At 38.6% G+C, this 115,123-nt stretch overlaps 1 protein-coding gene across 2 annotated transcripts; it reads right to left on the reverse strand.

Annotated features, from left to right (window-relative positions):
- Positions 1 to 7,506: 7,506 nt before the first annotated feature.
- On the reverse strand, positions 7,507 to 73,956 carry PRMT3 (protein arginine methyltransferase 3). Of its 2 annotated transcripts, XR_012634519.1 has the most exons (17): positions 73,890 to 73,956; positions 73,593 to 73,725; positions 72,785 to 72,867; positions 71,353 to 71,402; positions 69,953 to 70,055; positions 68,152 to 68,305; positions 64,689 to 64,830; positions 61,623 to 61,688; positions 55,491 to 55,612; positions 50,558 to 50,657; positions 42,204 to 42,282; positions 36,935 to 37,122; positions 32,921 to 33,007; positions 20,537 to 20,587; positions 20,249 to 20,336; positions 7,804 to 8,186; positions 7,507 to 7,698 (listed from the first exon to the last, which is right to left on the reverse strand). XR_012634519.1 is itself a non-coding variant. In XM_074917973.1 (16 exons), exons 1-16 carry the CDS (start codon positions 73,912 to 73,914, stop codon positions 8,077 to 8,079), a joined length of 1,581 nt encoding a protein of 526 aa, XP_074774074.1. In that variant the 5' UTR covers positions 73,915 to 73,956; the 3' UTR covers positions 7,507 to 8,076. The 2 variants fall into 2 exon arrangements, 1 of the variants encoding a protein (XP_074774074.1); XM_074917973.1 differs by having other exon boundaries at positions 7,507 to 8,186.
- Between the last annotated feature and the right edge of the window lie 41,167 nt (positions 73,957 to 115,123).

The following is a 115,123-nucleotide window of genomic DNA, read 5'->3' on the forward strand; positions in this document are numbered from 1 at the left end:
CTTCAAGGGAGCTCTCTTTGTGGTACATGCGACCCAGGATCTGTAGTTCTCCTGCACATCTCCCGTCAGCTCACCTTTCTCTCCTGCCACCCTAGAGCTCCTGCTTTCATCCAGGCAGACTGCAACACTCACAGAAATAGAAGGCAGTCTTGCTAAAAATTACAAACTTTTACTGACTTTTTAATGAAAACTACTGCAAACAGCAGTACTGGAGAGTGATGGTACTGAAGAGCTAAACAGATGAGTATTGATTTGTTTGGATAGCATAGGAAGAACCATGTCGATTTTGCAGGGTTGCGTTTTTTGTTTTTTTTTTTTTTTTTCTTTTAAATCTAAGTTATTAAATATTTACTGTGAATATCACCTGCTGAAGTGGAAAAAGTATCAAGCCAAGTGTGATGATACCGAGAGGAGCACACATACCACAGAGTATATTCTGGTAAAATGGCATTATGTCCATGAGATGAGTTTTCACCAGTGGAAATTTCCCAAATGTGGAAATCTTCTAAGTATTTGAATCACCCACAACCTTGTTACTCAGTGAGCATTACTGTTGTATACAGATGTGATCTCTCCCAATTAATGCAAGTCACTTGAAAATATTTATCCCTTATTTTGTCTAGACCATAACATGCTTTAAGATGCTAGAGTGGTAAGAAAAAAAGCATGAGAAAATGGGCATCTCTAGCTTTGCCTGACTCTCTTTGGAAGAAACAAACCCCCAAAACCTGAAAAGCCTCTCAATCACCATGTAAAGCAGGATAACTTCAGCATCTGCCAATTGAATCCAAGGAGAATAATTTTATTTGGGTTGTAGCTCTCACTTGTGAAAGTCTAGCTTCAGTTAGTTTGTTTTCCATGGGACGTATTTGCTCTCACTGTTTCCACTGATGTTTTGAGTAGTACCCAAGTGGAAAATAGAATTAACATGTTGAGTAAGCTTTATTCCTCTTTAATTTGTTATCGCTGTCATTAAGAGTCTTCTATTTTACTTTGGCTAATTGTTACAGGAATGGCACTAGAAACGTTATAAATCTTTAAGTTGATTGTTTCATAGTGCAGTTTTTCCATGGGACAAGTCTTTTTTCATTTATCATGGAGGAGTCCAGAAAGTGCTGGAACCCAGAGGCATTAATAAGTCAAAGAAACTAACACACTTGCCATTCAGGAAAGGATATAAATTCTTTCTATTTTGACATATGAGAATTAGCAAAGTAGATAAAAATTCAGAACCAGTTGGTAGACATCAGGGAACAGGCTGTTACTTAGAGATTCACGTACTGAGGAAGCACAAGCTTTTGATATATTACATTACCAAAGCTTAATTTCTATGTGCACAGTACCTCACCTGCAGTAAGGTTCCTCCTTGCCCCTTCCGTCTTGCTGCTCAAGACCATTAAAAAACCTACTTTTGACTGTGAAATTATCTATCTATGAATTTTATACCAGATCAAAAAATATATTAAACAGTATGTGTTTAAATACTTCTACTAAACCTGGAAAACTCAACTATGTTCATGTTCCAGTCCAACTATATAAAAGTAACTCTTGATTGCATTTTAAACCTGCTTAATCTTTTAAGTCCTTCTGCAAATTTATCTGCAGTGGTCATAAAACTAAATGCTAGCTTTTCTCTCTGTTTTCCCTTGCCTTCTCATATAATACAGTATTTGTCTTTTAACTGCATGTCCCTGTTTCACCAGCATTAACATCTGCCAATGCCTGTATAAACAGAACAGCATAAAATCTCTTTGGCATTTCTTTCAAAGTTTGTGTGTTAAGAGATATGCCCATGAGTTTATTTTCAATTGCCTGTGAAAACTCTTAAATGCAGTTAATCAATGTTGTAAAAGCAGTAGCAAATTGTACCCCCCAAACCTGGTTTCTAAAAATAAAATCATCATCACTTTAGTCTTCACTCAGTTTCAACTCTTGATATTCCAACTCGCCTTCCAGTAAGGGTGTGGGCTCTTCCTACTTCTTCCAGAAAGTCAGTCATAGCTAGGCTGTGATCTTCTACTAACCTTGATAAATATACACTTCTGCATTTTTTTTCTTCAAATAATGTAAACCAAGGACAGAAAATGTCAAGACTCATTGCTACAGGGAACTTCAGGCACTATTAAACAGATAGCAGAGAAACATCCTTGAAAGAACAAAAAAAAGTCTTAAAAACTTAATAGCAGCCTACCTTTTTCAGTTAGCAGCTATATCTCCCAAATCAGCTTTCCAAATCCTCTGTAGAGCTTTGTCTATTTGAAGTTGAGACTCTGCTTTTATCTGCATCACAGAAGCTGGATCTATCTCATTACAGTGTACCCCATAGGACAGAATTTAGAAGGTCAAACTAAGGTGCACACTGACAAATCCTGTTAGAGACCCCAGCATGATGCACGCTGAAGAGACATTCAGCAACAAAGGACCAGCAGCTTCCAAGTTTGTCTTTCTTGCTTAGCTGCTCTCTGATGGCTACAGCCAGGAAGACAGTTTTACAGCTTGGCTAGCTAAACATTTAAAAGCACTGCAGAAGACAGGGAAGATTAAATAAGCAACCGATCATAAAAAGGGGAAAACCCTCGTAGTTTAACACCTAAATAAGAAGTGGAGCTGTGAGCATCCATACTCTTTTCAGGTGGGTTTATCTTCAAGTACACAGAATTTGGGCACAGATCTGCAAGCAGGAGAAGGTAGGCCAATCTTGTTTTATCTGAATATTAAAAGAAATTTTATGAATCACTAAGTCAACACCTCTGACCTTGAGATAAATATAAATGACTTAAGCATGAATAAAAGATTGACAATTGATAGTTGAGAACATTCCTTGCAAAAAACATTAACTATTGGATAAAACATAAAAAACTTACGCACATTCAATGTTCTTCAGAACTGACGGACTTCATTATTAAGCACAACAAAAACATACTTGCTCAAGCAAAAAAAAGAAAAATCAGTTATAACCAAACCAGCATTTTTTCTAGACAATTATCCATCCAATAGAGTAAGTGCAGAAATAATTATGGGATATTAAAGATAATTCAGTAGGATCACATAGATAACAATCTACAAGTGTAATTTTCTAGAAAAATGTAACTACAAAATATTCAGTGAATACAATATGCATTTATAAACAGTATCACTAGTGTATGGTATTTTGGAAATGTATGGTGCAAACTGAAAAATTTCAGTATAGGTATGAGAATATATGGTTGTATATATAAATATTGGAGACACACACATACACACACTTCCATGACACTGCTACTATCTACTACGCAGGTTCTTTGGTTTTGCAAATGAAGAATCTTTCTCATTAAATATATAGTTGCCACCTGCAATTTGGGGGAGGCAAATTTCTACCCTCTTGGAAAATAGACATGCTGTTACCACCATGTATTCGTTTGGCCTCTACTGGGTGCAAGTTTCAAAAAATGAATTTATAAAGTGAATTAAGGTTCCTAAACATTGCTGATGCCAAAGGAAAGACTTTTTTTTTTCTTTATGCAAGTGAAATTACACACCTTAAGCAAGGTATCACAATTTCAGTTCATATTACTTCATGCATCTGACCACTGACCTGAAATTACCTACATTTATATTAATCTTCTTTATATCCTCCTAAATACACATCATAGACTAAACCAGATTTTTTAGCACGCTTTAGCAGTTCTTCATGAGCAACAACTGGTAATTCCTACGTTTTAAGGCCTGTAACAACCCTTTGTCTGTATCTGTCTTATTGCATCTGCATCCCGTTTCTGCCATGCTTGCAAATCAAGCACACTCTGGGCAGCGCCGATTGCTGAAGCAAAGCTTAAACTTGTACACAGTCTGTTGCATCTCTCAAGAATAATCTGCACGTTCAACACTTAGAATGAAAGAAGGAGCAGGGAGAACAGCAGTGTAGGACTGGGGACGGACTTGAGCAAGAGTCTTCAGATAACAGGAAGCTCTGGTCATGAGAAATAAGGGAATGCTGTCAGGGTACATTAGAAGAAATTCAAACAAAACAAAACCCAACAAAAACCCCAAAGGCCAGGGACAAGAGAGACATGCTCCAAAACGGAGCCCAGAGCAAACTTGCACATCACACAGACAAGAAACACAAGGGGCAGAATGAGTGGTGTGAAGAGGACAGCAGCCAAACACCAGCAGGGTTTGCTGTCTGCATGAAAAACTCCATCTGTACATACCAGTATGCAGGAAGGAGAAAGAGGAGACAGGACAAAACAGACCTCAAAGAAAGAGAGGCAGGTAAATAAATACCAAATTTTAATTTCAAAGCTAGTGAGATTTAACCGTAGGACATGCACCAATTTGACATTTCTTAGGGAGAAGAAGAACAAAAAAAAGATTTTGTCATGTAATTTGTCGCTACTATGAAGATAAATACTGTGAGGTAGAGCAGCTCAATTTATATGAGCTGGTCTAACAGACAAGTCCTATCAGATGATAAGTGAAATTCAGGCTCTCTACAATTTAATTTCTTTTTTTCTGAATACAGGAGCACATGCCAAAGTAATAAATCTAAGTCTGAAACTATGACTGTCCCGGTTGTTAAGAAACAGTTTTAAAAATCAATAACAAAAATGACTGACAAATGGCTGCTTCTACAACTGGATTGTATCATTGTATCATAGGAATTAAAAGAGGATGCATAGGGAGAAAGTGTCCTTGGTGGTACAGAAGTGGCTTAGAGTACGGTAACTCCAGCACAAAGAGTAACAGAAGCGGCAGACAGGTTTGCAGTACAGCGTGGGATGCAGTACAGCTCTGCCCATGCCTATCAGCACCTCCGACCAGCACTGACACACAGGGACTACAAACACCCCATACATCTGCATGATTCTCATCACCCTCCCTAGGAAGAAAACACCCAAGCTGAGGATGACACTGTTGGCATTTCCACAGCAATGGGTTGTAGCTATTTCATTAAACAGGTCAGACATCAAGTGTCTGCACAAGTACGTGGTGACATGACCTGCAAGCTGCAGGCAGCAGAGGTAGCTGGAAGACAACTTGTTACCAGCACCTGAAGAAAGAAATGTTCTCAGAACCAGGCAGAATGCACACCTCTGCATTCCCAGCCATTGCCACACTAATTTATTCTATTTAAAAAAAACCCCTTCTGTTACAGATTATTTGCACCTTTGGCCACGTTGATGACATGCCTCAGAATAAAGGATCACATTTTGCATTAAGTATTACTCTCACTGCACAAATTCAGGGATATTTCTACTCAAAGCAGCTTCTTTCCTGTCTCTAACTCAATCATTAGAGTCCCTTTTAAAGAGTATTTCTTGATCACGTTTCCTACAATATTTCTTAGAATTACAATTAGGAAACATAAATAACTGATGGTGCTGTCAGATGAATCCTGTATTATCCAACTGCTAGGTTAAGAACAGCCACTTATAGTTGATGGGCTACTACCACAGGACACTGTGACACTGGCTATTAGAGAATTCCCACTCATATGTATTTAAAGTTCTTTGAAACTCCAGTATCTTTACCAAATGACCCTCCTCAGGCTTTAATTAAGGTCTTCTGAGGACATTTTCCTTCTGGTTAAATGACAGCAAATCCTCTTTTCTTGCTGCAGTTTGTTTGCTTGGTTTTTGAACAGCTAGCATTTACCTTTTTCTTTTACACATTTTCAACTATTTATAGTCTCCTGTTTATGAAGGATACACAAACTCTGTATAAGCCTTTGCACTGCTCTGCCTTTGCATTCTTTTTCTTGCTTTCTATGTCAACGTTTATACAAACACAAAATCTGCAGCAGTATTTAAAAATTTAAGTTGGAAGGAACCTCAGCAAGATCATCTAGTCCAACGCCAATATCTCAAATTATTAGTCACACTAAAAACACATGAAGCTCCCACAGTCAGTACATATCAGATGATCAAAACCAGATGCAGATTCTTCCAACTTCTGGTTGCCATAGTACTGAGAACACTGTATGAGAATTTTGCTTCATCTATCAATATCCTGTATTTCTACAGTGCCTTTCGGCAAAGGACAGAATTATCAGTCCATCCCCCAGCCTGCATATTTACTGTCTAACACCGATAGCTCCGTCACAAACTCCATTAATCAGGCCAATGCCAACTGCTGGCATTTCAACTGCAATTTTCACACAAAGTTGAACAGTCTGAGTTTCAGATAACCAGGCTCAAACAGTTTAACAATCAAAGATTATCAGTGTATTTTCAAAAGGAGTATGTCACCAAGCTAGAAAAATGTTAGCACATCACCGAGACTTGCACATCATCTGTATCACTGTAGAGTGTTCATACTTGTCAGATACTACTGTGAAATAAGCCTTTCATCTTTGATTTTTTTGTGTGCAATTGTCTCATTTGCAATTCATTTTTTTTATAGTAAAGCCTATCTTGAAAACAAAACTTTGAAAATAGGTAGAATTTGTAAACTGGGCAGTCTCACTTGCATAAAATGGAGGGATCTAAAAATCAGTGCAAGCAGTGAATTGACACTTATTAGGTGAACATAACCACCAAGGTGTCAACAAGGGTGGTCACGCTCTCCTTTAGACCATTAAAATGAACTGACCAGACTAGAAGCTCAGCACCTGAACATTCCTATTAAGTTGCATATGTGAACTGAGCTCTTGAACATCTAGAAGTTAATCAGGACATTTAAGGCTCTAAAGGTAGTTCAACAGTTTTCATACAGGAAAGAATCTCCACTCCACCCCTGCGAGCCAAGGAAATTATTTGGATACAAATTAGTAAGCCACATTTCCAGGAGAGAATAAAAGCAGTGTAAGATGAAATACAAATGCACAAGTCTGTTTCCAGCTGAAAACAAGAGTAGCACTGCAGCAATTGTCACTCGGTATTAATGCCCACTTCACTGTATGAAATCAAGTGCTGCGTTGCAGGAGAATTTCAGCTTCTGGAATACAAGTTCCCACTTTTCTGCCATAGTGGTACTGCCACTGGTAACACTCCCCTTGAGTTACAGGCAAAAGAGTTATTTCACCCCATTACACAATATACAATTACCCAAACTTTGTAGAACAGATTCCAAGGGAAAGAATTTCCTTCTTGTCTTAGTCCTGTAAAAAAGGCTCTAACATCATTTAACAGCAGCTCAGAGATCACCAGCAAAACACTGTAATCTTTGCTTCTTGCAATGATTTTTGAAATTGCTTTTAACACAAATATACGTGTACAACACAAGCATGTAAACTGCATGGTGTTATGCTCAGTTCCAAGCCTTCTGCAGTTTAGAGTGTTTAAACATCATGACACAAGGGTCAATCCCTGATTTTTCATTTTCTGTAAGCACCCGAACCAAATCCACCATTTCAGCAACTGCTGCTATTTGTTCACAGTATTTTTCCTAAAGCTGCTAAAATATACACTTCCATCCACCTACGCTCCAATAGGCTAGTACAGAAAAAACTGCAGCTACAAATAAATGAACCATTACTGGATAGATAGAAGAATTTCCAATTACATAGAAAACAGGGAAACTGGCAACTGCATTATATAACATACTCGGTTCATTTATTTAGAGAAATGTAACTGAAAAGTTACAACTTTTTAATTCCAGAAGTGTAATAAAAATAAAGTCTTTGTTGCTGCAATCCTGCAGTCGGAATTCCACTTATTTCCACCGGGATTTTCCAGCTACTGTTGAGGTGCACTGGAACGTGATTTAGCTGCTTCTTTCCTAAAAAAGAATTGCACAAGGATCTTTCCAGTTGGAAAATAAAACAATATTGAGAGATCATATTTACTGTTCCTCACAGCAAAACTTTAATCTGACTTTTCTTACCTAGCAGTCTCATGTAACCCAAAAAACATCTTTCTTGACTTCCCCACATCACGTGAAACACAGCAGGATCTGATTTTGTCATCAGTCTCCATATCCCAGTACAAAAGCATCCAAATAGTGCACTCTCAGTTCTAGGTAAACCTTCTATATTCTTGTGTGTTCATACACATACAAAAATCCAAGAGTACCATTTTTGGATATTTAGAAACAGTTATCCACAGTTAAATCTAACATTTAAATTGAACATTTCTCAAAGTTATATGCACAGAATTTTCACTGAAGGCTGTAGGTCTGCTGCATGTCCTTCACTGAAAGGGTTATAAAGAGGGACCGTGGATCCTTTCTGTTTTTGCAGACTGTTATCTTCCCTCTCAGGGCCTCTCCTGCAAAAGTAAAAAGGAAATTAGTATGCTTACATTACTGAATCATGCACAGTAACAGCAAAGATGCATTACATACCCTTAAATTGCATGAAAAGCTGTTCTCAGTCAGAATTAAACAAGTCTACAAAGGTTTCATTTACATTCTCAAAGCTCTAAGCAATGGTCTTGACAACAAACCTAAGTTTAACTGCAGTTAAGCCTGGTAAGGTGCTGAGTTCTGATACTTTATTTCTCCAATTACCCACCCAAAGAGCTGACAAGCCAATTTTACTTGTGACTGCAGAAAAAACGCTGTATTCCTTGGATACATTAACCTCTCTTTGTATCTGGTTGAGATGGATCAGCATATCACTACCAAACATTCCCAGGCACACACAGGCCTCAGCTGGACAGGGACTAAGTGTCGATGTACTATGTGCCCCCACGCACCCCCGAGCTTCAAATATCAGCTTGTTTTTTCATGAAATGATATATAACATCTTGGAAATTCTTGACCATAGATTTCCATCTATGACGTAAGTAAATTATTAGCAGTAATAAAACAGTATAAAAAAGCAAAATTGCTAGTCCACAAAAATTAATATTCCATTATTCCTTTGCTGAGGTCCCTGATTTAAATGCATCACTACTATCAACCTTGAGTAAAACCAAGTAACCACAAAAACCTATTCCACTTCCTACTGCGTATGCCACACGGTTTGGATTTGCACTGCATTTCATTTAAGCTTCAATTAGGTAATATTTTCATCTGGCAGGGAACATTAACACAGAAATCTTCATGGCATTTCAAGTATACATACATTATTAATAGCAAATTTTGTTTTACAATCACACTTTCTTGACCATAACACTTGGCATACATGTGCTTCACCTAAAACCAGAGAGAATGCTTTGATACGGAAGAAAAGAGCTGAGGCATCTAGAATGGCACAACTCTCACTTTTGGTGTTACTAAATTTAAGTAAAAGCTTTCATCCTAGAGAAATTCCAGGCCTTGATGTTTCTCTGTTGAACATTTTGTCCTAGGCTGCACTGATCAAGCCTGGTTCCATCCACAGAGCACATCCACATTTATTCATTACATACTTCAAAGGTCTATTCTAGCTTTTAAAAGCACTTTCAGATTCTGAAATTAATGAGCAGAAAAATGAAACCTGCTGTGCCAGCTTAAGAACTTGTGTATACTTTCCAAGAGATGTTTTACTTTTCACACACAAGGTAAGAGATCAGTTGTGGATCTCAAGTCCTGTTTCATGACCTAACAGTCCACTTTACCATCGTGCAAATGTACTCAATGGATATGATGTGAAAAGCTTTAATAGCTATGTACCCTCTGAAACTTTATACAGGACTAAACGAAGGGACAATGAACCCATTTCTCTATAGGCACAGCTCTTCTTAACTTCTTTTCCCCCCCCTGCATCTAATATCCTTACATTAAGATAGCAGAAAATGAGACTCGCAGATATTAGGAGCTCCAGGAACTGATTCATGCTATATGAATTTAAGACAAGACTTACAAGTTTGTATCTGTCCTGTAAAAGTCACACAAACTGAAATCCACAGCCAACTCCAACTAGTCGCAGGGTTTACTATTTGCTTATTTGAAAGCTTTATTTAAAAAGCAGTTTTGAGTGACTTGGCTTTCAACAAGGTTCTTGATTTCCAGATACTTAAAGAACAACTTTAATTAACAATATTCATATTTCTGAGTATGAAGGACAAATTGATAGAGAAGATGGTACGGAAAGACATTAAAGAGAATTTAGTTTTTTACTAGCTTTCACCTGCTCTCCCAACCCCTATCCCATGCACCAGCAAATTCCATATTTCCTAGGCAGTGCCTCAAGATTCTTCTGGACTTGCATGCCTGACTGGGAAGCAAGGGGGTAACAAAAAGAAAAGCCTCAGATCTCTGCAGAGCAAATATATGGGGTAGTGTTTCATAAATTTCCCTAAAGCATATACAACTGGCATTTGGGCTACATCACCCCCCCTAAATACTGAAGAGAAGTTAATACATTTCAAAACCATTAGTGTGGCTGTAAATCTAGTACTTGGAAGACTTTAGCTTTAAGTCTTTAGTTTCAGGGAAAGAGAAAAACAATAAAGAGGCAACGAAATGGAAACAAACTGCAGACTTATTTGCAAATGTAAATTTCTTTGTTGATAGAGACATACATGCCTGAATGTATTAATGTCACATATGGATGAAAAGATATGCTTATAGTACACTGTGCAGAGAGATTGCTTCCAACACAGATTAGCACAGGAATGATTTCAGACTTGTCACGTACAAAAATAACTAAATCATAGTTTTGATAAGAGCTCAGGAAACAACCCAGAAGTTGAAGCCAAACACCTTCAGGTTAGTATATTTTACTTATTTACCAACAAGTGAAATTCAACCACCTGGACTGCAGAAAGGCAGAATGGATTTTCCATTTTTAAATACAATAATGTGTGAAACTTTTAAAATAACACCACATTTATGTTAGAAAAAATAAAATAAAACTTTAAGCCAACAGCATTAGCATTTTCAAACAAGGTATCTGAAATGATGTGCCCCAGCAAGAAACTAATTTTGAAGTTGGAGGACCTTCACCTTCTATAATACAGTGGGGGAATGCAAGAATCGGGGTATCTTTTTTGGTGGCCTTCAGTCAGGTACTCAAAGGTCAGTTACAGCTCAAACTTTTATGCAACTGATAAATCACCACAAAAACTCTGGATTGAGAAATTCTGTTCCTATAGCTCAACTCTAGCTTGATGACCAACATACACACTGCATTCTTCTTATCTTTTGGGAACTACATACAGTGAATATTTTAATATCTAAAAAAAAACCCCAAACACAGATACAGATGATGCCTCATATTGTAAGGAAATTTAACCTACACAGGCTTTTTAACCTCGCTTTTAATGAGCTTACCAAGTGAATTTCTCTTAATTTGACTATGTTTTTGTGAAGACTGCTGCTTGCAGTTACTCAAAAAAACTAACCTCAATTTCTTTTCAGTCCTTAATAAGACTTGCAAATTAAGTTATATCTGTAAATATTTAGGAAGTCCATTGCTGAGCCACTTCATAACATCATTTTAAAACCACACAAACTACATCTACGCAGATGATTCTACCAAAGACATCATAGGAGGGTGTGATGTTGATCTACAGCAGCACTACATTCTCTGCTACTCTTCCCTTAGGCCTCCCTTGCCCTGTACACCCTCATCCCTCACACCAGACACATCTACTATTACTATTTTTCTATTTCACTAGATTCAAAATATTTCCCAGCTGTTCATTGTTTACTGTGATCTCAAAAGCTATTGTTTATGTTCTGTTAAAAAGCTGAAGTTTTCAATTTCTTATTGCAAAAATGAAAACAAATAGCAATTTGGAAACTAATCTGGTTTCAAATTCAGGAAGAATTTTAGCATTCTCCATTTGGCACAATTGTCAGTTACATCCACTAACAGTAAACTGACACAAGATCCACATTATTTATCATAAATGCAGGATATTTTGTCAAAGGCTGAAATATAAACATCAAAGAAAGAATGACTATGGTACCAATACTTGTATAAAAGATAAAAAAATATACATTTGCTTTGGTAATTCTGTGTTCTCTGCATAATTTAACAGTTAGTTGGAGATTCCACTTCAGTTTCTGGGCAGCTTTATTATTAGGACACAAATGACTGATGTGATACAATGTGAATTGCAAAGAACTGATAAAATGGTTTCACAGATTATTTAAACAGAGACAGATTTGCCAGGTAGAAAGACACGGTAAATTAAAAAGGGGATTAGAGCTTCTCTCCAGCTAGGAAGTTGAACCTGATTTGAAGACACAGATTTTCAGAACTGCTGAAAAATGAATTATTTGATATATTTTAACATCTTAAACCAACAATTTTCAAAACGTTAACACTAAAGAGCCTATGAGAACTAAAATTCCACAATTTAAATGAATCCATACTTCAATCTTACAATTTAAAACATTAAACAAAGCAATACAATAAACAAAGTTAAGAATTTAAATATAATTACATAAATTATAGCTCACTTCCTAGAACAGAAACCCTCAGCTTCTGTTTGTAAAGGCAGTTAATAAAACAAAGCATTCAATTTTTCTCAGCTATTTCTTATGCGGTAACGACATTAAATCTGCCTTTTCAACCAGTCTTTCTGAGGGCCGAAGCAAACAACAGCAGTGCAACCCAATAACAGAAAGGCAGTTCTGAACAATTAATCAATGTCACATAGATAGAAAATGACTGATGTTTTTTCACCATTCTGCTGTCCTGTGAGCTGCCTGGAGGAAGCTGTCTCTGGGACTCAGCTGCATCACCTTGCTCTTATCACGCTCAGTTGAATGCAAGTAAACCACACAGTGCCATTGCAGTTTGATTAGGACAAAACTGAATTCATTACTAACCCCCTCCTGCATTTTTATTATCCCTTGGGGAGCCCTGAAATTTGTCCCCAAAAAGGAAAAAAAAAATAATTCAGCAGAAGTGCTGCACAAGCTTGCTAGCAGGGGAAAAAAAAAAAAAAAACATCCCTAAATCCATACTGATAAATAATACACATCTGATTCCACACTTTACAGGACACCCTATACATGTGCTCTGAACATTCAAAATAGTTTTTTAGTTCTGACTTTTACCATCAGTGAAACTGCAAACAACTTCATCTTTCAGATGTGTAAGACCTAAGTGTTTAGGCCCAACAAATCATATTTTTTCAGTCTGTAAACTGATTCATCTAAAAGGATTTGACCAAGCCCAAAGATTCCATGCAGTCTCCTCCTGCATATGTAACCATAACATCTACTTAAAGCTTAAAATGATCCATGGCAATGAACTTGTAATGTGAAGACAACCCTGCCTTTTAATGCAACTTGGTGTCCCCTCACTCTGTGATTATGCAAAGATTGGAAGAGTTACTGAAGGTAGCCAGCAATCCTTATCTTCCAGGTTTCATTCTTTTCTCCCTGCGCAAGAGCTTTACGAAGCTAACAGTGAGACAAGTAACAACGCAGTACTCAAAGCACTCCTTATTCTGCCCCAGGTTAAAATTTAAGAATCTTATGAAGCATCTCACTGGAATTGTTTCAAGGAATGTTGCTATAAAACTGCAGTGGATTTGGACTAAAGACACTTTAACCACCGAATCACTGGTGAGAAATATCTTTCGAAATTCCCTACACTGTAAGAATGACAAAGCTTCTAAGGGGCAGTCATATATGCCTTCACAGTTATATAACAGTAAGCTTTCCACTGCTCTTCATGATAACGTTCTCCTCATTTGAGGGTGACAATTTAAACATTATCTAGTTTTCCGCTCTAGACTAACTGGAGCCACTATCTTAGGCAACACTGAGGTCTAGCACACAACTGAAGAAAAGCAAGAGTCAAAAGAGTTACTCTGGAAGAGTTGACTAGAAAGTAGTTTTCATATACCATCTATCTTCTGAAAACGAAAGAACTACAGACAAGATCAATTCGTGGTGGGACCAAGAGCATTTCCCTTAAACTCGATAATTTACCCTTAATCCTGCCATTCCTCTCCCTAAACCGCAGGCACCTGCAGCCAGCTGTACACAGATTGCCACCTTCCCATTTGTCCACTTCTCTTACGGAATCCCCAGCCCATGAAGATCCAAAGAGTAGCTTCTGCACCAAGCAGCATCACTGATCCTTTCGGCATTATCCATCTGATCAGTGACAGCCTTCCTCCATCAGCTGCCCACTTTTATAAACTAAGCAGCCAACTCCTTTCTGTTACATCACTGTTCACCCTCTTCTGAAACTGTGTTGAGGTTCTCTCTTTTCCTTTCATGCTCTAAGTATATTCCCCAAAGATTTTTTATACCAAACTGGCATGTTTCAACACCCTGAGACAAACTATGGACTAGACTGCTGCAAAGAAGTCTACCCAGCCAGCTGAGCCAGGTAAGACAGCCTTGTATGGCTGCCTGAGGGAACGTGCACACACGGCAAGTGACCGAGATGCCCAAGAAAGCTCCAGTACCAGGAAGAAGAGTAGCTACAGGGAACTGTGAATAGCTCAGGTACCAGAAACAGTAGTTACAAGGAACCACGAAGGCCAGATACGTGGTCCTCCAAACTGTATAGCTGCAGTGGCGAAACTCCTTCACCAAGAACTAGTCTTAATTCACTATATTCTGTAGTAGAGATCCTAAACTGTACAGCCTTGTCCCAATCCTTCTCTCTCAGCAGTTGCAACAAAATTCTGAGAAAACCAAATTGTTGTTGCTCTATGGAGCCATATGCCCTTTGAGTCACAGCACTTGCCAAGGGGGCACACATAAGAATGCCATCCAAGTTTCCCTGTCTAGATACAGAACTTCTATTATCTTTCAATGAGATAAAACAGCCATGGGAAGAGATTCTCTCAATATAGTGCTGGAAAGACACACTTAAAACATTTCCGACAAGTCAGCAGGATGATTTTAAACTGCAGATTTCAAAATATACAGCGTAAGACATGGAAGACTTAGCATGACCTCAAAATTCAAGTTTTAACAGTTACTAGATTTTAAAAGCAAGCATCACATTTGGAGGTATCAGTTGTAAGAAAACAAGTGACAGAATTCTACAGACACCATGTTGCTGCTGTAGATAGGCAAAACAGACAATAAAATCTCAATTAGGAACCAAATTATCCAACTGGGACGCACAATATTGAAATATTTCAGTATAAGATCAAAACATTCAGACAGATTAATTGTGCCAGCGTTGTTCTCCTACTTTTAACAAAGCTCTCTATGTAGACAAATTAACATTTTTCAGTTGGTACATTTACAAACAGCTACCCAATTATGGAGACTGAGGAGCTAAAGATAATCAAGGATTTTACAGGGGCTTAGTTATGTGAGTTCTACTTCAGTTTTGCTGTGCTAGCCCCTTATAGCACCATAGAAAAACAAATCAAGGTTTTATTTCCACTGCAAGGCAATATCAAGAACACAAGATGCTGACAATATGCTGTTTTATTGCTAATAGAATTTGCTTGCATACAGATCTGGGTTTTAACTTAATGCACTGTTACTGAAAAGATTCAGTTGGCCCTTTAAAACAATTTTTAAAGCATTTTATTTATTTAGTAAATGCTTGAGACAACCAAATGAGAACCATATTCAGTGTATAATTTTTTGTTTATGAAACTTAGCAGGAATATTTCAACAAACAACAAAAGGAAGTGACTTATGGTTGGACCATTAAATAAGAAAGAGATACTGCACTGGCATCTAAATTTCAATTTTCAAAATAAAGAGATTTTCAAACTAAGAAAAGGGCTACTAAGTGAAGTCTTGTGCTCTGTAGGGAGTCTACAACACAGTACTCTTGTCTGAGAAAGCCCATTTTTTTCTGGCAATAAAGTACCATCTCGCTTCCTTCTCCAGTTTCTTTCATTTTACTGCTTGCTAAGCAGTTAAAGCATATCCAACACACTGATGTTATTTTGCTTTATTTCATTGTACATCACCTTCTATCCTCTCGTCACAGTCTGAGGAGGAACTAGCTTTTCAGAATACTTGAGTAGTAAGAGACTATCCCTCACTCACACACTATATCTAAAACCAAATCATTAGAAATTATCCATTAAAATTATATACAAAGCTGGCTACCATAGTTAGATATCAAGCTGAAATTCAGCGGCAGATCAGAAGTATTAATTAGGTGTAACTTTTACAGCCTCATTCTCCAAATCTTTGGACCTAGATTAAACCTCTCCCCATGTCATCCCACAGGCTGTGGCAGAAATGGCAAAAGAGGGAGGATTAGTTGTAAGCCCCATCCTTTGGCTTCTGATGGCTTGATTCCGTTATTGTTAGATTAGAGATCAAAACATTCAGTCTTTTTTACGGCTGAGAAAATAGATCTATTTTTACAACAAATAACCTGGCATCAAACAGCTGAGAAAATTAGCTAGTTCACACTGCAGAACAAAACAATTTTGCCATGGCATAAAAGAGCCTTTTTCTGTTAAATACCCAACAGGTTCAAATATCTGTAAACTCAACCTCTTCTATAGAGCAAATCCAAACACAATTAAGTGCTTTATGACCACTTCAGGCATATCCCCAAAAGCTATAAAGCATCCAATAGAGACTTACTATTTCAGTCGGGATTAGAAATCCAAGTAAACCATATTTCTTTACTGGGGAAAAAAACCCCACTGCCCTGTCCAAAAGATGCTTTCAAAACAATAAAGCATTCTAAATGCATTTTATACCACCAAATTCTTCTTTCACAACCTATTAAAAAACTAAAAGCAAATGCCACCATGGGCACACTGGTCAGATCATTGCAAGACTCAAATAATACTAATTTCTACTTATTTTCCAATATTTACTAGGGAAGAACTTGTCGTGACTCAGTGTTGCAGATGACACCAAGTTGAGTGGGAGCGTTGATCTGCCTGAGGGTAGGAAGGCTCTACAGAGGGATCTGGATCCATGGGCCCAGGCCAACTGTATGAGGTTCAGCAAGGGTCAGTGTCATGTCCTGCACTTGGATCACAACAACCCCATGAGACACTACAGACTTGGGGAAAGCTGTCTCAACAGAAGAGGACCTGGGGGTGCTGGCAACAGCTGGCTGACTGTGAGCCAGCTGCGTGCCCAGGTGGCCAGAAAGGCCAATACCATCCTCGATTGTATCGGAACAGTGTGGCCAGCAGGGATGGGAAGCGACTGTCCCTCTGTACTCAGCACTGGTGAGGCAGCATCTCCAATACTGTGTTCAGTTTTGGGCCCCTCACTACAAGGAAGACACTGAGGTGCTAGAGTGAGTCCAAAGAAGAGCAACAAAGCTGGTGCAGGATGTGGAGCACAGGTCTTACAAGGAGAGGCTGAGGGAGCTGGGGTTGTTTAGCCTGGAGAAGAGGATGGTCAGGGGAGACCTTATTGCTCTCTACAACCACCTGAAAGGAGGCTGTAGTGAAGTGGGTGCTGTTCTCTCCTCCCAAGCAGCAAGTGAAAGGACAAGAGCCTCAAGTTGCACCAGGGGAGATTTAGACTGGATATTAGGAAAGATTTCTTCACTGAAAGGGTTATCAGGCATTGGAACAGGCTGCCCAGGGAAGTGGTGGAGTCATCATCCCTGGAGGTATTTCAATGACGTGTAGATCTAAGCACTTAGGGATGTGGTTTAGTGGCCCTGGCAGTGTTCCGTTATGGCTGGGCTCGATCTTGAAGGTCTTTTCCACCCTAAATGATCATGTGAACACATTTAGTCAGAAGTGGGTTGTCTTTATCTCCCATTGCTATATATTTCTTATTTTAAGAATTCATACAGAGTACTGATGAATATTGGTAAACACAGGGATAGACATAAAAGGCTGAAGCCTTGAAATGATGCAAATGTATTTAATCTAATGGAGTCACTTTTTTCTTCAGTAAACTTGCATTGAGAAAAGTCCCCTTGAAGAAAAAAAGTTTCCCCAAACGCAAAGTACACTTGCAGTGGAAGTCAGGTCAACATGTCAGGTACTAACAATAGTAAAACATGAATGAATTAGCACTGCTTCTTACCAAATGTCAGATGACAAACAGCTGGAAGTGCAACTTTACATATACTGCAAAAGAAGTTTGAGCAGTTTCTTCAGCTGGTGAAATGGAAAATAAAAGACTGAAGAAACCAAAGAATATGGTTAACCACAAATTATCAAGATGAATACCTGTCACTATTTTTACAAAGAAAAAAAAATATGAAAAAAGGAAGATAGGGAAATCTGTACTTATAGTTAACGTGTTGAGGAAAAAGGATTTTTGAAACAATGAAGGAGAAGGGTCAAAGTCAGAGCAAATGTTATTTTCAAAAATTATCACCTAAATAAAGAAACATTCCTATGTAAGTATCAGTAAACACCATCTGCCCTGTTAGGTTTATGTCATCCATGAACAAATATCCCACAAAAATTAAAAACTGGGATTACAAAGGAAATGGAAATGACATCAAGAGTATCTCTCAGAACAGTCTCTAACACTAGAAATAACTTGTACACAATCCTAGATTAAAGTGGTAAATTTATATAAGATATAGAAACAGACAGAATGAGTAAAAGGATGGGAGAGGGAAACAATTAATTACAAAAAGAAGGAGATGGGTAAAAAGAAAAGAGAAACACAACTCGAACGAGATTTGTTATGGGAGTAATTTTAAGAAATATGAGCTAATACAGAAAAAGGAAGGAGTTATGGCAAAAGTGATTTTGAAGGTCGACTAGGTTGTGTTCACTGCTTCAAAGCACACTGTTTCTGCAGTTGTCTTCAGAAAGTCACTGCACCTAGACTAGAATTCTAGAGCCAGGCACACCTCCTAGTAATTTCACACATTTGGTAAATGTCAAATGATCTATGTAATATTAAATAATGTGCATATTCTAACAAATGTCATTGCACTTAAAATTTCCCTTCACACTCTATGACATTGAAACTTAATGAGTTGCTACAAGGAGACTTTATCCAGTCTTGTCTAGAAAGAGAACCTGAACAGAACACAAGCCAAGTACAAATGCACCAATGTGTATGTCCACGCCAAGAAGTGAAAGGACTTAAGAATATGCAAGTAAAAATTGTTTAAGAATATAAAGTCAAACACAAAAGACAGAAATGATTTGTGAGATAACATAGGCCACAGTGCCTTTAGGAAATAAGCTCTGGATGATAGCTGGAAGAGGCAACTGTAAAAGCAGTTTAATTGAGGTTAGATGCTCCTTTCACCATTGTACATTCATAATTAGGTCTGTTAAGAGAGACAACATTCCACCCACGTCAATACTTCTCTATAGCACCTCTAAGTCTCTTGATCTCAGTCTTTTTTCCCAGCGTCCACACAAGTTTTTGTGTGTCTTCCCTCAATATGTCCGATCTATTTATAAACTGTTTAGGTTGGGGCCACATATTACCATGAGTTTATTAAACAACCAGCAGAAATGAGCCCCAATTCTGAGGTTTTTCCCCTGCTCCTGCTAGGTCTGTAATGAAAAATGGCCCTCAAAGATGATTAATTCACCACCAGGTTCAGAGTTCAACAGTGGTGAGTAAATATCTAGTGGTTAAGTGGATGAAAATAAAACAGCATAAAAATTTCCGTTGATTATAAAAAGACTAGGAGAGTCTGAAAGAAAATGCAGTTCTACAGGAATAAGAGGGCAAGACTTGTAATTCCTGACCTGTTGTGTGCCCACCCTCTTGCATGACTATCTTGTGACAGCCAATACACATATTTCTGTGTCTACCATGCAAGGAATATTTGACTACTTGCACGGAAATATGTTTTCAAGACTTACCCAAGTGAACTAATTAAAACCACTAACAAGCATCACTTCAGTCTTCAATATCTTACTCCAAAAATCTATCATCTGAATTTTGGATTATCCCTAACAACAAAAGCCTTTTTACTTGAATCAAATTCAAGGTGAAACATATTACAGTACATACCCATTTTATAAAAATTTACAGTGTATCAAAATAACATTTTCCATACTTCAATGGATCAAGTTCATGGCTGCAAGTTATCTGAAACTGTTTTCAATTTACAGAGTAATCCCACAGTGCCAGGTACAACACATCATGAATCAAATCATGATTCATTTAACAAATACAGCATAGTTCAGGAGCACTACAAAAAATTCTATGCAAACACTTGACAAATATGATACTTAAGAACAACAGTAATGTTAAAATTAAGAGAAAGTTAATAGCAGTGTTCTGGTCTTGCATTTTTCTGCTTCAAAAATGCTTTGATACAGTTTTCTCATCAAAATTACAGTATGGAACTATGCAAGTATAAGTCATACACTCACAACATAGCTATGCAGACATTTATATGTATTTTTAACATGAATTTTGTATAGATATGTCCCAGTGCTTTGCTGAGACAAATTCTTTAACAGCAGCTGAAAGATTTATTTCCTAGATCTTTTAAACACTTACATCTTTTTATAAGTATTTTAGATTTAAACTTGATGACAACAGCAGTGTAACACAATCAGTGTTGCACCACAACAGAATTTAAATATACCTGCTTCTACAGGAATTGGTTTCTCCAGGAGAAAAACTGTCTGTTTCCAGTGTGTTTTGGTACACTGGGGACCAGTTGAAAACAAGACCTGCAATGGAAGAGTTCAAGAGTTTGATTAAGAACAACATTTTTGATATCACACCACATCAATCAATTACTAAACACACATGCACATGAAGTGTTGGTTACAACAAAACAGACTGACTGCCAAACACCTTGAGGCAGAATAAAATACAGAAACACCCTCATCTCTCAAAGACATTTTAAAAATGCATGTGAAATACTCACCTTGTTGTGACAGTTCTTCTCAAAAAATATATCAAAATAACCAGCAACTGCCTATTAAAAAAAGAGGAAAGTCTATCATTAATATATACATTTATTGGGATTTCCACTCCTTTTCAAGCCTTTACTAAGAGAAACAAGCTTATATTTATGCTTTCAGGCATGTTAAAAATCCCAAGTCAAAAAATAAACTGTCATCATACCTTTGTCCTACTTGAGAATATTCAGCCCCCTGTAACTGCATTTTATTACATATCAAATTTTAATCTGAGTTTCCAAAATAACCCCCACACCCTAACTACAACTAGAATGACATAGGAGAAAACAGCCTTTCAGATGTGCAAATCCACAAGCACAAATTTCAGTCCTTGTCTCCTCCCACGACTCTCACTAGATACACACACAGTATGACGTGTTTACTCTTTGCATAGCTTAACACTATTCTCCACAAAAGCTCCCTGTGAACAGAGGTAGAGCATAACCAAGCAGGGAATATTTTTCTGCCTCTACTACACACACAGATAAGGAGAAAGATTCACAAATGCTTCATGCCGGCCTTTCTAGCAGTTAATAGCTTCTAATAGCAATTCTCCATAGGATTCCCTGGAATCCTCCTTCTGTCCCTCCGGCCACCCCACTTCTAACTGCAAAAAAAAAAAAGCCTCTTCAGTGCATAATTCATTAGTGGGACTTTTCTTACAGCTGGAAAAGAAATACAAAAAGTCTGTGCACAAAACAGTATACCAACACTACTAGTTACACAGGCCTTCAATGCTGGCCTGCTTTTTTGACAAAAAAACCCCTTATGAGAGTCCTGGAAATTTCAAGAATTCAAATAAAGAACTGGAAGATGCTAATAAAATGCCATCCACTCCACAGTTTCACCTGAAATCCTGTCCATGCTCACCTTCATTTGCTTTCTACTGTCTCCTACAAAAAGGCTAAAGCAAATCAGAGTGTGGGCCCAAGGCAGTTATGCTTTTCTGTTACATGTCAGCCTGAAGAAATGACCCAGCACAGAGCTTTTGAGTAACTCCATCTACAGCACCTGGGGACTCTATCCCTGTGACAGCAGGAAGGGATTCTCCCCACATCAGCTATAGTACATTCAAGTAAGATATGTACTACATCAATGATGGCAAGCCTGTTAACATGAAAACTCACTGCAAACAACCCATGATAACATTTCTCTCACAGCACCAGTGTTTGTGTCCTACTCTAGGTCTACAAAACTGGTTGTTCTGAACAGATACAAAGGACAAGTTCTGTAGCATTCCCTTCATATTGACTGAGATAGACTGAGAAGAAAAAAAAAAAATGTCCAACATGCCGACAAAATTAAGGTAATGCACTGAATGGCACAAGGATTTATTATTATGGAACATTTAATATGAACGGTAGCTAAACCATTCTAGTAATTTTCTTCTGTAGTCTAAATCCAGAACTGATTTCACCAACATGGCAGTGAATACAGTATCTTAAAGCAACTAAGTCTGTGTTAATGCACCTGTATTAGTTTTTCAACCTAAGGTCACTCCAGATAAGCCTGGAAAGTTCCAGATTCCAATGTGGGTAAATATTCCTTAAAAAATGAACCAAGGAGACACTGAGGGACCTTTGTGACAAATAAGCACCAGACGTTGGAAACAACGACTCTTCCATCCCTTAAGTGAAGTCCTATCACTCAATGATGAGAATTTAATTCCCAGGTGAATTACAACCTTATCTCTAATATGTCTTTTTTGAGTAAAGATTGAGAATGTTTTGACAAAGCTTTATTGATCCATCAGACTACTTCTATTGATGCACAATCTTTTCTGGACATTAGTCAGAGATTTACTAAGGCATAAAAATAGTTTTCAATCATCAGGTTAATGCTGGTGATACGCTTACAAATAAGACCTAGGATATGATTACTGGAGAAAGGAAAACAAGGTTGAGACAACAAAAATACATTAAGAATTATGGGGGGAAAAAAATTTACTTTCAAAGAAAATGAGACAATCAAGCTACATTTTGGACCAAAAAACTAAAAGCTCCAAGCAGACCTAGATAAATGCAATTATCTATATACTTGGCATCAAGAAGTAACAGAAACACCCTTCGTGCTACCCTGAGAAAACATCCCCAGATAAACATTTTTTTGGGATCAAGTCCGGGCTGAAAAGAAACTGCAGTTAGAAGCAAAGAAACTGTCCCCTGCTATTTGCTACCTCCCATACTCAGGGAAACAGGATTTATACACCTTCTGTAAATTACCAGGATAAATAACCATCTTATTCCCTACAGTATCAAAGGTTTTCTAACTTAAACACCGACTACCTAGAGATAGTAACACTAATTATTACACATCAAAGGCCACCTTATGCAGAGCTCCAAGGATCACAGAGCGCAAGTTCAAAGGATTACAGAGAACAAGAGTTCTACATTGATCCATTCAATTTTTTGTTACGTTCTAGAACGGATATATGTCCTTCAACATTGATACTGAAATAGTTGAGCCAAAAAAAAAAACAGTATGTAGTTAGCTACTTGTCACGATATTTCCTTTAACAATTCATACAACCCATTCCAATACTTCTGAGTATGAATCGTTCAATTAGAAGTTTTATCAAAAGAAACAGGCTGGGCTCCCATGCTAAAATACAGGGAGGGCATGCAGGATCTCAGCATAGCTTTAAGAGTTTATTGTAGAAAGCAAGCAAGGAGGGAACTCAATAGAAAGGGAAGACTCAAATTTTCAGTTAATCCAGAAAACCTTAGTCTAAAGAATGGGTGGGCCTATGTCAAAGAGAAACCTTGCTCTTGACACCCAGTTCAGTGATTTGTTCATACCAGAAAAGAACTTGACAGCTTCTTACAACCACCCAAGCTTTGCTTAAAGCAATCTAGGAATTAAAAAAAATAGACAATTATAGCCTTACTATGATGGTCTGGTTTTATCTATCTAACACAGAGCAAGTACAAATCTTAACACTTAATTCCTACCAGGACACTTTAAATCCAGAGTGTAGCTTTTTTCATTACAGCTCAATTTTATAAATCTTTTTAGTTATTCTAGTAGCAGCAAAACATTTAATTTTCCAAAAACTGGTGAATGACACTACATCTTTAATACAGAAAGAAAGTTTTCTTTGCAATATTAAAGCCTTTACTAAAGCTGTTTCCCACAGCATTCTCCTGGGGAAATTGGCTGCCTATGGTTTGGATGGGTGCACTCTTCACTGGGTTAAAAACTGTCTGGATGGCTGAAAGAATCATGGTGAATGAGGTTCAATCCAGTTAGCAGCTGGTCACGAGTGGCTTTCCCCAGGGCCCAGTACTGGGGCCAGTTTTCTATAATATCTCTATCAATGATCTGGATGAGGGGATCAAGTGCACCCCCAGTAAATTTGCAGATGACACCAAGTTGGGTGGGAGCGTTGATCTGCCTGAGGGTAGGAAGGCTCTACAGAGGGATCTGGATCCATGGGCCCAGGCCAACTGTATGAGGTTCAGCAAGGGTCAGTGTCATGTCCTGCACTTGGGTCACAACAACCCCATGAAACACTACAGACTTGGGGAAAGCTGTCTCAACAGAAGAGGACCTGGGGGTGCTGGCAACAGCTGGCTGACTGTGAGCCAGCTGCATGCCCAGGTGGCCAGAAAGGCCAATACCATCCTCGATTGTATCGGAACAGTGTGGCCAGCAGGGATGGGAAGTGACTGTCCCTCTGTACTCAGCACTGGTGTGTTCAATACTGTGTTCAGTTTTGGGCCCCTCACTACAAGAAAGACATTGAGGTACTAGAGTGAGTCCAAAGAAGAGCAACAAAGCTGGTGCAGGATGTGGAGCACAGGTCTTACAAGGAGAGGCTGAGGGAGCTGGGGTTGTTTAGCCTGGAGAAGAGGATGGTCAGGGGAGACCTTATCACTCTCTACAACTACCTGAAAGGAGGTTGCACTGACGTGTCAGTCTCTTTTCCCTGGTAAGAAGTGATAGGACGAGAGGAAACAGCTTCAAGTTGCACCAGAGGAGGTTTAGATTGGGTATTAGGAAAGATTTCTTCACTGAAAGGGTTATCAGGCATTGAACAGGCTGCCCAGGGAAGTGGTTGGGTCATCATGCCTGGAGGTATTTCAAAGACATGTAGATCTAAGCACTTAGGGATATGGTTTAGTGGTGGACTTGGCAATGTTAGATTTACAGTTGGACTCAATGATCTTAAAGGCCTTTTTCCATTTAAATGATTCTATCTCACTGGCAAAGTATTGGAGGATTCAAAGCTGCTATACAGATTAGTTATTTCTCCCCTCAGTGTTTTCTGAGAAGTTTTACATAAAGCATTGAAATTTCTGCTTCTACATTAAACAGTACTAAGTCTTCCTTGAAAAAGTTACGAAAAAATATCTGCATTACAGAAGCCTATTTCAATACTCCCAAATGCAAGTGCTAAAAAAGCTGTAAACAAAAACAAAGGTTAGGGTTAGGGTTGGCCAAACCCTTTGGTCCTTGAAGTGGCCTTGCACCACTACAGAAATTATCTGGTACCCCACATTAATGCCTTTGGGAAAGAAAAAGCTAGAAGTACATGCAGATGATACTTTCTACAATTTTATCTACAACCACTAGTCCTGTATGTTTAAAAATAATATCCCACAAATCTAAAACCCTACACAAATCAAAGTCGGAATACCAGATAATACAAAACTAGCTACAAAACTGTGGTTCTGATTATTATATTTTTAGGAATTTATATCTTACCTTATACCTTAACATTTTTTTTCTATTATTTATTTGGTGGTGGTTTTATGCTGAAATTAACAATACATATCTCTTATATTTAAGTACATTGCAGTGAAGTAGTTCTGTAAACTTGAAGTTCAAAATATTTTTTTTCATTTCACTTTTGAACACTACTACAAATTGCAGTAGCTGTAACAGTCAATCACAAACTTCTATTAAATATGCAATGCTACATACAAAGATATTTGGAATGTCTACAGCTTGAAGGAAGATTCAGCACCCCCACCCCCCGCTTCGTGTGGTAAAATTTAACACATGGAGCTAAACAGCAAAATATAAGGGGGGGGGGGGGGGGGGGGGGGGGAAATCAAACTCTTACAAGTGGCATACAGAAACAATCACAGACACAAGCACATTAAAACAGAATACAGGGCTGGCCAATTTTTATTAAAGGTGGCATTTTTACAAGAAGTCAAACTGAAGAAAAAAAATCCAAAGCAAATATTACCCCCATGAATTCTAGATGATATTTTAGAACTACTGCCTTGGTGGATTTTTTTGTTTGGTGGGGTTTTTTTAAGCATAAGGATAACAGTTATTTCTTCCACGCAGTTTTCATGATCTTTTGCCACCTTTGACAGCTCATTTACAACTTCACCAGCGACTAATCAGCAAGAACTTAAGCCTCCTCTGGAAGAATCTTTCAAGTGCCAGTCTCTTGAGTAGCATGAAAGAGGAAAACAGAAATAATGACTTCTAAACTGGTAATAAATACCTGCAACTCTAGCCTGACACATGCTCTAGCCTCAAAGAATGTTCAATATTAGGAAACACTGCAGAAATATTATTCTTTCTGTTCTCAAATAAATTGCCAGGAGAAAAGCAGAGCTAGGAGGACAAAAACTTCAACCCTAGAACAAAGTCTCCATGTTTACCAAGGAAGCTAAGAAGTTAAATAAAGAACTAAGAAAATATTTAGGAACAGATATACATTACTGAGACTGCAAAGCATCATCCTATAAAGTTCACTCAACTAAGAATAAAATATTTCTGAAATTAGAATAGCAGCCACTAACTTCTACCTGATTGTCAAACCCATGTTTTGATGAAGAGTTCACGCAAAGTAGCTTAAGGTCTCCATCCATCACTGAGGATTTCTAAGGTGTTCATGCAACCATACGAACTGTAAACGAAACACGTCCTCCCAGTAAGATCTGCTTGTCTTCAGCATATTTTTCTTCCCTGCCAGATAAATTATTTCGAGCCTATTTTTCTCCCTTTTATTCATGTAACATGTACCAAATATATTAAGATCACAAAACACTTCAACATACATAATAGATGAATATTAGTACATATTATTTATACTTTTCCACTTAAGAGCCTTCAAGCTGAAGTGAGAAGGGGAGTTCAAATTTTACTTAAATATGTATGAATATTAAGGCTTTTTTCTAAAGAAAATGGCTGGCTGTTCATGCTGCATTTTAACAGGGTAAAACAAATGAGACTGCTCGACTCCTTATGAGAACGCAAAGACAACCTTACCAATTCACTTAGGAACATGGAAATTAAAAATTATCATCATCGCTATCACCTACAGTGAGTAATTTATCATTCTTGCTCTTCACTAGTATCATGTTCCAACAGTGAGTGGCTACAACAAATACAATTAGACAGCTGGCCACAGAAGTGGGAGATAATGTGCTTTTGATGGAGTTTATCCAAGCATGGAGATGGAATGTTTGTCATCCATGCAGCAGAGTTGCTGCGTTTTTATCACAGGGAAAAGAAATCCCTTGCTATTAAAACCCAGCAATTTTGTGTTTTGAAAATACTAAGAACCTGGAGAACACTGTAGAGGAGACTGCCAATAACTAAATAAGATCAGAAGAACAAACACCGCTTCGTAACGTAAGAGTAGTCTTTCCTTTAAACAGAAATCAGGCGTTCAGGATGCATTTGATTGTGGTACCCATAGCCAGATTTCCAACTTCTAGCTTAAAAAATTTAGTTTCTCAGCTAAAGTTGGAATTAAAGATTTATATGCTAATACTTATTGTGGGCTCCCAAGTGGAAGATTGGATGTTAAGAAATGAAACTGTCTAGTATTTAGGATTTTAACATGCAAAGATTTTTCCTTAGTAAAAATAATTTTCTACAGTCAACTCAACTTCCTTTTTCCTCCTAAAGGTTTTAATACATCAGTCACGTTGCCTGCTTCATTATCCTTCTTTCACCCCCCCTCTCCCTCCCACTTTTTATACACATCCCCTGCTTTTTGACAAGATCTCTTGGGAGCAATGAAGAGATACTGCCATTTTCCTCCCTGGGGATATTGTTATTCAGCTAGGAAAGATCAACCTTGATGGACTCACAGGGGAAACGCTCGCAAACAAAAGAGAAAGTTTGTCAATTGATTTCTATACTGAGGGTAATCACCATTATATTTTATCTCAAAAGCTCACACAGTGATCAAATTAGAACACAATTAATGGAATATTTTCCTAGCAGCATCTACTAACTGATATTAGCCAGATGTCTCACTAAAATCAGTAGTGACAAACCCTAGCTCTTTACTAGGAAAATGCACTTTTGCAGCTAATTAAATTTATTTTGGGGCATTATCTTTGTAAGACTGAAATCAAGTCAACTTGCACTAAAAGTGCTTTGGAACAATTTTATATAATGATTCCATGCAACCGTATCATGCTTAGAAAAATCTTCACTCTTTGAAAGCTAAAGTAATGATAAATAAATTTAATGCTAAAAGATACTACTTTGTGGTAAACCAGAGGACAAATAAAAGAAAAATCAACAGAAAGAATACGTGCTCTAAAAAAAGCCCTGAATTCACCACCAGCTTCTGAAAGATTAAGCATCACATAAAAGGTCACAGTTAAAATCTTTATTTTTGCTCAATATTTCCATATTTTGCAGGTTTATTAAGAATTTTTTTTCTTCAAGACTTATTTAATTGCTTGAACACCAGGAAGAAAAACCTATTTAGAGCATTAAGCATTTTTTTTAAAGATATGACTCAATAAATGCATTGCATAAGCCTCTGCAATACACTTAGAACGCACCTACAGATAGACATAAGGCTGACCTGTTACGAACATGACTTAATACCCTGCTAGCATTTGGTTGGGTTTGGGTTTTTTTCCCCCTACAAAATTATGAGAGTGATTTAAAATCATTTACAGGTGGAAGGACAGACAAATCAGATGTGGCAACTAATACTACGCTCTTAGGTTTTAGGAACTACACAGTTTTTCTATTTCATAGAAGCTCATCACTAAGCCTGGGCATTTTGTCCTCAGTCCATTTAGCTAAACATAGAAAACAGTTTGCTTATTTGCATACTGAATTGCATGGTTTTCAAACAACCTCTAGTACAATTAAAGTGGCAGTATCATACAATCAGATCTTTAGCCAAGAGGTCAGCAGGAAGGCCCTCCAAGAGCAAGAACAGCAATAATATCTAGAAAGAAGAGAAATACCTATTTCAGCACTTGCATTTTCAGTTTTCAGTAATTAAAAGGTTTGTACTAAAAAGTGACCAAGCAAAATGGAGGGCAGGGGGGAAAAAAAAAATAAAATCAAAGGATGAGGAAGAGGTGGGTGACAAATCCCAAAGGTTAGCATTAAGCTTGAGAGGCTAATCTTCCTGTGCTCCCTCTAGTCAAAAACAGAAAGGAAGCTCTGTTCCTAGCTCTCTCCTAGGTGAGGCTTCCCCACAGCCTTTACGAAATCCTCCCAAAAGCGTTTACCAGAGCAATTTACAAGAATAAAGTATGGGGAAATCAAGAAGAGGTCAGCTTCTCTCTTGAGACTGAAAATAAACACAGGATTTCAAACACTATCTATTGGGGGGGGGGGGGCGGCAGCAGGGCAAACAGACTGAGGAAAATCTAAAGTCAGATTTTAGAGGTATTTGACATCTTGCCACAGAAATGAGAAGTCCAGCCTCTCCTGCCTGAGGGGTCCTCGAGATGTTCCAAGTCCAATCAAAACAAATGTGGTAATGAGTTGGTAAACAGACTGCGTTATGGCTCTGATTCCTGTCAGCTTTTACAACTTTCTGTCCTGTTACCACAGACAGGTAAACAGGTTGATGGGAGGAAGCAGCAGACCCCAACATGACTAATGCCTCCAGAGTTGTCAGCTGAAAGCTTAGCTCTTCAACAATGAATATGATGTTGGGTACTCCAATCAGAGGAGGTCACAACTCTTTTCCCTGTGCACTTGCTAAGTTACCTCCCGTGAGTGCTAACATCTGCAAAAACAAGTTCAGCAACAGCAACCACACATTCCATGCTGCTGACCCATTTCCATGTAAGAATGTCTACCGTATGTACACTTCTCTGCACCCACACAGTGCCTTGGAAAGAAACAGCATGGAAACCCGTGCCCCATAACATGATGACACAGTGCAAACTAGTAGCCCATCTGCAATAGGATCCACAAAACCACTAACGTAGCACCACGCACCCAAGCTTTCCACTTGTTCGGTTTTTGAAGACAGACCATTTAACAGAGGGAGTTCTAGTTCTGACGGTAACACTGGTCTGAAGTTCACTTTGCTGTTGATGGCAACACTAGGAATAAGACAACCGAATCTATCTTCACACTTTTATGGCACAGAAGGAGCTGGGAGAGAGCTGCTTTGAAATGAATTTTAGGTTGTAAGCTAAAAAAAGTGATGTATATACAAGCATATAAGGATGGATTTCCAAATTGTTTAATTTTCTGATTTTTTTTTTAAATAAAGAAAAATATTTTAAAATGTTCGTATTTTTAAAATGCAAAAATCAGAACAGACAAGTACAAAAAGCTAGAATTCTTTGACATATAAGCATTATTTTGTGCAAAAAATGAAAAGCCAGTAGAACAACAAAACATGGATTCAAACAAGAAAAACATCAAATGTTATTTTCAAAGGACAAATAGCAATCTTGAAGCTTCTCCTCAAAAATTCTCAATATAAATAATGGACTTTTATTGTTCATTTACTGCAAGGTTAGGCAGCCTGATATGATGGATGAACTGTCAACCCCCAACTAAAATTCTACAATCCATCATAGAAAGAGTGGAAATTTCACTCAAAGTGTCAATAAACCTAAATGATGAAGTGCAAAATACTTTACAGAGTTCTGATCATTTTTTAGAACCTGCATTCACTGCAAAATTTCAGAAATGCTGCTCCTCCCCCACTTCCCTCCCCTTCTCCCTGCAAGTCATAAAATGCAGATGTACATCTTGATTTATAAGTCAATGATACCACAGAATCATAGAACAGAAATCAAGTTTTTGTAAAGGTCTAGTGCTAAGGAAAATGACGTTTACAAAGTAAGTTATTTTACTCTACCCAAACATCTACTAATTAGTTATAACTAATCAGTTATTCAAAAGTGGCCACATAACAAAATTAACCCAGGGCTGCACTGGAGCTTGGTCTGAAATCAAAGCTGACCCTGCCCTGAGGCAACTAGAATTATTCTGTGATCCTATGACAATTAAAAACAGGAGATTTTTTTTGTAAATGCACAATAAAAAGATATAGATCTCCATTCATGAAAAACAAGAGGTTATCGTGCCTTTACTTAATTTGGTGATAATTCAAAATACTTATGAAGTGTTTGTACACAGCTACTAAATCACACTAACAACGATGCTTTAAATTATATACACAGGAAAACTTCACTTTATAACACCAACGAATTCTTATGCACCCTGTTACACAGCAGAAGTGGCAGCAAATGCAGCAGCATGAACTGACACGCAGACCCATCCTAAACCAGGTATTATATGGCTTGACGTAGGTATCCAAGACTTGGATTATACAGATTATCCAAGACTACATTATACAGCAACATATTCTTTGTATCCATACTAGAGAAAGTCTGTTTCTCCTCTTCATATACACACGTGAAAGCCAAATAAATCAGTTGTAGCAAACCTATCACAATATATTAAAAATTAACTACCAATGACCCCTTTGGACTTGATGTTGTGATGTGCTGCGACTTACATCTAAGTATCAAACTCCCAGCAGAAGCATCACAATACACTATTTCGTTTTCACAACAGATCTCAGAACCTAATACAAACTTTTGTCAAATCTAATGAGGACACTTTAATAAATTGTTAGAAAGAACTTATAATTGATGTTGAATGTAAAAGCATATTACTGCAATCAAAATCTGTAAAAATTAGGTCATCCTGCCTTTGCTTATAATTTATTATTTAATAACTCAATGCATTACTTCAATCTAAGCCACCACCAGACTTTCTCATCTGTACCTCATCTTTATCCTAACTGCCCTGCCTAACAATAGCACTACAAAAATCCTTCTGTGTAATTATTTTCTTCCCTACCCCAACAAAGAAAGCAAGCTGTGCCTCCTAACTAGGTGAAGGTATCCTCACATAGGTACCAATCTAAACACTTATGAATATTCATGTTGGAATACCTAATCTGTTTTAGCTTTAAACACATTCATAAAATGTTTATTTTAGAGGTCACTCACACCTTTACATGAAGTATGTTAAATAAAAATATTTATGTATCTTCCTTGACTTACACTTCAAAAATGGAATACAAAACACATGACATAAATTGTATGGGCCCTTCGCGGAAATAAATAGGGGTCTTTTTTCATTAATCCAAAAATCTGTGTTTCTCTGTTTTCTCATAACTACCAGATACTGAATGATCAAGAAAAACAACTGCAAAATGAATGTGTATTTATGTAAATTCATACTGAACAATGCAGGCACAATGTCAAAGAAGTGTTTGAAAGATGCCCTAGTACTGAGTCTTCATTTGATTCTAAAGCTCAGATGGAAAACTTATTTTTTCTTTTCTTTCTTTTCATATTAACTAGTGTTTAATAGACAAATACTACTCAGCTGAGTGAGATCACAGACTTACAAGATTTGCTGGAGATTCTTTACTTGACTTAATGCCCCAGTCCAAGATGCATAAGCTTGGGTTTGCTGTAGTTGGCACTCTCCTCCAATTCAATTCCACAACCTTTCTAGAATTAGTGGTCTTTTGAATACATCATACTAACTTACATAAAGTAAAAGTACTAACTTGAGTACGATAGATAAAAAAGATGCAGTAAAACCCCTGGCTAACAGACTCAGATTCTAATGCTGTATTTGTTCCCCTCTCAGTCTTCAGACTTAAAGTTCATGAACTTCCCTGTTTGAGAAACTGGTTGCCATATGAGCTGCTATATGTTTATTACATGAGCTATAGTCTACCTTTGCTGTATCTATTTTGTTTTTCACTCTTTTTATTAAAAAGCTCAGAAGAGCTCTTCTGAGACTAGTGACTGCACCATTCTTGAGCACAGTGGTAACAGCATGTCTGAACAGTAAACTATTATTTCAGAAAACAGACTAGAGAACAAAACAGAACCCCAGTGCTATGTCTCCTTATCTCCCCTTTCCTCATCTACCTGTATTATACTGTAACGCTATTACTGGAGTTTTATATCTATCTCTTTACAAAACGGGCTTGTTTGACATCTCAGTACTGCAGAAATGAGTGTTTCAAGGCAAGGACAAATGATAAATGAACCTTAATTAATGCACTATCTATTAGACCAATGTGATACTGACCATACATGAAGAAACTAAAATTGTCTTACCGTACACTTTGTGCTCATTGTAATGGTCAGGGTGAAATCTGAAGAGAATTCTAAGTCTGGAGTGGATGCAGTATTACAGTCAATACGCTGTCGAAAGGAATAATACAAATCTGTCAGTAACAGTACTGAATTTAATTTAAGATCTTCCTTTGGATGAAGGTTGTTCAGTTGCTCCCATAAGACAACTTTTCTAGGGCAATACGAATTCAGCACTTCAAAAATAGGAAGAGACTTACACTGACAGAACACCTAAAACCCCTCTTCCCCAAATGCCAAAATAGACAGATACTCTGACTAGCAGCAGTACAGAAGTAAATATAGTAGCTCACAAGTTACTCTATGAGAGCTGCCCATTGTTGAGATTAAGCAGCTTTCACAGGCACCTTCAACTTACTCCTTGTTCGTGAAGTCACACGGTAAACTACAGTAGGAAACCAGTATGGGTTAAAATTGGGCTTTTTTGATTTGCCAGATTAGTTTTGTATTGATCATGGAACAATTGAAATGGACCTCTAGAAATCACTTAGACCAACCCCCTGCTCAAAGCAGGGTCAACTAGAGCAGGCTGCTCAGCACCACGTCCAAACTGCTTTGAGCATCTCCAAGGACAGACTCCACAACCTCCCAAGGCCACCCCTGCCACTGTGCAATTGCCCTCACAGGAAAATAGTGCTTCCCTGGCTTCAAAGGCAACTACCTGGAGTTCAACTGGTGCCTGTTGCTTCCCATCCTGACCCTGAGCCCCACTGACAAGAGTCTGGCCCCACCTCCTTTACTCCCACCACCACCAGGCATTTACACACCCTGATAAGAATCTCCTCTGAGCCTTCTCTTCTCCAGGTAACACAAGCCCAGCTCTTTCAGCCTCTCCCTGCGTCACAGATGCTCCTGTCCCTTCAGCAGCTTTTTGGCCTGTCACTGGTCTCACTCCATGACATCCACCTCACTCTTGCACTGGGGAACCCAGGACTGGGCACAGCACTCCAGAAGCCATCGCCGTGGGGCACGGCCGTCTCCCTGGGGCTGAGTACAAGAGAAAGTTCACTTCTCTTGACCTGCTGGTGACAGTCATCTTCCTAACGCAGCTCAGGAGGCTGCTTGGCTGCCTTTGCCCCAAGGGTGCGTGTTGCTGGCTCACGGCCAACTTGGTGTTGACCAGGACCCCCAAATTCTTCTCCGCAAAGCTGCTTCCCAGCCAGCAGCCCCCGCCCCTGCTGATGCCTGGGGTTATTCCTCCATCCCTGGCTGCAGGACTCTGCATCGCCCTTTGAGTGCCCCGAGTCCTATGCCCAGGACTGTCGTTGGCCCATTTCTCCAGCCTGTGCAGGCCCTTCTGAACAGCAGCACAACCATGTGCAGTGATATAAGTGAAATATCAGTAACAACAGAAGAAAAAAAAGCACACGAGGCAAAGAACTGCTTTGCTATTTTAAAAGTAACAGAAAACAACAGCATCCAGGACAACTGCAATAACAGTGTCAAATCAAACTGCAACCTGCATTTCAATATTCTTTTTAGGATAGATATATATATATTTTAAAAACCCCAGACTTTCTAAAGAGAAATAAACTTCAGGTTTTAGTTTTTCACAAAAATTCCACCTTTTTTTTTTTTTTCACTGTATTAAGTTCTTCAGTTTACAAACTAGTTAAAATGCTTTATCCAAGAACATCATATACTGCTGAAGTTAAAAGTCATACACATTATTAATCAGTATTGCTTGATGCTGCCTTATCTTTCTTCAGGGACTGTTTTGCCTCCTGAAAAGTTACATTATAAACTATACAAAAGAAGCAGCAGATAATCTGGGCAAACACTAAAATATCTTCTGTAATAACCATATGATAAATTGGAACATTTTTAAACTTCCCCTCAGAAATATATTCCATTTGTTCTGTGGAATGCCTATCGATTAAAACAATTTACCTATAATGCCACTGTTGCTCAACTCATTAATTTTACTATTTTGTACTGTAACTCCAAACGAGCTCATGCATTGACTTCAGGTTATTTTTAAAGTGACAATTGCTACTGATAACAAATGCATATAAACCCATTAAATATAACAATTATGCAAAATGCTGCACAGTAACGTAATGGGCTAAGCACATACACTGGTGCTGGACAGTGACTGCTCATGGCAGTACTTATTAGAAAGGGGCAGGTACTGTTATCAGGAAAGCATCTTGCTTCTAAAATGACAGCAGCTGATAGACTGCATTGGACACATTTAACTATAGTTATTATTAACACTTTCCAGGTTAAGATGTGCTTTAATTTATTTGTTTGCACAACAAACTGACAAAGTTCAACTTACCAACACAACTGTTAATTTAGAGCATGTTATATGTTATTTTCTGTATATCAAACTTGACCTATTAGTAAGAAGTACTGAACTACACTTTCACTTGAATCAGAACATGCAAAATGTTATAAAAAAGTGGCAGGCAGGAAAAGTGCCTATGCCTCACTCATTGTACAATCAAACCTGTCAGAGCTAACAATTATTGACTCAGACACTTGATCTCAGTAACTCAGTGAATGAATGCACACAAAACAAAGGGCTGAATTTATCTTCCCCATGATGACAGTCTACAAAGTATATATCAACAACTGCTTTGATGACTCTACCCTCTCCTTACACTCAAGGAAAACAGACACTTGTAAGCCTCAAGTCACACAACTTATTATAGGTGTCCTTAGGAATGTTATTTCACTCACTCTAGAGGGAGTCTAGTCAATAAGCTCAGAAAATAAAATGCAAGACATCTGTAATGACTTCAACACCTACAAATAAAGAAAGCTGAAGAAAAAAAAAGAAAGCAGAGATGCACCAGTCATCCAAATTAGTTATTTAAATTAAAGAAACATCAGTCCCAGCACTTCTTACATTTGAATACCCGATTTAAAAAACTTAATAGTTTAAAATGTTCTCTGTAATAAAATCATAGGCAAGAAAATCTTAAACAATAATTTGCATCAGGACATACTTACAACAAAACCGTACTTCACCTGTTACTGATTTTGTGGGCAGGATGACAACTGAATACAACAAGTATGAACAAGCAACTACGCTGGAAGAGACCGGAACTACCCTCAGTAAGGGTGTCAAGTTCAGCAATGAATTATGTGAACCCATTTTCTTCTATATAAAAATAGGATAGGAATGCATTTAAATAGAAATTACCTCTATTTAACAGGCAATTCCCACTGAAGAGCAGTAATATTACTGCCTTAAGTGTTTTACAATAGAAAAGTAACTATATGAACAATAATTAGAATACCATTGTAGTAAAAAAATCTTGGTTTATAATAGTCTTCTCAACTTGAACTGTTCAAATAATTACTAATCACAAAGTTCATGAGAATTTTTATCTAGTCAGTGTTCTGGAGTTACATCTCATCACATAGGTGTTCTCTCATAGGAATCACTACCTATGGTGTAGCTGCAAGGAATTGCCACTATTCCCCATCACAAAGCTGCCATAAAAAAAGACAACACAAAACCAAGCATAAAATCAATTCAACAAATACTGCAGAAACTACCATTACTTTTTCAGACATGGTCATCCTGTTAGACAAAGGTGACAGTCAGTGATCCTCCAATGAAAGATCTTTAAAGCCAGAAATAGGTATGAAGCTCCCCTACAACTCCATACACTGACTGAGGTGAAGAAGAAAGCAAAGTAGAAGATAATTCTATATTGTAGGGTTTCTTTGGTATAGTTTAAATTTCAGTTATGCAACTCGTAACTTACTAAAACGCAAGTAAATTTGGGCTTGGATAGATGAAAATGTAGAAAAGAACAACCTAAATATGGGAAGATTACTTTATTAGGATCTTAAACTTGGTAAAGCAATTAATACAAGTCTCAGTCTTAACACCAAGAGCCTTACTGTATTTGTATCATTCTGAAGAATACCCAAGTTTGTGTATGTGTATTTTTTCCCCCCCTCCTTCATAAAAAAATAAAACTTCTAATCTAACAACTAAAAGTTTAATAATTATGGTACCTTAATGACAGCGGCTGTAGATATCAGCGTGTTTGGATCCAGCACCTCCACAACAGCTTCTGGAATTACAGCCTTCTTCATGCAAGACATGTCAAAGCCATATACATCTTCCCAGAAAAGCAGCTTGTCCACGTGTTTATTCATATCCCCAACAGCTACTAGACTAATGGTGCAAATGTCAGGATAAACTGTAACAACAGAAAGATTTTATTTTTGACATGCATAAAGAGGACCTTTTTTTGTTTTACCTTCTCTGTGATTAATGTCTTAAAAGAACAAAGAGAACTTCTTTCAGCTCTTGAACAAGACACTTTTTCTGCTACTTTATTTTCTGAAGTCCCATTTGTCCACAGAAAACCCGAGACATTAGAACTTAATTTTCCCACACTACTCTGGTAACAGTATTACCTGTTTGTGATAAAATATCTTTGTAGTTGAAGCCCACTGCCACAAAATGACTGGAAACTTGCTGAGGAAAATAATTTGCAAGATCCTATTCTGGCTTCTATGCAGAGACTGACCTAAAATGTATTTAATAATTGCAGACAAGACACCCAAAGGGAGATTCAAGTGAGGGCTTTGCAATAACAAGAAACCCCTGTGAAATGACCGGATTTCCAGAAAAGAGCAAATATTCTTAACTCAGGAGTTTTATTCCTGTTTCTTATCAGGTCTGGCTGATACTCGCCTTACAACCTAAAAACAATATTTCTGGGTACTGAAAGAGAATAACCACTCTTCTATCTGCACCTGAAGAGTATGGAAATGACCCAACAGACATAAGAGAACTTCCTCATTGATTCCCCCCAGGTTTTAGGATGACAGCTATCATGCTTACACTATCCTCCCATTCATGCTTTCCCTTCTCCCAGGAATACCTTCAGAACGAGTACCTGTTTACACCTTTTCCAAACAGTAGTGGAAGACTGACATTGCCTTTTTAACAGCTGCCTACAGCAAAGCCAGTCAATCTCTTGGAAATCTCTATCCACTACCGATTTTAGCACAGAGAACAGCTGCTATGAACATGGCTGACTATCAAAGAGAAGCTCAATTTATATTTATTTAGCTAGGTTTCTTTCCACAAAGAAGTTCCCATGTTTTGTTTTCAGGAGTTTTAAAGCTTTTAAAGCCATGTGCATTGAATACTTGACCTGGCTTCAGTGTAAGATGCCTACTAATAAACACCTAATTTTATTTTATTTTTTGTTGATACATGAATGTGGCAGTGTTAATAAAACTGAAGCTAAGTTTCTCTTTTCTTCCCCAAAATCTAGTGAACTGTAAAATTAATTTTGTCTTCAGCTCTGCTTGAAATTGTTAGCTTATCAAAATGAGTATGGAGAATTTGCTGGTATAGCACAGTAAGTCAGAAAAGCAGTATTTTTTGCCTTGTAAAATACTGAAGATAGAAACAGCAAATTGAAATTGGACCTTCTATATAGCAATAGTAGATTTAGCCTAAAGGAAATAAGCTTATACATATTAATGATAAAGAAGAACCTTCTCTAAAGAAGCTTTTTCTTTTTTCCATATGAAGACATTAAGCAACCACCTCTACAACTGGAATGACTTGTTTATACAAAATATGAACACAGTGTCACGTTTCTCACTTTTTATTTAAAATATCATAATAAATACCAGTAAGCCTAAATTGGAATCCCATTGGTAAGCTACCATCATTCCTGCTTTGCAGATGAGGAACTCAAAGCAGGTTTCTCCAGGAACAGCCTACAATTAACCCAGCAGTAACAAGGCAGGTTGATGAAAATCAAAACAGGAAGGCATTCAAGCTGTCTTGTGTGCAACAAATCATTTGGTTCCAAGCACAACTGACCACTGTCACACATGCACAAATAAAAAAAAAATAATTAAAAAAAAATCAACATCTGGTGGTAGGAATACTTGCAAGTAGTTTCTGGAGCCATGGATTGCCATTTCTCCAAGCTTTCATGTTGCTGTTTACTAGTGTGACAACTGCATTATATCCAGCTTTACCTCCCAGCATTTCAAACCTTCTAGAGCCACCACTGATGCTCCAAAAATTAAGACAGTATGAAACGGACAACATGACTACCGCCTCTGAGGGAGTATTTTTCAGGAGAATGCTCTTTGTAGAATGTAACGGGTATGGTGAAAACAAGGATGAAAAAAGACTATAATCCCTAGTTACAGAATACACTTATAGGAGCATGCTAGAGACACCGCAAACAAAAATAAAAGCCACAGCAAGAAGTGATCAACTACTTTATAACCTTCCTTCCTCAGACTAGCCTACATTTCTGGAACATTCTGTTAACAGCAAAAAGTTTACCACGTCTATCAAGTGTGAAGTATCTGAGCGGGACCATAATCAGTTTTTATTAAATCTCTTTGTTCACACAGCAAATCCTTAAATCAGCAGTGGAACTCATGATCCATTATACAAAGTGCTTAAGAAAAAGTAAAAATGTAAAAACTAATGCTCTAATCTAATCAGCAATTTTAGTTTAGCTTGACAAAAAGCGACAAAAAAAAAAAAAGCCTCTTCAGACCTTCACAAAATGAAATCTGTGTTCCCATAACAGGGCACAGGCAAACATCAAGTTCCAAATTTACAAACCCACCCGTGTACAGAAGCACATACTATACTGAAGTTTGACTGGAAATATAAGCACGTTATCTAAATACCAGCCTAACTCATTTAAATGCTGTAGACTTCTGTAAATGTTTAAAAGCATCTGCTGATTATTGCATTTGTCATTTCAGGCATTATCCTGGATCCCCCTGGAAAGCCTCGGTTCTTTCTGCAACCCTGTAACACTTTCCTGTGCAATCCTGACAGACTTGTAATTTTTTTCTGATTAAGCCCATAATTTAATAATTATTCCTTCTCACAGGTGAACTGAACAAAATTCTGATTGGACAAAAGCACATAATCCTCAGTGCTCTCTCAGATTCATCGTTTTGACCATCTGTGTCCTTCTCGACTCAGTGCCCAGAAGTCATCTGTCAGTAGTAACAGCTCACATGGTGAACAGAATACGATGGGAAATCCTTTATCCCTTAGCAATGCCTCACAAACTTCAGGACACTGAAGGGTAAGGCAGCAATCCTCCAGATATACGGAAATAATTCCAAGTGAACACCATTACCACTTTGATGTGAACAAGCAAACCGTATTACGTTTTGAACGATGCTGTCCTTATCTGTGTCACCCCCACCAAGTTTTGCACACATAAGGGTGTGCAAAAACCTATACTCCAGCAAGTAACAGCTTTAACAAACAAACAGATGGGTCCTGTGCAGCAAGAATTTTATGTTCCCAAATATACTGTACACATCACCCTAGACAGTTTGGCATAACCCACTTCAGCATGCCAGTCGGCTAAATTGAAATAACGACGACATGACTGACTGAACACAAATCTAGAAATTTGGATTCTATTCCCAGCTCAATCACCAAAAAGTCTGGCCAAAATGCAGCTGCTTCCATTGCTTTTTTCAGCTTTCAAACAGTCCCTGTAATAATGGTCTTGGGCTCAATAGTGCAAAGTGGCTTGAGACAAAGTTAAGCTTTATGGCAGATTCAGGAGTTTCTCTGGTAAGACTTCAACTCAGAACACACTCTCAGTTTCGGCTCATCTGAATTTGGACGTGCCCACAGTTCTGCTGCTATTCATCTAAGCCTGCAGAAGCGTCTGTCTGGCTAAGCTGTTTGCTGAGCAACTTCTCACACATCTCAGGCACAGGCATTTACCTGCTATACAAGCTGGCAGAAGAGCAGTAATTGTAAGCATCCTAAAGAAACAGCATTCCATTTAAAATCTGGCCATACCAGTTGGTGACTGTACAATCCTGTATGCTTTGTGAAGAGTCAAATAAGGGCCCAAGACCATTCTCAGAACACAAAGGTTGAGTACTGCAGAACCTGCACACCCTATCTCTCAAAGGAAACTTTGGGAGGCACAAGCCACCAACAATTACCAACCAAATTGCCAACAATACAGCTAAAGAATAAGATAATATGGCAGTTTCCATAGAGGTCAAAAATTTCTGGCCCTTTTCAGAAGGCTTTGGAAGTAGTAGGCAAACAAAACAATTTCTTATAGTTTTAAGGGATGTCCCTAGATTTAATTATATTGCAGTGTAAGTCTATCAGCATATATTGATACAGAGCACACCACAACCATGTTCTGGATCTGGCTGGACTATTCATTACTGAAAACAAAACAGCTCTTATTCTGTTACGTTGGTCAAGTGGTTTCTAAATATTTTAAAACATGCGAACAGTAATCTCTTACTTGTATCTTCTGCTTTGTGACTAAATGTTGAACAATTGCACAAAACCCCTTTTTTCTGTTGCACTCTGTAGCATACAAAAGCTCACTGCAATCTAAGGCAAGCACTGCAGCGAGTACTGTTACACAGTCATTAATCCAATCATTAAGTCAGTGTAGTGAAACTAACTATGTGCATGGTTAGCACAAAAGGGGAAAAAAAACCCAGACTGGTGACTACGATTGAAAAGGTCAATATGAAATACAACACTGACAAAGGAATTAAGCACAAGGAATAAACCACATGCATAACTCATGCAGAAAGCTACATCACATGAGGAATAAATATTTACAGGCATTTAAACACTGCTTAAGATGACACCATCTAAGCTACTTAAAAGGATAAAAGAACTCTATTTCAAAATAAAACTTTTTTGTTCTGTCACTTCCCTACCCTCAAACCATGAAGAAAATGGGCATATTCCCACCAGGACAGGATAAATCTGCTGAACTGAAACAATATAATTCCATTAGTTATTTCATGCTGCTTCTTGTGTTTGACACCATGTCCTCCCCACACAGCTTTCCTCCTCCAGCAAAACATCATATGCACTTTTCCTTTAATTCATAGTAGCTTACTCAAACAGTATCACATCTTACAGAATACAAATTACTAGTCTCTGTTAGTAGTCATGCAGAAACTGGGATTTTGAAAGGGGAAAACAAACATCCACACGGGTGGGAAGAAGTAGGGAGGAAAAATTTAGACTGTACTTAAGAATAAATAACCCCTCTATTCTTAAAAACACCATTAATTTGAGACCTTGATACTCCATCTAATGTTCTTCTATTACCCATACAGTAAATTAATGCCTTGAAGCTCATACTAATGGAAACATTTTTCATTTAGACTGGCAACTTTCTCATTCATGCATAGCTTATTCTAAGTCTCTGAGTTAATTTAGCTTCCCCCCAGAGCTAAATTTATTAAAAGAATTATGCGTACCAACCTGAGCCTCCCTCTGCCAGGTACTTGTCCTTTGCATAGATGACAGAATCCAGCATTGACTCAAAAAGAAGGAAATAACCCTGTTGATAGAGATGGGAAGAACTTAGAAATCATTATGCTTCTTAGGTAGCCTATTTAATCAATCTACAGATAGGCTTTATCAACACCGTTTAAGAACTTTATGTGCCCATACACCTCAGTAAAATCAAGCATGCAGTGAATTTATCAACAGCAGCATTGTCAGTTCAAAACTTTAGTTACATAAACTATCATCTTTAATTTCCCAAATGGCAACTATTTAGCACCTACTAAATTAATAAACTGTAGGCAATAAATATCCAATCTACAACAATAATTACCTTGTAGAGTCCTACAACATCAAAAGAAATCAAATTCAACTTAAACCAAGCGAGAAGTTGTATATATTGAAAATAACTCTAAGGCAACATACAAAAAAACCCAACAAAAGACAACCAGGAAAATCCCTTCCCACTTATAACTGCAAGTAACATTAAAATTATTGTCAGAGAAACACCAAATGGAATGCATCTTTGCTACTTCGCATCTGCAACCTCCTGGTGCCCTGTACCATCTTAGGCAATGCTCACTATGACAGCTGGAAATAAATCATATACCAGAGGCATGGGTTCTCTGGATGTTCTACATCATTTAGCAGGATTTGAACTTAAAAAATTCTCGGGATAAAAGAAGGTTAGAACTAGATTTGCCTAGGTTTTTTTGTGTTGGGGTTTATTTTATAGCAGGTTAATCATACTACTATAGATGATTAGAATAACTTAAGCAAGTCAGCCGTTTTCTGAAACAGAAAAAAATTTCCTTAAACATTTGTGATATAAAAAGCAATATCACATAAAATTAGCATTTTAGCTAAAACATCCGATTTCTCAACTACTTTTAAGTAAACTGCAGATTTAAGAGATATACAGCCCTTTGTTTCCCCTTGATTTATTGATTTCACACCCTTCCTATCTTCCAAATTTGAATACAATCCCTATTCTTACTGAATAGTGTAACACATTTAATCCACATACGCATTCTTACAACATCAAATCAGTTAAGATAAATCATACTGCCATACATTCTGGATTTTCACTTAGCATCCTAATTCTTGTTTTGCTTAAAAACACAGCTTAGCTACATGGCTTGATTTATACAGTACTTGCCAGTAGGAAAGAACAAAAAAAAGGACAACTACAAGTCCAACTTTGGACCTGCAGTCCTATAAGCCCAGTCAGCAGTAACCAAACAAAGCAAAACTAAGACTTTTTCCTTCCTCTTTACTATTCTTCCATATTTGTACAATTATAGGGATTTTTTTCTTTTAGTTTTTTATTTCTGAAGTCATCATGCCACAGTACCGAAGATAGATAGCACTGCATGGGAACTGCACTGCTAAAGCCACCCAAGTGTACTTCAGGTTTATGCCATCGGAGATGTTTATTTTGCCCAAGGCTCTTAGAACAAGAAATACTGCAAGTTCAGAATTGCTTATAAACATCACCATCCACACTACAGCCTTCACAAATAAGAACAAAACGAGAAAACCAGAAGCTTGAAGCATGATGTATATGTACTTAACACGAACATAGTTTGAAAATAATGGAAACACCCTTTTCTCAACCCGTTTCTTCTGGTAACAGTGCTCTACTGCACAGTTTTCTTCCAAATGTTGCCCGTTCTTCCACTTTACTGCCTAACTTTTATCAAGTCCTTAATAAGCCCAGAATGAAGACTACTGCTTTGTGAGCAATATCATTTTTAGTAAGCTTTGCAAAATGGTTGACAAGGCCAGGAGCTCCAATGGCATCAGGCAGAGATGGTTTTATGCCTACAGCAAGCCAAAAGCACAGAGTAGAACCAGTTTTCTTTTTTATTCTTATTCTTGCAGTTTAAAAAAAGAGAATGTTTTCATAAAAATTCCTTCCAGATGCTTTTAACTGAAAATGAGTTGTTTTCACAGTATGTTAAATGTGACCTCAAGGACATATCTGAAGTCTAGTTACCAGCAAGAGTCAGTGAGTTACAAAGCGATATTTTTACGGATCATCTCTTCACTTACTTCTTCCTGCCTAAAATGCCCATCACCTACAACATCTGCCAAACAAGCGCAAGATACAGCTGGAATACGCACCTTCTCATGAAAAACACAAGGAAATTCTCACCGCCCTTTCCCAAACCTTTCTACTCTGGCACTGATGGTTCTCCCCCCATCCCAGTTCTACCTTCCCCCCCCAATTCATTATAGCATTCCTGTAAGTTACATAAACCGTCAATGGTACTGAATCAAGTCATTTATTACTTTTACCAAAGCGTTTTGCTCAGTGTGCTGTGCTCATCTGTAGTGTAATTTAGAATGTAATTTCACAGGCTGCTGCCTCACCTGTAGGGATGCCATCTGGAAAGAGAATTATACCTGACGTTTTTCCCCACGATGCTGTGGGGCACTTTTGCTTCCACCCCAAGAATGTTCAGGGGTTTGTTTTTTCTTAAGAGTGTATTAGCATCCTCAAAATTAATTACTGCAAAGAGATCTCCAGGATACAAATCTGTGAGTCGCATATTAATAACTTAATCTTGCTAGTGGCTAAACTAAGACACATAAAAGGTGACATGTTCTCTGTTAAAGATAAACAATACATGGCACATCTTAAATGTTATGCTGTCATATTAGGTGTTTTCTACTAATAAGCTTTCTCAAAATGAAGTTATTTTAATGTTTTCAAAGCTGAAATGAAATGGTGGTTCTCCAGCTAACAACAAAACCACACATAAACAGATTTGGACAGGAAGAGAAATGCACAGCACTATGGGTTACTCTATTCAAGCATACGTCTGTCCTACACCATATCCATCCAACAAGTCAGCTATCAAAAATGCATGAGCCTACTGACAAATCTGAATCCAGAGGAATGTGATACACATTTCTTATATAACCTTTGTATCTGTATTTTGTGTTAACAGAATTATAAAAGGCTCACAAGACTTAATAATGCAGGATATTAAGCTGTCAATTTCCCTCTATTATTCAAATACTCTATAGCACTCAATTCAAAGCTGCATAAAAATATTTTATCAATCAATCAAATAAGTATAAAAAGTTCTTTCAACATTAGTGCTTCTGTATTCATTGTGATATCCTTCATGGAGAAAAAGAGAAAGGCCTTTAAAAGCCTCAAGACACAAGAACAACACAGAATTCTAAAGTACACATCTATGGAGAATACTAAAGAAAAATGTTTTGTTTAAAACACAAATTACTTCAGACTAAAAATGCCTCTTCATGTACATCTCCCTTGTCCATTCCTATCAAATACCTTAGTGGAACTTGGGTTTCCTTCATTTAATATTTTCTACTTACTGGTGAAAGCCATATATATTTCAAGAAGTGGTATTAGCAGGTTTACAGCAGCAGGAATTAGCAGAAGTTTTAGTGCCACAGAAAAAACATGTAAGGATAGAACTGAGAAGAAATATTTAACTACTCGAATAAGCATTGGATCCCTCTCCCTGCCTTCTATCAAAGATCCATTTTATTATTCTCTGTAACATGAATTAACCTGGTCTGTACTCCCAATTCAGTAAGGAACAAAACTGAATATTTAATGAATTGAAAGGCAGCTATCAATTAACTGGCCTAGAGAGTGACTTCTTTTTTAAAATCTCTCTCAGTATACAAAAAAAAATATTTTCTTAAACTGAAGTTTCTAACTACAAGGTTTCCACTGGAATACAGAGTAAAACAAGTTACACAGGGTATGCAAAACAGACTGGACAATGGATTCTGATTTAAAACAAAAAATGCAATCTTGCATTAACAGAAGACAGAAGTGACACAGCCCACTCAATTTTGTGAAAAATTACTTTTTACTTGACAAAATCCCCCCAAAACCTGTGGTGCATTTAAATGAGAAGCAGCAGCAACATGTAAACTCATCTGCATGCCTTGCTGCAGCACCATGTCCCTCACGCTAAGTCAGCCTTCACGCTGATCTCTCACATTCCTTAAAAAAGGAAATAATTCAGTACTGACAGAGCAAGTCCACACGTCAAAACCACATCTTGACTTTTGAAATTGTGCACACCCTGTTGTGTCCTTAAACAAATATGAGTGAGAACACCAAATGGGAAGATATGAAGAACAGAAGACTGATACTCATTATTGGTGCTATCAAAAAAAAAAAAAATGTATTTTTTTCATGCAAGGAAAAAAATTACTTTATAAAAAACATTTTGCAGTAAAGAAATTAAAGCATTCAGCTACTTAGTATGCACTTTACACAGCATTATTAAAAACACAAAAAAGAGAAGCTCAATTCTTACATAAAGTTATAAATTATTACTGTTATAGAAACAGAACACTTATACACTAATGCACCTCCAAATACTAATAGAAACAATAAAGAACATCAAGACTACAGAAAAACTAGTAACTGTTAAAAAAAGTGTCATCACTATATATCCATCATAGAAACAGGAAAGAAGAAAGGAGAGAAAAGATGGTTTCCAGTGTTTCAGCCATGCTCACTTCCTAATCCTTTTCCCCAGATGCTGAATACCTCCTATCCACAGCTCAACCTGATAGCACCTCAAAATTATCTAACACACACACACAAAAAGAAGACAAAGACATTAGCTCCCCAAGCAATGATACAATTAAGGGACAAGAGTTCTGGACTCTATCCTTGGTTTATTTTAAGAGTCCATCTCTTTCCCAGTTTTACCTTGTGTAAAACTCTATTACATATTCAGTATCATAAAGCACTGCATAAACCAGCAATTTATGAGAACGTGCTGTACTCTGACACCGTATTTGAGACAACCATCTCAGACAATTGTCTCTCACTGTAAAACCCCTTACGAACAAGAACTGCACACATTTTTCAAATGAATAAAACTCTCAACCTCCAGCTTTATAGTCTTAGCTAGAGAAAGAAAGTAAAAGCATACCAAGAGAAAAACATCTACACACAGATGCAGCTGGGTAAGAACATTCCAGAAAAATATTATGTACATTTTGTTTCTTTCTGCTCGCATCCTCTCAGTAAGCAGCCTATGAAGTTTACAATTACACCACCCAAATCTATGTGTGCAATGAAACAGTCACCTTCAGATGCTGACAGCAAATTTTTTTCTGCCAAGCATTCAATTTAACCAAAAACTAGCTCCAGTATTTCGCCTAAGAGCTCTCATTTCAAACTTATGTACTGTATGAGAAATTACTCAAATTACAGTAAAATATCATTGTTTCTTAAAACAGAGTATCTCTGGGGAGAAAACATAAATGTGATCTTGATTGAGAGCAAGCCTACAGTGTATAAAACTCCTAAGTACTTTCCCACCACTCCTCAGTCCACCTGCTCTCCCTTGCCCCCTGGTTCCCAGCACGCAAGAAGTCCTTGTGTTAGGCTGCATACTTCAGCCATGTTTTCCTAAAAGGAATGCATAGCCGTCTTCAGCATGAAAAAGTCTAAATAGATAGCTTCATCTGGCTCTTCAGCAGTTCAACAGGCCCCCAGTCTTCAGCAATCTGCCTTCTGGACACCAACAGAGCAGCTCACAGCTCATCGCAGCTTCCACTGCCCCTCTCCATGGTTTACACGTAGTGGTTTCAGTCAAACACAATCACACAGATGCCCTGCTTATGGTCTGATTTTAACAAACACACATATGTCAGAGGTCACAAACAAGGCAGTTAGTCTTTATGTGAAAAGCAAGATCCCTGCTAATTTCTTTCATAGGCTTAAATAAAGCCACTGAAAAGACAGTTGCTCATCATTCAACCTAGAACATACCAACAACATATCCAGTTGAATTTAAATCTGAAAAGTATTATTTTGAAAGATGGTAAAATACACATTTGAAATATAATCTGGCTATATATATAAACATACACAACACACATCCTTACCCACTGTGCAATATTTGAGATGCTTCTCCCATTCTTTCATATTTTAAGGCAACAAATTTAAAAATGAAAGAGAAGTAGGAACAGCAAGCAGTCTGTGGAAGTTATAGGTCACTTACACAATTAAGACAACGATCATCAGAAAACATTACATTGGAGATGCTCCTAATGCAATATTGCACCTTTTACAATACACTGCTCTGGACGCCTCCTTTCTGAGAAAGCCTGTTCTAGAACTATTCCTGAGGGATGCAGTATTTTTTCTCCTTTGCCTCCATTCTGTCGCTTCACACTTGTTTTTAGTTTTCTGATGCTCCAGACGATTCTAAAAAAAGCTTACAGTGTACTGGTCCATACCAAGCAAAACAAAGCTGTGGTTCCACAAGAGGGGATGATGTTTACTAGTCTAAAAGCGGTTTGTTTTCTAAACAGAACAGCAACTTTTTATATTTTTGCTACAAAGAAAAAACACTGTTCCCATTGGAATTCTCCTGCTAGTCCCCAGAGATTCTCTGAAGGGCTGAATTCCTTTTTGCTCTCACACTTCACATTTCCAACATTTTCAAACACTACATTTACTTATTAACAAAAGATTTCACAGTGGTCAGTATCATATAAGGAAGGAAAACAAAAAGCAAATTCACACAAGAAAGCCAGACAAAAAGGAATCTTCATTTGCATCTAGGCAACATAATGTTCCTTTCTGGACAGTGCATACACTATCAATCTTATTTTCAGGGCACTGTCCTCTTTATCTCTGTATTGCAGCAACCTATAAAAATGCTAACATTGCTAAATATTTAGAATACCCAATTAAGGGAAATGCACGTGACTATATAATTATGACATTAAAAGGTAAATTAACACACAAATGGGAAACATGGAACTTTAAATACTTAATTTCTTACAGGAGCTGCTTTTTGAAATCCTCTACTTCATCTTAGAGGCACTGATTTACAAGACTTCAGCTCTTAAATGCCCAAGTTGCTTTTAAAACCAAATCTTGGGCTCCAGAATGAGAAATGTGATTCTCGGAACATTATTCTTGGTGCACATATTAGGCAACTGATCAGAAGTTTCCCTGAAAGAACTGTAATTACATTTCTAGTGAAGTCACTATACTGTCAGAAATCACTAACCGTAACACACTATTTTTAAACCCTCAGTTTAGGCCAATGGCTTAAACCTTCCTTGACACTAGTGACCTCAACACTAAATTAATCTCATGCTTCAAATAACGTTCATTATAGTAGTGGAAGAAAAACTTTTGCAGATTTCCTGCTCGCTGAAATATGTACTACAAAAAAAACCCTCAGAAAAGTAAACCAAAAAAATATATTTCCACCTTCACCTGGACACTAGTTAGATATATATGGATTGATACTGAACATGTGACCTCACTCCTGAAGGCCCTTGCATACAGTACAACAGCCACAGTTTGAAAACAAAACACCAAAACAAGTAACTTATATTCAGTTTTCATTATTAATCTTAAGTTTGAAGGGCAAAAGAATTTTTCTTTAACCCAAACTGTGGGAACTAGCATGAAGAAAACCTATGCTTTCAAGTACATTCTGAAGGTCTGCAATATGAGGAGACTGAATAGTGGAAGTTTACAAAAAGTCACAGGGGGTGATTCCTACCACATTGGTAAGGAACAGACTTATTCAGTCACTGTGAAGTTCAGCCTGGCACTGGGTCTTTGTAACACAGATTTCTTTATTAGGATCAGTGGCAGGTAGCAAGCACAACTGTGTGAGTCATCAGCCAGCATGTGAATAAAGGTAACAGGCCAATGGGTGAAATCCAGTGGATTGCAGCAAACGGCTCCTTTACTCACTGTATACTGCATCTCCTGTTGTCCATCATCTTTAATATAAGAATAACTGATTTTAAACGTACATAATAAAAAACTGCCATGAACAGTAACGCTGTTTTCAAGCTCTACATGTATTTGCAGATCTCCCACTGCACATGCTCCCTCCCTCACCGCTCTTCCCACACTCAGGATAGTGTTTAGCGGTCTTCACAAACTGAAGGTATTTTACACATCAGAATCATCTAGCTAAATAACTAATACAATATTTCTTCATTACTTTCACCTAAAAAGAAGTACCCTATTAAGGAGTAGAGTACTGCTGTAGATTTGCATACTCAGTACATAACAGAAACTTACTGCTGTACCCAAACCAGCTCAGCTGTACTTAGAGAACCTTGACTTGAAAGAGCATGAACAAGGGGGATCAAGAACTGCATCTGAGTACCACACAACCATCATCCCCTCTCCAACACTGTCAGATACACTGTTGCTAGCATGACAGATCTTTGTTAAAAAATAGCTTTGCTTAGAAAATAATTTTTTGAATTAAATAAGACTACAGATTTTTTCTCCTGAAAATAACTGTCTTTAAAATATTCATGCACCTTACCATCCATTCAGATATAATTACATCCACTTTTTCCAAAGGCAGATCAACTTCTTCAATTCTTCCTTTGACCAATGTAATGATATTTTCAAGCTTGTTTAATCTGCAAGTCACAACAAATTAGTTCATATTTCCAATTTATACTGTCGAGAGATATACTGATGTCTATATTTTGCATTTCTCCCTCCCCCCAATAACTAACTTTAACTCATCAAGAAAGCACTAAAATGTAATATTCCTCTTTTTGGTTACATTTCAGAGAGAAAGCTTCTGAGCAACCAAAAATAGCAGCAGACAGAAGTGCCAGGCAAAGATAGCAGACAGTAGATCTGTATACTTCCAGTGTGCTGTGCATGCAAATGTGTAAGCTTTCAGAAATCAGGAAAATAGAGAAGACGACAATTTAAAATGACACTCCTTTTTTACTCAGAGTTGCTTGTTCCCTGCTCTCCTTCTCTGACCCCTGTAGCATAAGTCCATAGTGATTAGAATCTCCTCATCACACCAGGATAGCAATGGAAATTAACTTCCTTACAAAGCTGTTTTGCATGACTTGTTTTTTTGTTTTTATTATTTAGCAAAACTAGCTGCAAAGTCACTGAGAACAAACATTCCCTCTAGATCACTACTACAGTTATTCCACACTAAAGGAATCCTCCCCACTGTGATTTCTAGATCAGTATTACAGTTATTCCACAATAAAGGCACCTTCCCCACTGTGATTTTGGCCAAACCCATCTGCAATGTTTAGTAACTGCAGTAATCAGGTATTACCTCATAGGCAAGTAAGGGTACAACCATCCTGTGTGAGGAGGAAGGTACTGTGACGTGAGAATCATTTTTGAAACAAAAACTGCACAACAGTGGAATTGCTAAATACCTAAGTGCTTGAAATTCAGCATTCTTCTTCCTGGCAAAGCGTATTAGTCTTTCTTGAACATACCATTATTACAATAGCTGTTCTTACAGAGGGGAGAAAAGTATTCCCATCAAAGAAATTTATCTGTCCACTGCAGTTCATATCTCTGCACCTTCCCTCCCTATCCTGATATCTTACTCTTACATTCTGTGTGGCTTTCAGTGCAGATCAGTAATCACATTAAAAATTCAATCTAAAAGACAATGGGAGAATGATCAGAAAGAAGGGAGGGAAAGGAAGGGGTCAAAGGGCTACTTGAGCATGTGGGCTGTTGCAAAGATCAATTAAATACTCTACACATGACAGTCTTCTGTTAGAAGAGTAGCAGTTCATCACTAGTATCATATTTAATGCTGTAAACAGAAGTAAAAGCAGAAGTTCAAAGTGAGAAAATGCTAAAGAGCTACCACCATAACAGTTAAGGACAAAAAGAGATCTAAGGATCCTAAATGACCACATACAAGGACTTGATTTACAAGAGAGGAAAAAGACTAATTCATTAGATACTTGTTTGCAATTGTAAGGTAGAGAAAACCCAAACAAAGCAACTTAGTTTACACATTGTTCCTACAAAAAGGCTGAGATGCTATTTACCAAGTATACTTTAACTTTCTATTCCAGCATAACAGTGAGTAGTGACAAAAATCAAGTCATTCACTGCACTAGAAATTTTATGGGCAGTTATTTTGAGTAAGAAAAAGGCAAGCATTTAATTAAAAATTACTATGTAACCCTAGGAATGAATCATGCCACTCAGGCCATTTATTCAAGTTTGTGGCCACTTATTCCAGTTTACTTACACACATGGGTTGCACCGTTTCTAGCACTTAGCATGCTAGGAACGAACCTGAACTCTGGGAGGGACTAAAGCTCTTGAGCACATATTTGAATCACAGGTGGAAGCACGCTGCAGTAGTCATTTTTAAACTACACAGAATTGTTTAGTATTCCCATAAATATTTGTTACCCCATTACAAGTTTGTCAGTTTTATCCCTTTAGGAAAAGTAGGTTTAACCAGACAAACATAAATTGTTTTGATGTGAACTGAAGACTTTAATGTGAACTGAACCTTTTATAGCAGAAGGTATCTGTAAATGTGTAGCCTTACTGATGGTTCACTGTGTACTTCAAGTGGCAATTCTTCACTCTTAAAGAGTTTAAGAGTTTTGATTTGTTGCTTTTCTTAAAGGGCTGCCCTTCTCCTCACCAAAGGTAATATGTGTTGGCTGATACTTCTATCCTCCTCTAAGTATAAATAACACATAAAGGGCTTTTTGTGCAGTTGTTGACAGATATGAACAATCCTAAGTTTGTCATCTAGTACATTAGAAAATAACACATTAGAAACAAAACACTATTTCACATTTGTAACCATCCTGAAGATGTCAAGGACTCCTGGGAAAAGTTCTTAGAGAACCATTTCTTGCGCCATAAAAACATTTTAGTCCAAGTTGCACTTAATGCTTGATACTTTCTTAAATAGGCATTTATTTAATATAATATTTTTACAGCATCCAAGAGTGCAATGTTGCATCTCCAATGTGTGAAGCACTACCTAACCTAAAAATTCTGTCTAGGCAACCTTATTTCTGTATGACTTAAGCTTGCATAAAAATTGTCACTCCCAATTCCTCTGTATCTACCTGGACTTTCTTTTCCACAGTTGCTCTTACAAAACCAATCAAAATGAAAAAAACTATACACCTCAGCTATCAAGCGTACACATCTACAGCTACTTTTCTCCTACCTCATGTTAGGAAATCCTTTTTATGTCTTCAGATGCCATTGCTTTATTTTTACATATACTCAAGAGTCTCCCTTAATATCCTCTATAGGTAAATTAGTGAAATGTGGAGTGGATAAATGAACCAGCTTTGCACCCATCTGATATCTAGACCATGAGGTTCAAGAGCTGAGAGGCATACGAAGTCTAACTGATAGCTGGGTACCAGAGGTGTCCTTCAGGGTTCAATGCTAGTTCTGATACTAATTAACACCTTCATTAGTGACCTAATGGGACAGAATGCACCACCAGCAAGTCTGTGGATAATGCTAAATTGGGGGGACACAGTTGATATGCTAGCAGGCAGGGCTGCTATTTCAAGGGACATCAGGCTGTAGATATGGGCTGATGGGAACCTCAAAGGTCCAGCAAAGGCAAGGGGAAGACCTGCACCTTGGCTGGAATAACCCCATGAAACAGTAAGGATTGGTTCCTGCTGGTCAGAAATCAGCTCCGCTTGCTGTTCCCCACCCTGCCCCAACAGGGACCTGGTGAACTAGCTGAGCCTGCCAGCAGTGTGCCCTTGTAGCAAAAGTGGCTGACTGTCTACTGTGCCATAGAGGCAAGAGGGTAGCAGCAGGTCAAGAAAATGATCTTTCCCCTCAATATGACACTTGCAAAACTGATCTGCTGTACCGTGTCCAGTTGTGGGCTCCCCAGTACAAGACAGATGCTGACATACCAGAGCGAGTCCAGTGAAGGGGCCACCATGATGATGGGGGGCTGGAGCACATGACATACAGGGAGAAGCTCGGAAATGGGTCTGTTCAGCCTTAGAAGGGATGGTTAGGGGATGGGTTTCTGATGTCTGCCTCTGTCTAGCAGAGGGGTGAAGAGAAGACAGAGCCAAGCTCTTCTCTTGTATCACAGGGACTGGATGACAGGCAACAGACACAAACTGAAACAACGGAAGTTACACCTTGGTATTTCAAAAGGAAGAGCGAAGCTAGTCAGACAAGACACATTTTCCAGAGAAGTTCAGACAGAAGTGGCATGTTCAGACCTTGCCCAGCCAAGGCCTGAGCCACCTGTCGGAGGTGAGCCTGCTCTGACAGAGGATTGAACCAGATGTACTCCCCACACTGCCCCAGGGTCCCTTCCACCCTGTACTATTCCATGACAGTTTACGTGGCACCCAACATCTTTGTAGCTCTCCTGGAGACAAGTTTGTAGACTATGTACATGTGTCTGTGTGCATGCTCTCAAAATGGGTTTAGCTTTGAGTTTTTCTTTTGCTTGGTTGATTTGCCTTCCCCCCACTAAACTACAGAAAATATTACAGTGCAGTGGTAATCCCTTTCAAATTAGCATGAAAACCAGAGGTCAGCAGGTTTTCTAAAGAAACAAAACACGGAGTAGTAGACATTTACTATTCTCACAGAGAGTCACTTAAATACACCAATGTACAGGGAATCTTACTAGAAAAAGGTTTTCCAGAAGTTAAAACTAAAATATCATGTAATTATAAAACCTATTTGTCAAAGCAAGCCACATTACATGTCTCCTTTTCATGTGCTAAAATTGTTAAAACTAATTAATGCATGACAAGCTTTTATTTAAAAATATCACAATTACAATCTAAAATGTATATATACATTTAGATGAATTGAGTAAAAGTTGTTTAATTTCCAACATAGAAAAATGTCTATATTCCTATAGTTCTAATTTCTATACTTCTATAAATACTTTCTATCATTTTTCTGTAATATAGGAAATTAAATTCTAGAAATTGTATAATTATTTAAAATTCCTATATAGAAATAGAAAATGAAACAACTATACACACACACTCAAACAACTTTTACTGGGTTTATCTAAATCAGAACTGTTTCTTTAACTCAAAGTAGGGCAGTCAGGAAAAGTTTCTCACATCCTCTTGGAACATGTCTCAACTCTTGTGCTTGCTGTCTAAAAATTTACAATTTTATCAGTAGCAACATTTAAAGCTTAGGAATGGCAAATGGACTGGGAGCAGTCAGTGCTTCTGCAGCAAGGCAGCACTAGCCCTGTGCTGACATTAGGAGGAAGGTCTGGGAAACATCCTGCCTCACTTACAGCCCTGTTTCAAATACCCCTACCAGAACACTGCACATCCAAACCTGTGTTAATTCGTAGGACAAAGAAGGACTTCAATAAAACACATACTGAGTGACAGGTGATCATTAACTAGTACCAGCGTTTTAGTAACCTTTTACCATGATATTTGACATATTTTGCTTAGAACTTTTCCTACCTAATGATGTCCATGGCCTGATAGACAATTTCGGATTGGTCAACTCCAATCACTTTCTTCGCACCTGCTTTGGCAGCAAACATGGAGAGTATTCCAGTTCCACAGCCAACGTCCAAAACCACCTGAAATGAATAAATGGAGGTAAAAATAGACATCCTACTTCCCTTGCTATGATTTTTCCACACGTCTTTCTAGCTCATCAGTGAGATAGTATATTCTAACAGAAGGAACAAATGGTAGCATCAAGTTTTACTACTGCATTCAGAGATACCCAAGTCAAACTGCAGTTCCAACTCCACACCCTGCTACAGATAGACAATCAGGCAGACTAGTTCCAGCTGCAGGTTAACTCAGTCATATGGGAAACAATCAACAGCAATTATTTGGGCAACAACTAAATAGTTACATGAACAGGAGAAACAGGAAATTATCGTCTGAGCAATTTTAATCAGTGAATCATTAACAAATTAATTCAGCATTAGGCACTGAAAAAACGTATTCTAAGTACAGTTTCTAATAAGAGCCTATTCAGAAACTTTATTGAGGAATCCTGTGGTAGAAATGGCCACAGTGCCTCAGAACAGCTGTGTCTCAAGATGACTAAATTTCAAAATGGTAACAGGCACAGTTTTAACACCTGGAAATATTTTCTAACACTATTTATAATCAAAATAGGACAAAAACAAAAATCCAGGAAGCTGGCATGCCTAAGTTTTCATGAAAGAAGAATGAACTTCATCACTACTCTTGAAAAAAGTATACTGAACATAGCAACAAGACTCAGGCAAATGTTTGGTTTTGACATCTCACATCTTAGCTACTGTAGGAATATGGAAAAGTTTAAAAACGTGAAGCATTTGAGAAAACAGTATCTAATACATTAATAAGTAGAATTAAGCAGCCACCAGGGTTGAACTTCATAAAGCAGAGATTTTACCAAGTCACCTTGTTCAGGCCTCAATATCAGAGTAGTGTTTCTTCTAATGGCTGGAAAATTCTCAACAGCTTAAAAACTAGCACTTTTAATCTTGGATGTGTTACAGTAGGTTTTTAAGCTGTGTTTCACATTAGATGTTTTCACAGAAACACAGAATTGTTGAGATTTGAACAGACTTCTGGACATCATTTAGACCAACCCCCTGCCCAAAGCAGGGTCAACCAGAGCAGGCTGCTCAGCACCATGTCCAAACTGCTTTGAGCATCTCCAAGGACAGACTCCATAACCTCCCAAGGCCACCCCTGCCACTGTGCAATTGCCCTCACAGGAAAATAGTGCTTCCCTGGCTTCAAAGGCAACTACCTGGAGTTCAACTGGTGCCTGTTGCTTCCCATCCTGACCCTGAGCCCCACTGACAAGAGTCTGGCCCCACCTCCTTTACTCCCACCACCACCAGGCATTTACACACCCTGATAAGAATCTCCTCTGAGCCTTCTCTTCTCCAGGTAACACAAGCCCAGCTCTTTCAGCCTCTCCCTGCGTCACAGATGCTCCTGTCCCTTCAGCAGCTTTTTGGCCTGTCACTGGTCTCACTCCATGACATCCACCTCACTCGTGCACTGGGGAACCCAGGACTGGGCACAGCACTCCAGAAGCCATCGCCGTGGGGCACGGCCGTCTCCCTGGGGCTGAGTACAAGAGAAAGTTCACTTCTCTTGACCTGCTGGTGACAGTCATCTTCCTAACGCAGCTCAGGAGGCTGCTTGGCTGCCTTTGCCCCAAGGGTGCGTGTTGCTGGCTCACGGCCAACTTGGTGTTGACCAGGACCCCCAAATTCTTCTCCGCAAAGCTGCTTCCCAGCCAGCAGCCCCCGCCTCTGCTGATGCCTGGGGTTATTCCTCCATCCCTGGCTGCAGGACTCTGCATCGCCCTTTGAGTGCCCCGAGTCCTATGCCCAGGACTGTCGTTGGCCCATTTCTCCAGCCTATGCAGGCCCTTCTGAACAGCAGCACAACCATGTGCAGTATCAAATTCTGCTCCCAGTTTTGCATCATCTGCAAATTTGCCAAGGGTGCATTCTGTTACGTTGCCCAGAGCATCAGTGGTCTTACTGTTAGACTTCTACTTAACATAATCAAGCTTTACTAATAGTGTTATAATATTCTAAGCACTAAACTTAAGAACATTCTGAAATTTGAAAAATCAAAAATAGTTTCATAAACACTACCCTAGGTAGTCACTTGTATCACGCATAGCACTTAAGCCTTACCGGAATCAGAAACTCTACAAAGAGACTACCTTTCCCATACAAGAGACCTAAACAAGAGAGTAAGCACAACTTAAACACTTCTAAGATAACAAGAACACTGAGTTAGAATTACTAGTCAGAAAAATAATTTATGAGAAGAGAAAATTAACTTATTTCACTGTCTCTCCTTAGAACATCATCCAGTGTTGTAAAAGCTATTCTCACAGCTTTCACGACATTAAATCTTTTTCCAGAGAAGGCATCAAATCACTCAGTAGTCAATCCCACACTTGAGAATTATAACCCCATTTAGAAAATATTTCAAGGCAATAATGCACCTTACTGACAAACTTTCTAGCTTATGAGCTATTGAGCATTCTTGCTTTGGCACAAAATAACTTTTAAATTTCACCCGACAAATAGTTTCAAAGTAAATACTTGAATGCTCTGTACATTAGGTCTGCTTGCTTTCCCTTGCATACAGTTCTACATGTTCTGATGGTGGATACAAAATAATGATTCTGAAGTTGGCATGAATAAAAATAGCCATTTATCCTCAGCAGCACGGTGTAACTGAGCGCCTGCTGTGGTGTACTGGGAAGCAGTGATTCAAGAGCTGATGGCCACCTGTCTTTTTAGGGCAACTTACAATCTGTAATCAGACTAAAAAACATTAGCACAATGAATTTTTTTTACAGCATCTTGTGTAGAGGCTGGCCACGGAAGTTGCAGACAGTTACTTGTTCCACTTACAACTCTTTGCAGCTATGTTCCAAAAGATGTCAATTCTGTAAATCGTTCACAAGCTACATATGAGTATGTAATGGCTACAGAAATCCTTAGGCTGAAGTCTTTGGGAGACAAGAATAAAAAGTAAAAATCAATGGTCTTGCAGCTGCTGAAATCTCACACCCCCTAACATCACCTATTCTAACGCTTAACCCAGGTAGTTAACTAAATTGCTGAGCCATGAAAGCTGGAAGTCAGAGCCAAAAATAAACCTCTGTGAAAGAATGATCTTAATGTACAGTTGCATGAAAGAGAGTAATCACCACAAATTGGGAAAAAAATCAAAACAGACACCACTTTGGACAGCTGCCTTGGTCACTTAAAAACCCAGATGGAACTCATCTAGCCTTAGGCAGGGGACAGGGGTGGAAAAAAAGGCACCAAAAGAAAATGTACGAGCTGGAACACATCTGAGGAATGGAAAGACAAGCAGAATGATCACCAGTTAGCCTAAGGACAAGGGTCTACAGTTAATGCATTCTTGTGGTGATCGCATATGGCCTCTCACCAGAGATGTGGAGCAGCCGGACTGGTGATCTGACTACACCATAATACACTGCAGCATCACATCCTTCTCTGTAGTCTAATCAAAACTGATATTCTACTTTTAGGAACAGGAAGAAAAACCTTCCAATTCAGGAAAACAGGAAGTCAGATAATCTGGCCCATTAAGTTAATGCCATCAATGAACTTTCAGTAGGAATAATGTTTAAAACCTCATTTTTTTCCCTCAATATGGCATTGATGCCTGCCTCAGACTATTCTACAACAAAAACTAAGCATAGCAGTAGTGCTTTTCTAACCAAAAAATACTCGCACTGTAAAATGGATCACATTTCCTTTTACTGAGTAAGGCCACCTTAACTAGTCCTGTGAGGTAATCTAAATGGTCCTATTCTCATCTCAAGTACATCTGACAGGCTGAAAATAAAGGCAGCATGCAGGACTCCTTCAAGTTTCAATAATTTCTTTTAAAAGCTGAGAGAGAACAAATTGACTTGTTCTGAATCAAGTATGCTGAGTAAAGTATGCATAATAAACAAACCTAGATATTCTGTTATCATCTGTTACTGTGCAATCACACCTCTTTGGGATATTGTAGATTTGCATCAAAAGCTAGTACAACCAATTAAGATCCTTGAACAAGCTTTTCACAACCCACCTCACAGGTGTCCTTTTGGAAGCAACAAAAAGCATCACTGTATTTTCTAGGGAGGAATACCATACAGGAGTTCTAGGAAATACAGTATCAGACTTCTACTCACTTAAAAAAAAAAATTATAATTAAACTTTAGGATAAAATAGCATATTTCCCCAAGCTGGAGGTTTCATTCATTAATATGATTCTGAGAGCATCATATGATATATAAATTAAGGAAAACATCCAAACAGTTTCTTCAGCAGAAGTCTATACCAGATGTTACCTCTGAAAAGAATCCCACACATTCTCCATAACAGTGTACATCAACATTTAGTCAGACACAGAAGTTAAGTGGGGCACTGGTTCCTGGAAGGACGCTGTCAGGAACTCAGAGCAATTGAGAATCTTTCTTTCCATTCAACTGCTACATGCTATGACAAGTTTGGATACGCTTAGAAGAAGGCATAATCTTGATCAAAAAAATGGTATAAAAACAGCAAGTTCAGAAACAGGTTTGTAGATGTGGCAACAGTAGACAAGCTTTTCTTTAGAAGTTGAATGCTTTTATGTGAAGTAAATACAGAGTAAGCACGCATGTTTCCTAGCTGTTTCCCAAGCAAGTGCATCTACAGCTGGGGCTGAAACATTGTCTGTAACAGTTCATCTGCATTTTGTTTCAAATGTTGCCATATGTCCATACAGCAGGAGAAATGCAACCAGCTCTGAAAAATGTACTGTTCCACTAGGATACTCAATCCACGTAATTTAAGGTCAGTATTACCCTGTGAAAACCTGCAGTTATCAAGGTTAGAGCCATCTGTGAAACTAAATTTCCCCCATGAAAGTTTTTTGTCCTTAATTGATTTTTCTGCTTTGCTGGATGAGCCGCCCACCTATGCAGTCACCCGCATCTTTTTAGTGGCTGGCAGCATGTTGTTTCTACACTTTTGCTTGTTTTCTCCTTATAATTAAAGATCTTAAAAAGGTTTAGTAGAAACAGGCTTGTGATATGGATTGAAGATAAAAAAAAAGATGAAAATTTTGTTCCTCCTTTTTCTGCTGTAGTTGCTAAAAGAAAACTGAGGTAAGACATACAAAGAGTATGCATCATCTACCTTGAAACACTTTACACCTAGAACAAAACCATATCTAGCACAGTTTTCAACCAAGAAATTATCAGATTGGTGCACTCTTATTAGTTCCACAACTATTCTGAAGCTTTGTATTATCACTTATTATCAAGGCCTTAACCAAAACCAAAACAAAAATCAACAGTGATTGCCCTCCATAAACCTAGACAGCCTGGTTTCACATTAAGAAATATCCACACACACAGCTCAAGAACAGTAAGCACTAAACAGAGAAAAGAAAATCCAGAACAGGAGGCTGCACAGCATCACTCAGAACACAACAAACTCATCAAAAATTGCCAATGAAACAGAGAAGACAAGAAGAGAATTGTAAACTGCGCAGGGGTCATAACCACAGTAAGATTATAAAAAGATGCCAGCACAATCTCTCCTCACTGAAAGTGAAATGCTAGTTTCTGGTTCTTAGATTCTTAATAACCTAGAGACTAAACAACGCTAATTCAATAAATCGGTTGCACCCGAGTTCTTCCCCAGTTCTAATTTCACAGTGCTTCTAGGATGTTTTTACTATCAAGCACAAATTGAAATTCACTTAAATTCTCTTCAAGTGGCCCTCTAAGATAGATTCCACTTCATATACTGGACAAGAAAGGATCAACTTAACCCCGACAACATAATTAATGAACATCCCGACACGGCACACAGAACAGTGACAATAGCTATCAGCACTTCTGTTATCAGCACTCTGCACCCTCCAGCAGTTGAATAGCACTCTACCACCTAATAAAGCCAAAGTACATTAAATCAAATCTTGTCAGGGCAATATTCCATTCCCAAAGCTACAAAGTAGTCAACCTGAAGGATTTCTACCACTTGAGAAAAAATAAAGCACAAAAATTATTGTATTTTGAGCTGTTTTACCTACCTTGTCCTTGAAGATATGTGGGTTTTGATAGATGAAGTCACGATAGCTTTCCGTACGCACTTTATCCTGTGATTCAAAGAATAAAGCAGCATTCACTTTTTCTACTTCGGTACATCGTATTGTTCAAAAATGCTGAAAAACTTGCTCTTTAACTTGGCCTAAAGATGTTATGTGTCTACTATACTTATAAGGGCTTTGGAATCATGACACTTCCCACATGATATCCTTTCAGAATTTATTGTCTTTGCAGATTAAGCCAGCTGAGCCTCTGGAGGACAAATAAAAAATTAGCTTACAGTTTTCTGACCTGCTGCATTTGACTCTGGATGTTTCAAAGTTCTTGGTATCTATTATTCACTTCCCAGGCACAGCAGTAATAAGAGTGGCAATACTGCACCAACTTTACATAACAACTTCCTATATAATGGCAAAAATTTGAGTCACAAGGTCATAAAATACTTTGCATCATTTTATTCTGACACTCCTGTGACGTACAGATTCCTTAAAAAAAATTATAGATCAGATCAACCTTCTATTTCAGAACAAGTTGCAAATTTGCAAACCTGACAAGCTAGTAATTTAAGGTGTACAGCCCATTCTATAAAAGTCCAATGTAATAAATAACTGTAAGACAACATGACCTAAGAAGCTGGAACATTTTCAAGCATATAACTAAACATTTATAGTATCTTACTATATGAAAGTTAAACAGTATAGCTCAATCTACCAGCAAGGTAATCTACTAAAATATTGATTCTCTTAATATACATCACCAGATACACAAATTGACAGCCAAGTATAGGTTTTGGAACTGCTGTTGCAGTTCAAGTATCAAAGTAAAAGAAAGATTTTAAGCTATTTTTATCTAGGAAAGACAAATCTATAAATAATACTAAAGTATAAAATCCAACATCTTATATTTAAGTTAATATTTCTCTACTATGGAAGGTTAACAGTTTTTACAGAAACTAAATAAATACAAAAACTAAAAAATTTTCTCTAAAGAGAAAGAACAAAATCTATTTTATTAGAAAAATAAGATCAAAACCAGAGACTGAGAACAAAGGGCATGTTCACAATAATTCTGGAGACTCTTTTTTTCAGGCCTGAAAATCTTAAAATCCAGTTTTAAGTTTAGGAGGAGTATTACATACACATAGAACTCAAGCATTTAGGGATGATTATAGAAAATTGTACTTTAAAATTATACGTAATTAACATGAATAAAAGAAATTGCGATCCTTTAAAATCATACTGGTTCACTATTACGTTGTATTCAGAGCAACTATTTTGAGTACTTCACCTCTATTGAGGTATATAATGGGATTTGCTGAAATGACCAAAAAAGTTTAAAAAAAAAAAAAAAATCGACTCCAGCATCAATCGAGAAAGCAGTCAGCTGGAAAGCTTTCAGCCTTACATCCTGCCCACTCCCATTGCTTCAGCACTGCCCCAACTTAATCAATACGATTCTAGCTGCTGTCTCTACTGTATGCACTGCTGCTCGAGTGAGCCATGGTCATTCACTTCAGGTCTCTCTATTCATTAATTCCATTCTCTCACTTGCTCTTTCAATGCTATGCTTTTTTTGTTTTGTTTTTAAATAAAAAGGTAAGGACATTTATTAAGATGATAGTCAAGAAATTAGTACCAAGTAACAATACTGTTCCCCCATCTCTGAAGTATCTGCAGCAAAAAAAACCCAAACTGAAACTTCATCCTACCACTACCAGGTGTAAGAACAAAAGGATTCACTAAACAGTGTCAGAAACAGACTTAAAACTCAGACAGCAAGGCTCCTTTCTTAAAAATTTCCATGTAGCAAATCACTATATTTATATAAGGTAAACATAAAAAATAAAAATCAAAGTGAATGCCTAGCACCTAGGAAAAAATTCAATTCACACATGATAAAAAGCAACTGTTTTCCTATATTTAGGAAAGTCTTCTTAAAAGTATTCTGACAAACATTCCCTGAAACCAATAAAATACCAATCTCCTTGTGCAGAAATGCCTAATTATTATAAACTTTATTAGCAAAGAAGGCGGCTTCCTCATCCTATAGCCTCTATCATCTCAAACGACACCTTTATATACAACTGGAAAACCTAACTTCTTGCATTTTTATTTATCTTCAAGACTTATAGTTTCTCTAAACTATACATTTTGGAAAATTGTTCTTCTACTTCTGCAGACATCTCCATGCTTCTGTAACCGCCCCCCTCCTTACAATTAACCTCATGCTTACACTATTCATAACACAGATTCATTTGTATTTCTACATTGGGGCCATTAAATGATTTACAAAGCAGAAAACTTTGAGCTACCTGTATGGACAAAGTCACTTCACAACTCCATATTCTATCTCTACATTAGGCAGGAATTGCGTTTATTGTGCCTTAAAATGATAGGACTGTTTATAATTTTCAGAACTGCGACATGTTCTCTGAAAGGAAGGATTAGGAGATTTTGATTTACCTGTCATTATTAAGTTGTTTGGGGTTTTTTGAAGTTAAAAGGAAATAAACAGGTTTACCTTTGAAGAGTTTTAAGCATTAATTTTTTCATCATTATCATATAAAAGGAGCATATAGTTTTTCCAGCTGTCCAATGTCATGTTATCAGTACACTGAACTGTGCATGAATACCAACAATTTCTGTTTATCAAATGCAAAGGAAGCCATATGAGGCCATGGTTTGGCCTAACAAATTTAAATTGTTAGAAAAATATTCACTGTGCGTACCATGGTTTATCCTTTATCTTTTAAGCACCTAGGAAAAAGCTGCTTTTGGCAAGGTAAGGTTATGGTACAGATGTTGTAGTACATCTTCAAGCATATCTGTAGAGTAATGATTTTACGTTCCCAATGCTTCGCATAAACAGAATTTATACAAAGGAAATAAAACTAAAAAAAATGACAGTTTTTTCCTAGGAATTAGCTTGAGACATGTACAGAAAGGGTTAAAAATGCAGCTGCCCTGCAGTATATTTATGGGCACACAGCCCACTTCATTCCATCTCGCCTCTTTAGTCCTACTAAGATGCAGGTGAGGTGACTTTCTAACCTTTAGCATCTCTTCGTGTATCCCATAATGCCCATAGGAGCTGAAGTAAACACCATCCTCATCCTCGTGAAGGTCTGCGATGGCGCTGGATGACGAGCTGCTCCTGACATCTGCGTTCATCACAAAATCCTGTGCAAATTGTCTGTAATCAATTTGAAATACACCCTTGAGACATGTTTATGGGACCATGAAAAGAAGGCAGGGTTGAGGAGGGAGAGGGGCTGAGAACAGATAAGGACTGCAGACTGCACAGGGGCTTTGACAACAATGGGACCAGCTTTCAGCGTGCACAACCTTCCCTCTGCCGGCTCCGCCACGCTGCTGCACCGCCAGCCTCCCTCCATCACCCTCCTGCAGTGGCTCCTCTCTGCCTTCTACCAGCAAAGATCAGCAGTGAAACATTGGCACTTCATTTCTGGGTTTAGGGAGGAATTCTCTGTTTTGTGCTGGCTAGTACCACAGTGGTCACAACATGTGTTTTAGGCTCATACAGCCTCATTACAACGAACAGCACAAGAACTACAAACCATACACCACTGCATGACTAGTGGACAGTAGAAGGAAGTACTTTAAAACTGAAGCATTTGGGTGGAAACAAACCAGAGCTTAAAATTCAATTTATTACTTTCATTTCATGCTGCTTATTTTTACTCCTCCACAGCCTTGCATTCCTAGTTCACACGTTCTCATTTCTCAAAGCAGTTTTGATGATGAGATACACAAATCAAGGGTTTTATCATGAAAACACAATTAATAGTTGACAAGCAAATAGCTTGTACTATACCCACAATGAAGTGAAAAAGCAAACATGCTTTAGCCAGACAATACTCCTCCAAGGTCTACAGCTCAACATCAACAAAGCTTGAATCCTAGACCACTGCAAATCAACCAAAGCTCACCTTTAACACTGCTCATACTTCCATAAATAGGAACTTAATGTATAGAAGCTGTAGGTAACATCTTATTACCAGTACCATCCTTACAGAAAAAAAAAAACACAACTATTTCAGGCCTAACATTTCAAATACTTTTCTACTTAACTAGTTTGGATGGAGAAGAGAATGGCATTTGTATTTAAAGTTTGTCAATACCAAAAAATTCCTGACATACAGGTAAGGTTCAGATCTTATTTTTAATATTGTTCTTCATCATGGCATTTTACGTTTTTCTTACTTTTAGACATAATATCAAAATTAAAAAAATTCAAACTTAAAAAAATTATATGACATACGATTAAGTATAATTAACATTTTGTAAGATATAAACCCAATTTTTAATTATTTAAAATGGATTCAGCCAATAGTTCCTCCAGCCTATGCATGCAACACAAGTACCTAACAAACACTAGAGACTGAGCTGCTCTCCTGCTTTTTTAATCTAAAAGGTAAGTAAAAACAAAAGCATCATCTCTAAGCAGGGGACAGATTAAAAAAATTCAGGATATACAAGCCATGCTCTTAAATCTTGTATCAAATGCTAGAGGTGACCTGATTTATAGAACTGTTACCATTTGTGGGGAGAAACAAGGCCTAGACCTCCAAGCTACCTGTCTTTGTACCTCTTTCAAGTCTCATAATTCTACAAGTCTATATTCAGCCTAGCAAACCTGGAAAAACATTTCTGCAGAAATCATTTCATACTCAACTAGTGAGTTTTCTCATATTCTTATTCCCAGGCTCAGAATACAACAACCTCTAGGGAGCTGCACAACTGATTCTGAACAGGCAGTCATTAAAAAACCTAAAATATTTTTTCTACCTTAGAGAGCAAGACATGCATAATGCAGCCATGTTGCAACTGAAAGAAATTACAGTTATTAGTCTCCCAAGAATTCTCTGTAGGTAGGTAGAGCACGAGAAAGCTCCTGCATCTAGATTTTTTCACTCCAGAAGTTGAAGTCAGACAACCATCCTGCTAAATATTGGTATCTATCTACTTCCATGACAGAAACCAAAAGAAAAACAGGTTACCTTAGACTGATGTAGAGTAAGAAAAGTGTAGAAGACCTTAAACTTCTAAGCTATCTTTATTTCACAAAGGTTCACCTGAAAGGAAACATCTGTAAATAGTCTCTTTCAGAGTAACCTCCAGCATGAATCAGTATCACTATAAATTACAGCCTGTGTACTACTACAGTGCAACTGGTTCATCTGTCTGCAATTTAAAACTGTGCTGCTTCATCAGATCTAAATTTGGCTATTTTTGCTGCCAGCTGATCCCTGCTGAATTGAAGAGCCTGAATTAAAGAAAAATTAAAGTCTCTCTTTTACAACAGCAGATAATTTGATATACGAACCTGAAAAAGAAACGTATATAAGCCTGACTGAACTTTAAAGAGCTGAAAAGAAATTGCAGCTGATGACCTGAAAATGTTTTTCTTTCTATAAATCAAAAACAAGGGAACAAGACAAGACGACACACAGGAAAAAGACCCAAGTTTTCCAAGTACAGTGCCAAAGTTCTTTCATTCTCACTGTTTATGATGAATTAATGCATAATGTACACAGAGATATCAGAATTGCTGTATGCTATTAAGTATGATTTGCAGAAGTTAAACCTAGCTGAAGACAAAAGTGTTCAATTTTTTCCACAGCTGACTGGATTTGAATACGTGAATTTATTTTGGTATACTTAGTTACTAATAACATGAAGCATGCACTCTCAAAACATACAATGAATCCCCAAACATATCCTACAAAACAAGGCTTTTTTCTGCTTTTCCACAAAAGAACATGAATTATTTTTCCAAGTCTCTTAAATATTCAGTTCTGCAGTGACCAATCAGCGTGATCATGAGATGACATGTTTGTACAGGATTCAACCCTACGTGACCCAAAGAGAGGTTTATATTCCCATTTTATCCATGAGCATCATCAATCCATATTCTGAAGACCTCAAGATTTAGAAGTAGCATGTACAGCTATGGAGATGTCCTGATTCCTGATTGCGATGCTCTGAATATTCTTACTAACAGAACCCACACCTGAGACTGAAATTAGAAGTAGCTAAGTTGGTTTATTAATTTCACTGTGGGTTTCGCTAAACTGTAACTGGATTCTACTGCTAACAATCACTGGAGCCATCTCTGAAAATATTTAGAGTCCCATATTTATCAAGACCTCCCTCTTCTCCATCCTCAACGTTTAAATTCATATCTAAAGGACCAACAGAAAAGCATCTAAAAATCAGAGCGGTCTGAACCAAAATACATGTTTCTGGGCCATATGTTTATTTAGCTTTCCTAAATATACTTTGCTATTTCAATTTGTGCAGGTTTTATGCAGTTTTTACTAATCATCTACAAGACACAAGCTAGAACTACAGTCCGAAGAAAAGTCATGAGTTTTATTCCATAGTTACATTCTATCACTTGTTTGAATTTCTTAGTCTTTAAACACAAACATCTCCTCTCACCTAAAATACATCAAACAAAAAAGCCCAAAACTTCAGTTCAAGCACTTACTTCATTTTCTGAAGATCATCTTGTGCTCTAGCCAAGGCTGCTTCTGCAAGTCTTGCTCTGTGTTCTGCACGTTTTAATTGTTCAAGGAGTATCATGGTATCATTTAAACCATTAGAAGACAAAACATTTGCAGGTTCACAAAGATCTTCTATATCTGATAAACAGGGAGAAAAAACAACACAGCAGCTTAGGAACATGATGTTTTCAGTGTTGCTACTTCCGTCATTGTACGATTTGTACAAACAGCCTGTTTTACAAGAAGCACCACTGAATTTGATAGGACTAACTGCAGAACACAATAACGCTCAGTAAAAGCATGTATGCTAGAAACAAGCTCTATGTTAACAAAGGAAATAAATCCAGAATTCAGGCTTCTTTAAACACCAGTGTTTGATTATTGATAAAACAGACATTGAGTTTAGACTGTAACTAAGTTAATTACAGTCCTATGCTCTATTTTTCCAATTATGTTATTCTGAGGCTGTAAAGGATGCTAATGGTAATGATAAAGGGTAAGGTATATAAATGCAAAATTTCTTAATAATTAGAAACTAACTCTTAATTTTCAAACCAGTTCCTTGGGCTTTTATAAAGCTTATGAACACCCAGAACTCAAAACAACATTTACAAGATGAATCTACATGAACCACTACTTTTTAACTACCAAACCTCAGACTCAGCTCTAGGCCCCATTCACATATTGCTAAATTGCTAAATTCAGCTGCTGATTTCAGATGTTACTGGATAAAAAAATAGTGCTACTGTGGTTTTGGATACAGCAATAAATTACTGCCAGCTTATCGGGCAATAGACTTCATTAAAAACCACCTATCTATTTCTTTTAATCATATAAGACTGGCCCATGGGACCAAAACAAAGCACAGATACTTAAAGTAAGATTTCAGAGGTTCAGATTACCCCATAACCCTTCAGCAACTGCAACAGCCCCTCAACACATCTCAAAAGTCTACAGCTTGGGCAAAAAGCACACACATTAGGCAGGAGCTGATACAGTGAAATGTGAAATCCCTGAATCAATGTTCTCTAACACACATTATTACTTAAAAAAGGGCCAAACTGCATTCCAGACTGTATGGAGAAGAAAAAAAAAAAAATCCACAAGCCCTAAATACCTTATGGTATAGTGAAAGAAAGATGTACAATCAAGTTCAGATTAGGAAGAGAGTGGGAGGATCATGGGCAGCAAAACCAAGTTCAAAAGTCAAACTGAATTCTTTGAAGACCATCTGATGAACTGTCATGAGAGAGAAACTAAGGCTGCTTGTACTGGTCCCTAGAATCACTAAAGTGGCAGAACTCTTCTATCCCACTGTAGCATCTTACACTGGGTTAGTCCAAAATAGAACCTGTATAAAAGATTAAGATACTTTCAACAACACAAATTACTCGCTCCTTGCTTAAAGCATACGTATTTGAAAGAATGCACCTGACTTGAAATACCTACAATTAGAAGCTTTAAAAGCTTCAGAAATCTTCCAGTGAAGCTTGGCTGAAGTACCTCTTTGACCTGCTTAATTACTACATACAGCATCTCTGCTATGAACGTCATTATCTACAATAAGTGAATGTGGATAATAAAACAGGGCTATGGAAATTTCAGTCAGTAAAAAACAACATATAATCTGTGGTAAAAATTTCAGCGCACAACTTCAGCTAGTATGTGGACTACCTCGTGTAGGTAAATCAATTGAGTAGTGACGATACTTCATATGATATGAACTCTGTCAAGACCGCATTTACCCCACAACACAGTAAGTCATACTGAAATGTATTTATTTACCAAACTGAAGGAGGAGATCATCTTCTAGCTCTGGTTTCAAATATTCCTCTCCTTCCCAAGGCAGTGGGCTGCTAAGTGAACTCAAACATGCTGCTGTTGGTTTCTAGAAAGAAGAGCATGTAAGTGAAGTTTCTTTGAAAACCAGCCCTTCAATCTCATTCAAGAAAATAAGGCAAAGATCTGTTCTTCCACCCATTAAAATAAATAGGGTATTTAGTTTTGTAGCAAAGGCTGAGAAAGATACTACTTTAAAGCATGACTAGAGAGAACAGTGAACAAAGGAACTTCTGGCTTCCATCCCAGCTCTGACAAGTAGTACTCACCTTAGCAAACTGACACAACCACAGTGACCAGAGAAGAGCATCACACTACACCTGTGAGCTAGTCCCCAAACCCAGGAAGCTACAGGATCAAGGCATCCAGCACAAGCAGTAAAGCACAGCAGATTGATAAGACACTGACGGACACTTGTAGGATTACACTGTTACCAGGAACCAAGTCTACTCAGTGTCTGGCTTAGTCAGACCCACAGCTTACAACGGGGCTGATTAATAAAGCCAAGATTCTAATCATGCCAAGTGTTTTTACACTAACAGTGCTGTAGGAACAAACATCAGCAATGCTATATTCTCTCCCGTCTGCATCCGGCCAGTTAATACTTTGCCAGGAAAGAAGAGGTCAGATTCTGGACTTCAGCTTTTCTATTTCTGTGTTTACTCTGCATAGCTAGTTATGCCTTAAATAACTATTTGAGAATTTAAGGTTTCAAAACTTAAGTAAAAAATGCTTAGTTACATAAGATAGTATTAAGCCTAAACCTAAATTTTTAGTTAACAACAGAAGAACATACTTCCAAGTGACAGAACAGACAAAAGATAGCCAGGCCTAACTTAAAACTGTAGGTTCTCATCAGCCTTCCTGATTCTGGTATCATTTTAGCAGAGATTAATTTTAGGTTCTGTAACCTATGGGTGTTGTCCTTACTAACACTGCAATAAAGGTCTGGCCAGCTCACATCCCCAGGAAAGACTCTTTTATGCCAAGATGCACGCAAAGTCTGAGAAACTTCAGTTATCAAGAAGTGAATCCATTACTGGAGAGAGACAGAGTCAAAGGCTGAGATGAATTAACAAGACATGATACTACACATCACAGGCTTTTTGCAAGTCTGAACATCCTATTCTGGAAACAACAAAACTCACATTAATTAAATATATTTAAACTAAAAACAATTTCACATCTAAATAAACCAATCAACAGCTATTTTAATTCCCATGACTTCTTATTTCTAGAAATGTAAAATTTCATACAGTTATTAAAAAAGGAAAAACTGAAAGCACAGCATCTTGATTTCCCATTCTCCAGACATTGATTACAACAGTAATAGGTGGCACACCTACCTTTAATCTAACAAAGTTTATTAGTTTAATGTATCCATAAAAATCAAGTCCTGAGGGAAAAAAAAAAAGAGAGCTTACGTTACAGAAAGCCACATACATTTTACAATTATATAAACAGTAATTACTTGTTCAATTGGCCAGCTTCCCCTTGGGGTGTGTATCATTATCTAGTATAGCCTTCCTACCTTACATTTTGCCATCTACATTTTTCTTCTCTTTAGGACTAAACCAGGAAATTCTCTCCCTCGGGTCAAATGGGTTTGCCACAAATTAAGAATGGAACGCATGCAAATGTGGATTATGAGCAGGGATTTCATTCATTTGGCAAGTAACTGCATCAGAACAGCCACATTTATGTCCTACTGGCTACCTCGCTGATATTTTAGGCTGTTGTGCTCCTTTATTCTTACTTTTAGATTTCTGTTTAACAAATTATAAACTAATCCTATTTAACAAGAATACACACCAATATTGATTTAAAACTGACACCTTACTCGGAAATAAGCCATTTAAACGTAATTATGTGCTCTCCTCAAGACTAGCAAGGATACTGCATAAATTCAAAATACTTTCCATTAGATTTTAGACAAAACCCAGGCCAGATCTTACTACTTCACCTGCAGATTTCTAATGCTTCATGTAGTTCCCATCATCTTACCTCCTACTCCTTTTTACTGCACGCTCTTAAAATAGCATTTCTTCAAATATGTTCTCCTTCCCTGCCTTCAAATTTTCCTCTGTATGCAGCAAGATGTAGATGTCAGGCTCAGTAGTTGAGCACTTAGCTAAATCTTTCAAAGTCCCCCCTCTCTTCACATACATCCTCCTCCTCTATCTTCCTTCAGTCACCACTATGGCCTAAACAAGCAAGTGCTTCAAGTGAAAGCCAACCTCAAACTTCACTTAGAGTGAAACAGACACTGGAGGGTACATCCTCCTGTGCTCACCTGAGGAAACACAGGCCAAGACTGCAAACAGCCACTTCAGAGACACGAGCAGTACAGCAGTACAGCCCAGTTACGTGACCTCTTGGTAGACACATCCACCTTGGTCTCTGCTGAGCTCCTGAGCTCAACAACAGCGTCACTAGTAGGGCAAGAGATCCCAACAGATCAAGGCGATAGCTCTTACTCCAGCATGAAGTGGGCTGGCTCAGGTCCATCAAGTAGGCAGTGGGGACTCAGCACAAGCCAGCAGAGATCAGTCTTACTTCTGCTACTAGTCAAAAGCTTTACCAGTAGATATAGCATACAGAAAACAGCCAGCATAAAAATAACATATAAGCGTTCTTCTACAAATGCTTATTATGTTCAGTCTTGGAATCTTCAGCTACAACGAGGAACTCCATTAGAAACAAGCTAATCTTCACAATTTATTTTAAATGAGATGCTGATAAGCAGAAGGAAATGACAAGTCATGAAAAAAAACTTACCGTGTTTCTTGATCACATCACACACATCAAACTGATGTTCTGTTTTGCAGTGGGAGAACACGTCTTCAGCAGAACTGAACAACCTGTAAATAACAAATTATTAAATATACTGTATTAGCATGTTCAGAAGTTGTAACACTCACAACAGTTTTATCCGTTCTGACCTGCTAGGCAACGTGTTCAGAACACATCATTTTCGCCTTTGAGAAACAATGAAGAGGCACTGCTTAATTGCATACCTCACGAAGAAGCTTTTACCCTGTTTGCAAAACGTTTTGCAACAAAAAGTAATAAATGTTAAAGTTTTGACAAAACCACAAACCCTATTAACTCTCGAAAATCCCCTTGGGAGAAAAGGCAGCATTAAAGCTAAAATCTAAGAACCACATATATATGAGGTGAGTTGACAAGTTAGATCTGCTGCTTCAAAACAAAAATACTCCTCTATTTACTTACGATGGGAAGAAATGACAGAATTCACGAGAGCAGCTTCCACATTGCTTCTGGGCAAGGAGAGAAGAATTAACCGCCTTCCACATTACTCCCTCCCCTTAGCCGGATTTAACATACCTTTAGCTCTAGAAAGGCCGAATGTAAGACCAACACGCTACACAGCGCAGTCACAAACCACGTACTACCGATATTTCTGAGGTGGCTGCACCCTGTTTCTGAGTTTGGGCACCCGCCCCCCCTCGCCAAGGGGCCCCGCGGCTACCACAGCGCCTCAGGCTGTCCCTCGGCCGGGCGGAGGGAGCCCGGGGACAGCGAGAGCAGGCCGCGGCCCTCGGGGCTCCTCACATCGCCCTACCTGTCGCAGAAGAGGCAGCGGGTCCGCAGGCCCTCGGCGGCGGCGGCGCCTTCCTCCACCTCCTCCTCCTCCCAGGCCTCCTCGCCGTCGGACAGCTCGGGCATCTCCTCCTCGGCGGGCGGCCCGCCGGCGCCTGTGGAGCCCACAGCAGGGCACCGTTAGTGACCGGCGGGGCGGGGGAGGGGGGGGGAGGGAGAGGAGGAGGAAGGAGGAGGGAGGAGGAGGAAGGAGGAGGAAGGAGGAGGGAGGAGGGAGAAGGAGGAGGAAGGAGAAGGGGGGCGGCGCGCGGGTACCCACCTGCGGGAGCCGCGCGCGAGCCCATGGCCGCGCCGCCGCCCCACGTGCGCCGCTTCCGGGCGGCCGCCCCGCCCCTCCCGCCTACGTCATCCCGAGGGGGCGGGCCCGAGGGGGCTAGAGTGCCCCCCGGCGGCGCCTCCGGCCGGGTGGAAAACGGCGGCACCCGCCGGGGGGGGCGGCGCCATCTTGTGGGGGCCGGGCCGCGGCCTCCCCGATCCGACCTGCGCGGCCCGCGGGCGGCGGGCTCGGCTGGGAGCCGCGGGGGAGGGAGGAGCAGGCGCCCGGGTGAAGGGTCGCCGCCTCAGCCGGCCTGCGGTACAGGCGGTGATTGCTGCTTGCGGGGGAGCCGTGCTCTGTGCCCTTGGCAGGGGGCTGGCGGCCGGGTTTCTGCTGCTTACAAATACCGTGGCTGCAAGGAGAGAGTGAAGCGAAGTAACATGTGTACGTGCTCTTAAACAAAGGTTAGCAACAAACTCCTGTAACCGAGGGCCTTGTTCAAATGCAGAAATTAGGAAGTGGTTTAAAAATATTACATACCAAGCTTGAGGGTCATCATCTGTAGAAATGACAGCGCTTGACATTGGGTAACCTACCTAGAATCCCCTTCGTTTTCTCTCTTCATTTTGCACCTGACTGACACACATTGCTTCAGAACCAGACCGTCTTCCAACTGGTTCGCACAGCGCTCCTAAGTAGGACACAGTGGAGGAAATGTGAAAGCTAGAATTTTTCCCCGTTTGTACCCTGCAAGTGTATAAATTTGCATCTGTGCTGCTACAAATAATTCCAAAAATAATGAAATTACTGTTTCACCTTGAACCTGACACCTTATATAACTGCAAGAACAGAGATGTGCTGTGCATTCTATTATCAGTGGTCTGAATCAGATGACTAAATATTGTATTTGTGTGGCATCTCATAACCAAACCAGGATATTTCTAAAATCTCCCATATCTCATCACAGCTGTCAGACAACTGCACCTCCTTAGGTATCATGTATGTCAAATTTTTTTGTTGATTTATGCATTTTCAAATTAATGAAACAAATGGTCCAGTTATAGTCATTTTAAAATAGCATCTTGTACTTTTTGATCAAATCAAATATCTGTGAGTAGGGTTAAAAATAATTCTTTTTCCATTCAGTTAGCAAAGTTATGGTGCCTGTGCTTTGGCCCTTCAGCAGATCCAATATAACCTTTAAAAACCGATTTGCCAAACTCCCCCACTTCGCATGCTTTGGTCCATCACTGCATGGCCTCCCAAAACATCAAATGGGTTCCTTTTTCAAAAGAAACTACCAGACTGCCCCAGGACTGCAGGCCACAAGGACAGAACTGCAGCTGCTAGCCCAAAGTTAAAATCTTCAAGCATCCAGGGACTGGGTTTCCTACATCAAATGTTTTGCTACACTTGCTATATACCACGCTACTTGCCAGGGCAGACATGGCAATAGTCTCCTCCCTTTTCATCTCCAATCTTGTTTTTCATAAGAAGCTCTTCTACATTATATTTATTTTACAAAGGCTTAAGCTGCAACAGCACCCAGTCTTGACATGTAGCATGAGTGGAGGTACCAAGTTGCTGGTTAGTGCATGATAGTTAATTGTTGCTCAACAGAGGCACCGCCAGCATCAGCATCATCATTGCAGGTTTTGGTCATTTCTAGAGGGGTGGAACCAAGGGTCAGTTTTTAGTCTAATTTTTAGAGTGCAAATTCCATCATCTTTGCTGAATATAGATATATAGAAATTTGAATTGATCGGTAAGAAAAAAAAAAAAAAAGAAAAAAAAAGAGGGACATGCAGAATTTGAGAAGGAAACCTGAAAGTCTGAATTTACTTGTCTGGATTGCAATCTCTGATTTCTGATCTGTACTTCTAAATCTGTCCCCTGTAGCTTAATTTTCCCTTTCGCTTACCCTCCTATCTCTCAAAGCTAAAAAAGGAGGCTTTTAAGTATGGTACTAATTAAACAGATTAGGCTTGCCTAACTATAGGCAAATCCAAAGGGACTTGAAAAATCTAAATACAGAAATTGGTTTTAGATAAGACCAGAATGACAGGTTTGAAAAATGATTTAAGAGCTACTAAATCAGACTGCTTCACAAATTGTTTTGTTTTTAAATTCCATATCCTTCAGAATTACTTCTGTGGGTATGACAAGATAACACCAATTCTGCAAATGCTACTTAGTGGTGTAAAACAGTGCTTCTCATGGAATTTTTTTTTCCTTCCATAGTGACTCAGTACTGCTGATTGAATTAGAATTAATGCAAAATGCTGGCAAAACGCTGCATACCCTTAGTGTGCAGAAGAATTCTAGGGCATGTTGGATGCTTCTACCTTATTCTCCCAAAGTAGGGTCTGATCCCATGAAAGAAACAGAAGTGACACAGAATGATACTTTTCTTCTACTCCTGCTCAAGCAGCTAATCTCAGAAATAGATTTGAAACAGCCACTGCTCTGTCAGTAGTGCCCAGGCTGATAGCAGCAAAAGCATAAACAGCAGCTTCTTTGTGTTTTACTGAAATTCTCCCCCACCAAAGGGGCAAGGGGTCACTGATTGCATAGTCTTTGCTCCATTGCACACCCTCAGCTATTGTTGAGTCCACTCAGAGAGCAGCAGACTGAATGTGCTGCATAGCCTTGTAACCGAGGCTTCTTTTTTATTATTGTGTGAATTAAGATTCTCAATACATGTAAAGCACCTGTTCATTTGGGTCAGTGTATAACACGTTGGGTGAAGACTATAAGAAATCCTTTCAGCAGAAGTGTATAACTTACACCAGTACCTCTTGAAATATGATCATCTTTGTTACAATCTCCTAATCCTTGTAAAGGGATTTGCATGGTACAGGAAGATTTACAATGTAATGGATTACTATTTCATAATCTGGGCCAAAGGGAAGAAACTTCAAATATTTACAATTTTTTACTGCATTTCAAACTTTTTTCCAGATTTGGAAACACAGCGCTGGGGAGGCTGTTAGAGGGTGTTCGCACACAAAATATGTAATCAATGTAACACTTGTGGGCTTTGCTTCATCCAAATTTCCAAGCATGTGTAACTTTATTCTCTACCTGCATCCCTCTTTTGTGACTGCAGTGCTTGTTACTATTCAAAAGAAAAGAAAATATGTTAATAGAAATTGTGTAGGAAACAAATGAAACATTTTTAAGCAAACTATTATTAAATGGCTATGACTTTACCCTATGTATAATATATTCGAAAAAAGAGAGGAAAAGTGTTTAAAAATTAAGAAACAAATTACTTTTTAGTCAGTCATGTCATCAGATATTACATATTTTTTCAATTTTAACCATTCAGCATCACCAACAGAACAGACAACTGCACAGAACCATGAAACTCAAGACTGAAGATGATTTTTCAAAAGCATTTTCTATCCAGAAAGTCCAAACCATCTGAAATTTTATGCTGCACTCCTTGGATACTAAGCCCAGCCTGCTACATGTAAGTACCAAGAATGACACTCCCAAAAGCACAGAGTATGATTGCAAATACTCTCTCACACTCAGTCTTCCCATCCCAGTTTGTTGCATTTTTATGTTAAATTAATGATGAAAATTCTTTGTAGCAAGCAGCCTAAAAGCAGATAGTGGCTTTTTCATTAAGTCTTTAAGATCTATAGCGATGAGGAGGTTCTCACAAACCCAAGCGTCACACAGCAATGAGAAGTGTAGCTGCAGCAGTGATAGGTGCAACAGAAAGGGGTACAGAAACCTCACATTTTGCAGAAAGGCATCACTGCAAGTAAAACATCATTAAGGCCAGTGATCTTCCTTACACCTTTATTACCCTCTCAAAGGGTGAATTTAGACTGCATTAAAAAAATAAAGAGATTGGAAAGATTTAAATGAAACATAAATGAGAAAAATTATACAGAGGGAAGAACCTGTAGTCAAAAAATACTTTTTATTTCTATCATCAGGAAAAATTAGTGATATTGAAAGCAGAATTGCTAATATGAATTTACATGGTCAGTCAGTTTAAAAGTGTCATAAAATGATGGCCATATTCCCCTTAATATAATTCTGAACTAAGATATCTGACTGGGATATTTTTCATCTGGGCAAAGCCCAGGGGACCCTGTGTAGAGCTTGCCCTGAAAGTAGGGTTGGGTTTAAGCTTGAGAGAGAAAGCAAGCCTAGATCTGCAGCTGAAGTGGGGCTGGAAGGGGCCACCAAGGGAAAATGTGGGCTACAAAACAGATTTTTTTCATCTGGGCAAAGGCAGATTTTGGTTTGTTGGGAATTTTTTTGTTTGGGGGGTTTTGCCTGATTTGGGGTTTTTTTTGTCTTGTTTTTAGCAAAAGCTCAGCCTGGAACTAGGGTTAGGGTTACATTAAAAAGTATGGGACTCAATGTGTTACACAGTTAATTTTTAGTCCCCTCCGTTCTTTCTCTATTTTCTCTGCTTTACCATTAAAGCAGCATTTCTCAACCTGTCAGAAAGGCAAAGGAAATACAAATATCACATTCTCCCCCACTTTCTTGCATCAGCTCAACAAACTGATTAGATGAGCTGTTTTCTTTCCTCTGATGTTTAGGCCCTGTCAGACATGCTGGTTAAGCCAGTGCACTTCAGCACTACTCAGTCAGCAGCTTTGAGGAATGACAAATAGCAGGAATGCGCAGCCAGAAATGTAGCACTGTTGATACAAATACCGCAAGTGACCCTTTTCAGTAAAGGATTGAGCAAGACCAGTCTCTGCAATTAGGGCAAATCTACAGTGTAGAAAAAGGAGTCATAGTACCTTGAGATAAAATATATTTGTGAACCTACAGAAGTGCCTCCATAAAATGTGCATTGTGCAGCAGCTTGAGGAACACAGGATAATTTCAGGTGCTACAGACCACTGGGATCAAACGGAGATAATTCCCACCAGAAAATGTTTTAAAAAAAAATACTTAGAGGCTTAGAAAATCACTGATCTTCAGAGCTGCTTTCACTGTTGATGTACAAAAGGTAAATGCAGATAAAAGTACTTGTAAGCATCTTAAGGGTAAACCAGTGTTCACAGAGGAAGCATCTGTAAGTAATCCAGACTTTCCTATCCGTTAATATCTGTGTTTCTACAGGGAAAAAATATCCAGACTTAAGAGTAAATGATTGAAAAGGTAAACTACAAAAGAAATCCTATCTCCGTTTGAAGTACAATGAAGTGTTTACCTTAGACCACATCTTGCCATGAAAATATATGATCTTTATTCAGTAAAACAGTACAGTACAGTAAAAAATCAAGTGAAAACAGGCATCATTCGGATCACTAACAGGTCAAACTAGTGGAACTATGAGGGCTGTACTTTAGAAACAAACCCTCAAAAGCAGCTGTTTGGCACATAATTTTTTTATTTAATGTCTACAAGATACTTAGCTCACAACAGTGGTTGTTAAGCATTTAGCAAACTTTGGATGTAAGTACCTAGATGAGCTACTTTGAAACAAAAGCCCTTCTTGTGAGGGGCTGAGCATCTGAGAAGCTAAGTGCACCAGAACTAACTAGCTCTGGTCTGTGTTCATGAGGAGCAACAGACTGAAGACAGTGAAAACTTGAAGTGTGCCATAAAAATAAAGGATCAAATTGTTTGAGCTTGAAATAACAATATCATAGCTGCAGAAAAATTTAGAAATCCTAAACGAGAAGAGTGTTAGTAGATGTTTTCATAGCTATGTAAGGAATCTTGGGGCTTAGTGTCCAGATTTCCAAGGACTTGATAAAAATATCTTTAAGAGCAGAACTGAAATGTAAGTAGAGGAAGAGTGTGAGATTCTGTAGATTACAGGATAATAGGGACCAACAGAAAACAGTCATACTTCTCATGTCTATCACATATGCAGTGTAAATGATTTACCTTAGTGACCTTTAGATCACAGCCCAGACAAGTCTCTCCATTTCAATGGATGTAACAAAAATACAACTATTTCTTTGTTCAGCTCCACTTTCCCTCAATTGTGACTGCCCCAGCAGAATGAGGAGCAATACTGATGGTGATGAGCAGATAAGAACAAGTTAGAAGTCAGAGAAAGATAAAAATCACAAAGTAGAATCAGGCACAGGACCACAGCCATTGACACTGCCTTTCTTGCAAAATCATGTTTACTTTTCCAGCAAAGATGGAAGGGAGTATCCATCACGTTGCATTTTTCAAAAATAAATTTCACAGTTAACGGGGATGAATTCAGTTAGTTCCTTTCAGCACAGGATGTACTATTTTACTTTCATTTCTATACCTAGAAAACCAGAGAGATTTGTACAATGATTTTGACAACACACAGGTTGGGAATATTTCAGGAGTCTAAAGTTTTGAAAGATTTATTGCAACAGTTCACTTAAATCTTTGTAGAGTATCTATAAACCCAGGATTTCATGTTAGTAGTATTGAAGTTACTATTCTTTGCTATGTTTCTGGTGAAAACACTTTGCAGGGGAAGGTACCAGACAGCTTGGCAGAATTATTTTCTCGGAGATGATCTAGCTACCCCTAAGACTTCTCCCAGAGTTCTAAAGAATGTAGGAAGGATGAAAAAGAATGACTAACCCTGCACAAGAAATGTAAGCAAACAACAGCAAAATGTAAATGTGCAATCAAATGATTTATAAAGCAGGTAAATGAAACTATCTGTTGTGAATCAAACAAGAAGTCATGAAGTAGCATGAGGCTAGTGTTTCCATTTTTGTGCCAGCTTGTTACAAGTTCTCTTGGTTTAGCTTTTTTGTTGACAGATTTTTGCCTCATTTTCAGTTCATTTCACTGAACAAGACTAAAGATAAAAATGGAAATATCCTTCAGTAAAACTGCAAATTCTCCTAATAAATATTAATTCCCACTTCTTTAAAAGGTGCTTGTTTGAGGTATTATGAGTAGTAGCTATGTGTGTTAAATCTCCCATTCTTTGTACCAGCTTCTTTAAAAAAAAAAAATAAAAATCAGCCAATGAAAAGTGCCTAGACCGACGCTGTCTCCCTCAGTTAATCCAAGGCCAGTAGAGGGATAATTTGATTAAACTGAGACCCTAATTTATTTAGCTTTAGTTCTGGATCAACCTCTTCTTAATAGAGTGCTGTCGTCTCCAATTGTTTGATGAAAATTAAAGTGACATAAATACCATGGGACTTTTTCAATCTGATTAGTCAGCTAACTTGCATCAATACTACCCCAGCCATCAGGCGCTGGCGTCCTTCCTTTCACCAGCCTTACTAACAACTGACAAGTTCTCCTTGAAGACCAGGCACCCACGCTGCCACTCAGACCCCCACACTTAACCCATCATCCGTCCTCAATGGGTCTTGTTTGACAAGGTGCCCACACCTTTTTCCATTGCTGTTCATCAGACAAAGCTAAATATTGTTTTATTAGCAATCAATAGCCTGTTAATCCCAAACGATTTCACAAATCCACTGAGCTCTCAAGCTGATTATAAACGTTTTGGGTTTTTTTTTTTTTAAGCTGCTAAATTTCAGATGCATTTTCCCCTCTCCTCCCAACCCTCCTGCTCTGATATGGGACATTGTAGCTGGTAAGCAAAGCCACAAAAGCAAAAGAGCTCTTGTTGCCTTTAATGTTGCTTTTAACTGGACATTTACAAATGTCAAAGTTTTGCAGTTTAAACATGGTCAAACCTATGCCACCCAACCCTCAGCAGATTTACTAGCTCTTCCACTTTCAATCCATCAGTTTGAAACTTAAGAGTAAGAGAGCTTCTAGCCTTCCCTTTTCTTTTTACAGCTATATGGTAAATTCTTGCTTAGTCTGTGGGCTGGGGGACTAAGGAGTGAGAGAAAGAGAGAAGTAAGCTTCTTTGATTTACAATATATAAAATTCTAACAAAGCTAGCAGTTGCCCTATTGAACAACGTACCATTCATGTTCAAGTCACAAACACAGGCTTGGGCACGCCTGGTACACTCTGATGATCCCTTTGTTTGTGTGTTGGGTCATGGATGTATCTTCCGTGAGGCACAAGGAGAACAGCATCAACACTCTTCCTCTTGGATTTACCCATCCTTGCTTAAGTCTGCTGTCTGCCTGCCTTTGCCCTGGAGACATTGATCATGGTAGCTGATAATATAATGATAGTTTACTTACGTGAGGTAGTATAAATCATCGGGTCAAGGCAGACAGGCAGGATCGGTAGGCACACGCTGAGATTATGAAGCTCCCAGAAACAAAATGCTGACTTTCAAGGCCTGGTGAGCTGGCTTTGCAAGTCTGCATTGTTCTCTGCATGTCTCTGCTGAATTTTTGTTCCTACAGAACATGGTCCCTCTGCAACAACAGGGAAAGAAGGGTAGTTGGTAAGCTGATGCTTCAACAGTGTTGCATGCACCCTGCCTGACACAAATCTTGGAGTGGGTTGCCTTGACTCTAGTGCAACACAGCTAACTCTAGTAGAAGTTCTTGTTGACACTGAAGGAATTAACTAAAAACCAAAATGGACTAAACATACATTTTATGCTTTCTGTGTGGGACTTAACGTACCCAAATTGTGTGTGAAGTAGACAGGGAAAAGTTATTTCAGCTGATACAATCCTCTGGGATGCCTGCTGAAAGAAAACATGGATTTACTGAGTCAGCCTTGACGATAGAGTACCCGTTCTGAAACAGGCTGTAAATGTAAAGTTTCAGAGACAACATTTCAAATCAGTAACTTTTAAAAGTTGGTACTGTGAACATATCTGCTTGGAGTGTAATGTTAAAACAGCTCCAAATTTGACTTTTCAGTATCAAATATCTCTTTCCTCAGCTCAGGTCTTTTATAGGCTTATGTCAAACTCTTCTTTCAATACATTTTTCTGTTAGGAGAAATATCTATCCTATCAAAAATATTCATCAAAACAGTGGACAAAAAATATACCTACTCATAATTTTCAAAGGAAGATGGCATTTTAAATCTCAGACATTTTAAATGGAACATGCAAGTTTCTGCCAAGCCAAATAAAGCAGCAACTTTCTTTTACTCTTTCTTCGGCTACTGTGCATGACCCTGTTGCATTTACCAGTGGTAAAAATGGGCCTAACATGTTGAAGAATGTTTTTGAGTTTTGTATGCTTAATAAGAATTAACAAGAAATTATATTAAAATTAATACTCACTACAGTAAGTACTTACTATAGTTTAGAATTCCTCTCCACAACCTATATTTCTAAGGCCAACGATTGTAACTTTAGAAAGTGATTGCTGATTCAGGATTTGAACAAGCAATATGTGTTTTGTGTCAAACCTTTTACAAGGTTTCAACGTATTCTCAAGCTGTCTATTCTGCACAGCAACTATCTGCAGATGTTGTATCGTGCAATAGCATGCACTGTTTGCAGCAGCAGAAGAGTGTTGATTTTTCATAAAATTATTTTTATGTAATAATGTAGAAAAGATTAACATCTTAATCTTAACCTAGTCATTCTGTAAGGAGTACTTGAACCTGAAAGATTTTCTTTGACAGCACAGTACAGAACACACCACCATCATATAGAGGTGCTAAAGACGGACAATCAGGAAGAGCTCTTGCTGCACTGTGAGGTCTGGGTATGTCCAGACTGCAGCAGTGTCTACAAGCCAACTCAGGTATTGAGAGGAGTTTATCCAGAGCAGCACAAAACTCTACACTCTTTAATTTACCCTAATACACCATGGATAGATAGCTTTTCAGTTCTTGTCTATCCTAATTTAATGCTGGGTTACAGCCTCAACTGCATGTCGAGACGGCAGTGGCTGCATCTACCAAAGCATTTTGTTTTGTGTTGGAACAACAATATGGTTGTGAAGTGATTCCCATTTCTGATTTGTCATTTGGATGTGCAGACCGCTTTTGGTGAACGCACACTAAATTCTTTTCAGAAGACGCTAAACCAGAGTCTCCACTCCAGGTGCACACCAAACATGCTCCCCAGCAGAAGTCAGGGTCTGAAACAATAACCACTTGTTCAGACAGCTCCAAGCCACAAGTGTGGTGCAGATGGTGAATCTAGGGAACCAGACTAAATCTGATCTGATGTATAAACCTCTTGAACTCAGAATCATAGTATGGTTTGGATGGGAAGAGACCTTCAGAGGCCATCTAGTCCGACCCCCCTGCAAGGAGCAGGGATGTCTTCACCGCGACCAGGTTGCTCAGAGCCCCGTCCAACCTGGCCTTGGACATTTCCAGGATGGGGCATCTACCACCTCCCTGAGCAACCTGCTCCAGTGTTTCAGCACCTTCATTGTAAAAATTTTTTTTATATCTAGTCTGAATCTACCCTCTTCTACTTTAAAACCGTTACCCCTTGTCCTATCACAACAGGCCTTATTAATAAGTCTGTCCCCACCTTTCTTATAAGCTCCTTTTAAGTATTGTAAGGCTGAACTTAATGTCGTGTAGATATAAGAGCTTCTGCATCTCTTGCTTCTGTTTGTTGATCTGCTCCTAAGATACCACTGACTAATGTAAATATGATTTTTTGCTGTCAAGCTGAGTGTGCTATTTTTCCAGAGTTCTTCCCCAAAGAAATCATTACAAATTGTCACAATTTAGAGCAATTCCTCCGATGTTTCACTTTGTGCTAGGGGTCACCTGCCTCTGCAAAATGAATCAATGAACAAAACTGTGTTCATTGATGCTTGTGCACTGGTACAAGATTTAGGTTACCCAGCTTGTTTCTGGAAGTCTTTGGCTGGTAGCCAAATCATACAGCTGGCAGCCCAGGCAGATGCTCAGCAGCTGTTGTCCAAGTTACATGAGCAGGAAGGAGATTTACTGCTTTGCTCAAGTTCTCCAAACTGGTTCATTTCTCTGGCAACATTCAGAGCACACTGGAGACAGCAATTATGCAGTTTTTGCTATTAACTGATCAGGGATTTTTGTTTCTTAACCATCGGTTTGGATAGATACAACTTAGTTTCTTTAATGGCCATATGATTTGTATGATGAAGTTTTGTCTTCTGAACTTTAAAACCTCAGAACTGAATAATATGACAATCAGAGAAAGTCAAGACCAAATCTAGAACCAGATCCAGAGTAGAATTTGAACAAGGGATGTAATTCCCAAACATATTCATCTGGATATACAGTAATTCATTAAAATTGTGTTTCAGTGGCTTTAAAGACAGTGGCTTATTTTGACTTTCAGCTTCCATACTTAGAAATATTTGACAATAAATAATTCTTCTATTAATATTATTTTCACTTTTGTCCCCTAGAAGAAATCTGTGATTGCAAAAAAATGAATGATTCTGTCTTCAAAAAAACTTCAAAAAATGAGAATCAGCACTTTTATGTTACCATTACAGTAAACTTGGTGCAACTCTATTGAGCTAATACTTTGCAATTTTACCCCAAATCTGGCCTCCCCAGCAGCTGTCCTGCTTATCCCTTTTCAGGAACACTGGACAAAGTTTGGTGTTTGGTGTCCTGTTTCCTGCTTTCATTGCCTGCATGCTTTATTTCTGTTCTGTTAGGCACAGGTCTCTGTGCTTTCCTTCTAGGAACTAACTCATTTTGAAGAGACATTACCAAATTATTACTGCCATAACAGGGGGAAGAAAGCCCCACTCAATATGTGGCTTGAGCTACTTTAACGAGAAAGTGTGTGACCCTCCAGTGAACCCCGGATTTGTATACAGCACCAGAGGGCACTCCGTAAAAAGCAACAACTTTCTGTAGATTTTTCCCATACTACCTACTTATTCTTGCAGGCTGTTGTTTCCTTTTAAGCGCACCAACTCCCATTTTAAAATGAGTCGCTCTTCTTATTCGTGGCCTTTCATGGAAAGATTGGTCTAGACCTCATTGTTCTAACGCTCAGGAACTATTTTATTTCTGAACTAGCAGATGGATGAAGCTGCAGTGCTGGTGCAGAGGTGAGGGGGCAGGACAGTCCACAGCTCTTGGTGCTCCAGGAGCCTGTGAGCAGGACCAGGAGAAGGGGCTGCTGGCACACCACCAGCCCACCCAGATGTGACCTGGGGACACACTCTGCCACCCAGCATTGCACATCCCTGGCCAGCTCTGCCAAGCCCTTTGAATTAACCTCCAGCCTGTTCAATGTAGCTCTACCTGACACAGCCAAGGCCACTGGAGTGTGTTGGCTAAAGCCAGCAGGCTCTTGTTGCCAGCTCTGGCAGTGATCATATGAAGGCTGCATGGACACCTCCTGGTTTTCAGAGGTTTCAGCTTGAGCCCTTCCTTTCTACTTTCCAGAAATTTCTGAATTTGCTAAACCCAGTATTTGGGGTGGTGAGAAGAAATAACTGAGCAACCTCACATCTGCATTAGGAGTTTTCTACCACAGGATGTACTGTCAGTGATGTCTTTGGAATCCAAACAGCTATAAAACACTTGGGAACCCTAAATCCTTGGCATAAGGCTTCGCTGGAGCCTGAACTGGCTGCCTGTAATAGCAGAGCATCCTGCAAAACTCCCAAATGTTTAGGCAATGAATGCATGGTTGGAGAAAACATTGCAAACAGTTTGGACTATCCACTTTTTCTATATGTTTTGGGTGAAACTGAGAGCAAAACCTGCCCTGAGCAGGCAAAATTAATTTGCCTATATGCACTCCTAAGTAGCCGGGCACAGGAAACATTTTGGGTTTTTTGTTTAAGTCATCGTACAAAACTAGACGCTTCCTCTGTACCAGTGATGCTTCCCGAAACCTTTTTCTTTTCACACACGATTTTTCTGCTGTGGACGCAGGAGGGCAGTGCAGTTCTAGTTTGGATTCAAACATCTATGAAGCAGATGGTCTTCGACATAAAGCTCAGCCCAAATCCAAGCAAAGCCTCTGTTCCAGTTAGTTTCTACTCTTTCCTTCATTATTACACTTGACAGCCCACCTGTAGTCACACTTTTTAAAATATCTTCCTTAACCTCTGTGCACGTGCAGCAAATAGCTATACTGCCAGAGGGGGGAAAAAATCAAAAAGGAAAAAAAAAAAACCAAAACAAACAAACAAACAAACAAAACACAAAAAAACAAACAGAAAAAAGGAAAAGGGGCAGGGAAAGGAGGAGAGAAGGAGGGGGGAAAGGGGGGGAACAGGAAGAAGGTGTGGGGATAAGAAGGGAAAGTTAGCAAATATTCCCGAAGTGTAAGGAAGTGGATCTGCCAGTGCCACTGGGGAACAAATCCTGTAAGGTGCTGGTCACTAGTAATCCCTCTGGAGTCATTTGTAAGTGCTCAGGCTGCCCTGGGCCGAACTCGGCAGCAGACCAAGTGTGTCTGAAATGGATCTCTGCAAAGGCACTGAGTAATGGCTCTGTAAAATAAAGCTCTTCAAACTTCTTCCAGACTGCAGTCGGTATTAACGTGTAACAAATATGCTGAATACTAATTTCAGCAAGGCAGGGGTTAGTGCAGTAGCCTCTCACCTGTAGTGAAGGGACCCCATCCTGGGTCTGACATTAAAATAAAATAAAACAAGTTGCTTTCTTACATGTCTCAGTCTTTTTCAACATCGTAAGAATGACGGTATAACAGACGATAGGCAGAGCCTATGGAGAGACTTTAAATCTGTAATAGAAGGGTAGTGCTAGAAGGTACCCCAGAATTTTGGGGGGAGCAAAACATCATTGCTGATAGAATGAATTGCTTACTGGAAATGAAGACTAAAAGCTCTGCCCACAATTAAATATCATCTTCAACAGGGAATTAAAAAATCCTAGTATTGATCAAAAAGGCAGAACTGCAACGTAGAAACTAAACTAAAAAAGGCGGCAAATTTCCACAGGTAGACTCCAGTTTCACAGATTTTGTTTCTCCCACCAGTGAAGGCTTCTGGTTTCTCCCTATAATGCTCTCCCTCAGCTTGTTGATCTAGCTCACTCTGGAAGTGCTAATGTTTGGTGTATTGTATTTATCTGTACTGCACCTAAACGAACAGCTGGGCTCAAAGGCATCAAAAAAAGTCAGCCAGGATACCAACTCATGTACACCTCTAAACAGATCTTAGGAATTTTACTTGAGGTAGACACTGCATGGTTTTAAAATGTGTGAATTAGGTAAAGGAAATAACGATTTTAAAAAAACCCTCCAAAAGATTAGCAATTATTTTTTTCCTGGTAACCCTTTTGGCAGATTTGCTCTGATCCCTTCTGATAGGTCAGCCTCCTTGTTCAAATTTCCTCTGTAAAATATATTTCCCCTGTCACATTCTGTTTATTTTAGCGTATTCATTTCACAGTATGTCTCTTCCAAGCAGGTGCCCTAGTGAAAAAGCATTTTGTGAAGTAAATTGCTAATACCACACAAACAGAATAGTCACTGAAGTAAATGAGTAATTTGGGACAATGAAGATTACCCTGTTTAGTGCAATAATTGGGATTTTTTTAAGCACATCTCTTTTTTTCCCCAGCACGCTGAGGCAAAGTCAACTATTTAGTGCCAACAGTCTGTTGTTACCAGGATATTGACTTTAACCAGGCTCTTACCTTCTGCAGAACCCGAGGAATGGGGTGTTTCTGTACCCTCCCCAGCACTGCTCAAGGTCTGGATCCCATCACGTACCACAGTGCTGGGAAACTTTTAGAGCACATGGCTACATGAGATGGGAGAGATTTTACCACATAGCATGCATAGCATACAGGGGCATTACACAAGATCTCACAGAGTCTGTTGTAGCCACATCAGCAGAGAAATTTTTGTGCCGAAATACTTCTTAATCAGGAATATGTTTTCATTAAATTCTGTAGGTCATCCATTTGTGGCACTTCGTTGTTTCTGTTTGAGCCTTTTCATGGATGGTTTTGTGTCTTGGAATATATATATACTCAATAGTGGAATATGTATGTTCATAGAGAGATACACAGAAATTTTAGAAATCATTGATTATATATGTGGACGTTGTTTTATACTGTTATTTTATGAGTATTCTAGCTAACATTTTAGTGAGTTGCATTATATCTTAATATATATTTTTCTGTATTTACTTTTTCTGAATTTCAAATTACAGCTTACTAAGTATTACGACTGAAGTGTTGTCAAGAAAGCACACAGTCATGTAGTTAGTACATATCATTTTGGCTCCTTGGTTCATCTCCAGCATGAAGCAACATTATTATTCCCTCTGCCTTTCCTTCTGGAACAGGTTTGTCATTTGCAAAGCTAACAAAATAATCAAAGCAGCCACTGGAAAATTATAAACAAATTTTAAAAAGAAAGGACCTACAGAATATTACTAGTTTGAAAGACTGACATTCTTCAGTGGGATGCTAGAATTTTTTAATCTGCATTCCTAACAATATACATGTTACCACTGCAATATATGCTGTTAATTAACATAATTATGTAGCTACTTACATAGCCAATACCATTGCAATTAATAAATGCTAACCTATAAAATCTATAATTCCTTTTGAATTTTGACTAAAACTGCCTTGTCAAAGAGAAAAACAGTACAAGAATTTATAAGCCAAAGGCATACAGCAAAACATTTGTGATTTGGTTACCTCATTGTTGTATTTTTTCAGCAAATTAAGTTTTTATATTTCTTCAGAGAGAAAAACAATGATGCCTCGAAGCTTTTATTCCCTTCCCCCCCCCCCCCAATAACAAACATAAAAGTAAAGGAAATTTGATCAAGTTCACACAGAATCTTCATTAACATTGGTTTCAGCTCAGCTATCTACCAAAGGATTTTCATTTATTCCATATTAATGCAACTGACTGAAAAAATGTTTTCACTGTTATTGGGTTGGTTCTGGAAAACTTTAAAGGCGGCAGGGTGGTGGGACTAGATTTTGAGCTAGATTATTCTTAAGAAGTATCTACTTTTATTGTGAATATTTTTGTTTATAGAAAATCCCACTTATTCGTGGAATCAGCACAAATTTTCATGGGGATGCAATGAGCCAACAGTTATTGCAAATAATTGTCCCCAAGAGCGTTCCTGAACTGTATAAAACATTTAAAAAATAAAGTAATACTAAACGACATTAAATTTTCTGAACTTTTATGGAGACTACATTAATTATTTTCTTCTTTTTTTTTGTCATTCTTTACAATAATTACATTAACATTTTTTAATTGTTAATCAAATTTGGAGAGGGGAATGGGGGGTTGTAAAAAGAAATGTGAAAATTAATCTGCCACTCCTTCCCTATTTCACTGGTCTAGTTCTTCTTTCATTTGGAATCACTGTGAAACCTCTCCTGCCAGAAAAAGCCAAACTCATTGGGCCTTTTTTTTAAAGCACTTATCTAAGAGATAATTCAAAATGACAGGATTGTATTTTTCTTTTGGTATTTCAGGCAGAACATTCCCAAAACATCCATGCCCTCCCACCATCTTCAGGAAGCTGGTTGGACAACTGTGAAGGTTAACAAATAATAAATGTCAAGAATATTAAAATAATGAGATCATTGCCTGGCAGACAAACTGTTTTGAAAACTAAGATCCAAGATACATCTCCTGCACAGCCAGAGGATGTGACAGAGATAAAGGGATGACCATACAGAAATATATCCCAAAATCCTATAATCCATTTCTCCATAACTATTTCCAGCCACCGGAATCAAGAACAAACAAACAAAGCAATCTGACCTCAGTAGAAAAGATAAAGTGAACTGCAAACAAATCTCAAATTCCATCTCCCTCATCAACATGCTCGAAATGCCCTCTGCAGCCCACGCCGCCAGAGAGGAGCGGGAGAGCCCAGCCAGCGTGTTAGGGCTGCAAAAACACCCTTGGGACCAAGAAAAAAAAAAAAAAAAATCTCAACAGCAGGATAAAAGAAAGTGCCATATCAATTTCATTTCCATTCGTCATTGTTAAGCTTCAAGTTTAAGAAAGTTTCATTGCCCATAAATACTCAGATCATAAGCAGCTGCACATGATATCATTTAGAGCCCAGTTGCATAACACGTATTTCCCCCGAGCTTTGTCCCTAAGCTGAAGCCTGACAGGCATCAGCGAGATCCAGCCTGCTTTTTTAAAAAAGCCTGCGCAGCGTTTTTACATTTAGCAGCTGAACCAAACTTCACAAAAGCAGCCAAAAAGAATTGGTAAAAGGTTAGGATAGATTGACTGTTTCTAAATTGGAATACTAATGATGATCTTTAATGAACCCTGACAGTACAATCTGTTTCTTATTGTTCCCTAAGTGCTGGCTACTGATCATATTCACTGGCTTTAGGTGACGGGGACAGACAGGGACAAATGGGCCCCACTGGTGAGCAGGACTGTGCACAGCTGATCTTTCAACAAGGATTAAATTAATTAAAATGATTCTCCCATCAGAAGAACCAATCTTTTGATTTGTTATCATCATAGTGGTTATTAATTTTGAATGATGTCTAATTGGTGCCACTGCTGCTTGGGTCAGCTGGCTTAGTAATCTTCTTAGAGAGCAGTAAAGAATATATAATTTTAGCTGCTCTGTCAGGGAGCAGAGGAGCTGAAGGATGAAAAAAATCCCCAACTTGATTTAATACCTCTCATAATGTGGAAGAACAATGGAGAAAGTAGGCAAAATACCTGCAACATCCAACCAGTGAAAACTGACTTTGCATTATTCATTTCACTGCTTTTAACATGAAACGAAAGCACTTTCTCATAAGGAAAGCCTTAAAGAAATGTTTTATTATAGTGTTGATAATAAGCACAATTGAAAATATTTCATTTTCTAGGCAAAGATCATATGCTCAGGATTGGTCAGGACACGGGGGAGAAGGCCAGGTTGATCAAGGAGGTCACCACTAGACTTCAGAGACAGAACTTGCACAGGTTGCACGGTGTCTGGCCCAACCATTTCAGGATATGGCCCTGGCTCCACAAACAGCGTCTCCCATTTCTTCACACAACCAGTCTTTTGAAACTGGTATCAATGACCGCAAGATTAGGACCAGGAGGATCTGGTCTTCTACTCGAATTTTTAAGATATTTAAGCACTTTAAAACATCTATGGGAGTTTAGAAGAAATCACAGAAGCACCTGCATGTCGAGCAAGGTTGCCCATCTCCCTGGGCTGGATGTGTTATCTCCATAGCTATATGCTCCAATAATGCCTGAATCATCCCTGAAAACGGGTGTGGGGCTTCTTGTCTGTTGTTTAGATTGAAGTGACAAAGTAAGAGAAAGGCCACATTCTGTGCCTTTTAACAACAGACACCTTAATGAGCTGAGGACACAACAGCTCCTGACAGAGCTGGTAGACTACAGAATTCTTCCTTCTGTTCATTTTTTAAAGATAATTGTCATGGATGATCTGAAGGAGAGCTATATCCTGAAACTTGGATGATAATCACACAAATTAAATCCTCGGAGATTTCTGTTGAAGCAAGTGATATCTGAATCTCACTCGGATGAGAAGAGAGGCATAATTCTTACCTTTTGTTAGATTGTCTTCTGTACATAGGAAATTGTTTCTATCTTACCTGTCTATGATCATAACTATACACCAGCAACCGCAGTACTCTCTGAAGGCAGCAGCTCCTCTGGGAAGGCATCCATTTCATCAGTGGAATAGATGTTTGGATGATACATAACCATATAATACATTTGGGGGCTGAATGTTTTACCTCCCTCTTGTAACCTGCAGCTGGCAACAGGAGGCACTGCTCTCTTTGTAACTGTTTCACCCTACCTTTCTCCAGCCACACTCTCCAGCTCCACAACTAGCTGTCTCATAGGGAAAGGAAATACATTGCAAGATAAACAAGAGCGGTGCAGTCCCAATTTCTCTTAGAGTTATCTCTTCTCTAGGAGGAGGGCACAATTGTTGTAATTCACATATTTTATCTAAAACCTCAGGCTGAAATAATAACACTTGAGTAAAAATCATTTCAGGCACATTAGCTTTTTAAAGTCAACAGCAAAACCATCAACCCAGGAGCACCCGTCCAACTACATTAGATGAAAACCAGACCTTTTACAATCTTAGCTGCATTCTGTAAGAAATTCTGTTTAACCTGATCTTGTCAGGCTTTACTATAGGCCACTATTCCCACCAAACCATCTTCATAACTCAGGTAGTAAAAAGAGATTAAAATCCTGTCTCTAACTCTTCATCCTCCAGATGGTCATTCTTCAGCTATAAGAAAGCAAGATAAACCTCAGTGAAACTACAAGTCATTATAACAGAATAAATAAAAAGCTTTTATATGACAGAGCCCAAACCTTCATCTAAGTTTGGGGAGGCTGGAATATCCGGACCTGGGTCCTATTTCATAGGCTAAAAGCATATGCTTTTTACATGAAGCTTTTTGTCTTTTCTCCACACACAGTCCCCCTACTTGTTCTGCTGCATTTGGTCAGACCGAGCACACTGACCTTATTCAACACCATTAACAACTGTTTAGACAAGGAGTAAGTTACAGATTGTAAAATCCATCTACTGTTCCTGGCCTCAGCACTGATTTCATACATATATGACTTTGGGTAAATTACATCCCTACCATTTCCTTTGTTTCTTTGTTTGAATCTCCTGTTCTGCAAAATATTTTTAAGCAAATGAAGCTAAACATCATTATTAGCGCTCCCACAAATACACTTTTTTAAACAATCACTCTAGCTTTTTTTGTATTATTCTTTTAAAAATGGATAGCATGCATTTCAAAATTGGACAGAACCAAAGGCTACTGATTCATGTCCAGTGGGTCAATACCAGCTCCTAAATGTCATATCTAAGACTGGTATTCTACCAATTTTTTCACATCTGTAGTCAGAAGAGATAAGCAGGTTAAAAGAGTCTCATTGAAATGCGTATTGAGAATTTTATTTCCACAATGAGAAGAGTCTAAGACAAAACAAAGATTAAAATAATTTGAAAGCTTCACAAAGCTATCATTGTTCAGTTGGTCTTTGAATCATGCTTGAGCTCAAATCTTCTTCTTATATTGTGTTTAGAGACACAGCTGTTTTGACTGGGATTTCAAAATTCCTCAAAGTACAAAAGTACCAGTTAAAGCAAGCACATTGAAAAATCTGCTTAATTCTAATTTTAGTTCTCCAAAACGTTTGTGTTGCATTGCTATCTGGTATTGCTTTCTGTTCAAATGTATCTAAATATAACGCTTCCTATTCTTCCTTATAGATACAATGCCTTTAATTTAAGCCTCGCGATTGCTTTGTAGCTAAAAGCTGTTTTACATGCCGGGAGGCTATGGCATAGATCTGCCACAGAAAAGCCAAAATGCAACCAGTAGGACACCAGCTGTTTATCTCCCTGAATCAAACCAGTGATTTAGAGAAGGTGGAATGAACATCTCCCCTCGCCCCCCCTCCCATGACAGCAGTGGAATCCGATATTTATATTTTTGTAAACATATTACTGGAATCCCATATGTTCATCTTCATATACACACAAAGTTTTAGTTCTGAGAACTGCATTAGTCCTTTAAGGATGTTTAAATACCTCTCTTTGCTTCTCTACATCCTGCTCAAAACCACTGTGGATATTTTCATACCCAATGAAGAACATAGCCATGTTGTCCATAACAACCAACTGCTCCAAAACACAGAAGATCCAGGAACAGAAAATTAGAAAAGAAACCCTGCAACCCAGGTCAGAAAGAAGATCCAATACCTGTGCTCACTGCTTAAACAATATGGATATTTATGGCCACCTACGCTATAAACGCTTCTTCAAAACAGGACAATGTAACCTGGAGTGTATTTTTGTATTTCAGGATTCCCCCAAGTAAACTCAAATTCCTGATGAGATACTCCTTCAAACAGTGCAAAGTCAGAAACCTCCAACAGCTTTTTCCTTTGATTCAGATCTGACTGTAAAATTACCACTTACTTTACAATCTCTAAAAAACAAGTCAGATCTCGAGATGCATAACTATATCAAAGGAAAGCAACATGGGAAGAAAAACTCATGTGTACATTGAAAATAGAGCTTAAATAGAACCAGGCTAAAGTATTTGCAGAGAATGCTCTCATCTCTTTCTAGCGACCATGGTTTCCACACAACGTATTTGGATACTGTCAGATTTTTGTAAAGAAAACTCAGCTTCTAATCGTGGTTTTTAGTTTATATGGTGACAGGCTTTCTGGAATTCCCCGTCTCCACACTCTTTTTGTTCCCCTAAATACTTTCCCTGCTGGAAAATGCACTGATTCCAAATAGCTATAATGGCTAAGTCCTCTAGCAAATGTCTTAAGTACCTGATTTTGAATAACACCTTGTCCAAGGAATTGGTCAGTTGTTAACCTTTAACCCCATGTACTGCCATGAAGGAGGAATCCGCTTAAAATTCTCATTGTAAAGATACACAACGAGTAGCATTAAGGCTATTTGACCTCAGGATTTTCTGAAGGTAACTTCTGGATGCAATTTTCTCACATCTTTTTGCATTTGCAAATAACTCCTTAAACAACAATCCAAACAAACTTACTTTTCATGGTGCGCTTTTTCCATTTTGTGATCCCATTTAGCAGCGAGCGAACTGAGAATTCTTTCCAGAAAAAGTTGCAAACGATTTAGGATTCAGAAGTGCCTAAGAAAGAAGACGTATTTACTTTCCCTGGGACAGGGGACATAAGCTGTCTTTGACATCTGATCTTTCTGATAATAGAGTTATCCCAAGGGACCAGAAATTGTTCACTGGGAAAGGTGGAAAGCTAGGTGTAGACCTGCCTTATGCATGTGACTAAAAAGAAACCCATGTAATGCAGAGAGATGCCATAACATTTTTATGTAATAGGGAATTATCATCTAGAACAAATATACAGAATAAAACTGTTGCTGTCAGATAAACAAATTTGCTTGAAAAAGAGAAGCAATTATAATTCTACCACACGACATGAGGTTCTCTGACTAAGAAAAGCCAGGCTTAGCATTTAGCTTTCACCTAGGCTGCAAGAGTGAAGGTGTTGAAAGGAGCTGTGAAACATATATAAATTAAGTTACAACTTCCCTCTGGTGGTACTTACTAGAAAATACTATCAACACTACAATATATTTTGGTCTCGCCTTCTCATTAACTGTATTTCCAACTTCTCTGTTGAAACCACAGCATGGAATGAGGCCAAAGCTCAGGGGGGCAGCTGGAAGCGCAGACCCCAGAGCAGGCAAGCTGCTCTGCAGACCCTCCTCTACCACCTGCATACGGGCCGCGTCATGAGACACCATTCAGGATGAAACTCCGTCGGCTCAGGCTGGATTCATGGTCTGCATCTGCAATGTTATCTCTCAATTAGGCATCTCTTCTTGACAGAAATATTTACTGTGTTAGTGAGCTGAACATAGGATTTCTTTAAGCAATGTACAATTGCTTGCTGATGGTGCTACAAAGTAGGATCTCTTAAAGATATTCTGGTAGTTTGGAATAATATTTAGTATGGTGGAGGACTGTCGTCGAAGTTAAGGAGGGAAAAAAATTGATTCTCTTTTATATGAATATCTGTTTCCATGGAGGAATTTTAAAATTACTAGCAGTAAAGCCAGCAGCTGTACATATATAGATCGCAGCATTGGACACTCAAGCTGAAACTCTCAGGGAGTCTGATTCATAAAAACTAGATGTTCTGTTTATAAGGGTGGGTTGTGTTTTCTTTATTATTATTATTTACTCTGCACATATGGGAAATAAATGTTTTACAGTGAGTTCCTGAATACAGCTGCATGATTCATCTAACCCCAGCTTCTGTTGGCCAAAAAAATTACTTCAAGGGCAACCAAGGAAAGATTTATTATCTAAAGCATAAGTAAAACAGCAGGCCAAAATCTAGAAGAGGATGCTGCTTAAGCCTCAAACTGCTGTGAATCCTCACAGTATCATTGTGCTCTTTCCATTTTAGAGCCAAAGAAGTAGATTGCAAAAAGCATTTGCAATAGAGCAGGATAAAATGGAATTCTTGCAGTATTGGTGGTCCTTTGAATACAATGTAATATGTGGAAGTCAAGGATGCTTAGTATTTGAAGGGTTCATTTCCAAAAGAGAAATGAACATTACCTGGCAAATTAAACTGCTGCTAGGCTGATGAAAGTCCCTGGACAAAAGCTGAGGCATATACTCCTTTCTTCCAAACTCTAAAACTAGCTCTTCTGCTCTGCAAGACTGGCAGCTGCCTAAGATCCCAGTACTGGGTTTGTTTGTAAAGTATGATTGCTAATTTATTTACTGCAAGTGATTGCTATGTGTTGAATTATGAAGATGATCTGAGGGGTCCAGTTGTGAGGAAAGCCTGAAGGACTGATTCACAATGGAAAACAGACCCTGCAGAGCAACACATACAGCAGCAAGCTGGAGTTCAGTCACATCTTGTATAACAAAATGTCTGTCTCCCTTTTGAATAGACCTATACATATTCAGCAAACAAGAAACACTGCATAGCATAATTATTTTGCCCTTTAATAACTTTGAGTGAAATTCTGATTCCAGCAAAGTCAAAGGGATCTTTTTGCAAAAGATTTCCACAGAGGACAGCTTTCATCTTTCATGCCTGTTGGGTCCTTTTGCTTGTACCAGCCTCAGAACTTCACAAACTCAGATCATCCATCTCTGCCAGCCATGCACCGCTGACAGCACATCACCTGGCAGCTGGTTTTGTCATCCAGAGAAATCAACATGGGTTGGTTCTTAATTTAATTTTAATTTAATGTTTACTGCCACTGTTTCATCCCTCAACATGTATACCTTCTCATACCCCGTGTGTTTCTTTTTACTTGGACCATAGACACTTTTTCACACACACATTCATTTTTGAACACTAAATTGGTATACTTTCTTGACCAAATCAAGGGGTAACCTTTTTCTTGGATGGAGTATGCACTCTCCTCAAAGTGCCAGAAGTAATCATTCTTGGGGTTTTTTTTAAAAAAAAAAAAGAAAGAAAGAAAGAAAAAGGAAACACACAGAAAATTTATTGTGTAACCACAGTCTTAGAAACAATTCTTTTGCTCCCACTTGTGGCAACTATTACCAATGTTGTTATCAAATCAGATAGTTTTCTTTAGTGTGACCAATATTTCTGATCTGGTCTGTCCAAGTAGGCTTTTTTTCTGCCATGTCTTTTGCATTCACTTAAATTCATTGCATTTCATAATTTTAAATATCCTTCACCTTCTCAGCTCTCAGGTAAAAGAGAGTCATCAGCAAATGGAGATGCTGCTACTTCACTAAATATCCATTAGAAGAAAAATATTTTTTCCTTGTTCTAAAGAGTTCTTTAATCTTTCAGAGGATTTATGTTCTTTGTGAATATTCAGGCATTCTGGCTCCTGGGATTTTGAATAGGTCCAAACTCAGTAAGCTTTCCTCACCTTCTCAGTATTTGAAGTAACAGCATGCAGCTATAAAGCATAAGGATAAATAGACTGTGGTCCCTTTGTTATCTACAAATAGCACAACAACATTCTGCCATCAGGACTCCACTGGATTGTAATAAATGTGATTCAAATTCTCCTTATAATTTCCTCCAGGTTGTTTTAGAGGTGAACAAAGAGCAGCATGGCAGAATGATAAAGCCAAAAATACATGCTCTATTTAAACCCTTCCGCTATGTGTGGCTTTTCCCTATCCATTAGTCAGTGGGTTTTAGCTTATACAAGATCCAGCGCATCATTCACAAATTCATTACACATAGGGACAGGTTATCCCAAGCACAGCTTGAACAAGACAGCGTCCACAAGCCACCTCAGGTTCCAGTTTACAGATTGGGAGAACGAGACAACCTTACTGCAAGTGCCATATAAGCAGGTGAGCCAGTCTCATTTATCCAGAACCTCGAGGGTTCAAGAAATTGGTCACTGATCTGAATATACAAATTTTGGACCTGTGTTTGATTTTCAAATGCCTTAAAGTGGAAAGGCACAAGAAAAGTTCAGATGCAGAACCTTCCTCTAAAGATACACGTTTAGTTAGGGTCAGTCAGAGCAAACAGATGAACAATAGGTATGTGTGCATTAAATCTAAGAGGCTTTGCCTATTTACATTTGTGGACCCACTTTCGAACACTTTGCCCTTTAAACCTTTGTCTCAATCTCCCCACATATAATGATGACAATTCCAACTCAGTCGTTTTGAAGGTGAAATCCAAGCTTTGAACTCATTAAAAGCTACCTGGGCCCCTGAATTTCTGGCCTCTCCTAGGACAGCTCAGCTCTCTAGTGAGGTCCTTGAAGTTTAAGTAATATTTAAATGAAGGAAAGAGTAATTGAAGGTATTACTATTGTAATAAAAACAAAACCCCACATCACATATTTTGTTGGCAAAATCGTCAAATGGGCCTTAAACGAAGATTTACTTTAAAATACCTCCTTTCCTCTGCTGACTGGAGAAGATAAAATCTGTCATTCATTGGACAACTTTTATTTAATTTTGGCACTTACCAGATGATGTATTTGTGGATTTCTACTATATTCTAGGTTCCTCATACATAGCAATGACTATACTTCTTTGTCTTTAAAATTATTTGCTAATCCTATCTTAATTTCTACTGTAGGCTTGTATGAGCTGGCACCAAAGTCCTTCAGGGAAATACTGAAAATTGCTCTAGACCTGGCATCATATATCTATATGTATGGAACATTTGCTCTTTATGAAATGGTCATACTTAAGGAAATTTTAGACAACCATATAGCAGGGGTATCGGCTAACAAATTGCTCACATCATGTGCTCTGGTCTGTGAATACCTTACTTATGTCACTCCACTTGTCTCCACTGACACGGGGAGTAAATGCACTGCAATATAGAATTGCTTGCATGGTGAAGGAACTTTTTTAAGAAGTATCACCAAATAAGAAAAATTAAAAAGCAGAAAGTTGTACTGAACCACTGAAACAACCAAAGCCCCAGAGAGATCACTCATCACCAGAAGCGGTGTATTTTGTGCTCACTGTATACTTTTAGGCTGCATGTTCTTTCGTGGAAGAGAGAGTTGACTGTTAGTTGTGACTCAAAAACTATAGGTTAATCATACTGCTATGCTCTACATTTAATTCAAAACTATGTGAACGGTTCATATAAATGTTAAGTAACTGCTAACTGAACTCCCCCTTTGCCCTCCTGTAGCAATTTCCCAAGCAGCTGGGGTGGAAGGGGAAATCCCCATTTCAGTCATGGGTTGTTGTGTATGGCTAAAGACCAAACCAACCGGATTTATTAACTTCATATCTAGCGGTGAGGAGTTTGTGTCAGACCCACCACAGCCCTAATAGATCTCCTACTGGGCTACAAACACCAGTACAAATGGCAGGGCTGCCAGCACAATCCCAGCATGAATGGGCCTAAATTAGCCAGCGCCTAATAACCAGTTTACTAACACCTGTATTAGTACTGTATCACTGTGAGGAGGACTGCTGTTAGACAAGGCATAATCCCATAATCTTGTCATTTGCATATCCCTCATTAGCTGATTAAAACCTGAAGGAGGCAGGTTTTTGCAGCCGGTGGGTCCATTCCGACACTCCGGCTGCCTGGGTGGCTCGATAATGAAGTAACGGTGGTGAATGTGAGGTTTATATGTATGGAAGGGATTAAGAGTATTAGAGTTTGTGTGAACCGATGTTGCCATATTCTCTCTACTGGATCACAGTAATTGGATGGGAGGAGCAAGAGTGGATCCATTAGTTTTGTCTGTTTGCCCAGGAGCTGGGTGCTAGAGATTCAATTTTGCTTCCTTTTGCTCCTTTGCTTTTGTGAAGCATGGCTGCTTTGTCTAGGCGAGCCCTTAGCACCTCTGTACACTACCCACGCTAAGGCGATTCAGCCACAAAGAAGAAACCTCGGAGACAGCCAGCATAAAATGCAGCCTAGACTCAAGTACTACTTGAGGGCAGCACAATCCTGCCTAGCCCAATCCTGGGAGAGAAAGCAAGAGATAATTGAAATCTATAAACACCTCTGGAGCCTTTTTATTATTTTATTAGTTCTCCACATTTGGGCTTAACAAAACCTCATCATCAAAGAAGCCGTGAGCTCCTTACAAGAAAACTGAATGGCTTGAAATTTCACTGACTTAAGGAGCAATTGTTGAGAGTATTTGCTGGGCTTGCATAATTCTAATGCAAAAAAAATCCATTTCCTACATTATTTGTACAGCTGGAGTAATCACTCCGTGTGACCAATGATGTAGAAAAAAAAATTTGCAAGACTGTCTCTTCCATAGTGCCAACAATGCACCTTCAGCAACCACAAGAAGAAAACACACTAAACAGCTCAGGAAAGCCTGGCGCCAAAGACAGACTTGGCAGGATGTGAAGGCACAAGTTATGCACAATAGACATTAATTAGAGACACGTTTTGGGGGGGGAATATTTTAGACATTCCAACACGGCCACATCGTTTCAGCAACAATTTGGAGAATGCTCTCTGCTGTTCGGGATAACTTAACATTTGAAAAATGACTACAAAAATGAAGCTGTGGGGTACAGAGAAGATGGGACTATTCAAATGTAATAATAATGATAGAAGCAACACCCATAGGCAGCCTATTATTTCTGATTTTTTTTAATATTTTTTGTCCCCAAAGCTTAACACCGTCATTCTACTGACTACACTTGCCTGAATTCTGATAGTAAAATCTCAGTTTTCTTTATATAGCCTTTTTATTTGTGTTTTTATCCTAAACAATGGCAGTTGTTTGTGAAATAAGAGAAACCAGAAGTTCCTTTAGTTAGAGATGTGAAAAAATGGAAAATATTCTGGTGTTTATGACTAACTATATTTTAGAACAACCAAATGCACAGTGACAGCGCAACGGTAAAGAAAAATGTGATTTGTCCTTGTGTTACTCCAGGATTTCCTCACTGGAACAATTTGATCAGCATGAAACTATAATGACACACACCCTATTTATTAAGCAGTGATTGAATCTGTATTACTGACTCCATGTACGGTCAATATAGTTACGTGCATTTTAATGATACTATGATCATTTACTGCCTTTCACCTGCATGTTACAAAGAAAGAAAACTCCACTGTGTTTCTAATTGGATGCAAAGGGAATGTTTAAATTAGAGACAGTCCAACTTTTACTCCTTAATTCTATGCCTGGATTATATATGCTTGATTAATGCCTGCAGCAGGCTGTGAGCTGACCTGATGAGGCAGCTCAAGGGCGTTAGAGGATACACATCAAAAGTAGCTTTGCATCTTCTTTCTCTCAGGCCATTGGAAGATAAGGGCAGGCACAACCAACCTGCCTAGCTGCTGGAGCCTCTGAAATCCAGACAGGAACTGCAGCTCTCCAGGAACATACCCAGCCCTAAACTCTGGAAGGCATCAAATTGGGGGCGCATTGGCTCTGTCACCTTTGGCTGATGACACAACACAACGACCACGGAGCCTCATACTCCTACAGCTGAATTGAATCCTTGGATTCAAACACTCTTAAACTGGATGGTGTGAGATACAGTGCCGACACTTGAAGATTCCTGGAGCCCAAGGAATTTTGTTTCTGCACTCACTCACCCTGCTGCCTCTGGTGGGTGACAGCCACATCATGTACAATATTCCTTCTCTATATGTGCTCTGGGCGTAAACGAGGACTCCTTCTCTGTTCATTTCTCCTTTAAAACACCACTCATCACAGCCAAGAGACCAAATAAAAATCTACATCCAATTTTCTTAGTTTTCCCACAAAGAACTTAATTTTGGAATTACACTATTTAAGAAGTGTCTGCACCTATGTATCACACTAGAAGATATCACAGTAGTGCCCTGTCTACTCCCTATTTTAAGTATACCCTATCTGCCATTAGAAACAAGCAATTCCCCATGTCTTTACCCACTTTCTCATCTATGGCAGCTACATATTCCTGCCAAGACCAGAGAATTCAGGTAGACTACATTTGACCGTGTGGGAATTTCAGGAAGCTATGCAAGGCACCACCAGCTTGTGCAAGCAACTACTTTCCTTTCATCTAGGCTCCCTTTCCCATGAAAGGTTGGACCAGAGGATCTTTTAAGGTCCTTTCCAACCTGCGCTAGTCTATGAGTCTAAGTGAAGTAGTAGGAAGTGGAAGAATTAGGTCAGCAGGCTGTGAAATATATAGAGAGATCAATACAAAAGTACTTCATAACTTCAGAAACAGCCTAAGGAACAGGACACTCTGCAGAGTACAGACAACAAGGGGTCCTGTAGTCCCCTCACTGGAGGAAAGCCCTCAGGCCCCTCTATGGCTGTGCCTTTCCAGAAAATGACAACTGAAATCCAGAATGCACACTTCATGGAGGTCAGGAGAACAAACTATTTAAATAATGAAATTAATTTTGAGGAAAACAAGGGTGTTCTTTGTGTCCCAAAATAAAGAAAGTTCAGCCCCGCCTCAACATTTTTGGTTAAGAATTCACAATGACTTTGGAGTAGCTTATTGTTATTACTGAGGATCACACACTTTATTCATGTAGTCCATTTTACTATCAAGCTGATTTTCTGTGAAAAATGATCCAGGGTCTTCTAAAATGACTGCAGTAAGCTGTAGGAGGAGGCTGCCAAATGAATCATGCTGTGGCTGCACTATGGTAAATTCCAGAGCACGCAATAATGCTCCCAGTTGTTTGTTTGAATCATCTTATGATGCTGCACGCACATTTAGCTGATGTACCAACACTAATGTACCATGCCGTTCTTGCATCTGGAATTATAAAATATCTCATAAAAATAAACAGCTTTATTGCCGGGCTCATGAATGATAATCCCACAGACGCAAATCATTAATCACAGAATGTATCAAGGTAATTACCAAACCAGGGATCTGTTTTATGGAGTTTGTGGGTATGTGGTTAGATTATGTTCCTTTTGCATAAAGCAGACAGCAGTTGCCTGCTGCTGAAATCCCTCTGTACCCACAAGGATCAGGTCCTAATAACAGTGTTCAGCCAACTCACATCCATTACAGCACTGCCAATATACCTCCTGCACAGAACATTTTCCTATTGCTTTTATTTAGCATGCATGCAGACATCTCAACATTGCTGCTGATTTGAAAAAGAACCCAAAAAATCCTCATTGTATGCTTATATACTTCACAAGGCTCACTTCTGAAATCAAAAGATCCTCTCTCACACAGAACTGTCATCTATTTGTCCGTTTTGAATAATGACAGAATACAGAATGAAGGCAGTGGTTTGTAGTTCTCCTCACTTAAAACCTTTGTTTATGAGGACTGAAATCACTTTTAAAACTAGAAACATTTTGCCTTAAGTTATTTACTAGTATTTTTAATTCCTGCAGGCTTTGACAATTTATTTTGTTTCTAGTCAGCATCAGCACCACATTTTCAAGGACTACTGTGACATGGCACTGCAAGAAGCACTTCATATCCCTCAGTTGCACTCTATTCCATATCTTCTTCTCCCTTTACCACCACCCAAAATAAACTCCATTAAAATTACAAAAGGGAAAATACTGTTATGAAGTCCAACCTAGGCAGGTCTCCAAAGCACAGCTGAGCCCTGGGATTCCAGGCAGCCAAGAAACGCACATTGAAAGAGGAAAGAAAATGGTTTAGCTGTGTAAGAACAAAGAGCTAACATCAAAGACATTAGTCCAGAACCATTAATTCCTACAGTCGTTGGAGTAATTCCAAGCAAGCATTTATCTGACTTTGCATCACTGTTGCATACAACCACGTATCCCTACAGCAGCCTGTGCCTCACATCTAAAAAGGACAGAAGGCTCATTCTCCAGGTTACCCTCATTTTCCATCCTCATCCTGGAATTCTCATGATCAATAAAACCAGCAAACAGTGAAAATAAAGGAAACCTGCACCATGCAGGGCCTTTAAACAGCAAGCACTCATTGGAGCCTATACCACCGGAGGTGGCCATCAGAGAAAGGCTGCGACAGCTCTGCCTGGAGCATTGGAAACTTCCCGGCCTGAGCTGGCCTGTATTGCCACACACTTGTGTTTTTTTTAATGAATGGCTTGCTGTGGAACAGGCAGGGTGGCTGAAAGTATATATCGCAACCTGAAATGCTAGAACTGTTTGTGGAGGGCACCTCCACCTTCACAGTGATGAGAACTGCCCGACCCTCGCAGCTGTCTCCATGCAGCTGTGCTGGCCCCTCTGCCCTCAGGAAACAGGTTCCCACTGCCCAAGGCCACACAGCTGCACAGGATCAGCTGTGAAGGACACTCAGTGAAAATCGTTTCAGCTCTAAAAGGAAAATCAAAGTGTGTGTTCAGGATGACACCAGAGAGAACAGCTGAGGCTCAGCTGCACTTCAAGCCATCACCAAGTCACCAAGGCTGATTAAATTCTTCTTTTTGAGTCGACTGTTTCTCCATGTTCCTTTAGACTACCTACCAGTGACTTCTAGAGGTCTACATTTTCTTTTGTCTAGTGAAAAGGAATAGACTTTTATATATCTTTATAACATGGAAATAGATTTTGTGCCCCATTGCACCACTGAAATTCAGTTTTCACATCTTGGAACATTTTGGTGAGTAACACCTTAAAACCTTACAGCACTGTACTATATATTGTACAGCATCATTGTTTCAGCATTACACAAGTACACAAATAAAATAAAGGATGGGAGCTGAGACCATGGGACCTGTATGATCTGCTAGATGAAGTGCAGTCAGAGCCTATTTAATGTAGTCTGGCAATTATCCATTCAAACAGAATCACAATGTCTTTAATCATATCGGGACAACAACAAAAAGAAAAGAAGGTTAATCAAATTAACAAACCCAGTACAAACAGGTAAGTCACTTTATTCTTTGATTTTTGAACCATAATGTGAGAGCTGAGAGTGCCACAGGGTTCTGGTCCGCTGAACGTGCTTTGCTTGCTGACACTTAGGCAGTTGGACTACACGATTCTTGTCGATTCCTTCCAACTGAACTGTTCTATTCGAAGATTAGTAGTACTTAAAGTGCAATTTCCCAAATGAGTGGATGATACTGGTGGCCTAAACACAAGAACAAGGTGCCTTGTCAAAGTTATAAACTTACAGTGCATCATACCACCTTCCCCTGCGCCCACACTTACTCCAGGTTTCCCCTTGCTAAACACCAAGTGGCTTCTCCCTTGTATGCTGCTACCACAGTGTAGCAGAGGCACAGTAAGACACACCATCACTTATACCACAGTAATTGGTTTAATTGACTCAACCCTGAATCTTCCAGAGAGAAAAGCACCTCCTTTTTTGGGCATTAGAGGAGAGCAAGAGACATAGTCATGTTAAAAAACAACTCTCGTTCAGTCTCGGCATGATAATTTACATCAGTAGCTTCTTTTGTAACCATCAACAGGTGGAAGAAGCTTCTTCATGGTGCAGAGCATTGATACGTAAAACTATACAGTTTTTCTGCAGCTACTCAACTGCAATCTTTTTATGCTGAACATGAAGCAAGACCGTAGGTTGATTTTTATATCTTCCTATTAAACTGCAGTAGGGTTGGCAGTCTAAGCCTGAAATCAAGACCTTTGCTCTGCTAGGCAGGACAGGAGTGCCCTTGAGATGAAGAGTATGATAGCCAATTAAAATAAGCCCACAGTTTTGGATCACTTAACAGTCAAACAGCTGTCAAAGCACCTTTACTTATTTTCTATCAGAACTTCGTTGCTCCTTACTATTCTTTCCCTTGTATCACAAAGGTGGGAGGTGCAAATAGGTCATCAACTCAAGCCCGGACAGAGACACCTTTCTCTTCTCCTTCCTCGCACTCCAGCCAAGCACCAAACAGCACAGCTGACTCTGAAGAGACTTATACTGGGGAGCCCGTGTGTGCCTATGGACACTCTACATCTACCTAAAAGACAATTAACCAAGGCTAGGGGAAAAAGGCTTTTTGGGGAACAATACATGGATTTGAAAAGTTTGAGTTTAGCTGAACACACACTTGCATTATTTAACACACGTTCACCCCTTGTTCTGTCTGCTCTGTCCCCACCATTTACTGCTAAACAGGTCCCTTATCTTTATTGATCACTTAATTTATCTTTTCTTAACTCCCCTTGCTCCGTCTGGTGCTGTGTGTCCAAGGTATTGAGGCTAAACATCCGTCTGTTCATACTGTCATGACTGGTTTGCCTTTGAAAGAATAGGGGGAGCAGGTGGTGTGACTAAGTAGACCCTCGACAGAATAGGGGCACCATTGCTGTGTCCTGTCCCAACCTGCCAGCGATTCCCCACCCTCCCAACTGTTCCACATTAAAGCAGTCAACTGTGGCTTTACAGTCCAAGTTTTACACAACTGTTTTACAAACCAGGAAGAATTTCTTTTGTTGAAAATCTTTTGTTAGGCGGCGCAGAACGGGGCAGGGGGGGGAGCAGCGTAGAGAGAGTGGAGAAAGCCCGTTCTGAGAGCGAGTGCATTTTAATGTGTATGTAGATATACACTACACGATGTGCCAAGCCACTGAGCTCGCTCACTCTGTATTTCTGTGCTGCTTTTAAGGTCTTTTTGAAAGCAGTTGCACAACATATCTTTCACATACATCCATCTTTTTCATTTTCTTGGGGTCTTCTAGTAATTTTGCTTTAGCACCGTTTATGCTCCGATTTTGGTATGTTAGTGCAAGTAAGACCAAAAACAACCAAATAAAATCAACTCCGATACATTTTTTCCTCAATAAGAATAGAATATCCATTTTTTAGTGTTGCAAAATTATTATAAATCTATCTAACTGGATGGACATCCCCAAAGAAAAGTCCAGATGATGCTTCAACCACATTCCACTTTCTGAGCAATTCTACTACAGGCACCATGCTGTTTCTGATCTCATACACCATATTTTCTCACAGGATTCAGTGGTGCATATTTCAGCCCAGATGTCGGAAGCACTTCTACACGTGGGTTATCTTTGAGATGACATATCCTGAAACGGTCTGCTCCATAAGAGGTAGAACATTCAGGAACTCACAAAACTGAACGCAGAAAGAGCAAACATTTGTTACAGCTGTGAAACTAATCACGTATCACCACCAGAGTGCTACAAATAGTCACACACAAAAACTGAACCTGCTAAATTCTCCTCATCTGCTTTTTTTCCTTCTCCCTGTGAGAATTCACAAACTACACCATTCACAATTTTTTCAAAGCCAAAGACAAGATTTGGGCATTTTCTATGTTTCAAAAGGAAAATTATGAGTTTATGCATATTCATTTTGCACCATAAGCTTTTTTTCCACAGGCAAATATGTGTTGAAAGTTCTATTTCAGGCAAAATTGCAAACCAAGAGACAGATCATGCCCCTTTTTTAAAGATATGGCAGTCAATCACTCAAATCTTCTGTAGAGAAAAAAAGACATATATAAAATTGGCATCTCTTTTCACTCCTTTAGAGACACCTCTGTCTTCCTACTCTCCCCCTCCCCATCAGACTGCAGTGGAAAGACAAAAGCTGAGACCCTGGTCCTATAGTAGTCAATGGCAAAAATTATATGAGTCCTGAATTCCACCCAAACTGTCGAGTCCTACAGCAAACACAGAAATCAGTGACTGTTGCCTAAAGAAGGAAGGATCTTGCCTAAAGGAAGGAAGGATCCACATTTATTACAAGATCATTGGGAAAGTATTGAAAATTAATCCAAGTAAAACCAGGTTTTCTGTTAGGAGCCTAATCCTCTCAAAAATGCAAGTAATTAACTTCTCAGTTCAACTGATACAGAGAGTACAATTGAGAATCACGGGGGTTTTTAGCTTCCTGGTCAAAAACAACGCAGAAAGATCAAAAAAAATTCAGAGCAAAAATTAAATGTTTTGGAATGAAGCATATGTTAAAAAAAAAAAAAAAAAGAAAAACAGATAGAGAAAGTGTATGATCAGAAAAATCCTGACTGACATACATCCACAGCCCCTTGAGGACCCTGGTAGTTAGGTCACTCAGAAGATTTTGTTTCAATCCCTCCCTTTTCTGAAAGGGCCTGAAGAACTTCTACAGAAAGTACTATAGCCACCAGGATGCATGATGACATGGATGCTATACCACTGCCCGTCTCTCATCTTACTGCAATTCCATGTGCACAGAGTCAATGATCTTTGAAACCAGCATCAGAAGTATCTTTTCTCCGAGACCAGTGTCCTAATCATGAAGTACTTCAAGTCTCATTATGTATTCCCTACCTCACTGAATATTTAATAGGTAGTGAAGCACACCTACCAGAAACAAAGGGAGCTCACCTCACCCTCTGCTTTGTTTCATGCCATGGTGCTTAGGGCAGTCACTCTGCAGTAAGCAAATACTTGATTTTTCCCAGATTGAGGAGAATACCAAAACAAGCACTCCAGAAATATATACTATTACTACACTACTGGATAAAAAGAGATCACTATGACTTATTTTCAGTCCAAACTTTTTCTCAAATGCAGCAAGACTTTTAAATATTTTCTTGACAATTTTACAGCCAAACTGGTAGATAGTGGTAGATACTGGTAGATAAACATCCCCAAATGTTTATCTAGACCTAGAAGTGATCACCAAGGAGGTGAAGATCAGCATCACCAGGAATGAAACATTCTCAGTATTTTCCCCCCAAAAAATATATCATAATTTCACAGCAGAAAACAAAGATCAGTATATCAGGATTGTATGTAAGCAGAGAAAGAGAATATCTGTAAATATCTATACAGGGGATATCTACAGAGATCTATAGATCTAGAGTCTCTGTAATTTAAAAAGTGTACCTAGTCATTTTCTCAATCATAAATTATGTGTTAATAAAGCTTAAGGAAAAGAAAACGTCCTATATTTCTGTTCATTTCAAAGGAATTACAATTATATACCTACTTAAGAAAAACTCTGTCACAAATGCTGCATTACCTGTAAATTCCCAAGCTGCCTTCCAACTGTAAAATCACAAAATCTACTCATAGGTTAGAAAATACTTCCAGAATGTTCATTTTGAGTATGGTATGTGATCTCTCTACTACCATGTTTAACAATATTGTTCCTATTAACTTCTTAAATGCTAACTTTTCTCAAATTTGTATATGGAATGTTGATACATTTGAATGTATGATATTCAAAAAGTAGGGGTAAAAAAGAAATGTGAAGTCCACAATCCTTCTATTTTATCTGCTTGTGCAAGTTAGTCTAGAATCTCTTTGTCTACAGAAATATTTGAAGAATTATGGAATCAGTTATAAATTTAGCATTATAATGTACTAAGGATAGACAGAGAACCCAATAGATAGATAGAAATGATGTGAAGCTAGACAGAAGACGACGTGGCGCTCCTAGTGACCCACAACGCTAATCTGAATTGGATCATAAATGATCTAATTAGATCTGAAACGAGTCGCGTGGTCTTTCCGATCCTCAATGGCTGTGTGTCTACATCACAAAAGCCACCATATGGTTTGGCACAATTTGACAGTGCTGACATTTTCAGAGAGGCTTATTGCTGGCAATGCACAGATACTGTAGGTCAGAAAAAGTTGTGTGGGTTGATCTGCTGTAGACAAAGTTATATGGCAACTTTCAAAAGCTGTCTAGAATCAATAGTGCTTCCTTTCCAGGAAAATTTGAATTAAATTACTGAAATATCCCAGCACATGGATAAAAGAAGCAGTTTTACAGGACAGTCAGCTGCATGCACCTGTTTATTCAGAGGCAAGGAACAAGCTTTCTGCACTGATATATACAACCCTCAAAATATTTTATGTGGATTTTGCTGCTGCTGTGAAACAACGTTTTCACTTGCTGCACACATCGAACTCAATTTAGCTTGCTTAAAAGTCACATACTGATATCCTTAATATATAGAATGCCTTCATTTTACCTTCCAAAAGGATGAACAAAATGAAAAGGGGCGTGGGGGGAATCATATTAGCTTCAAGTTTTCCCATTGCAAAAGCAATATTTGTGTAATTGTGTATAATCGTTTAAAGTATAATTTAATACATCCCTTTAACAACCCACAAATTATCTCTTGACAACTAGAAATAATAGGTCTCTTTGTTAAAAACAGAAAGCATGTGAAGACTAAAGGTTAAACAGGTCTTTTCATCATGATAAATCACTGGTTAATGAGCCTGGTATTGTTGGGTATTATACTTGCTCACTTTAATGCCATTACCTTCTGGTTGTAAAGCTGACACTACTAATGATCTTCATTCTTTGAACTTTTCCACAATATTGACTGGTTGCATAGAGCAGATGTTACTTGGATTTGACTGCAAAAGTGGCAATTCTTCTAAGACTTGAGCAGCCCTGAACAGAACGATACTGAATACAATGTATTTTGATATTTCTAGGTCAAAAAAGAGTCTTCTCTAAGTGTCAACTACTGCTCTTGCAGTTCCTCAGCATCACACAAAAACCGACCACAGACGAGAAAAATATTCTTCATCTATTTTCTGCAGTAGTGTGTTGTTTGGTTGGGTTTTTTTTAAATTGTAATAACGTTTGAACCAACACAAGAAAGTTTGTATCTTGTCTCTGTTGTTGTATCCGTAACTTTGTCTGCCTTACAGCATGCGCAGGTTAAAAAAACCATTCAGTTCTGTATTTCACAGCTTTCCTCGGTCTTGACTGAAGGATGCTGAGGTCACCAGGAGCTGTATTAAAGAGCCAAGTGCTGACAAAGCAGGAGGCAGCAGGCCTGCATGCATATGTTTGTGTACCTACATCCATCACCTTTTATTCCAGAGGGAAGGAGGCCCAGTGGACCTTTGCTAGTAGGCAGTTTGGAGAAGCGAGTAGTTACTTGAAACCTCTTTAACATACGAGATCTGTCTTTATTTATGTGAGGGACTACGTTCAAATAAACTCAGAGGGCCTTGGGAGCGAGAGGGAGGACTTCAGGGTAAGAAAGCAGGGATCTCTGCATTTAATTTAAAACTGAAGCAACGTGGAAGCTTTGTGTTCATCCCCATTCCTTTCTCTTCCTGACCTTGCCCTCTTCTTGCTCTGTTCCCGTCGCTACTGGATTCTAGAAAATGTGGACCGCAGGGCAAAATTCAAACCTTAGGAAGACAGAGGTAGTTTTATCTCAGTTTATGACAAGGTCTGGCCCCGAGAGGTTTTGCTGCATCATAGAACAAAAATAGGGACAACTGAACCCACCATCCCCAAAATCAAACCTCAGACCGTTACACCCTTCACGCACACATTCTTTGTATATTTCTGGGCAGCAGCAAACACAAAAGCTGCATAGCATGGCTTTTATAAAGGCCATATTCTGCCCTCTTTGCAACACTATGTTATGTCTCATGTACTTCAAGGACTTCTAAATTCTTTTCTACTTTTTCTTAATTAAGGGGTTTGGTTTTCTTCTCTTTCAGTGAGTTTGGGGAGAATGAGGATGTGATTGATCTTATAAATACCATTCTGCTTATGGTGTTAAGTGTGATATGAGGTGAATTAAAAAAAAGAGAAATTTCTCTAAAAAAAGTAAAATAAATACTAAAATGTCCATGTTTTGCATGTACTGCTAACAACTCACCGGTATACAAAAAAATTATTAATTTTTTTAAGTGATTCATGAAAGATGAATCCTAAAGGTTTAATCCTTATCCTGCATGGGAATCTTAAGAAACTTTTCAATAATTCTAATCTCACAATGTAAAAATATAAGCATTTACATATTTCCTGCCTGTCACCTCTAATCCTACTAAACTCAGCTGAATTGAGATAAACACTTCTCATATATAAACAACCAGCACCTGAGACTAAGCTGCTCTTATACTATTTATATAAAGATAAAAATCCTTTCCTACTCAGAGTTTATCAAACACATAGAACAAGAATTTTCATTTAAAGAATATTTGTTAGTGCAGCCTATTTCTTTCTCTTTTAGTGTCTACAAAATGTGGGTTTTGTCATGCAGAAATGAGTCAAAAGTACTTTGAAAGACATGTTTTTGATAAAATGGCCTTTTAAAAAATAATTTTTACTGTGGGCAATATCAACATCTTCTTTTCCTTTTATTTATCAATTTAAGTGTTTCCCCTTTTATTAATAAAGCAATAAAAAGAATAGTAACTACTGCCACAAAAAAGCACTTTGGTTCTTGTGGACCACACACATTTAAATGCTCATGTATTTTAAGATTCTTCTCCAATCAGTTCCACTCATATTCTTTGATGCCAGTAATGCAAACTGCACCCACTCTGTGTTGTGTTTTCAGACAGCCTTTATTTTTGTCATAAAAAGTTTTCATTTTTAAGAGCTATTTCTGTTTGGGTTTGGGGTTGTTTTTTTTTTTCTTGGATGAAATGCAAAACTAGTGGCTGAACATCTGCATTCATTTGGATGTTCAGATATAGTTTGTCAAGGTGTAGTCCAAGCACTTCTACAGTATTTGGGCCACTAAAAGTGCTAAACACTTCAGCACAAGCTAATGCAAATTACCCAAGAAAGCCTTTGTTAGACAAACCATATTTACCAGAGACACAGACCCATTAGGAGCATCTGTTTCACAGAAGGTGGGTAACTTCTTTGATCAATGATATTAGCTCATTCCGTATTTCTGCCTCTACATCTTAACTAACTCCATGGTTCAATTTACATGTCTTGATATTGAAAAGCAGAACTGTGCATCAGGTGATTTCCCTGAGGCTGTCTCTCTCGCCATCAGGGTCTGCTCTCTCTTGACAAAAACCCTATTTCACAGAATCCTCATTCTCTACCAGCAGATTTGTGATTTAAACAGCAGTATCTGACTTTGTTCATACTCCCATTCCAATGCATTGAGCCCATGATTCCTGCTTACCTTTCCTCCCAAAATCATAAATCCCAATTAAATTAGTATGCTTATAAAAATTATAACAATATCTTTATTTATTTATTTCAATATTTCTTTAAGCAGAAGTTTAATTGAAAGAATAAAACTCTGTATAATTTGTGTGTGTGTGTGTGTGTCTCTACAACGTTCAACAAACAACGTGGTATGACAATGTATAATACTCACTTAACACACTTTCACATGTTTTACCCAGGGGTTATCTATAAAAGTCCAGAAAAATCTCTGGTTCAGCAGCAGAACTGGCTGAAAAGACTTACAGGCAATCCAAGAGAAAGTTTTCCCCTCACATGCATTCATGCAGCCTCCTCTGCCTATCACCCCCTATTACTTGACCACATTCACCCCCACTGGCCCTTTGCCTTTGACCTCTCTCTGCCACTGCCTCTGATTTTGTATTTGTTTTCTGAGGACCTATTATCAATCACTTTTAAGTACCCTTAAGCAGGACGTTTAAAGTAGGCATGTGAAAGTAGTAGATCCTTCCATCCAAAGAAGTAAATTATTGTAAGCAAGATCTAATTTGTATCCCTTAAGATAGTAAAACCAGAAAGAAAAAAATAAATAGGGAAAATACAGAAGTTACACATGTTCTAGTTGCCAGGAAAAAAAAAAAAAGGGGGGGAAAAATAAAGAAGCTGTACATGTTTCAGTTGCCAGAACTTTCATTAAGTTTGAAGTGCCTCACAGCGTTATCCACTTTGATAACCTACAAACCAAGACTTCTGCTTAGAAAAGTTCAAGTGCTGGTGTCAGCTAATTTCTCTTGTACCAAAATGTTGCATTTTATTTCCGCTGATTAGCATAAAATTGTTCCCATTGTCTCAGCCACAGAGACACACAATGGTGCCAAAGATCCCTGCAGTGGGGAGTTTCTGCGTATTTCCAGCTTCTGGCTTTGCTTTAGAATTCATTAACCACAAGAACACCACATGGTCTGGGTTGGATTTCCATACATACATCAAGAAAAATACTATTTTTCACAGCAGCTCCCTGATAATTTTAATTATCTTCTATCAGCCACCGAACGAATTACTTTTCATCATTGAATGATGTGGCTGAAGCCACAATATGCTTCTGTAACACTTTTTTCCTGTTTATCCTTTCTTCTGCCAACATCTACTTTTTACTGCCAATATATTGTATACGCATGACTTGCTGTAATGTCGCTATCGCGGAATTCTCTCAGTCATAAAGAAACTGCATATACGTGCAAGAAGCCAAAAAAGGGGCCAAATTTCCCCCCAAAATTGGTATGAAGTATTGAAAAGGGTTTAAAAAAATACTGCCAATAGCTATGCTTTCACTTCCTTTTCTTTCTTCTCTTCCATTTTTCTCCTACTACATTTTCATCTACCTACTTGAAATTATTCTTGCTTTCATTATCACGGAAAAGCTACTGTAAAAAAAAATAAAAATTAAGAGGAGGTTTTTACTTCTGGCTGTGTGTGATGAGCTCTGCAGCCAGTCCCCTGTCCCCCGAGGGAGATGGGGGGGAAGGAGGAGCTCCTCACATGGGATTAGCAATTGAGAAGACCCGTTTTTCTGCCCTAACAAATCTTGTTCTTGGCTCCGTTCAATCCCGCTGGCTGCAGCTGTCCTGGCAGGTCACCCTCCCAGAGACCTTCATACAGCCAGAGGA

This window comes from Athene noctua, chromosome 14 (genome assembly GCF_965140245.1).
Source record: "Athene noctua chromosome 14, bAthNoc1.hap1.1, whole genome shotgun sequence".
NCBI lineage: Eukaryota > Metazoa > Chordata > Aves > Strigiformes > Strigidae > Athene > Athene noctua.

Coding starts and splice junctions, on each gene's coding strand:
- PRMT3 (XM_074917973.1), bottom strand. CDS start 73,914: ATGGGCTCGCGCGCGGCTCCCGCAG. Junction 42,283..50,557: donor TAATTATATCTGAATGGATG/GTAAGGTGCATG, acceptor CTCTATCAACAG/GGTTATTTCCTTCTTTTTGA. Junction 20,588..32,920: donor CAATGAGCACAAAGTGTACG/GTAAGACAATTT, acceptor TTTTTTTAATAG/GCAGTTGCTGGTTATTTTGA.